We start from the raw sequence: 118216 nt of genomic DNA on the forward strand, positions 1-118216 counted from the left end.
CCATCCATTCATCCCCCAAGATATTATTAATAGATGGAAAACACACAAGTCCTCCCTCCTCGGGACATGGAGCTCCAGCCGTTCCCCCACATGAGAGGCATGGCACGGGATGAAGGCGAAGGCTTCACACAGGAAGAGGACGGGGAGAGAGCAGTGAGGTGGCCCTCCCGCGCCCAACTGCAGCTTTTTTTTTTCTGTCGGTGACCCCTCACAAGGCCCCCTCGCCCCCCCATCCCTCGTTGTGCCTTCTGGTAAATTCGCTAGCAGCGTACAGTAGGATGTAGATCCTTTTACATTCATCTCCCTCTTTACATCCACCCCCCCCCCCCCCCCCGCCCCTTCCCCTCTTTGCACCCTCCTCCGCTCCCTCCTCCTTCTTCTGGATAATTTTTCATCAGCGGTCAAGCGATCGATATGTAGAAGAGCGTCGTGCTGGCTGGCGCTATCATGTATCACTGTGGAATATGTGCTATAGATTAGGGCCACTTCATGTTTACAGAATTTTTCTTTTGTTCTGGGGTCCTGACAGCCCTCTGGGACCAAAAAAAAAAAAGTTAGTGTTTTTATTTTAGCGACTGAGCGCTCTGGTGTCTGAGCACCAAAATATATGTTTTTTCAAATATTTAATGCTTTAATCCAAATTTAGGATTAGGGCCAAATTTGACCCTTTGGGATTTAAGGGTAGCATTTGAGTAGCAGAATTTATAGGGGTCAAATTTGACCCCGTGGGTTCTCCAGGGTTAAAAGCAAACAAACACAAAATTAGACACACTGAAAAAGATACAGCTGAAGAATTTTCCGATTAGACGGAGAATTTTTAACGCCAGAAGATGGTGATTTTTTTTTTTTATGATGGGAGACGAACGCGTTGTCTTTCTTGTTGCCGTCGACGTAAAACGATTCTCTGAAATAAGGTCAGGAATGGGAAATGGCTTGCTTTTCAGAATCCGTTGACATCATTGTTGATTCTTAATGTTCACTCCATACCATTGCTGTCCTTGCTTTGTGCCTCATTCGGCCTCAAGATATCAGTCAATCAATCAATCAATCAAAATCTCAACTGCAGTGTCGTCTTCTGCAGAGGGAAATAAAAGAGCCTATTTTGACAATGAGTGGAAAGTCCATTTATCTGTTTTCAAATGTCAGGAGTAAAAGTAAAGAGTTGTCAAGAAAAAGACTTTTCCAGTACAGATAAAATACCCGAAACCCGCCACCCCCAAAAACATTCAAGTACAATAATGAAGTATTTCTACTTGGCTACCTCCGGCCACTGCGGATCAATAGTTCATATAAGCTTGCTCTCGATAACCGCCATAAACATTTGCAGTTTCTTTCAAGGAGCACTCAGTACACCATGTCTATAAAAGCTTGACGCTTTTATTTCGCCATCAACGGGAGATGGCGGGAGAGCAGATAGAAAGATGGCCGTCTTTTTCCCGGTGCACTATCTGCATGTCGGCGGAATCCCAGAGGGGTCCGGATGGAGAATGACCAGTGGCCCCCCCTGACCCTGTGCACCGCTGTCACCCTCCATCACCTCGCTCTCCATCTCGGACGGTGCGGTCACCTAGCAACCGGGGCCAGGGTTCGCCGCTCGCGGACCAGAGGCTATTGGGAAATCAATCGATACACCTCGGCCCGAGCGAGCGAGCTGCCTGCCCCCCACCACCATGCCCCCAATCCACCACACCCTTCCCCCACCTCAGCAAGCCTCGTTCCTCCCAAATGAAGACGATGCGGTTTTCCACATGTCCTCGTATGCACATTCATCCTCTCTCCACCTGATGCTGTCTGCGCTGCCGCTAAGACGCTAGCACGACATTAGCAAGGTTGTTTTTTGTGAGCACCCAAATCAGTAGGCTAGGTTGTCAACTTGGCAAACATGGCAGGCGTGCTTTACTGAATGAAATGAATCTCCCTTTCCAAGCGATGTTATGCACTGCACTTATATCAATTCTGTGGACGGTTATATTTCTGGATGAGTGATTGCTTTTAAAATATTATCCAAATAATATTTTTGTTACCTTTTACAGCACATTACCTACCATGTCATTTTTTTAAACTCTTGCAGACATTACACACACACACACAAAAAAATAACAGAAAATAAAACTAAAACTAACAAACCCCCGCCCCTAAAACTTTAGTTTAATAAAATATATCACAGCTGCCCTGAAAACTATTTGAAACTAAATTAATTTTTTAAAAAACTCTCATAACAACAATGAAAATTCCGAAATTATAATTACCCTGTCTGCAACTAGAGCAAGCATCAAAATTATTAAAAACAACAAAAAAATGCACACAACTGTGCCATGTCGATCAACCGAAGCAATTCAGAATCAATGATTATCTCATAACACGACAAACACACTCGAAATGTAAATTAAATTACATTCACCAGGGACGCTAATTATAATTAATGTATTCATGCGTGCCCATCGCCACAGATGTATTTTGCGAGTGGGACGGTTTTGCTGTCACCAAACAGAGGATGCAAAACTGCCGATGTCATCAAGGGCCTGGTAATTGGCCGTGTGATGATGAATTTCAAATTTGATTCGTTATCGTTTTAAGTTAGAGGGTGCCTGGCCTGGATTGGATGAACAAGACAACATATTTTGAAGGCTGAAATCTGATTAGGACAAAATAAATAAATAAATAAATAATCTGATGTCCACATACAAGTAGGTAGACTGTTCCGCATAAATTATAGTTTCATAGAACTAAGACAAGAATGTCTGTAAATGCAGGTCAATGCTCTCGATAGTGGTCAGGCCAGCAGGGAAGGTCCTTACCGCTCACGGCGAACATGAATAAAGCAGAGGTCTGCTGTTCCCGCACAAGAACAGGCTGACGTATCTTTCCCGACGCTGGGCCTCCGTTTGCATCTGATTTTGGATCAGGAGGCAGAGGTCCGGTAATTAATCAACTTTCACAGGAGGTTTGCTTTCACACGGGCCGAGAAGAATTGCTGACTGGCCGCACTCGACGCTCTACATTTCTGGAATTCTCAGCACATTTTGAGGACTTTGGTGTCTCCGGGTGCAATAACTCTTGACCCTGCAAGCAAGATCATCCAGGTCGAATGGTTCCGCTTGTGGTTCTGAAACTGGGGTCCGTGAGCCATGACTTGGGAGGTCCACCAAATAAATTTGTGACACGGGTGACGGGATTGCGTCGTGTCATCGTATAAATTAGACATCCCTGCACGCGTGTAGAATTTCTAGTTCGCTCGTCTACAAAATATTTGTGGCATTTGTCAGGCACAGCCTTTGTCCCGTTTCAGCAGTTCCTGTGCCTTCCAGAAAGTCGTGGCAAGGAGGGACTAAGTTGGATACTCAGGAAGTTTTTTTTACTCAGCTAATTTTTGGTGGAAACACAGAAATGAGGGGTGGTATTTTCCAAATATTACGGTAAGTGCAGAAAGTCCCTGAAAAACATGCTGTCGGTTAAAAAAAGGACAATAGACATCAAGCTGGTGATGGTACGACGAGTACACGGATCTTAAGATGAATATCAAGGCTATGGGTTCTTGGTTTTGGAGATGCTCCAACTCCAATGTTAAAATCATCCCCGAGATAGCAACTTCAACTAGAGGAGGGATGGGACACAATGCCATAATCACCTGAAACAGTTTCAGACAGAAGGCTTGTGGAGATGGTGGGTGTGATGATGAAAGGATGGGGGAAGGACAGAGGGCGGAGGAGGAGAGCTGTGGCAAGAAACCAGTGCTAATCTCTTCTTCGATCAGAGCCCGTCAGAGTGAAACAGCAGCTAAGAGCCAAGAGAAGGTCTGCTGATCCACCTGGAACCTCCCGCACCCCCTCATTTACAAAACCCCTCTAACCTTTCAAGGCTTTCGCCTCTGCCTCCAATTCTCTCCAGCGTATGAACGACCGTCGCCATTGTCATTGGGAGTCCGCCAGACATCCAAATTATCCCGCGTTGGGTCGATTTTAAGGAACGTCTGAAGGTTCTGAGATGACAGTTTTTGCCTCTTCGTGGAGATGAGCGTGTCCGTTTACAGGTTTCCACGACCCTGTGGAAACCTCCACATATTACGTACAAACTGATGGATAACTAGCTTTAAAATCAGAAGTCAAGAATAATGACTGTTATTGTGGATTACATATGACAATTTGAAATTTGGGTTCAGACTTCAGCAGGCATCATGGAATTTGACATGCTTGATTTGCTTTCGCGGGCCACATCAAATGATGTGGCGGACCAGATCTGGCCCCCGGGCCTTGACTTTGACACATTGGATATAAAAGATTGTAAAATGATCCGACCCGAACCGTCAACTTTCCTTGGAGTATTCTGTCCACGCCAACAGGAATCTCCCATCATCGAGGCACCGGGTGGAATGCTTTCAACGGATAATCGTTCATTTCATTACGGGCAATCAAATCAAATTCCACAGCTTATCTTCAAAGTTAATATCATCATGTCAAAGCCTGAAAAAAAAAAGAATCAAATTCAGCTCAGCAGTGTAAGAATCCTCAATATACTCTCTTGACATTTGAGGAGAAACATTCAACTGGGGTACAGGATGGAAGCAGAATGTGCCCCCATCAACAGATGCACTTCACTTGATGCCAGACAGCTGCAGTGCCCCCCACCTTGAGATTACTTTTGTTACCCACTAAAATGACGCTCCAACCATTTGGGGGGGGGGGGGGCAGATGGTCATCCAGCACGTGGCTGGAGCTGGGCTGTGAAGTGCCACCCCCAGCTGGAGACTGTGGCCAGGTCACTGATCTCTGAGCCTCTTCTGACCCCACCCCCCTCACCCCCAACTTCTCCTTTTTAGGGCCAGCTGCCATCGTAGCATCCTAATGGTGTTGACCCCCCCCCCCCCCCACCACCCCAGATCCACCCTCTGCGCATGCCAGGCCACAGGGAGTGTCCAGCTGCCCTCCCTGACTCCATTGGCCTTTCACTGGACACCAGAGACCCAGAAGGGGGGGGGGGGGGGGGTATAGAGAAAAAGGATGGGCTGGACCCTTGCAAAAAAACAAGGGCGTTAGGAGGGGGTGGGGGCGGGCTTGGCATGGCCACAGAGGCATGACATTGACACGCACGGCAGAAAAGAAGCTTTTAACCGTAAAAGTGGAACAGCCGCCTCTGGAAATTGGAGGCGACAGTAAATGCGCGTGTCCCTCATTGTCCTCTTTACATGTCCAGGGCAAGAGGTGGGGGCGAACTGAAACTAAAGAGTGGAGGGAGGGGAAACAAGTGTGCAGCCTGGCGAGCAACTGTGTCAGCAGAGATCCGGTTTTCGTTTGTTTTTTTGTTATTTTTTTAAAGATGTGCTCACTTTTAATCACACACTTCGGGATGCATTAAAAGTATCCCCCCCCCCCCCGATTCGCTCGGAAAACTGTTGGTGCTGATCGTCAGAAATGTTAAACGTGTTAAGTATTCCATCCATCCATCCATTTTCCGAACCGCTTGATCCTCACTAGGGTCGCGGGGGGCGCTGGAGCCTATCCCAGCCATCTCCGGGCAGTAGGCGGGGGACACCCTGAATCAGTTGCCAGCCAATCGCAGGGCACACAGAGACGAACAACCATCCACGCCCACACTCACACCCAGGGACAATTTAGAGCGCCCAATCAGCCTGACATGCATGTTTTTGGAATGTGGGAGGAAACCGGAGCACCCGGAGAAAACCCACGCAGGCCCGGGGAGAACATGCAAACTCCACACAGGGAGGCCGGAGCTGGAATCGAACCCGGTACCTCTGCACTGTGAAGCCGACGTGCTAACCACTGGACTACCGGGCCGCCCGTGTTAAGTATTTTGGACTGTAAATCTCTTTAACCCTTTCATGCACCAATACTGACAACCTGCAACCTGATAACATGATAAGTTGTCCACTGTGGTGACCGCTGTCCCTGAAAGGCTTGAGTGGGTACACGCATAGCGATAATAAAGCAAAGGCCTAATAATTGGATGTCTCCCCTCAAAAAAAAAAAAAAAAACATTCTGAGTGATTATCCTGTGATGTTATTTCGTTAACGTGCGTTGCATCATGGACTTTGTGATTGTGAATAAAAGCGTTAAACTGTAAAAGTGGAACAGTTGCCTCTGGAAATCGGAGACCACTGTAAATGCGTGCTTCCCCATTGTCCCCCTTTACATATCCCGAGCAGTGGTGAGGGTGGGGATTCATGGGGGTGGGGGGCCTGGGGCTGCGGGACACTGAAACCAGAGAATAGAGGGAGGGGCCCCGTGGACACATGCGAGCACAGGAAATAAGTGTGCAGCTTGGCAAGTTATACAGGCAGATGACTTGGCATGAGGATTAAAAAAAAAAAGGGGGGGGTGGCATTTTGGAGGGGGCGGGGAGGTGTATGTACGCTTGTGCCTGGCTGAAACTCGGTTGCTCACTGAGAGAAGAAGCTTCAGGGTTGGCTTGCCTGGAGTCAAGTCGATAAATCAATAGGACACACGTCACTGCAGGCCCAGAGAAGCCACATGAAACTGTCATTGATCGGCATAAGGTGGGACGGAGGGGCGGGAGGGGGGTGGGGTAGTTGGGGGAGGGCAAAGCAAGCCAGGAGCCCAGGGGGTCATCTACCCCCCCCCCCTTCCCTTGCTATTGCATCGACTACTCTACTCCCCTCCACCCCCAAACAATGAGGTGGACCGGGAGTCAAAGGCCGGCACCCACTGAAGGACACGGCGGAACGTGCGCCGTCCCGCCGGGGCACGGCATCACTCATCCTGCTCCATGGTGCTACAGCTCTATGATTATGGGGTTGGGGGTTGGTGGGGGGGGGGGTGTCTTGTGTTGGACCTGGCTCTTCAGAACAGCCACAGTTGATTAGGTTCTGTTGCTATACCCCGTCTCTGCCTGGTGATCAATACAGTGCATGATTAACAAAGATTCAGCGTTCCTGTCGGACCGGGTGTAGCATTTTTGGGTTGGGGGGGGGGGGGTGCATTACCATACAAAGTACAGTAGTGTGGCATAACGAGTAATGTACTTGGTGACTATACTTCAGTCGATTTTTCAGGTGTCGGTACATTGCTCATTTTTTTTCTGTTCTATTATTTGTCGTATTTGCTACATTCAAACATAGATTTCCAGCACTCCTTATTTGAGAACAGCAAGTTTTGCAAAAAGTACTGAAATATCGAATAGCTATCAAAGGTTTAGATCAAATGTTTAGAGATAAAATGAAGTTCACCTTTGTTCCATAGTGTAAGTTATGGGAGTTACACACAACATTTCCGTCGAAAAGTGACCTCAATTGACATCCTATTTTCGACATAAAACACGGTCATGGCATGGCCTAGCGGATGGATCTTTAGGGGGGGGGGGGGGGGTTCGGGTTGGAACGGATTAATTGGATTTCCACGCATTTCGACGGGAAACACTACCTCACTTTGTGAACATTTCAGGTTACAAACGAGCTCACCGAAGCAAAGTTTGTAACCTGTAACAAAAAAATTTGTTCACCAGTCAAAACAAAAAAAATCAGCTGAACAACAGGTCATATATTTTTTTTAAAACTAGTAAGTCTTGTAGCTCATGAAGGCACCACTGTAATCTAATAGATCGTGTGAATTCTGCATGCCCAAAGACTGGATGTTGAGTGGGTTATGTTGGGGGGGTGGGGGGGGGGGGGGGGTCAGTAGACTCATTGACAGTTTGTCTGTCTAACCTTGACCTCGCCAGCGTCTTTGGACCTGGCTGCTCCACTACTCCAGGCACATGCAAACACACACACACACACACACACACACACACACACACACACACACACACACACACACACACACACACACACACACACACACACACAGAGCAGGCTAATTGCTGCCGCATTGATCACACTTACTCGACCTCAAAATTGGGGTCAAGCACAAAAGAGCCAGGAAGCAACTGCTGATTTCACACCGTCGTCTGTGCATGGTTTACCACCCCACAAACACACACAAAAAACAAACAAACAAGGAATGCCCAACATTCTCGTCAGGGCCTTCGAGCGTCCTTCAGTGTGCTGAAATATTAACCAAGCGTAATTTGTGGAATTGAGGAAGCTGACTTCGTGTTCATTTGCCTGACACTTTCATTAGCGCAATAGGTGCACCGAGCGGACAGGTGCAGGATGCATGGCAAGCCTCTGTCCTTCCTCTGTGGGGTTGCCATGGAAACGGCTGATAGAGTAGGGCTTATCGATCGCCGCGTCCAGAACCCCCCCACCCCCAACTCCCGTTTCCCCCCACTCGCTCCCCGACCCGACTTTTTTTCCGCTGTGATGGGCGTGGATCAATAGTCTGTATATTGTATGCTCCTCTCGCCACAAGAGGAGGGGGAAGCCGAAAAAGGATTGTAAAAATTGCGAGTGATCGTATTTAACGCAGACAAAAGCAGATATGCACATCAGTGACTTGTAAAAACACCGATAACAGAGAAAAGGACAAAAAGGACGACCCTCCTGAAGGAGGGGTTTTTTTTTTTTGCTGCGTTGTCACACCGCGTTTGCCAAAAGTGCCCAGCTTCCATTGAAATGGTCATCACAATTAGCCATCAGAGGGGGTCAATTCACCTCTCGGAGAAGGTGGAAAGTGAGCGTGGGGGGGCCGGGGGTATACTGTTGCAGACCTGGGGGAGCTCGTTTAAATCTCGCCCGAGGGTTCCCTCAAGCAAAGGGGGTCACGGTTGAAGTCGGCCAAGGTGGGCTCTCCTCTTCCAGGTGTTTCTGTCGCCCCGAGGTACGGTCATCACGAGAGAGAGGCACCCATGAAAGGGTGGCGGACACAAAGGCTTTTGAAGACGTGTGGAGAAATTAGCCCGCAAGCTCAGCCATGGTCAAGGACCTTGGAAGACACAGCTACGTTTTTGCTGCCGCCTCACCATAAGCACCCTGCAAGCCCCACCCCTCAAAAACGGTTTCATCCTGAACCTCACAAATCATCCTGCTATTTCGCCATCTTGTTTCACAATTCTTAAAAAATGCATTATTCGCGAGAAAAGAGATGTCAACGCATGGAGTAGTGCTTGTTGGCTGGTTTATAAATAGCCTAACGTCGACGCAAATTCACGTTAGGCCATCTATGGCGTTTCACCTTTTATGTTAGCATGAAGTTAACAGACTGTTCTTGGGCAAAATTAAATGGTTTGGTTGAATATTTTGGCGTTGGAATATAAAATATTTCATTCGCTTTGGTTTTATTTGTTCGTGAGAAACATCGTAAAATAAGTTAAAATGAAAATAATGCATGTAAATCACCTACCAATGTTGCTTGTATTTGGGACAAAAAAAACCCCTAAATAATAATTACTAAAATACAAAAAAAATATGTATGCACATTACACATTTAAAACTTGCAAATTACGACCCTACAGAATAAAAAAATTGATTTACTTCATTTAATATAAAACAGTGGGAGTGAGCAACACAACAACATTGCTTGGTTTAGTGGGGCACTTTTTTTCTAGATTTTTCTCAAAATTCAATATTTTCAATTATTGATTAAAAAATGTATTTTTTGACTTGGCTAAATCCCGTATGTTTTTCTAAAATTAAACATGTAAAGCACTTGGTGAGTCCATTCTATGAGGAGTGCTATATATAAATACAATTTACTTATGTCAATGTCATCACGCTGGCAAAGTGAGATTCGCCGCAAGCGTGCTAACGAGAGAAAAAAAAAAGCACATCATCTTTCGCTGCACTTAGCCACACAATACGTCCAAGCTGTGCATTTCTCTTCAAGCACACACACATACGCAAAAACATATATTCTATACAATCTCTCACACACACACACACACACACACACACACACACACACACACACACACACACACACACACACACACACACACACACACACACACACACACACACACAGTCAATATGTTCGGTGTTGACGGGGAGGAATGTGCCCTGAGGCTCCCATATAAAATTAGCAGACCATTCCCATGTTGGCTCCCTTTCATGCCCCCACTCGCAAAGCGGAACAACGCCAACTGTATCAATAATTCAGCCACAATTTAGCCGAAGTGGGCCCCGCATGTACCAGGTCACTTGCAACACGCGCTGTCGCGTTTGTGGTCAAACTGTCTCGACAGACATCTTGCTTTCTGGAGCAATCAGTGCACACCTCCTGGACTCCTGCATACGAAATGCCGATGCAAAAGGAGCTCTGGTGCATTTTTCATGACTGTATTATTTATGATTATTATTAGGTTTTGCGGACAGCCCTTTGGCACAGCTGTGGCTGTTGTGATTGATCGCACTAGATAAATAAAGTTGCGTTTAGTCAGCACGTTGGCAACTAAAGTGATGCCTCACTCATTGTTGCTCTATTGGAGCCTATTGACCTTTTAGACAATTTTACAATGACAATGATACAGTTTTAATTCACAAACCCTCTGCCAAGAAAAGCCTTTTTAAGGAGTGATCATAGTCACCATTAGTTGAGAGAGACATGAGAAGCATTTAACTTTACCCAATGGCGACTCTCAGAAAAATGAACATAAGTGGAGTTCAGCAAGGTTCTGCTTTTGAACCTGTTATGTTTCTCCAGTTTGAGAATATACAACACTACTGTTCCAAACTTTGGGGTCTCTTAGAAATCTTCTTATTTTAAAAGAAAAGCAGTTGTGGCTATAAAGACACATAGTAACGTTCAAAGGTTTGGGGTCACCTAACTGTCTTTATTTATGAAACGCAAGCATGTTTAATTTAAATTTTATTTGGATGAAGATTTCATTAATTAGAAATACATTCTAGTGTTTGTTTTACAAAAAGGACATTTCTAAGTGTGAGGCGAGTAAATGAGGATTTCAAGTTGAGAAGCACCACTTGACAATCGGGCTCCTTCATCCAGGATTCATCCGCGGAATCCTTACAGCCTCAAACACGTCTTTGGGGGGGTGGGATTGAACCCCCCCCCCCCCCCTCACACAACCAACAACAGGGGATGTCTTCAAGGAGCCTTGGGCTACTAATCTGCTGGGCTGTAGCTGAGATGGAAATGCGCATGTGGACATTGGGGGGGGAGGAAGGAAGGGGCTAGGAGAGTTGGCTGCACTCGCCGCCTTGGCCACACAAAAAGGCCTGGAGACGGGCGAACGTTGCGAGGGCAAGGAAGTCAACCTACGAAAGAGGAGAACGAGAAAGTTGGTCTTGAGGCCCGAGGCGCTTCCGAATGTGGTCCAAACAGACCTGCTGTCGATGAAATATATATCCGGCACCACTGGGGATGGACACACATACGCGCACGCACAAACACAGCGGTCTATACTGCTTATGCTGGATCAGTATTTATGCCATTTGTCGGGATTTCACTCTGGTAGGAAGAGAAGATCATAAATCTATTTTCGATTGCGCTTTTCCTCATTAGGATCGAAGGTGAAATGTTGTCAATCAGAGCTAGATTTAGGGCAAGAAAAGTGGGGTACACAAGAGAGTGGTCGCCAGTCAAAGGCAGGACACAGAAAGACAAATCCCACATTCACACCTACAGAGAAATTTGGCGTCTCCATTGAAGCTTAAATGTTTTGGGAACGTGAGAAGAAGAACCCACGCAAGCATTGGACGACGGGGTGGGTGGGGCCAGAGTTCAGATTCAAACCCTTAATCTTGGGACTGTGAGGGAGACGTGCTCACCACTTGAGCACCGCGCTGCCCTTGAAGATCATCTTTCCCACAAAAACAGACGCAAACAAGGCCAAATCATCAGCAGCTTGTGCTTGTGACCTAAACTGCTCTGTAGAAACTCATGTACGGTAATGTGATCATCCAAGTACAATATGGAGGGCCGAGGTATCATTAGACAGCATTTTGCCATCCACCTAGCAGCGTATTGATACCAAACCACAGGAGGTATCATCACCATTGATTATGTGTCTAATTCTGTTGGATAAAAGGCGGACTGGAGTCGCTCTAGGCGGAATGAAATAGCAAATCAGATACAAATAAAACGCATTTCAGTGGCTCAGATTAGTTGGACAGAATGATTACGGCGCCCTGACAAAAGAAGACAATTCCACCATCTGTCCAAATAAAAAGAGAAGGTCCAAAGAAAAAAGTCGCAAGTGTGTCGAGTAGTCACAGTGGACATCTAGTGGACACAATAGTTATGGCAATGACATACTGGGGTGGCAAGAACCAAATCAATTCAATTTATTAAAGCAAAATTGGTGATTAGGAGCGAGCAATAGAGCCTCAATTTCAACACTTCTAATTTTTTAGAAAAGAATGCACGGTAAGACACTAATCTTGAAAAATCAAATGGAAAACTTTGTAAGGATCCGCTGCAACGTCCAAGAACCCGGCATGTCATCGGCGGAAAGAAATGTGTCAGATTCCCAAGTGTTGTGGCACTCTTGCAAACGAGCAAACAATAATTCACTTCCTCTACCGTTGAAATCCAACATTCGAAAAGGCTGCCCCCTCCTGTAGTAATGGCAGTAATAATTCCTTTGGCCAATTTCTGTTTTTTCTTTCCAGACAACATGTTCACGTCGGCCATTTAGGAGGATCAATAATAGGTCGGAGAACAAGTCCGAACAGGTTAAGTGTTCCTCGCAGAGCAATGTGTGCTTAAAAAAAAAAAAAAAAAAAAAAGGACATAAAGTGCAGAAATGATCTACAGCCTACAGCACCTCGGTGTGCTCGCCTCCTGATGAGCAGCCGTTGAGACTGGCTGCAAAATCAAGTTGAAGCGACACTGGCGTCAATAATTCATCAACAATTTAATAAAAAAAAAAAAAAAAAGATGGATACCAAAATGAATGAATATCTGCTATGAGGTACCCCTTGAATTCAGTTACTCTTCCGCCCTGATCTTATCGCGCCAAAGTCAAGAAAATACAATGGGATGAGTCTCAACTCAAATATTAAGCTTGAGGATGAAAAGTGGCTTGATTAAACATACGACGAGCAATTATCTTTGTTTTATGTGTCATTGGACCATAAATTTCAACTGCGGGTGTCAATAAACAGCGTGAAGCCTCTTTTATGAACAATTGTTCACTATCAGCAAAACTGCTGCTTGTAGTTGAGCGAGTCGAGTTGTGTGCGCTCGTATCTCAAATGTATGGTCACAAGTCAGGGCGACGACGGTCCATATGTCAAATAAAATCATTCGTATCTGTAGTTGAGAAGAGATTAGACTGGAGGGAAAAACCTCGTGGCTTTGGGAGTTAGAGAATCGCGAATTTGAAGGGGGTTCGCTGTATTCGCTTGGATATTAGCCTTGCGTGGATGTAAAGTTTAGGCTGTATGCTGGATAAGGACATATGTATCACAATGTTCATATTTTTTTTGTGTACCTGAATCGATGTTCATTTCACAACATACATGCTGACGAATGTGCGCTACCAGTGTTGACATGGCTGCCTGACGCGCGAGCATATTGCGGGAGTTCATCATCTGTAATGTTCCCGATTACAGCATGTCAATAATACCGCAATGAGTTAAATCAGTCGGTGCACCCAGCGAGGGCCCAGGCACCGCTACGGTTCAAGGTCACCTCTTACGGGACGGATGAGTCCCGGTCTCGCCTCAAGGTCAAGCATGACTATTTAGAACAAATAGATATATAAAAGAGTCAATTGGCTGTTCGGTAAAGAAGCAGCTCGTATATTTGCTTCGAGAGCGAGACACCACATCCAAACGCCGTTTAGACGCCGGACAATTTTTCCAAATCTTCCAAGCTAGCTCAAAGTCTATGGTTCACTCCTGTTCCACTCATGCAAGAAGCAAGGTTATTTTACTGAACGAAAATGAACAAAATAACTAAAGCTAAAATGTTAACTTAAATAAATTAAAGAAGCGAAAGCCAACTGAAAATACATTTTACCGGGACAAAATGACCAAAACTATTGCAGCGTAAATTTGTTTTTGTCTTACTGGTTTCGAACATGAGCCTTCGGGGTTGGTTTTAAATGTATTTAGTTCAGTATTACGGCATGGCCATGAACCTTCAAAAAAATAAAATAAAAACATGCTCAGCACATCCCTAATACTATACAGTGGTACCTCTACTAACCTAAATAATTGGTCCTGGAAGAAATTTCTTTACTAGAAAATGTTGTAAGGAGAGACGCGTTTTCCATGTAAATGCCCCAATCCGTTCCATGCCCCCCAAAATTCTGACATAAATGTTTCCTGAAGTATAAAAATGCGTCAAAATATGTAACAAATACATGTTATAATTAGATTATTGCACAATAAATGAGAGGTATGCATGATGTAAAAAACAAAAAAAGAGAGTAAAGAATAAAAATGATGGTCATTCAAATGTTTCAGTGTCCTCATCGTTTTTTTTACCCTCTTTAGTTCATGTTCTCTGTCAAGGACGTTTTCTTTTGTCGGCTTTGAACAATCCTTGGAAAATGTCCACGGCAAACGTCAGCAGAGTGAGCGATTGCCGGACTGGTGAACACTTTTTCAGGATGATTCACATTTACATTCAAGAAACTCGGAGCTGGGAGTAGCAGCACAGACTATATTTTGACATTTCACATCTTGAAATTTCTTTTGTAAGCAAGAGGCATTCGTAAGTAGAGATACCACTGTATATTGAAAAACAAGTGATGGAGAACGAGACCACCCAAGCTTCATCTAACATGTGTGTGTGTGTGGGGGGGGGGGGGTCGTGATGCATAACACTTTTGAAGCAGTTTTACAAACTGCACTTATTGTACTTCAAATTATATGCACTACTACACAGTACCTGTATTTGAGTTGTGGATGTTCCAAAATTCATCCAAACATCGGACGACTAGTTGGGAATGAGCATGTGTACCAGACAAGTGACGTCCGACTGGACTTGTTTGTCACAGCTTCACGTGAGGACACACCAAAAGTCTATTGATTTTGATCTCTCTAGGGAGCAGAAGGCTCTCCGTGCGTATGGTCGGGGCTGCGTGAGCCTCGGGGCTGTTGTGAAAAACACGGCGTGACTGAGGCCCAAACGGCAAACACACAAGGCGGCCTTTGTGCGCCAGGCACAAGGCCTCGGCACGTGCCGAGAGGTGAGGGACAGGTTTAAGAGGCCAATTTTAGGACTTGGGATATTACCTTAACGACTTGCCCCTTGACATTGCAAAATCTAAATGTTCAAATTAATGTGCTAATTGTTTTAAAACAACACAAAAACAGGGAAGCTACGTTCTCAATTCACAGTTTAGTCAAGTCCCTCTGACACGTGGCGAGAGGATACACTCCACTTCGAGTCAGTTAGCGCCTCATGCTAATTGCCATGGACAATGGAGCAAGGGCAAGTTTGTCCCACCCCTTTGGTCCCCTCTTCATTGCCCCCCCCCGCCCCCCCCAGGAGACACGAGCCGGGGGCAGGCCGCTCTAATGGCCGAAGCGTGACATTTAAACCCCTGCCCTGCGGTAGTTTCAGGGGGTCTTTAGTGGAAAGGGGGAGCATTGAACACAGAGAAAAAAAAAAGTGTACAGGCCGAGGCGCACCCTGTCCACGCGTGCCCCCCCCCCCTCCACTCTTCATTTGGGAGCATTGGGGGGGCCCCCCATTGTGAGTGCCCTGTCACCGAAGAAAAGCCCTTTTGCGGTGCAAACAATTCGGCTGTCCACTCGGATCACAATGGAAGCACATCCCGTCGCTTTTGAGCATCTGCTTGGACTCGCCGGCCAGCGTTCATACGAGCACCTCGCCACGCTAAATCTGGAGTCTGCCGACCACCTGCTCTCGGCATCCCCGCCTTCGAGCATTCCCGATTCTGATCAATAGTGCTGACAAGGACAAACGTTGAGCAGCTTTCTTGGGTGGGGCGGGGGGGGGGGGGGGGGTTGCATCCTAGAAGCCAACTGTACGAGCAGAGCGTGACGCTGATGTGAAGAACAAGAAACAGACTGGGTTTGCCCGAAAGGGCCTCAGTATCAAAGCCTCTTGAATGGCCCCCTAACGCCCCCTTGTGGATGATCCTGATAAAGGCACAATAATGCAATGGCGGTCCAAGTGGCCAATTACAATTGACAGTCATGACTGTATAGCAATGCCTACATTGTTGACTGTCTATATCAATCTACATTTCAATGGACAAATATTCCTTATGGCTGTGACGTGTATGACACTTCGAATGTGGCATATTTACATCATTTCTGATGTAGAATCTTCAGACCACCTCAAGAATTTATGTTGAGTAGACTCGCACACATGCGGTTTGGCACCCGTGTGTTCGCCGAGATTTTATTTTTCTTTTATTATTTTAATTATTCTTGTGTATTTGAACCTCAAATTGGAAGCATTTTTCTCGGAGAATGTCCGAGTGCCACATTTAGCAGATTTTATTTTTTGGTGCGCCCACTCGCCGCCGTCGAGCGGGGGAGCGCTAATCAGCTTGCGCGCATTTGCTGCCCTTCTGGCAATGTCAGAGGGGTCACCGTTCTTGGGCTGGATGTCCACTGCATAGCTGCCGCCACCCCCCCAAGCCTCTCCACCTCACCCGGCGCCCCCTCGGAGCCCACAGGCCCTGCAGGCACAATCACAGAAGCTGCCTTTAATCTCCGCTGAGCCTGGACTGAGCTCGGCTGCTTGTCCATCAGGCCTTGACCGCACGCCGGCTGCTCGGACCGCGGCTATTGACTGGGACACGCCGCGCCGCGCTATGATTGGTCGGCCGGCGTGTTTGCGCAGCTGATTGATCGGCTTGCGCTGCCTGCTGGACGTGTGTCCCTGAATTTCATTTCAGTATTCATTTGTGGGCAGCGCCTGTGTGCAGAAATGAAATGTGCGAGTGAAGGATTGTGGGTGGGGAGAGACGCCTTGACGGGCTATTGTTGGACTGCAGAGGAAAAAAACAGAAGACAGCATTATAAGTCACTCATATTTACATCACGGGAGTGTCACGTGAATTCCTGAAATATTCTCCATGAAATGTGTTTCTGGGCGATCCTTCAGTGATTTCATTGCCGACTACATCAGGGACATCGCTTGAAAAATTATTTGCCCGCTTATTATATTCCTACTTTTTTTTTTTGCATCGTTTCCTGTCTTTGCCGTTTACGATCGTCAAACATGTGCAAAGACTTGTAGAATTCCTTTGATTCAGGACCACTGGATGATTTTTGAGCCTAAAGGGCCTTTCCAAAGGTTATGCCACAGCATTTCAATCAGATTCAAGACTTTAACTCGGCCACTCCAAAACCTTCAGTTTGTTTGTATGGATAGTATTGTTTATCTATTATTTATTCATCTATAGTTGTCACTCCACCGTGACCGTCAAGATATCAACCGATTTCGGTCCAGTTGAGCAGATTGGTGCAAAGTCGAATATATAGTGTCCATTTATTTGCTTTCGTATTGACTGTTCATTGATACATGTAGTTTTTATTTTATTTTATTAACGGTAAAATGCTGCTGACTATTCTTGTCACTGTTCACGTTCAAGTATAGGCCATCTATTTAGTCATGTACCATTTGACACATGCGCTGCTGATGTTGTACTTTAGATACTTTATCCTTGTGTGTTGTTACCGCGCACTTCGCTGCCGTAAAACTGGAAATTTCCCCGTGGTGGCTCAAACATAGTCTTAAACTGGTCAACAAGCAGGAGGGAGGGGCTGGCTTGCTTGTGTTGCATTTCAGCCCTCACAAAGATGTGCGACTATTTCTTGTCTGTATCACGGCGTCTGCTTTATGCCTCCCTTCTTAAGAACATTGCACACACGCGCTTGAAAGACAATAAAATAAATGCCGTGCTCCACGCTATGCCTGCGTTAAGCCGTAAGCAGCCATTTGATAGAGTCCACCCCCTCCCCTCCACCTCCATTTCCAGACAGAGAAGGGACTGCTTGGATATGCATCACAAAGGCTTCCTCCGGTATTGATCGGCAGCAGGTTCGGGCAGTCTATCAGCAAATGTTCCTCTCTCCGGGAAAAACAATAGGAGATTAAAAACACACAGCTCGGCTGCTGACGGGCCCAAAGGTCACTTGCGCTGGGGTATAATCCACTTTCACTTAACGGCTTCATTTCCAGCACTCCACATGCAAATGGTGAGTTTAGTGACTGAAGTGCTCGCTGATTGGTGAGAGTGCAAACTGAATGGCTGTTTACACGAGGCAGGTTGTCACCGGACGCGGATAAAATAGCTCGGCTCGTGAACGATTGTTACGGCTTCCCCGTACACGCTGAAAAAACGCTCATAAAAAAATGAAGACTCGTTCAGTGTAGACGTGCAGTAAAGCAAAACAACAATGATAAAGTACAGTGATCCATCAAAATGTACATTAAAACACAACCATGTGTAAGAGCTTAAAATAAAATCAGATTTTTTTTTAACCTACCAGAGTCAGATTTGCAATTTTAAAGACCCTGATTAGTGAAATCATAGCTTTGTTTTGACATACTTGAAAATCATTTCAAGATGAACAATGATATGGTACTGAATTATGGCGATAAATAAACAAAGTACGTCCATAATAACATTTTGCGAGTTGATTTTTGCGAGAGAGAAAAATGCACAAAATGAATTCTTGCACTTAATGTTGCTTTGCTGTACAGCGGTTTTGTGCCATCCTTGATGCAAGATAGCCCTTTGCACTGGAAAAAATAAATCACAGCATGTGGTTATTTTGATTTTTGCTTCAAAGCCCTTTTTTGCTAGTTTGCGATAGTAGACCTTTAATTCATGCATTGAGAAATGTATTATTAAAACATGCAGTTTAATACATATTTTGCACATACGCACGCATCGCGTCCAAATTTAAAATGCGTGGTCAAATGCGGCCTCAAGAGTACCACTGATGAAAAACAATGGCCAGCATTTAAGTTGCCCATCTCTGAGCTTGGACTTCATACAAGGAAGTAAATATATAGTCAGTAAAAACCCTTTCCACTTGTGTCTTTTATTACAGCCTCCAGTCTTAAGCTGCACAAGTCAAACTTGTTTGGTCAACATTAAAAATGGTACAACAACAAAAGGGAGATTGCACACTATTCCAACAAGATTAAACTAGAAAACAAACTCTTCGAACTTCGAACAATGTGCTGTTGAAACAATGACGTTTTCATGCGGTATTTTAAAGAACCTCCCAGGTGACCATTGACAAACCTTAAAAGGAGGCAAGTGCGTGTGTCTATGTGTGTGTGGTGTGTAGTGTGTGGTGGCTCACGGGTTCTCTTTGGACTCGCTGAACTTGCGTTTCTTCAGAACTGTCGTCTCCTGACTGCTGGGGATGTCGTAACGACAAACCTGACGAGAGAACGTTTGGGGGGGAAAAAAAGTGAGCTTGCATCCCACTCGGCAGAGCGCGAGGACTGCTGACTCATTCGTAACATGGCAGAGGTTTTCATGCGCACGCCCTCGCAATGGTGAGCGCTCGTCATGATCTTGCTGCAAAAAGCTGCTTGATTTTCCACGTTTTTATTCAACATACACCAGGCATGTCCATCTGCGGGGCCTGTAGGGCCCCCCCCCCCCCATCTCTCCCGGCTGCGACACACCTGATTCAAATCATCAACTCACCAGCCAGTTCTGAAGCAGCAGTAGAACGATCCTGATCATTTGAATCAAGTGTGCTGCAGCCAGGAGAGGAGAGAAAACAGGCAGGACGGCGGCCCTTTGAGGGCCGAGTTTGGACACCCTTGACATCCACGGAACGTTAAGGCACATTTTCATACTGTTAAGAATGGGTTCTTCTCACCGTATAGTTCTTCGCGGCAGCTTGCCTCCTCGTGTTCATTGTTCGTTTTGTCTGTTGCTGACATAAACACGGTGTTAGGATCACTATCGATTACTTTCCAAAAGATCTTGTACTCATCAAAATCTTAATTGACAGTCTTAATAACAGCTTGGGTAATCAGAAGAAACTGCCCCCGTCCTGGCCTTCAGCTTAAATTTTTTTTATACAAAAAATAATCGCCTTCCACACAATCGTCTTTAATTCTTTAGACACAAAAGAGTGGAATTTTGTTTTCAGCCTGACAAAGATGTGTCCTTCTATTTTCAATCTACGCAACTGATGTTCAAAGCCTCTCGTTCTAATTCTTCCACAGAAAGCGTCGTGGCCTTCTGCTTTAATTCTTACACACAAAACGTTATGCTTTACGGTAATGCAAAAACACTTCTCTTATCAACACTGACTTGAAATTCTTTCGTGAGACGAAGCGCCAATCGCGCAAATGGGAGAATGCGAGGAGATAGACGAACCGTAGAATGTTGTATGATGCGTCCGCTCCTGGTGGTCATAGTGGACACCTCCATGTCGGATGGCCTCTTCAGCACAACAGCCTCCATCTGAGAAGAACACTTCTTCCTCTCACCACTTTTGAATTCTTCTTGCATCTGTTCAAGCTATCGTTCCAAGCGTGCATCATCGTTGCTGCTTTTCATTGAAACATTTTAAGTACTTTTTAAATACTGTAGTATGTTTGCGTTGTATCACTCTTTTCTCTTTGTCCCCCACCACAGTTTGTTATATTAGTTTCATTTTCTTTCCTGATTTTTTTTTTTAAACAACTATTCGATTAATTGTCATGTTAACATAAGATTCATAGCCAAAGAAATTGAATACGACTGGTATGGAAGTTTGAGATTTGCATCACTCCCTTGGAGGGGCTTAATGATATATTTCTTGTCATTCTTTCTTGAACAACAGCGTATGCAGTGGAAATGTCACACTCACCGTTTTGCCCATCTTCTCATGGGAGCTCAGATCAATCTCTTGTGCTGATGAAAGGAAAAAAAACCCTGAACCTTGCATCTTATTTTGTAATTTGGATCAATTTTGACATTTGCAAAAACTGGTGTGTTTTTAGGCATATTGAGGCCCCCCAAAAGGACATGCATTCATCAGAACTATTAAAATAATAGAAATTACAATAACAGTACAGTAATAATAAGCAGAAGGGCGTTCACACCACCCACTGGTTTGAACCTAATTAATGATAAGAACAATCAGGACCGTACCTTTGTTGTCCGTGCAGTTATTTTGGGACGTGTCATCCACATCTTCAATCTCAGACCTCTACAGGTTATTAGCAAATATAAGAGGGGGATTTTTAAGGCGGAAGTCAAGTCAAAAAGGTTCTTTGCAATATTATGTTCTATGCACCCACACCCGACTACACACTGGGTCCTGATTAATATTGCATTTGTCCATCCATCCATTTTCTGATCCACTCTATCCTCACAGGAGTCGCGGGGCATGCTGGAGCCTACCCCAGTAGGCTTCGGGCAGTAGGCGGGGGACACCCTGAACTGGTTGCCAGGCAATCACTGGGCACACAAAGGCGAACAACCATCCGCGCTCACACTCACACCTAGGGACAATTTTGAGCGTTCAATCAGGCTGCCATGCATGTTGTTTTGAATGTGGGAGAAAACCGGAGTACCCGGAGAAAACCCACGCAGGCACGGGGAGAACATGCAAACTTCACACAGGAGCTGCAATCGAACCCGGTACCTCTGCACTGTGAGATTGACGCGCTAACCACTGGATCACTGGGCCGCCCATATTGCAACCCATGTAAAATCCACCCGTTTTTATCCATCTCAAGGGGCGGACAAATTGAATTCAAACTGCGGCAGGTTTGTTACTTTATGGACCCGCATTTGCCACTTCTGCTAGAGAGTGTGGGGTGAGCCTGAGAGAGTGTGCACGTAAAAGCTCACCTGTGATAGGCTCCCGTCACGTTTGACCCGAAGAAACCATCTATTTCTCCTTCCAGTGCCCTCCTCCACCTGTGGACACAGGAAGCGCCAGCTATTACTGTCGTTCACGGCGGCGTGTGAAGTGACGGCCTGGTTCGAAACACTCACCGGCTCCAGCCTGTGTCTTTCGGTGGCCATGTCCACCTTGAGCGAGTGGAAGGGCGTGAACACCTCTCCCAGGGTCAGACTAACCGGCTCGCGCTCAAACACTAGTATGTCGCCATCAGCCTCCTTGAAGCCCGGTGGCTGGTAGTTGTGCGGAGTGACTGAGGACGATGAGATGAGCACACAGCTTTTGAATCAGAGTTTAAAACAAAAGCGTTGCGTAATTACCTAATTTTATTCTATCAATGGTTTTTATGGATGCAAGGTAATGTTACTGATTTCTGACTAAAAAAATTATGAGATTAGCGTCACTTGTACACAATTGCTGTAAATAGTTACAGTACAAAAAGGGAAAAACTATGGACAAACAGCAATTTGGTTGATTTTTTTTCGTTGATGTGTGAAGGGCCATAATCGGCCCATTTAAATACTCAGCCACGTAACGGTCGGTCCCGAATAATTTCATTTAAATTCCGGAAGCATTTTTTTTCAATAATTGTTCACCATCTGCCAAAACAAACGGTTTGTGCTTGCAAACCGTAGATATCGATATGACGTAGATATCGTCATAACTTTTGGCATAAAAATCTCCTCCCTGAAGCAGTTTACCTTCATCGTAGTAGGTCAGCGTCATGTTGAGGAAGATTTTGTTGGGCAGAGGGCCAAGGTTCTGCATTAGGATGTAGAGCTTCCTCACTAACAAGATGCTAGCCTTCTTTGTGCTGCCAACCGCAATAGCAAAATCCTCATTTGGGGTGCTGATGGAAGGAGAGCTAGAAGGAGCAAACAGTCAACAGGTGAGCTCATCGCCTGTGTTTTTATGTCAAGTTGCTCTTCAAAAAAAGTGTTGGGTGGAAAAGGTGGGAAGAAAAACCCAACCTCCTCCCAAAGTTCATCTGTGCCCCTTCTGTGTTGTAGTGAATCCTGAATTGATAAAACTCTGTCACTTTCTGAAAGTGAAGAAATGAGAGATGCTCAGTCATCCTGTTAAGTGGTCAGGATTTGTCTGGTGTTTCATCACAATGAAAGCGCATTTACCTGTGGGTCGTCGGGGTCAGTGGAGACCTGCAATAGTGCCAGAAGTTGATTCAAAATTGTTACTGACATTAATTCTGATGGGAAAGACTATTTAATCCAAACATCTGCCTTGAATTAGTTTAATAATACACTCAAAAATTCACACACGCAAAATTCAAAAAACAAGTGTACTTACAGACATAATGATAGTCCGCAGCTGGAGGGAGTAAGATATGAGATTTGGTAAGGTACAAGACGTTAAAATGTGAACTGATGGCCAAGATTATATGACAAACAAGTAACCTAAAGACATTGTTGAATGTGTCTTACATATTTCATTTGAATGGCGTCAAAGCATCCAGTTATCCTTCGAAAGGAAGCAAGAAAAAAAATGTTATGAGCAAGAGAAATTCAGAACACAGCCCACTTGGAGAGGTCACTGTCCAAATAGTAAACATATTGGTAGATTATTGATGAAACTGGTGATTGATAACAGCAATGAGAATTTGCCCCATTGTTTTGGTACAATTACTTCACAATTGGTATGGATTAAAGCCAATTTCCCTTTTAACCATAGACAAACTAAACTAATTTGGTTTATGTGTAACGTTGGCCACTTTTAATAAGAGTCCATCGTTTCATTATTCTGCTATATTCTCATGTGGACTGAGTGATTTTTATGAGGACACCAAGGGCACTTTGTAGTGGTATTGGCCCGCCTCCTGCGTATCGGAAGAAAGATGCAGATGTTTACCATTCAACAATTTGACAGGCGCCAGGACAACTGCGCTCCTCCCTAAGGATCATCACTTTCTGATCTGTGGGAAGAAACTTGTTGATATGGACTGAAAATATAGCGTTAATGAAATATTCATTGTTTTATTGGTGCTAATCAAGTATTAAAGCATGTAAACATCATTAACATTGGTAACAACTTCCTTCAATATCTTTTTACCGAAATGATTACATGATTAATGGCCCAATTTACCCTTTTTGGGCGCCCTAGCACCCTTTATTGACCTGAGACCACTGATTGTCCAACCTTCAAAATATTTGCTCTCGTAGGCTCTTTCTGGAAAAAGTCCTCGGAGGTACATGATGCTCGACACGCCTATCGCCAGAAGATTTTTGATAACACTGACAGACTGCAGCTCAGAGACAACCCGATTGGGCAACAGTTGAGGGTCCTGCGGAAAAGACGCAAACTCGTTGATTGACACAGAACCACCAGAGTGCATTTACATTTTAGGACAATTATACAATAACTGTCCTTTTTCTGCTGCGTTATACAGAATGAGACAAAAGCAGGCATGCATACACTTGAAATTTTGGTAATTCTATTAGAATTCCTGGTATCATCATCTTCTTCTGTGGTGATGGTGAAGCCACACACTTCCAAGTATGGTTTTAAAACGTTGTATATACTTGTAATAAGTTAAAAGCTCCTGAATGAATGGGCTTTCCGTTACCGCTTGTGGGAATAAAGCAAGTGAATCTGTGTCGTCCTTTAACCTTAAATAATGTGTTGTGGATTTAATGTCATAACTACTGAAGTTTAGGCAAAACAAACAAACAGAAAAAGCATCAGATTTACAATTCATTCCCGATTTGGTTGAGTTACATAATTTTCATCCATTGCAGTTAAACATCAAAGAATTTTATGGATTATATTTACCTTACATATCCGCACTTGTTGTACAAATGCCATGTCATTTGTGAAATAGAACCTCGGGACAGCAGAAATCTGGAAGGAAAAGTAAAGATTAATGAGGACCATTTAACTGATTACGCTGGTTTAGCAAATGAATTAGCTAGCACATGAGCTAGCAAGTTATCACAGCAAATCGTTCCGAAACTATGATTCAACACCAGTGTATTTAGTAAATGAAATAAATAAAAATAAACTCTAAACATTTATCACAGTTGGAGGATTAACATTACCAGGACAAAAAGTTTATTTAGTCGAAAATTATTTCGAATCTTTGAGCTAATTGCAAACTTGCGAAAAACAAGCCAACAGTAAACGTTTGGTTGACAGGTAGCAAATTCAAAAAGTAGCCAACCAAGCAGAGGAGGCGTTGCTTTCTTCAGGTACTCCAAGATAATGAATGACATTTAAAAACCCACTGTCCCTTCATTACGTTTGATTCGGTGCTTTGAGGAAATAGGAAAACAATTTGTAAGCCAAAGTGAATCTCCGATTTTTGGCCTTAAAATCGTATTTTGGTCAAGTGTTTGACTGTGTAGATGTTGCGTTGCGGACGCGTACGCCCACAGATTCAAAGTCGCTAGCCGATTGGGCAAAAAAACCGTAACATGGGTGTCTGGACAAATACTTCTTTGCCATTGGCTACTGTATGTGTCATTCACATATACGACACACCCTGAACGGTGATGTCATTTCTGAACACGCCATTTTTGTTGGGGAGCAGTCGTCTCTCAGAAAGAGAGGATTATTTTGTATACAGGTACGTCAAACCGTCGCTTTTATCATTTTAAAAGCTTTTGGGCTTTTCTGGCCACCGGATCACCCGCTCGTCCAGCCACACTCACAGAATGTCGTCGGAGAACCTGGACTCGGACACTCAGCTGGACTACGAGGACGAAAAACAGGTGGGTTTGGTGGCTGCTATCTTATCTGTAGTGGGCTAACTTAACGCGCTAGGCTAGCATGGGGAGGCTGACGTCAAACGAGCTCGTGTGACATCGGTGTCACATGAAATGTTCCTTGTTGTTCAAACTGCACTCATTTCAAGACACGAAACGCTGGTTTATGTGCTCCAAAAGTGTCTCGTTTGTTTTCCTGCGGCAACGACACTGGCTGGTCTCTTGTGTCATTGGCTGCGGAGCCGCGGCTACTCAGGCCTCATTGGTCCTCCTGGAGGCTATCCGGTTGTCTTAAAAGTTATTTTTCGAAATTAACAACTTGGGACCGTCTTGCCCCATTCGCCATGAGCCTCAAAGGACAACTCTCGCCATACGTTGACAACTCAATGAAAATAAATAGTGGCATTCATGCTGGTGACGACTTGTTTTGGTCACTGCATGTACACATGTACAGTATACAATAATATCATTGATATCCAGTTTTAGGGCCGTATACTAGTGCACTTTTGTCGTCATTAGTAAGATTATTCAACTCATTCGTAGAATTGTGTCACTAGTTATCTATTTGTCCACATCTGTATGATATTTCTGCCCTCTAGTAGGACAAAACGGTTCCCTGATTCTGAAAGGTTTGCCTGATTGAGCCTGAACTGACAATTGTCACCATACGTTGTCAAAGCAACAGTCATGATGAAGATGAACAATTACAATAGTCCAGCACGATGCCTCCAAGCAGGTGTCGTCCACGAGCAATTCCCCCAATAAAGTGTGTCATAGCATCAGTGTATTCTCATGTTTTTGCCCTACATGGAGAAAAAAAAAAAAAAAACGCTGTACTGTCTAACTTTACTTGATGATAGAATATATCGCCCAGTAGGTTTCCCACAATGGATCCAAGTGATTCAGCACACCCAACACCCACCGCGTCATCCCAGATGGACTCGCTTCTGCAGCTTTGGTGTCCTCCTGAGTTGCTTTTTTCAATCCCTGAACAAACAAGACTCAGTCACACAGTGCATTTGCACTCTTGCACGCACAGTTTGGTCCAGAAGTTTTTTTTTCCTCCTCTCACTTTGCATCGTGATCCATTTGGATTCGAAGAGCGCAACACCATACATACTGTCGATCTGCTTCATTTGACATGAAGTAGCAAATTAATGGAGCAAAACCTCTTCCTGATAAGCACTAGGCGTGTCCTGGTGGCACTCAACACCTGGCACTTATCGGACTCGTTTGTCTTGTGAGACAGCTGCTGAACCGCTCGCTTTGTTCACTCAAAAGCCATGCGTGCCTTGTCTTAAGCACTGGAAATTGGTGTCAATCAAGTCATTGCGGTCTGATTAAAACTGATTGCAAACAGTACATGGACATATGAATTGATGCCATAATCGAATTTCATTCCGTCACCCAGTGAGAATCGATAAGAGATTCGATGCGTTTCTTTTGTGCTTCTCTGAGTTTTTAATCCCACATTCCAAAAACGTGCATGTTTGCTTCATTGACGACTCACAATTGTACCAATTGTAAATGGGAGCGTGAATGCCCCGATGTTGACCGGCTGGTGTCCCCCCTCGTCTCTCACCAAAAGTCAGCTAGGATTGGCCGCAGCACACCCGTGCCCCTAATAATAAAAAAAAAAAATACAATCGAAAACAACTGTCTGGATGTACTTAGGCGGTGTTCCAACAACCTGGAATGTCCATTGCTGCTGTTCCGTGCATGTTTGGAAACTGAGGATGGCTGTCAATGATCCCCTGTCACATGAGCAGCTGTTTTGTGAACATTCTCCCTCCTTCCTCCATGTTGACAGAAATGTGCATTGATAAGGATGTGGACTTGTTCACACAGGACTCCCAGGAGAAGAACGGCAACCCGGTGAAGGCCGAGGAGGCCAAGCTGAAGGCCAAGTACCCGGGTCTTGGTCAGCGGCCCGGCGGCTCCGACTTCCTCATGAAGCGGCTACAGAAAGGGGTAAGACGCATCTGCGGCATCACGGAAATGCTCAAAACAATGAAGCTGATCAATTTGAACATTAAATGGCTTGTCTTTGTAGTGTATTTGATTAAGTCGAAACATGGTTTACAATACAATACATCCTGTTTGCAAGTCATTGTGTTCTGTTTTTATTCATGTTCAACACAACATCCCAATTTCATTGCCATTGGATTTGTACATCCAAATCCAAGAAGCATGTGCTTGCTCGTGCCCGTCGTCTGCAATGCTGTACAAATGCTGTTTCTAATAATTTGACTCGTATAACCGACTGCGTTGGTCTCGCAAGAGTACAATGAGGTGCGCTAACATGGCCGACCCCTCTCGTCGCACAGCAAAAATACTTTGACTCGGGCGACTACAACATGGCCAAGGCCAAGATGAAGAACAAACAGCTTCCCGTGGCAGGGACCGACAAGAACCTGGTGACCGGCGACCACATCCCCACGCCGCAAGACCTGCCGCAGAGGAAGTCGTCCTTGGTGACCAGCAAGCTTGCCGGCTAGCCTTTCGCCATCACACCAAGAGAACACCCCCTGCCCCACCCGCATTCCTCTTCGCTGCCACCCCGCCACACCCCCACCCCATGTCGTCACACCAATCGCCACCACCCCATCTTCCCTCGTCATCCGCGGGCGACGTCCAGGGCAGACTTGTTGAGTGATGCTTTCGTTTGTGGGTCGGAAGGAGACGGCGTCCTCTCCCGTCCTCTCCTGAGCACAGCGCGGCCGCACTGCGCTCCTCCTCTTGTCTTGGTTGTCCGTATTCCAAGATGGTTGCCCATCAGCAGGTGTGTGACTTCGCCGGGGACTTTGTGCACTTTGTAGTTTGGTGATTGATATGCGTCAGAGACTGGGGATCCAGCTTCCTGCTTCCGGATGCGGTTAGGGGTTCGAACGCGCGCACACCCCTACTTGCTCGTATACCAAATTTCCGCAGGTGCGATGGGAGTTGACGTTGCTTTAATTGTACACTCGACAAAAACACGCTGCATGATTGTATCCGACAGGAAATCCTAACGGGAGAGGGTACCACCTTCTTCGTTATTTTTTTGTTTTTCTTCGCTGTCGGGACAATCCACAGCGCAATTCAGTCGCTGAACTTTATCTGACTTCTGTTTTGGCCGGCAATCACCGCTGCACTGGCCGCATGCTCCTCTCAGTCGTGCTCACACAGGCATGCCCTTTGTGCAGTTCAGTTTTGTGCTTTGAGCAGGAAATCAAGCTTCAGAGTGGCAGCAACAGTGTGAATGTTTTGCTTGTTTGTTTGTTTTTAACATCCATTCTGACAAACTTTCTCTGCGGGAGACTCGTCCTTAAAAAGCACACCAACCTAAAAATGAAGTGTTAAGTCACATTATAGCAGCAGCTGACGGAATGCGTGCTGCTTCAGTTTCGTTGGCTTGAAATAACACAACATGAAATATTAATATTCGGCTCCAGTAAACAAATTTGTTCATGTTTCTACAAATAAAGTTCCATTTGATGTGGAAAGCCAGTTGAACATTTATTCAATGTCCTTGATATCCAGCTTAAGGTCCATGTACTCTTTATCGTCACTAGTAAGACGTCAGCGCATTGAAAGAACAACTTTGGGGGGGTGGGGGGGTTCCACTACGATTGCGATTTTCACTGATTCGTGCACATAATAGTACGCTTTAGTTGTATACCTGGGGAAGTAACAAAAGCCAATTTGATAGGGAAAATCAATTTTGGATTTGACCAAATCGAATTGCTCCGATTCACGGACGGTATATTTCAAAATGTGTCGCACCCCATATTTCGAGGTGCATCATCGAATCATCTTTTATGAAGGATGCACGGCAGGTATGAATCGGTTTGATGTTGCTGATGGTTTGTTGTTTCTCTGAATTGAATGAACTTTCATAAGAGGGGCGTTGGAGAGCTATCCCAAAAGCAACAGCCATACCATAATCGATGTAAATCGTAATCCCATTGAATCGAACCACATTGAATCGTTCGGCTTCAAAATGTAGCATTCTCGAATCGTAACGTGCCTCTTGTATCAAGATACGTATTGAGTCGTCTTTTATTGGAGAGATGTACAACCCTACTAGTAACACTGATTGACCCTACTAGCAGGCAGGCATGTGTCATGCACTAGTAGCCACCTGGGCCCTACTAGTAGAACCAAAATGGCCACCAGTAGTTTTGCCTTAGTCGTAACATGTAGTTGTTCGACCAGTTTTCAAGAAATGTAATGCAGTTATTCAGAACGCCGCTACTTAGACACAGACTTACTCGTGAAGACAAAGTGCATACTAGTGCATGGGCGCAAAGCTGGATATCAAGGAAGATTGATCGTGTGAATGATTTCACAAAAGAATGATCAACAATTATTTCACAAGGAAATAAACTTGAGTATTTTAAATGAGCATTTTTACAACAGTCTTTGGAAATCACAATGTCCCATCACCGGTGAGACATTTTTTAGAACAGGTCAAAGAGCAGACTCGTACGTGGACTTGAAATTTGGATTTCGAGGATGCCGAATAAAAGTTCCAACTGCTTTCCATAATCGCTGGGGTGTCCGCAACCTGATAGGCAGCAAGTCCACCTTTGCTTCATGAAAGTAGGCTGCGGCTTTCCCGCAGGGGTTCGCTCAACACACACCCACGCCTATTCTCAGCAGAGCACATTGACGTGTCGTGACGCATCGTAGACTCCCCGAGCATGTGAAGCCGCTCTGCAGTCCTGACAAAGTTTGAATTTAAAGTGCATGACGTTGAGGACGAGCCTTTCAGGGAACATTTGCACTGTTGGCCATGAAGTGCATGCGAGCCGCATTGAATTTGGAAAGCTGTTTGCGCAGTTAAGTCACATCCTTGGTATTCACCTTGAGGTCCACACACTAGTGCACTCTGCTCTCTAGTAAGACAATTTCATGTATGAGTAGAATGACTATACTTGTTTGACTTTGTCATTGCCATGACAAACCGAGATTAACCCCGTAATCTTTATCTTCAACTCAAAAGCTGTGCTGATTTCAAATCAAAACAAGACAATTGTCAAAAAAATCAACAGAGTTGTGTCATTACCGTGGTTTACAAACTTAAATTTAACAAACAAGCTTAAGGGAGCTCCTTTTTAATGCCTTCCTGTTGAAAAATGTACTTGGTTACTATATATACTTGACCACACACACACACAGTCATTGGCAGCCGACGGTCGATATTTAGTTGACGAATAAAAAACGTCAATGGCTGTTAATCGGTTAACTAGTAGAATTAAATAATGTCACTCGTAGTTCCAGTTGCACGCAGTGACCAACGAGTACAGTTTTGCCTCAGTACAAAACAAGTCCTTGTAGTGCAAAGGAAAAAAAAAGTCAGATGTTCCATCAAGGCTATCAACCAAATGCCCAAACGGCTTTCCAAACTTTGTCAGCCTACTAGTTTCTCGATTGGTGGTGCACATGCATGTGAATGCATTGTAAATAGACTCGTGTGATTGTGTGTGTGTGTGTGTGTGTGTGTGTGTGTGTGTGTGTGTGTGTGTGTGTGTGTGTGTGTGTGTGTGTGTGACTCACTGGCACCTCAAGTGTTTGAAGGGGCGGCACTAGTGCGTCTGTATCTTGTCTAAATGCTGCTGGTGGCAGCGTCTTCTCTCTGTGCCGTGACACAGGCCAAAATGTGTGGAATTTGTCTTGACGTTACTGAACGCCAGCTAAACATCACGCTGTTGCTTGTGTTGGAGAGAAATTGAGGGTGATAAGCGATCACGATGGGAGTTGTGACGGGCTTGTTTCAGACGGGGTAGTTCTCATGTACCCGAATGTAAATATGATCATGAACGAGCATCTCCTTGATTTCCGTTCTTGTTGTGTTCTCTTCTCCTATCACAAGTGTATACAAAAATATATCAAACAAACAAACAAAAAATCACCCTGGCTTGGCATCACTGCAGGGAAACCAGAGGCCTCCATGCTTCAAGGACAAATATATTCCGAGAAAAAAAAAAAAGTTTACATGACAGGAGAACGCGTGGGAAACACGGGAATAAGGACTTCACAATGTGCTTGGAATGTTGATCTTCTGTGGATCGTCACGGAGAAAGTTTTTTGTTTTTTGCCAGTATTTGAAATAAAATTTTACATGAATCAAGTGTCATTTTATTTTTCTTCACTGACAGAGCCAGCCAATTCCGTTTTATTTAGTCTATGTTGCTAATTACAGATGAAGAATCACATCCATTATCACACAGTGAGACTAATCCACCCATGAACATGCATTATTTCGTTTTTAGGCTTGTTTATACAACATAAAACTACGTGTAGTGGACATAACTACTTCTTCCTTTCATAATTTTGCTGCTGTGAATCGGGAATTTCTCCATTGCGAGCAGCCCCCGCGACTCTTGTGAGGATAAAGCGGATCGGAAAGTGGATGGATGATGGAGTTCACGCCCTATTTACAACCGGGAATGTGATTGTGTGTTCAGAATGAACCAATGGCATTCAGACTCGTGAAAGAGGAGTTAGGACGCACTTGCTACTGTTTCAAATGCCCATTTAACCCCGAAATGTGGGATTTTCCTGACATTTCTTCTGGGATTTCGAGGATATGAAAGTTTGGTGCCAACATTGATATTTGAAACTGTTCGGAATTCTCTTCACCTTGACAAAGCTGAAGCACAAAAGCCTGATGCTGCTATCTTCAGTGTAGTTAACGTGTTCTTTTAGTTGTAAGCAGTGTTGCGTTTGCACAAATATTTCGCAATTGTGGCTAAAACATTGAACTTAAGTGCGCACGTAATGGCAAATGTTCATGCACACACAAAGAACAAAATACAACAGGTAGTGGCAGTGTCGTGCTTTGCGGCTCTACTTATACAGTTTAGCCAAAGTGGTACATATATTATCAAAATAAGTACGTTTATATAAAACAAAATATTGGTTACAAATAATGATTTTGTTTGATTAAAATATGAACAATATTGATTGTTTTATATAATTATAATGAACATTTTGAGATATGGGTGGCCCGGTAGTCCAGTGGTTAGCACGTCGGCTTCACAGTGCAGAGGTACCGGGTTCGATTCCAGCTCCGGCCTCCCTGTGTGGAGTTTGCATGTTCTCCCCAGGCCTGCGTGGGTTTTCTCCAGGTGCTCCGGTTTCCTCCCACATTCCAAAGACATGCATGTCAGGCTGATTGGACGCTCTAAATTGTCCCTAGGTGTGAGTGTGGGCGTGGATGGTTGTTCGTCTCTGTGTGCCCTGCGATTGGCTGGCAACTGATTCAGGGTGTCCCCCGCCTACTGCCCGGAGATGGCTGGGATAGGCTCCAGCACCCCCCGCGACCCTAGTGAGGATCAAGCGGTTCGGAAAATGGATGGATGGATGGATGGATTTTGAGATATTTAACTGTTTTGTTGTTTTTATTTGTCGTATATTGTCATCACCTGGTCCATCGTCCATTTTAGAAATCAAACGTTTGCCCACCCCTGGTTTTGTCGTAATAATGATGCTACAGCAGGGGTGTCCAAAGTCGGTCTTGGAGGGCCGCTGTACTGCCTGTTTTCCAGCTCTCCCAGGAGCAACACACCTGATTCACATCATCAGGATTGTTCTAATGCTGCTCCAGAGCTGGTTGATGAGCTGATCATCTGAATCAGGTGTGTTGCAGGCGCGAGAGCTGGAAAACAGGCAGGACAGTGGCCCTCCAGGCCCGGAGCTGGACATGTCTGTGCTACAGTTAATAGCAGTGTTAGTAGTATGAGTGGCATTATTGTCATTGTATTAACTGCTACAGTTAAACTGGAAACCACGTTAAAGCAGAGGTTAGATTAGCAAAAATATACACTGGCAAAAAAGAACCTGTTGGATTTGCTGTGCATTAATTTAAAAATGTGGATAGAGGTGAAGCATGATTTGAATGCGTTCAACCAATGTTCATAATTTCTCATTTTTTTCGGTATCAACGAAAAGGACTTAAATGCAGACTTCATCCAAGTAGAACTTACCACCATCAACCACTCGAGGGAGGCAAAATTTCATTTCCAATGTGTTTGTCTCTGACTCACTAACCACAAAGTTGGCAAAAATGAATGGAATGTTTTTATTTGGAACTAGAGAACAGAACGTCTTGAAACTTCAGTGAGTCACGTTGTCTTGACAAAATCCTGCGTTGTGACACAGTTATGTCTCCCTCTGGAACATTGATTAAGAAAAAAAGGATTCACGGCACATGAAACAAGTACGGGGCAATGGAATTGGTAAAAATGTATCATAGAAGAAAACCTTATTGGTCTCACAGCTATACTGGCTGTAAAGTCCAGTGTAAAATGCAATGTACAAAGCAGATTGCCAAAATGGAGCGAAAAAAAGATTGATTGCACTGGGTTTGACAGTAGTTTTTGAAATTCCTAACATAGCCTATATTTAAACAAATATTTAAACAAATAGTCAAGTCAAATTTATTCATTATAGCCTCTAATCCCAAAAAGGCCTTTAGGGGTGACAAATATGAACGACATCCCCTGATCTAAATCCCCAGTGTAACATGTTCACATTTTTACCTCTGAGGGTTTAGAATGAGTTTTTTAAAAAAAGGAAGCCTAGATTAAAAAATGAAAAAAAATAATCATCACGTAAATGTGGTTGATTTTTTTTCCAAATAGTTGATAAAATGTTCTTTTTTTTAAAAGCGTTGATAAAATACTTCATAGAGGAAGTGGGCGGATAAATCCGCGTCATCGGCGTCACGCAATGACGTACTCTGTGTACTATATATACCCACACCAGCAGCAGCAGTTTTCGCCTTCCAACGTCGAGGCAGTTATGGGAGATTAATTGGAGTCAAGATTAGCTTTTGTACAACTTGCGTACTTTTTTTTCACCGCACTTTCTTTGAAAATACAAGAAGAAAAAGCAACCTTCAAGATGAGTATGGTGCAGACCACAAGCCACGTTCTGACGCCTCAAGGCTGCCCCATGCTCCCACAAAATGGAGTCGCGGAAGGCTCATTGCAATGCAACTCTCCCCCCGTCGCCTCCACATCGCCGTCTCAGCTTCATCGGGCTGTGGCGACATTGGGCGCCGTTAACGGCAACAAGCCGCGACCCTTGGAAATTATATGCAAGGGCGGACTAGCCACCATGAACCACCGCAACAACAGCAACGACGACTTCGACGTGGAAAGCAGCGACGACTCACCACCGAGTACCCCCGACTCCCAGGACTCGCTCGTCGGCTACGGCCGCAACGACGTGGTGGACGCCGAGACCAAGGGCCTCATTAAACGTTTTCTCACAGACTTTACCGGCCTGTCGACTGCTAGCTGGAACGAAAGCAAGGCACATTCGACCATGAAAAGAGTCGTGGAAAAGGTTTTGGAAAAGCACAAGTACAAGTACAATGGTGAATGGCTTTCTTTTCCTCATTTTCTTTCGTGACGTGAGCTATTTGCTCGGCGGCCATCTTTTACACTCACAACCAGGAAACGTCTACGTGCTTAGTTAGTACTTGAACATATTGTTCCAAAGGTTAGCACTCGTCAATAATTTTACAGGTGTATTGAAAAAAATGTATATAATTCACAGGCAACGACTATCACACGTACTATATCGCAGCACGTTTTAACAAATGAGATTTCGTAGCAGCAAAGTCCAGAAAGAAAGAAAGCACGTTTCCGGAAACGAATGTGATTATGAAAAGAACACTTTTGTAAACTAGGCCATGTATTTATCAAAGGTGCTGTCGACAAACTTTTAGATGTTCTTCTGAGGCTTTTGGGTGTAACCTCAAGCCAGTGGCTGTAATTTGAAAGCAAAAAAAAAAAAAGTAAGGCAACGAGTAAAGTCACGGGTACTATGCTTTTTTTTTAACTGGGCCTTTTATTTACTCAAGGTATCATAACCAGCACATGATATTTAATATCCCGAGCCTAGTGGACAACTTGCCAGACGGAAGATGGCAAGTGAGGAACAAAATGTACAGTGGGAAAGTTAACAATGAGAAGAGTGGGCATGCTTCTTCAAATAATTATGACATTAAAAGAACAGTTTGATTGACTAGGACTTAGTTACTCACAGGTATCATCGGCCAATACTCTTTAATGTTCTTGAAAGACATTCTTGACACAAGATGATAACATTAAAAGTGAGCAGCAAAAAGTACAATGAAATATGAACATTCAGAAGAGTGCACATGAGTTAATGGCACCTCCATATTTCCTTTAGGTATCATCAACAAATTGTCTCTGGATGACCGAGGGGACAACGTGAGCTTCGTCAGTGAAGTGGCCAAGAGCCTGTTTTCGGATGGGACAACCAACTGGGGGCGCGTGGCCAGCTTGGTGGCCTTTGGGGCCATTGTGTCCCAGCACCTGAAAGAAAAGGGCCGGGCCCACTGTGTGGAGCCGGTGGCCGACGAGATCTCATCGTATCTGCTGTCGCACCAGCGCAACTGGCTGGTGAAAAACAAGTCTTGGGTAAGTCAGTGAGTCATGGCTGACTGTAAAGTGATTGTGTAACATAGCGAAGTCTACGTGTCAAGCAGCCTCCACACCCCACAACTAATCATCCCTTTGATGTATTTATTCCCCCCCTAGGATGGCTTTGTACAATTCTTTCGGGAAGTGGATCCTGAGTCTACAATGAGGAACACATTAATGGCCTTTGCTGGAGTGGCTGGCATTGGCGCCACATTGGCCCTGTTGATCAGGTGAATTTGTCGGACTCTTTAAAGACAATATTTGAACCAACATTGATGCTGATCCGGACAAGCATCATCCACGTTCCCCTCGGACTTTAAAAGATGGAAATTAAGGCAAAGTCACTGTTTATGGCAGTTGGGCGTTCCTACCTATGGCTTAAGCGTTTGTGCAGACATGTCTACTTTTCACGGGTTGACTTCATCCAGTGATTAGCAATTATTTAATTTTCAAAGAAATTTATTTTTTCTATTAGATCTAAAATATGTTTCTATGCAACTTTGTAAAAGATTCACCCTGATTTTGCGCTTTTTTTTTGTGATTAAGTTGACGGGTTGCGGACATTTCCCCGCACTGGTGGAGTCGTGATAATTCGTAGCAGGAAGCGCCAGCCACATCTTCCATGCACAGCATAGTGACGGTGAAGCTCATTTCCATTAGTCTGATTCCGGAACAATACAGCTTTGTGAGTGGAGCGCAGAACATTTGCATTGGTGCCGTTCGGTGCTTCCTCTCAAGTCAGATCAGCGCCAGGAACCGAAGCACTGCAGAACGTTGGGAAGTACTGCGCCCTGGACCCTTTGAGTCTCATGTGAAAAGCTTTTCAAGGACTGAGTTCAAAATGCGTCACAGAAACAAAGGCCTGCAGTCGATGGGGTCGTCGGCAAGGGCGCTGGCACGGGCCCACGTGTAAACCAGGAGAATGTGTAGGGTTATTAGTTAATAAAAAAAGTAACACGAAATGTTTTTGTTCATGCTGTCTTTCTGTTTAGGGAATTTCTGTAAATGCAGAAGTTTCGTTTTTGTCACCCTCGCGCCACTTCCGCTCTACTTCCCCTTTATCGCACCGCAACACAGTTTCTTAGAAACAAGATCCCTCCCCCTGTCCGCACCCCACATCCGTCAGAATTATATAACGGCTTCGTGGTACGTGACAATATGTCCGCCCGGGAACATCGACTCCTCCCATGTTTGTTCAGATCCTCACGGTTGTCCCGGGTGGCAACGCAAAACACGTTTCTCAAGAGGAGTAGGAAGTCTGTTGTCTCCTCGGTGACGATCAGTGAAATCTACGGCCTTGGTTACGCCAGCAGCAGTCTGCTTCTTGCAGGGGAATTATGGTGGGAGGGAAAAGGAGGTCTTTAGTAGGCAACATGGCAGGAATGCTTGCGTCATTCAGGAGCAAAAATGGAGGCGCATTGCAGCATCTTTGGCGGGGAGGGGGCTGATGTGGATTTGAAGATCTGGCAGCGACCTCGATTCATTTACATATGTGTTCTCAAGTTCAGCTTCGCCCTTGGCATCATAATTCCAGCAGCTTTCTAATTCACTTCCAAAGCCATATTTATGTGTCTTTTCAGACTCTGCACATTCAATCCCAGCTACTCATTTATCATTTCTTTCCCAAGCATTCGTGTAAAAACAGTCTAAAAATGGCCTGCACTGAATGAGTTTCGCTGGGCTGATTGACACAACATAAAAGCAGACTTGTTACTTCGACATAGGTCGTGAGACTTCAACATAACCTCGTGAGATATATTTTGTGAGTCTTCAATGGTCTTGTAATTCGTGAGGCGTCTTTAACGCGTCTCGTAAGACTCTTGCCAAGCTCGTAAAAACAAACGTATCGCCGGATTTTTTTTTTGATGCGCTTCAGGTAATTCGGCATGTTTCGTGAAGCTTCAACAAAAATCCGGCAAAGTGGAATTTTTCGAGACTTTGTCCAAAACATCTGTTGTGAAGACAACACAGTTTGCAAGTTCATTTTGCCAAGACTTCATTTTGTGATAGTTTGTGTCCTTGTGAGACGTAGCCCGCGAGACTGACAAGCTTGCGAGACTTCGATGGTGTTGTGACACTTTGACACAGCATAATTTATACCAATTTATTTTTGACCTATTTCAGACAAGAAAAAAAGTTTAACCACGGAGTCCAGTTGACTTTTGCAAGAAGTTACCGTTTGTAACAAGGAAAAAAAACGCAGATGTCAAAGTAAAAAACATCTTTTGAGTGCTAAAATGAGTCATTCAATTTGTTAAAAATGTTTTTTAAATCTAAACCAATCAAAGTTGTGAACTGAAAATTGAATTTTGCTATCATCCAAATTCTCAAGAGACTTTTGTCTCTCACAGTCCTTTTCGATAACGCTGTGAGACTCTTTTCGATTTCATCTTGCCCGGTATGCAAAAGATTATGATTGCTATCTTGTGACTCATTTTTTGCTGCCTTATCGTCCCCATTATGTGGGCCGGAGTTCGGACAGCGCAAACCAGAAGTGACTCAGTCGAAACCGTGGTCTGTACTTTTGTTCAAACTCCTCCGTGTCAAATGTGACTCTCGGGTGACGACGTTCCACAGCTTCTATGAGGTGTCTCAGAAATGCATAAATGACATTATCATGACATGGGGAGCTCCCATCCTAAAAGTGGCAGTTAGGTTTAATGTGGTCTGGATTAGGCATGTAACACAGATTAAATTAAAGATTTTTAAAAAATGGTTGTAAATTACTGGTTTATTTCCCTTCACCGTTGATAACCTCTGATGAGTTGTCCACTGTAGTAACCGCTGTCCCTGAAAGGGTTAAAGTCCATCTACTTGCCCTTTTCGACTGTCACCTTGGCAGATGTCCATTGTTTACCAATGATTCTATTTTTTGTGCACTCCATTTTACTGTTTGTAGAGCTCATCTAGGCAAAAAAAAAAGGTAAAACAAACATTTCTCGTGGCTTCCCTCGCATGGCACTCGCTGCTTGTTGGCAGCCATGGAAATAAAAAGCCGTCTTAACAGTCGGGAGCGCCAAACAGGAAGTGTCGCTCGAGCCGCATTGCAGCGCTGGGAGCGTTGCAGGCGCGGTTCTTGCAAACAATCGAGCGCATAGTTCACATTGTGATTCCCGTGGGCGGTGTTGAACGATTGTCATCAGGCTGGAACTCGTTTTTTCACTTTAGATCTTAAGACAAACTTTCAAAGGTTGCGTTCGAAATATCTTACCCCCCGCCCCCATAACTATGTAGAATTTATTTTCCCTATGTGTTAATACCTTCTGTTAAATTCGTTTTCAGTTTGAGTTTAATTCTATTTCAAAGAAATTTTCCGTATTGAAATGGACTGAAATGCCGGTGAGCTGTTTCAAAATCCCCCAAACACTACATGCTCCATGTTTTCAATGAAGGTGAACTAAAATACAAGTACAGAAGAATAAAAAGAAGCTGGCTTTCAGTGTATTGAAGACGGAATACTGCGATATTTTTGCGATGTATGCCTTTAAGGGGTGTGGCCTAATGAGGAATGAGCCTCTGACTCCAGCTCTCATCGTCTGTTGACCACATGCTTAATCTGCACCTTTGTGTGGTTCATATTTTGTATTTATCGGTGTTCGTCTGCTCCATGCGCCTTGCGAGTGCTTTCATTTTTTTGAATTTGTGTGGTCGACTTGTGCTACACATGCCTCGCGCGGCTTTTCGTTGTGTGTGTGTGTGGTCCTGCTTGATAAACGGCTGAAAGTGCATTTGGCGACTCCCTCCCATCGAGCACCATAACGAAGATCGGGGGTTATTCCCAACACAGTCAACATTATTTTATTTAAAGAACTGTAGTGAGCAGAAAACGAATCGTTGTGTTTTGTCATTTGATCTCATAGCTACCCGTGCAAACCAGTCTGCTGCAGTTTGAACTTTTGGTAATTTGAACCGTTGAGGATCGGCCCTCTGGCCCGCCTTGCGCATTGGTTGCTGGCGACAGACTCCCCCCCCCCCCCCTTCTTTTTTTTAAAAAAAGCCTCCGATTCCAGGAAGTGGGCCGTGGTGCAAGTTTATCTTTAACCGGATAACTCAGCTGCTCTTACTAAGAACTTTGATGCTTGAGCTCGGAACTGTGAGAGCCTGATTGTGGAGATAAAAAACGATAAATGTTGGCCTGCAAGGACGACAGCGAGAGACAGAAAGAAAAAAGTCTGCTTGCACGAACCGACCACACCGTTTTTCAGCTGCACGCAGCAGTGAAATTGCACACTATGTTGACACAACAACTTGATGGAGTTGTTCGTTTCGTTTCTTTTTTTTTTTTTTGGAAACGTTTCACACACATGCATTCAGACAAACCTGTGTAAACAGGTTTAAAACAACGTTAAGGTGGATTACATGTGCCCTATTTCAATTTCACTTTGCTCGTCCGCCTCCATTTAGAGAATGTGAAACATTAGGGGGGGGGGGGGAGTATTTTCATCGTAACAGGCAGTTTGATTCAGAACAAGGAAAGCAAGATTAAAAAAGAAAAACATTTATTGTGCAGCGTTTGACAGATTGTGATGTCACTGTCTCAAGAGTGAGGAGTCGGATGGCAATGTTGTGTGCTCTCTTTGCGGCACGGCTGTCATGTGTGGTGGGGCAATGTGAAGCCTGCCCCGCAGGTGTGTGCGCCCAGTTTGAATGTCACGCTGGAGATGCTTCATGTTCAAATAAATGAATGAATAAAAAGAAAAAGTAAGAATAATGACTGGGAGACACCAGTGAAGCTGTGCCGTCAACACTTTTGCCATGTTATTTCGTTTATTTGTTTGTCGCTCGGAAGACTCACATGGAGCATCATCATGAACATGATTTAGTGGCGCTTGACGAACATACCATAGTTGCTTCAGAATTCCTGGATGGCTTTTGGTTCTCACGTTGTCATGTCGTGAAGTTATCTAAAAAAATTTCAAGAAAATATTTAGGTTGCCAGGTGCGGTTGAGTACAACGAGGCTTACTCACAGGCTTTTAAAATAGAACATTGTATTTAAAGATGTCTCCTATGAGCAATGTCTGTCTTTTAAAAGGGAAGTCAACCTAAAAAAATCTTTACAATCATAAGTTTTGTGCGCCTCCACTTGTCTAAACACGGCTTCCTGATTAATATTCCCTTTGTGGGATATGAGTTAAGCAGTAAAGTCCATCTCAGGGGGCGGCCATTTTGCCACTTGCCTCAGGTAACAATCATGGCTCAGCTTGGCCCCAAGTCAATCAAGAGGTGTAGAGGGGAATAAAAGGGTGCGTATTATAAATATGATACATTCTGTTTTTTATTGCACACTGGACTCTGGGCATCCTATCAGTCTCACATTTACCAAAAAAAAGTATTTATAAAATAAAATAAAAAGGCAGGTCACCTTTTACCTAAGGTGGCGCGTGACACGCATCACCGGAAGTTGTTAGCAGTCAACAGTCTGAAATTGTAGCTTGCGATCAGAGCCGTTGAGCTATATCTTTTATTATTATTATTATTCAGAGTTGTGTTTCGTGTACAATTCACCGAGGTCACCGGCAAAGAAAGGGAATCTGGAGTGCCGGGAGAAGCATTTTAAAACGGTATACGTGAGCTACCATCGTGAACACGCTGCGAAAGTGCGTCTCTCATGCCTCCGCGTCACGTCTCGAGACTCTCGACGAAGGTAGGCAGCGATGTCCTTTTCACAAACCCAACAAACTCTTGTGTCAACTTTATTTTTTCATGTTTCGTTCAACTTTCGTGCTTCGTGTTTCATGTTTCGTTCAACTTAGGGGGCGTTATAGCATGCGTATGTAAATGCGCGCGTGTGCGGTAAACGGGTTGAACGCGGAAGTCGGTTGATCAAAAAGTAGGTCTTCGGTCAAAAAAGCTTGGCCGCCCTGAAAAACGCGTCACATGAAGCAGGAAAAAAGCGTGTCTGACGACAGGGAACGCGCTTCGAATCTCTGTCACCGTTGTGGAAGTTCCTGCTGCGTGTTTACGTAAGATTGGAATGTTGAGCCTTTCCTGCAAACTGCCGGGAACACTGTGTTCTGGAGAGGAGAAAACAAGCGCCCTGACCTCACCATGGGTCAGGCGTGTTTGTTTACATCCACTGCGGAACTGCTCATCAGGGTAGCGTTTGCGCAAATAATTCCCAGGATATGACCAGCGGAAAGTGTCCTTCTCATTGCAAGTCCAGAAAGAAGGAGACGCGTGAGAATCAAGTTTGCACACGAGCTGGAATGTCTTAATAAAACGAAGACGCTACGCGTTTCTGGCTTTTTCCTGCTCGGCTGGTTGGATGAAAATTCCGGCGGGCGGAAGAGAATGCTGAGAGATGACATGACATAAAGTTAATCATGGGCAAAGAATATGTTCATCTTCGTTTTGAATTGAGGCACATCAATCATCTTAAAGAGAAGAAAGACAATAGAGCAATCGTTCCTGTTCGCTGCGCCTTCAGTAATTTGGGGGTGGGAAATAACAGATAACCTATTATTATAGTCACTACGTTTGAGATAGGCAGCACGGTGAACAAATCTGGGCTTACCAGTCTGAAGTTTGCAAGGAAGAATATGATAAGTTTGTCTATTCTTCCAGTAAGAAGAATATGCAAAGTTTGTATCTTCTTCCTGCGATTGGATGTTTTTTGGGGGGATAGTGCTGCTTCTTCCCACATTCCAAAAAATATGCATGTTAGGTGAACAGAAGCCTCTCGGTGTTGATATGAGTGTAAATGCTTGTTTATTTATATGTGCACTGACATTGACTGCTGGGCTACTCATTCGCATTCCTGCTTGTTTTCCATCTCGGCCCCGCTGGAACATCCTCGATTCAAATGATCAGATAATCAGTAAGATCTGCAGAAGCTGCATAATGTGTTGCAGCGGGGGCATGGGGATGGTAACAGGCAGGGCGGTGCCGTTTGAGGAACTGGACTGAAGACCCGTGTAATGCACAAAACTGTGGTTGCGGTGGTTTCACTTTGCTGAAGTTTGTTAGTTTCATTCTTACGTGGCTTCCTTGTGAGCATCCGACTGCACTTGCGCAGGAACAAACAGCAACATCAATAATTCGGATGAATTATGTATACTGTACTGTACTACTTGAACCCTTTCATGCACCAATAATGACAAAGCTGTTTTGCCCTCGCCACATCCCTGCTGCAGCTAGACAGGCGGACAACTCCTTCAATGACCACACCCGTTGATGTTCCTTGGAAGTTATTCACCAGTGAGTCAAGAAGGTGTAAAACGGTAACAGACACAAATAAAAGCACTTACACGTAAAGTAAAACAATGTGCCACACATGACGGAGCGCGTGACTACCCTCATGTTGCTAACGTTCACAATAACAAATTGACAAAATAAAGCAGCTCTGTAACTATAGAAACAGAAAATGTTCCATGACTCTTCAGGAGCCAGAATATAACCTGTAACCTGATAACATGAGATGCTGTCCACTGGAGTGACCGCTGTCCCTGAAAGGGTTAAGGAAACATTTTTGTTGTTGTTTTAAATCCAAATCTCTGGCAAGAAATAACTTTTTGGGGTTTGTCTGTGAGGGTGTGATTGCGGCTAAGAGTTAAAATCGGTCCAGTTTGGTTTCTAAAAGTGGACTTCTTCAACATGCCTTTGTTTGCACTCGTGAACAACCCCGCAAGTTTGCACCGACCGGCTTCCCGAGGTCCACCTCAGCCTTCGTGGGCGCCACCTGGCAAACGCGGTCGCCCACGTCCAGATGCAGAAAAAGGGAATCGGCGATAACAAGTAAGCACAACGTCTTTCTAAAGTCATATTGCGACAAGTTTTGGAATAAGTGATGAAGGAGCCACCAAGTCAGCTTCAGTGTTTGGGATGCAAATTAGAAAATTGGGTCACAAAATGTTATAAAGAATGTGGGGCAGGGACTTCGAACACATTAATTTTAATGAGCTAATTGGAGTGTAAATAGACTGCATGTGGTTTGTGCTTAATAGTTTTCAAGGAACGTGTACACACTTAGACTTTATGACTACTCAGATACTGCTCTTTCGTTCTGTCGCTCACTCACCCCTTTAGGCTGTTTTTTTTCCTTTTTTCTGTTTTCATTTGCCCGAGTCAAATATAATATTCATGACCAACTATTGGTTAAATAAAAACAATCTATTTGACAACTCAGGTTCACAATATATCTAATGCCTTAATTAGCCTCATTTTCTTAACCCTATATTTTTAAAAATATTTTCTTTTCAGATGTACAACTACCTGGGTGTGCAGTGTGAAAGGCTGGACTGGCTCCCCCAACACTGGCGCCCTGTACAGGAAAAAAACAGCAACTTCCTCAGAAGACTTGGCTTTCCTTCACTTCTGCAAAAAATACTGCTGATGTTGTTCTGCAAGTGTGTGGTGACCAGTGCCCTCGTGTATTTTTGCTGAAGGAGTCGGGGGGGGGGGGGGGGGGGGGGGTTGGATAGAGTTGGATAGCCTGACGTGCAGCAGCAGATGGCTGCTGAACGAGCTTTTGTCCGTAATGGACTACGGCTCGAGGGAGATGCTAATATTATTCCTTCAACTTTGTAATGTCATGGACATTTTGCGCACTGATCACTGCGGACTTTCAGAGCACGCTGGAATCATGAGTTTTATTTCTAAAAAGGCTTGTATGAATAATACATAATTTTTTTCCAGCCTCATCACGAAGAGCTTCAGATGCAATGTTTAATGTTTACAAATGTTCTTTTTTTTTTTTTTTACTATGCACACGGCAATAAACGTTTGAAATCTCGAATCGAAATGGTGCACTTTAATGCAACATTGACATGGGAATCAAAGAACACAGCAAATTCTGTGAGGAAATGGCTTACCAATGGAGAAACAAAACAAACCCAAAAAAACCCAATTTGTTTTGGTTTGTGAAGACGAGCATGGGAATTATTTTTTTTTTTTGTGCAACGGAATTTTTTCTGAAACAAAAACCCGAGCCCGCCGCAGACTCCCGCTGAGGATGTGGTCGTCACCCAAAAACAGGTGACCCACTTCTTGTGCGGTCACCCAGAGGAAGTATGTTGCGTTGACGCCATGACGACAACGGCGGCGGTAGGGCAGGCCTGGACTCGTTTGACCCGAGTCCTCCCAGGTGTCTCGTTCTTTCTGGTTCCGCTTGTCCCGTCGTCGTCGTGGCTGTGAATTGACCTGCGACTATAAAAAGTGCATTTGTCCTGATTGCAATACTTGGCAACAATGTTATTCAAGAAAGTGTCCTTCAATTTTAATTCCCGCTAACTAGCCAACAATGTGAGGGTCAAAGGTGACTCTTTGATGTAAATTAATTATTTCTTAATGTGGGAATTAATTTCCTAAGTAGAGGTACCACTGTAATTATGGAGCGCAATGTTCACTGATCCATCCATCCATTACACCTTTTGAGATGTTTTGTTTTTCCCAAGAGGAAGCACTTATTTGCATTTTATCTGTTTAAAACCAAATTGATTCATATCATTCAAGATTTTATTTGAAAGCCATGTCAACCAGCCCTGCGCCGAGGCCAGCTTGTGTCACTCATCATCGGTTTTATGAAGAAGCTCAGCCTGGCATGGCTCAGCCTCGTGGAGTCATGCATCTTTACCTCACATGTTTGTTTTCTATCGGCCGAGCAGCTGATGAGTGTTGTTGCGCCATCTGATGACTTATTGAAGTTCAAGAGATGAACTCGCCTTCGAGTGACTAATTATAGTGCCCCCCCCTCGCACTAACACCCCCGCGCCCCGGTTGTAAAGCTGTGCTCAGCACTTGCTCAGCACAAAATGAACACATGAACCGAATAAATGTCCTTCTGCTTCGCATTTAACTCAAAACAGCAACTCCAAAAGAAGACCAAAAAAATGTGTCATGTTCGCAACATTTATTTCTTTTATTTATTTATTTATTTGCAAATAACAGGATGGCTTCCCGTAAAAGAAAATCTGGGAAAAGGTGGATTTGCAAATAGCAAAGTACAGATAGGCTAGAAGCTAATCCTGCCAACTCAGGCTAATCCTTGCAAACACTCGAGTTCTGCTTTTTAAAATCCGAATCGCCTTTATTCGCCGAGTATGTTAAGATAAGATAAGAAAACCTTTATTAGTCTCGCAATGGAGAAATTCCAGATTCACAGCAGCAAAGTTATGAAAGAGAGAAGTACAACAACAAAATATAGGAGCTGCTCGAAAGGCAGCCACTCACGCGGCGCCATTTTGAAGTCAAAATAACAAATATAACACAACACATAGGACACAGACAGTCGTGCAATCTTCACCACTTTTCTGCATGCACTTTGTTGTCTGAAGCAGTTATAGATGAAAGAGGAGAGGATCAAAGTGTCCTTTCACCAGTGGATCAGAGACGTCATGCTGAAAATGTGCACACGTCTGCTACAAGTTAAGAGCACGAAAGTGAATTATCACCGGTGTTTCGCGCCCCTCCAGTACAGCAAACGTGTCACTATAATAAAATATATATTGACGACAAATCCACATAGGTACACGTTAGTGCTTTAGCCAACCGAGCTGCTAAATCAGTGGCTGAGCGCCTTGGGGTGGGGGCGGAATCATGTTAAATAACTCTTTTGTGATGTCACATTGGGCTAGAAATGTAGACGAGCTTTTTCAGAAATGGACAACTAAAGATTGCCTTGTTTGTTTAACGCAGTGGTTCTCAATTCTTTTCTGTCATGCCCCCCCCCCCCCCAGGAAGAGGAAAACATCTCACCCCCTCGCCCGCACGACTACAAATCGTATCATTTGTCGATAAAATTGTTATATGTACACCTTTGCAAAACACTGTATCCTTATTAACGTATAAGAAAATAAAAAAGAAAGACATATGGACCAACTTACAACAAAGAATAGCTTTAGTAACTGTAACAGAAACAATTTAAAGTGCATCTTAAATTCAAAAATAAAATTAAATCCTTAATTTAATTATTAATATATTTTTGACTGACCATGTCAAACCATACAATACTGAAAAATAATATTACCGGTACATTTAATCAGTAACTTAGTAACTAATAATGCATTCAAACTAATCACCAACATTATCTCAGGAGCACAATATTTAAAAAAAACTTTAACCAGCAAAACAAAAATATTTAAAATAATTTGTGCTGATTTTTTTAAATCAAAGATGATGTCTGGATTAATGGCGACCAGTAGCAGTCACAAAGCGGGATGATTGATGGCAATATTCGGCACGTTTTCGCTGAAAAAAACTCAAGTGGCTTATCAGCATGATCGGGGTCTTTAAGTGACACCTTAATTTGTTTGGCTTCACGCTGTCCGCTGCCAACATTTTTAGACACAGTAATTAGACACTGGTCTTTCCTTGTCTCCCACCGTAGTCTCAGTGAAGCCAAGCGCTACATACGCTTCATCATATTTCCTCATTTTAGCTTTCGGGAGACTTTCGTTTGTCTTTTTCTCTGTCTCTCTCCGCCTTTCGACTTCGTGTCAACTCATACTCTGTGCTGTGTGCAAAGCGCACATGCTCAGTGCAAACAAAAAACAGAGCAAATGCTCCCTCCGCACACTCTGCCAATAAGAGCGCCACTGCCCCCTAATGTAGTGGAGGTGCAATTGCACTTTATTCTAGGACAATTTAAAAAGAAAATCAAAATAAAAAAGCATGTTCCCCGAGGTCAAACGCGCCACAGGCCCCCCTGGGAGGGGGTGGGGGGTGCACTATTTGAGAAACACTGGTTTAACATCACACATGATTAATGGGCAGGCATTCCAGACACACAAACCTGTAAACAAGACATGGAAAAGTACACTTTACTTCATTTGTGCCATTTTAACATCTTACATGTGTGTACATTCGGGTAAACGGTAAAAACGTAACGGGCATTCAGCGTATTCGTGCTGCGGGTGTTTTAGTCTGTGTTTGGCTGAATCGTTCACAGCTTTATACACACGTGCCGACAATCAGAAGCTTTGCCATTGTTTTGTCTCGGCGTGAATTTGGGTCAGGTCTTTCATCCCCCCCCCCCCCCCCCCGTGGTTGTCGACAACAACCACTGTGACGATGATGATGATGAAGGTGAAGATCGTGGGGGTGGGGGGTGGGGGGGATTACACCGCAGACGATATAAAAAAGGACACAAAGGAGTGTAACTGCGTAGCCAAAGTGTTGATCCTGCTGTTTTTACTTTGGCGTTTTCCCAGACACAAAAGAAAAGGTTACAGAAAACAACAGATAATCCAGTAAAAAAAAAAAGCCAGATCAGGAGTGTTTTATCGATGCACTAATCTGCCCCTAAAGTATCTTAATCCCGCTGTATTCCGACTTTAATCAAAATTCCTTAAAACCAACGAGGTTTAGCGCTTTAAAGGCCATAAACAGCTACATGTCTGTCTATCACTTCTCCTTGACAACACTTAAAAAGACTCTAAATCAAACTAAATGTAATAAGAGCTCTCTCTTTTTTTTTTTAAATAAAAAATAATAATACAGACGTGACCATTTGGTCCGTTTGGTCAACTCTCTTTCTTTCTTTTCACTGGTGAGCGTCGAGCCAAAATGGCGGCGCCCGTAGAGACACAGCGGCGAGTCATGATTGACAGTCGAGGTTGACAGCACATCACATGTGCGTCATAACTTTCCAGCGGTGTAGCAGTTAATTAGTGGGGCGCTCATTCCTCGTTAGTGACTCCAATTGGATTCAGAATGACGCTTGTGTCGCCATCGTAAATTGCCTTTGCTGAGTCTTTCAATCTCCCACGCAAGATCTCGATTGGAATGGTTGTAAAAGGTTGTTGTGTCGTTTGACCTTGAAAGCCGAACAAGGCAGAACAAAGTTGAAACGATGAAGCCGAATCTGAAAGATGTGAAAACCCCAAAAAGCCAGAACAAAATAATGCCATGAAAATTCTGTCCGTCATAAAATGTTTCAACGAATGTGACATTTGCACACTGAACTGGAAATTGGATCTACTGGTGCAGCATAAAAAAAGTCTTGGAATTTCCACCGTTAATTTTCCCCGGAGGTGTATTTGACATTTGGATATGCTCCTGCTAACCGCCACCACGGGTACGCCAACAACCTTTAGCCTCCATGTAATACGGAAATGAGATCCTTATCAAGACCGTAAATCTTATTAATGAGAGGTGTGTGGCCCTTCTTAGTTACGACTGTGTGGGCGACCTATCGCGTCATTCGCTGCCATGTTTTTTTTCTTCCCACTCTTCATGTTCCTCTTCAATAAGCGCTCACGTTTCTAACATTTAGCCAGCAGCCGGTTTTGTTTTGTCTCTTGTCCTGAGCACTTCCGATGGCGTCTGTTTGCTCAGGACGGCGCCAGCAGGTGTTCCGCGTCGTGCGCCTGCGTCTTGTTTGCTAACCTTACACCAGCTGCTTCTTCTCTTCACTGCCTTTAGCACACCTATGAATTCATGTGACTAGGACCAATCAGGCCACCACCTCCTGTTGTGCAAGTTCACCGTATATTCGTTTGACGAGAGAAGTTGGGATACCGCCTGGACTCGATGCTGGTCGGCATCAGTGCATTTATAGACAACAGTAATTGACATTCACATTCGCGCCCGTGATAATGGTTGCGGGTGATTTAGAGCCTATCCCTTTGGCTAGAGAAGTTGGTTACACCCTTGACTGATTGCCACCCAACATATCGACAAGTATTCAAGTGCAATTACAAGACGACGTTCACGTTCTTGGCCTGAACAAAGTTCAGCCTTTTTCTGCAGCGCTTGCCCTCATTCAGGTTACGGGCAAAACTACCCCAGTTGACTTTTGGCGACAGAAGCTGAGTCCACGCTGGGAATATTAGCCAGCCAATCAGAGGGCACCAACAAGGAGACAAACAGTGCCCTTTCCTTCGAAGGGGTGACACTCTCGTGACAGGTCTCAAGGATGTGCATGCATGTGCCGGAACCTAAGGACTGTAAAACAGACATGCTAACCACGAGGGCGCTGCGCTGCCCTCACGCGAGTCATTTAGGGAATCATGTGTGGTGAACTATTTTGTGGGGCCCGACCGATAAGGATTTTTTTTTTTTTAAAGCCGATTCTGATATTTAGTGGAAGATAATTCCAATAACCGATTCATCGATAGATTAATTTAAAAAATAAGTTTCATAAATAAAAATCACTTCTCTTTTGATCCCTTAATGCTAATAACCATAATGATAGAACGTTTGACTATTTTACATTACTTTGTTCTTTGGGCTGATTATTATTATTATTTTTTTTCCGTGTGGGGTTGTGGGGTGAATGTCATTGGCTTAAGCTTGTGTTATGATTTGTTAATGTTTAAAAGCAAAAGCAAAAAAATAATAATAAAATTAAAATCACCTGATTTTAAAAACCCTAATGTTGGCGATTAAATGAGCCAGCCACATCATCGGTTGTGCACTATTATATAGTATTGTCAATATTATGCTTATTAGCATATACCATCCACGGATTATGAGCTCTCATTGTATGACTCTTAACTGTAATATAAAACGGCTGCATTTATTAATTGCTATATGCAAATCTTATTCATCCCAATTATTATTATTTTTTTACATGGCATCTATTTCTTTTTGTTACTTTTGTTTGTTGTTTGCATAGAGAAAAATACAAGTTAATATGTTAGTCATACACAGGATTAATCAAGTATGTCTTTATCTTTTTATAATCAGATAACGACATACAGAGGTTGGACTTTGTGTTGGCATTTAATTCACACCTGAGCAATTGAAAGAACCACAAGTATGAGTATTTATTTTTAAAAGAAGTGCTACGGCGGGGGACTGTTTTCCAATATGCTGTTCATGTCGATGATAAATGGTCGTCGTTGGGAGTTTACCACACACATTTTTCCGTGGCCTAAAAGACCCTTTGTCCGTGTGTGTGTATGTATATACTGTACTGTAAAAAATTGTTCCAAAAAAAAAAAATTAGAACAAAATGTCTTTATTCCCAAGACCTAAGCATTTGACTCAGCATGACTCAGATTTGTTCTTGGTTTTGCTGTTCGGTGCTTTCTACCGTCTTTGTTACTGATTTGTTGCTTTACTGTTGTATATGTTAGTTGCTCCATGTACAGCACTTTGTGCGCAGCGATGGCTGTTTGAAAGTGCTCGACAAATACAGTTGAGTTGAGTTGAGGAAGTATCAGGTCAAACTAAAACTTGCTCATGACAGTTGTTACAGATGTTTCCTGAAATATTTGTCCAACTGGTAACGGTTTTCTTCCATAGGAACCTTTTTATCATCATTTTATTATTATTGCCGATAACAATACCATAAACTGTCATATATAATATAATACCATAACCGATATCAGCTTACATATAAAAAGCGGATAGCTTATCAGAACCTGTTCAAAGCCGCCGAAAAGTCATCTTCATGCAAACCCACTTTCTAAAGTATTTCTTAAGGCCATTTAAGGGCATTGCGGTTGCTTCGTCAAGCATGTAAACTTGCATATGTCCCGTTTGCAGCTTTATAGCGCTAATCATGTGACTGAGGGGCGTCTTACCTTGTTAGTTTCTCATTTTAATCCTCCAAGAGACTTTATAAGATGTTAGCTTCTCCCTTTAGTGCTCTGAGAGACATGTTAGCGCCTCCTTTAGTAGTTTAGGAAACATTTTAGCTTGTTCGCGTTTCCTTTTAGCGTTCTGACAGACATTTCAGCACTTTAGCTTTTAGCTTGTTTTTTAGTGCTCTAAAAATTTTATACTGTCATTTTGTAGCACCGGTATCAGCTTACAGATAAAATGCAGATAGCTTATCAGGACCCGTGAGGACAAACCTTTTTACGCAACAAGAACCTGCATGAAGCTGCAGAAGGTTGACTATGTGCAAGCAGAACGAAACCCACTTTTTCAAGTATTTCTTAACGTCTGTTCACACTCTCTCGCTGCGAGAGAAGTCAAATGTATTTTTATAGCCCTTAATCAAAATGTCCCAAAGGGACATGCCCACAGTTGACTTGTCTCCCGAAAAACCCACTTGTATCTCAACGCATCACTGTACGGTCCAATAAAAGTGCTCATAGCAACATGAATGGATGGAAGGAATGCCCTTGTTTTTAGATTTAACACCATCCAGTGTTGTTTAGATGGTTTCACAGGTGACGATATCGGCAGAATTCGCTCTGTCCTTTTTTTCGCTTGAACTCGAGCCGCGTGAGAAACTCTCCTGCGTGCCAGAGGCGGCGATAACGATCCGGTGTAGAAACAAGCCATCAGTAATGGAAGCTCTACGCTTCAACTGTGTCACGTTCATTCAAGGGAAAGGTGATAAGCGTGAGACATACAAGAGGAGGAACAGGTGTACCGGTGTGCCATTGTTGACATTGTTGATACCAACCAGTGCCAGTGAGGAAAACTCCATCGCGTTTAAGGGCGCCACGGTTGCTTCCTCAAGCATGTAAACTTGCAAACTTCCTGTTTGGCGCTTTGCAGCGCTAATGATGTGACTGAGAGGCGTGTTACCTGATTAGTTTCTCATTTTAACCCTTCATGACAATTGATAACATGTTAGCTTCTCCTTTTAGTGAGCTGAGAGACATTTTAGCCAGTTAGCTTCTCCCTTTTTTAGTTTAGGAAACATTTTAGCTTGTTCGCGTTTCCTTTTAGCATTCCGACAGCCATTTCAGCACTTTAGTTTGGTTGTTTTAACGTTTAGCTTGTTTTTTTTTAGTGCTCTGAGCGAGACACATTAGAATGTTAACTTGTCCTTTTAGCATTTTAAGAGACATCTTCGGACACGCTGACAGACATCTAAATTGATTTACCTATTTTGACAAAATCATGAATAAAAAGTACAAATGTCTGTTTTCAAATGAAGCAAGTAAAAGTAAAACATTATCCTAAAACTAAATCCGTAAGTACAGATAACCTGGAAAAGTCTTCTTGAAAGTGCAGTAACAAATTTGGTCGTAGAGGATTTTGTTACAGCCCATATAATTTAAATTGGTTTACAATGAAAATAATAATGCAGCCCATGGCTGGTTGTGATTGTTTACGCAAACTCAAGTCACCTTTTGTAACAAAAATGCTGGTGTGGGTGTCTCTGAAGTCCGTTGAGGCTCCGATGCTGGCGATGCGGGAGGCAACTTCTTCCCCGACCGTCGCTTTGTCCCCGACTTGCACATAAAAGTGCCCGACAACTTCACCAGACGTGTTTGCACCCACTGATCCGTGTTAGGAAAAACAAGAGCTTAGCGTAAAGGAATGCGAAGAACCTTTTGAGTTGGAGCCTCACTACAGTCAAGTCTTTTACTGTGCACGTCAATGAGCACACTCACTCGCATACTCTCGCTTATGCACAACCCGGCAAGTTGCTTTTTGGTAAATCACACTGCCTGAAAAAAGACGGGATTTGTCAGTCTTTTTCAAATGTGGAGGTGCTACTCTAAAGCTAAATTTAAACAAATACATTGTGTATCTCAAACAACCAAAATCCACTTAGCTTGATGCTAACAAACAATGGAAAACGTCATAGAGGAGCTCCCAATTAATATATTTGTGGTGCACCTGTCTCTAACCATGCCTCGTTACTCGCTGCCTTTAAAGACTCTGCCATGCCGACAACTGGCCTTTGGATTATTACAGCCTTGCTCATGACTCTAGTCTCCAAGTGCCTGAATTTTCTAGACGTTCGTAGTTTTTGCTTCATAGCTTCTTGCCACTCTTCTTGTCAAAGTATTTTCTTGTATTTCCTCAGTTAAAGTATTCTCATGCATTGGATTTACTTGTGTGACAAGCTATTTACATTTATATTTGTGAAATTTTTTAGGCGTGTGCAAATGAGAACATTTCCTGGTGCGCGTGAAGACAAATAGGAACATCTTGACCCTGTACTGAGTTTACTGCGATTCATGCCAGCGTGTCAATAAAGCTTTTATGTACCTGCTGGGACATATGACAGCTGTATTTTCTTTTCAACTTCTGAGGGTTCTTCCAATTTCCCTGCTTTGAAAAGTTTTCAGGTGACATCATTTATCTTGCTTGAGTATTTCAAACAACTGTAAAAGACAAAATTAAAAAAAAACCACAAACATTTCTGTGTGCCTTTGGTGGTCAGGAATCCGGAACATTCAGGAATCCGGAACAGGATTTCAGGAATTGTACCATACTGCAATTTTGCAAAATCTTGTTTGTCCTGTTGTCATCTAACGTATGAGGTGTGGCATGCTCGAAATGTTCCAAATGCCTTCTTATAATGCGACAATAGTGCAGTCAAAATGAAAGTCAAAGAACAGGCATATAAATATCATAAATATCTGAAGGTGCAACAAGGTGGAGTAGTGGTTAGCACATCCGTCTCAGAGTTTGGAACTAGGCAAGCTTCAGCTCACCCCAAAGGCAACCGTAAATTTTCGATAAGTGTGAATGGGGTGTGAATGTTATTATTATTATTTTTTGTCAATATTGTGCCCTGGCAGACCACTACAGCATATACCTCAAACCGCTCCCCCTAAAAGCAAACTGGGATAGACAGCTCCAGCTTGCTGTAGACACACAGAGTATGGAGCTGAGTTCAAAGGTTGCATCCATTTATTGCGCCTTTTTTTTTTTTTTTTGCACACATTTCTGCTGACCATTGTGTCTTGTGACAACTTGTCATGTGACACAGTTTCCCAACCAGCATGACTTTGGATGACTGGATTTTTTTTCCAAGGTGTCAAAAGTGTGATAAAAGTGCTGATTCACGCAAAGACGATGCAATAAAAATGTAAATTATGCCACTGTCATGAGAACTTTGACTCTCCTTCCCACGAATGCACAGACGCCTACGCACAGGGGGTGGAAAACCTCATGGCTGTTTGCTGCAAGTTTGAAGCAGCGCTCTGAGGCGTTTTAGTTTTTTAACTTTTTAACATTTTTTCCTGTTAGCATATCTTTTTGATTTTCTTCAAGTTAATTTCGCAGACACATACGTTAGCGCTTCAGTGTGATCATTTTAGCTTTTTCTTTTCGCACTCTGAGATAAATTTTTAAAAGTTAGCTTCTCCTTTTAGCATTTTGAGAGCGATTTTAGCATATTAGCTTCTAATTTTAGCATGCTGAGAAACAGCTGAGTATATCAGCTTCTGCTTTTTGCACATCAGTTTCGTCCTTTTAGTGTGACAGTGTCTCCTTTTCCGGCTTTAGTTGGGTCATTTTAGCTTGTTAGCTTCTTTTAACACTGAGAGACGTTTTAGCACTTCACTAGCTTGTAACCATCTCCTTTGTGTGCTCTCAGAGGCATAATTTTAGGCATTTTAGCTTGTCAGCTTCATTTTATAATGTCAGTTTCTCCTTTTAGCACCCGGGGTGACATGTTCGCGTTTCCTTGAAGCGCTCTGGGAGACATTAGTGTGTTCACTTCTCCTTTTAGCGCGCAGCATGGTCATTTTGGCTTGCCAGCTTCTGCTTTCGCAGCTTGTTTGAGTGTCACATTTGCCTAGCAGCACTCATGTGAATGAATGCTCAACTTCCCTTTTCTGTTTGTTTTTGTTTTATTTTGAATCAACTGAAGCTTGAAGTTGTGTTTTGTTTTTTTGCCTGCTGCTATTGTCGGCTGCCTCATGCTCGTGTGACACTTGCTCCAGCACGTTTGAAAATTTATTCTGATGTCCGTGCGCTCCTCTGAGCGTGGGTGTGTTCGTAAAGGCAAAGTTTGCTCCGCTCCCATTAATTTCGTGGGATCGCATCGTATCTTCAGTCGGAGGACCTGTGTGAATTGGCACTGTATGTTTGGTGCCCTTTGAATAAGAACGGCAATTTTGAGCAAAGCTCAGACTTTCTGAATTGTCGAGGTGAATCAGTGCATGCTCGAAGCGTATTTCCAAACGCGCCCTTAGTAAGTGGACATTTTGACTGCGACGTGCATGAGATGGCTTGCCTATGCCAGGGCCTGCACCTGCATGTCGGGCCAGAACTGGGCCATGGCTTCAGCCTCCTTGTCCTCAGCAAACAACGGATCATATGCTGCACATTTGGGTCGAACAAATCATTGCTTTAACTGCACTAACAACTACAAAACGATCTCGCTAACAATGACACAACAATTTCATCAACGACACGACTACTGCACATCAACAGCTGTTCAACGACCACACAACAAATACAGCATATAAATGACCACATACCAACTACATCAGCATCGACACAACAAACCATACGAACGTGAACATGCCAGTTGCAAGCTAAATCCTTGATTGCAAGCCTCGAACTGCTACTTGCTTTGCTTTTGTTTTGATTTCAATCCAGTGTGTGTGTGTGTGTGTGTGTGTGTGTGTGTGCGTGTCTTTGTTGTTCATGTGCGTGCTTGTGTGTGTGCTTGGGTGAGTGTGGGAATGTGTGTGTGTGTGTGTGTACATAGGTGTGTGTTGTTTGGTGTGCAAAAGTGTCTATGCATGTATGTTCACGTCTACATTTACATATTGTTGTGTGTGTGTGTGTGTGTGTGTGTGTGTGTGTGTTGTGCTTGTATGTTCATGTTGCTGTAGCGTGAATGTGGTGTCCATGTTTATTTTCTGGGATGTGTGTTGCATTTGTGTGTCTGTTGTTTTTTTTCAAGTGTTCATCTGCGTGTCCTATTTATGTTGTGTGCGTGCGTGTGTGTGTGTGTGCGAATGAAGTCATTTTCGTGTTCCCACGAGCCTCACATAGCTGAGCTCAGTCCACACGACACAACTCTATAGAGTCATACTGCTCATGCTGGTGCACGCCGCACACACACACACACACGCGCACACGCACGGGAATAATCACTGATGGAATTTTTAGCAGTACAAGTATGGTCATGCCAATTGATTGGTTGTTACGCAAGTCTTTTGGTTTTTTCCTCGTTAACATACTGGAATTTTCCCACCCACCTTTTCTTCTCATTACTTCACTTTTGATGTGTCGTCATTTTTGTTTTGGCTTTTGCATTGAAACTTATTTGACGCGAACGTGGGATCTGATTTTTGTGATGTCACACATGTCAAAACGTGTCCGCACATTTACTGGCAACCTGTCTCCCGTTTGTGTCTATGTGCCCTGACATTGTTTGGATAAATGTGAAGCGCGTTTGAAAGCGGAGTAGCACTTTGGAGCTCAGTGATGCGTGGAAAATCGAAAAGGCGGAAGTAGTGGCGATGAAGCGTGTCGATGCTTAGGGGCGCGTGTCCACTTTCTAAAGCGGAGGAAAGTACCCGAGACTCCAAACTGTTGACCTTGATGGGCCAGAAAGCAGCTGAGACTTTTTGAGTTTCACAGGCTAAAATAAAAACATGTTGAATCATGCAATCATGTTAGTAGCTGGAAAACGTATTCATATCTTTGTTAGCTAGTTAGTGAGTTAGTTATAAAAACCCAAGTATTGATAGCGGTAGGTAGGTAGGAAAAGAAGGAGGGAGGTGTTAGTTAGTTAACTAGATAGTTAGTTAGTTAGCTCTCTAGCTAGTTAGTATGCAAATTTTGCTTATGCAGTGACTTGACGCGAACATAAAATATGCAAAGAAAGAGTGCTGCGTCGTGCTGCACTCCTGCGAACATATCCATCCATTTTCGGATCCGCTTTATCCTCACAAGGGTCGCGGGATGTGCTGGAGCCTATCCCAGCTGTCTTCGGGCAGTAGGCGGGGGACGCCCCAAACCGGTTACCAGCCAATCGCAGGGCACACGGAGACAAAGAACCATCCGCGCTCACACTCACACCTAGCGACATTTTTTGAATGATGAATCAGCCTGCCATGCATGTTTTTGGAATGTGGGAGGAAACCGGAGTACCCGGAGAATACCCACGCAGGCACAGGGAGAACTTGCAATCTCCGCACAGGAAGGCCGGAGCCGGGATCGAACCCACGACCTCTACGCTGTGAGGTCAACGCGCTAACCACTGGTCCACCGGGCCGCCCCCGCGAACGTATTTTGCACTTATTTATTTCTTCCTTCATTTTCATTTTTTAGTTGTTCTATCCCATAATTTATTCCATGAAGTGACTTAACTGAAGCTGAAAAAAAAAATGAGCGACACGTTGATTTCTTGTCTGTATTCCTTGATTTATTCCTTGAGTTCTTTTCCTGAAATTTAAAAATATTTATGGAGTGTAAGCAGGATTTGACCAGGACTGTGCAGAGGGGATCTAACTGACAGGAAGAAGTCTTGGATTTGATCATGAAGTCTGAGATTATTGAGGGATGAGAGAGTTCAAAAGAGGATGAGAGTTGACAAGGGGCGGGGAAATCGGAGGAGGAGACGGGTACAGAGGAATGTGACGAAAGAAGGGCCGAGTCGTGGCGCACCCCTGCCATACCGCCGTGCCGACCGTGTGAATTTGGTCAGTCGCAGATGATTGACAGCACTCATTTTTTTATTTTTTTAAACTTGTATGTCCAAGCAAAACACAGCAGTGGCTCTTATCAGCCCGACCACATGCCATGTCAATCAGTAACGTTAGCGCAAACATGTTGTGCTGACGCAGTGCTTAACTCGTTTCAACCCAGCAGGAAGAGTTGGCGAAAATGTTCTGAAAATGGAGAAACGACAAAATTGTTGTCCCACTTCATCGGTTGGTTGGTTGTTGTATTGATTTAGCAAGTGCTATGAAGGTTGTCGTGATTGTAAATATATATACTGTATATATAATTTTTTTTAAATATTTCTGAAGTCTTACATTTGTTTTGCGTTTGTTTGACATTGACATGTTCATCACTGTCATGCATCAAATAATAGACCCAACGACAAGACAGTTGATTTTACTGATGGCAAACAAATTATTGAGCACTTTTACATTGTTATTTGGAATATTTTCCTGAGATATTTTTGCCAAATTTCAGAATATTTTACACTTGGATATAGATTTTATTTATTGCTTGACCAGGATCAGCAGTTCAGAAAATGTATGTATGGATTCCATATTTCCAAATATTGTTGTTGTTTTTTTAACTTATTTTTGCTGCTTATTCTTGGAAAAAAAAAACTTTTTCCCAAAGTTGACTTGAAAGACTAGAGAAATATATTCTAGCTTCTTCTTTTTCTTTCCATTCATTCTTTGACTTTACTGGAACAAAAAAGGTTTTGGTTTCATGTGATCAAGCAAGTCTCTCTCTCTCTCTCACACACACACACACGCGCACACACGCACACACACACACACACACAGTGTGAGTCGGTACGTAGGCGGTTATGGAGTTGGTTTTGTTCTTACACGTCGGTATTTGCCGTGTACATTATTCTGTCGTTTTGGACATGTAAATGCATTCAGCGTTACGGCTCAGCTTCCATTATGTTGTCGCTTTATCGCCACCGAGAACGCCTACAGTCAGCTCTGTTGCGTTTTTAGTTTCTTTTGTGTTTTTTTTCAACCACAGTGGTGTGTGTGTCTGTGAGGAGGCGTTTGGATTACCACTGGGGATTTTTTGGGGGAGGATTTGCAGTGAAATAGAAAGTGGGGCTCTTTTTTTCATGTGGCTTTTCATGCTTTCAGAAGAATTTAAGAACAACACTGCTCTTGTTTTTTTTTCTTTTTACGTTTTAAGATCACTTTGTTACCCACATGATCATTGGCTTCAGGCTAACTATTGACTCCTGTTCCAAAATGCATCACACAACATGTGACAATACATACGATTCATATCGGTGTGCTTAATTGAAACTTCAAAGTCAACTTAATTAGTTTTTTTTTTTATTAATGTCAAAGACTAATTTACATGCCGCACTTAGAAGGCAAGGCCACTTTATTTGTACCGCACACCTCATATACAAGGTAACTCGAATGTGCTTCACATCATTAAAAATAACATTTAAAAGCATTTCGAAACGAATGAGCCACAGCAAAGCAAGGCCGCTTTATTTATATCCAACACTTCACACACAAGGCGACTAATTGTGCTGAAGACATTCAAAGGCAAACCAAAAAGAACAAAAGTAGTTTACTAAAATGACAAAAAAAAGCACACATTGACAAAATATTGAAAGACATTTGAAAGCAAACTAAAGAAATAAAAATTACTTCAAATTACTCATGCTACGTTTGCTAACTGCAAAGCTAGTAACTGATTAGCAAATGGGCTGACATGAAGCAAATGTGTTATCTTAAGTTCTTTTTGGAAAATAGACAGTCCATACCGCTTTCTTCCCACCATTCAGGAACAGGATCAATACTCTCTCAAAATCCATACTCTCTCTTTAGTTTTTGTTTTGGGGGGGGGTTTTTTTTTTGCCTTTTCTGAACACAGAAACAAGGCACATGCACAAAATGCCTCCCTCGATATGATTGTGACTACAGCTGTTTTTCCTGCCACCCTGCGCTGATGGACTGAATCAGACAATGACTGGCCAGGGTGTGGTCGGTCGGTGATGGACTTGTAGTGTGACATCTCACCCGATCCAAGATACAGACCAATATTTATCTGGTAGTCTGACAGCGCCACTGTCATGAAATACAAAAAAAGTTGTGGAGTTTCAGAAGGCTGTTCTGATTATATGTTCTTCAATATGTTCTGATTGCTAAAAGAAAGTGACTCAGTGTGCTTTGTCATTTTTCACAAAGGATAAAAAATTTTATAAACATGCCTGTGCGTGATGGTACATAGTCTACATGAGTTGCTGCATCGTTTTTGTTCAATTAACCATCGCTTGTTGCGTTAAAACACCACCATGTGCCTGAAATTCATTCACCTATCTGGGCGATTACATTGCGTGTTAGCATTAAGCTAAACAGATTTATCCCAAGCAAAATTAGGTGTGCCTTTGGCTGCCCAAAATAAAAGGCCTAAAATGTGAAGTTTTATCTTTCTGGAAACAGAGAACCGATATCCGTGTTCAATTGTTGAGAGTAAAATACAATACAATACAATACATGCTGATTTATATCGCGCTTTCACAACAGCGGCAGCTGTAACAAAGCGCTTAACAAAACAGTTAACATTAAGTAAAATAATAAACACAACACAGAACATAAAACACCTACAGTCGTGCAGTCCTAACCACTTTTCCGTCGCACGCTTTGTTGTTTGAAGCAGTTTGAGATGAAAGAGGAGAGAATCAAAGTGTCCTTTAACCAGTGGATCAGAGACATGCTCAAAATGTGCACACGTCGGCTACAAGCCAAGTTTCAAAGTCAACAAGAAGCTGTAGCATCCATTGACGAAAAAAGAGGAGTAAAAGCAAAAAAGTAGTCTGGAAAATGAGTACAATTCAGACACTTATGACTGAAGTACAATAATAAAGTTTTTGAACTTGGTTATGCAGCACCACTGTCGGCCTCAAACATCTGGCGACGAGAGCACGTCTGGACTTGTTGATGCTTACATAAGAGCAGTGACATCATCCTTGCAGACATGACCGCACCTCGATAGTCATGCAGTGGTAGACAGCTTGGGCCTCGCATGTGAAATACACACAGGTGTAAACATTTAACATCTTATTCGACCTTTAAAGTGTGAGCGAGCACACAAGTATGAAAAAAAAACCATGTGAAAAGAAGGAATGGTGGTAGCAGTTGTTGCTAGTGTCAGCCATGTTGGAACACTGATGTCACTACGCATGCCCTCGCGCTTCTTATTTTGCTTCAAGCTGGTTGCTTGGCGACATCACAAAAGGCGCTGTCCTCTTTTGCATGTCTCATTTTTCTTGCTGCTTTCATCACTTTTCCACTTCTTGAATTGGACAACTTGCTGTCAGTTGCTTTGTGGCAATCAGCTGATTTCAATGACGTGTTCCTGACTTCTTTTTTTTATCTTCTTCTCCTTTTTCTTCTTTGCGCTTGTTCTGCCACTCTTGTCGTCATCGTCAAGCTTGCGGACAATACTATTTATGTGTCTGTCTGTACTATAACCATCTATCTATTCTATAATCGATCCACCCCCACAACAGTCACTCATTGACGACTGAGCGAACTAAATTTCCCGCAGCACTGATTGGACAAGCGATGTAATGTGATTGATTATCTGCCACGGGTGTGTCGTCAATAATTGACATGTTGAGTCGGTGTGTCTTAACATCCGTGGGAGAGGCTTTGTTGAACCCGTGAGACCGATTCACCGAACCCCTGGGCTTCGATCGAAGACCAACTGCATTAAATCTATGGCTCAATCAATATATCTCTCAATCCGTATATCTATCCATTTATCAATCTATTATCTATCTTCAGCACAGTGAACAAATGATGAAGTTGATGACTTGAATTCCAGATTACATTGCCTTAAAATTTAAAATGGTTCTTGGATTTTATTAATAATTACCTTTTTTTTTTACGTTTTTTTTTTTAAACACTCCCAACCCTACGGTGCATTCACTGAATAATTGGCAAGTGCCAATTAAGTATTTACAGTAAGACGAGTGCATGAGAATGTGCTGACTTGAGTGTTATTCGCGCTGGAACATGTCAGCAAATGATTTGAAGTCAACGCCATTGCAACGATGACTCGTTTTCATGTAAGGAGCCGTCAAGAATCAACTTTGGCGAACACATCACATTTGATATTTTTAGTTTATTCCAATGCCGGTGAGTGTTGTTGCATGCTCTCTTTGTATGCGTTGTTGCTCTGTGTGTTGAGTATAGAGTTGTTTGAAGGTTTTATGAAGGCAACTTGGTCATGTAAACATGTGGACTGCACATACAGGGCACGAAACTTATTTAGACACAAACTAACTAACGAACAAACTAACTAAAAAATAAAGGCATAAAGCCTACCAACGGACCGATATGAAGTATTTTTCCCCCCAAAGTTGCAGCCTTTATCCGATGGCTATAGCACCCCCTTGCGCAACCTTCATTCATAGAGTGATGAAAAAAATATAAATAAAACATTGGAAGAAAAAAAAAAAAGAAAAGCCTGCCAAAGGGTGCTGACCTTGCACTTCCTGTTTTGAAGCGTTCACAATCAAGTTGTTTTCAGAAAAACTCTGTCTCCATTTCATTGGAAACGAAACTGAATCAAAAGTGCCTCCACATGACCTCAAAATACACTCGGCCCCCTCCCCCCCACCACCACCACCTCCTCCGTCCCGACGCCTCCCACAAAGCCCCTCTGGCTCCCCCAGGCTGGGCCGTGTGTGTGGCATGTGCTTTGGCCTGCCGCCTTCTATTCACGGGGGGAGAACAAGGCCCCCCAGTGTGCTCTGTTTTCCACATTCCTGCAGCCTGACATCAGCCGGCTGCAGGAAGGCCGCGGCCTCGCTCTTCAGTGTGTGTATGTGCAGTGGGGGGGATGGGGGCCTGGAGGGGCGCTGTGAATGCGGGGGTGGGCGGCTGCAGTCTGGCGGGCCGCCCCGACGGGCTCGCGCGGCCTTCGATAGCAACAATGCAATCAAAGGGACGCTTTACATGCCACATGTTATTTGCCGCTTTGGGTTCGAGGCCCCACCGTTGTTAAGATGGATTAAAGCAACCCCCGCACTTTTGCGCAACGCCCCCGCGTTCCACCCTCCATCAGCCCCCTCCATCACTAATGCCACATATGGAAATTGAGGTCATATGCTCAATGTAAATATTTATGCTGCCTGATGTGAAACACAAGCCGCACGCCCGATTGAGTCGCAAAACACCCAGAATGCATTGCACACATGTTTATTGATCAACTGATTATAAAATTGATACATGGACATATGTACTGATAATCCAACCTACCAAGCATTTACATTATGTAATATTTCTTTGCATTTTTTTCCCACCCAAAATTTATTTAGTGTTTTATATTTAGTCCGTTATTTTTGTTTTGACTAATTTATCTCATTTAATAACTTTTTAAAATGTAAATAGAAAATAATATTTAAATATAATTGTAAATAATACCCCAAAAATAGTCAGATAGCGATTTCACATCAGTTGAATTTAACTAAATACTTTTTAATAATTGCTTGATTATGATTAAACACAGTTTGAAAAAATACAACCAAAAATGAAAATTTCAATCATTTAATTATTAAATATATATATATTTTCATGTTTTACATACATAACCTTTTTTGAACCTCATGCCTTATATTTGATTAATTCAGAATTGAATTCTCTTTCTTGAACTTTTTTCGTTAAATTGATTTCTCTTTTTTTTATGAAAAATAATCTGTTATTGTTGTATACCGCATAAACAAATATATCTAAAATAAATATAAAAATGCAAATACAAAACCTTCATGCTAACATGGCGCCGTTTATTAAGTGTGTGACAATAATTCAAACAAAAGCTTATCAGTTTTGTTTTTCGCTGGGGGCAAACACGTGAGAGAAAAAAGTAGAGAATATTCTCTTTGTTTCCACGTGCTTTGCTTTGCTCACATGTGGACTTTCATGTGTCTGTGTGGTGTGCACACTTGTGTGCGTGACCTTCATGTGATTTTGGATTGTATCATTTTGCTTATGATTGTCCCGGGCATCCAAAAGTAGGGTTTCTGACAACTCTTTCAATTTTTTTTGTAATACACATACTGTATACTGGATATATACTGTATATATTTTTTTAATTCAAGGAATGGTCCATTTTTTTGGGAGACGGTATCAGATTTGATTACATCTTTCATCATATGGTTGCTTCATCTGTGATGATTTTAAGCAGTCATTTTTATTTTATATTTTTAGTAGCTTAGTAAAGTACCACGTCGTGCCGCAACAAGCCAGGCAGCAAGCCAAGGCAAGGTGGCTTTATATATCTAGGATGTTTCATGCACAAGCCCCCCCCCCCCAGCTCCCCCTCCTTCACACAAGCAAAGATAGAAATTTTTACATTTGGGGCTGACTTCACTTCTGTTTGTCATCTTATTCCATTTGCATGCAGCAGAACAGCTAAATGCTGCTTCACCATGTTTGTTTTGAACTTGGGGTGACACTAATTGACACAAGTCTGCAACAGCTCAGAGCCTTACTGGGTTTCTCAATCCGCATTTCTTGAATGTATTCCGAATCCAAATGATTCGATGATTTATAGATCGGTATCAGAACACGACTGGGAGCGAGTGTAAAAAACCTTTAGGACTGAAGTAATATGTTCTGATCTCTTTGCTCTGGTCACCTGAGCTGCAGCGTTCTGAATCGACTGTGACTGTTTGATGCTCCTCTCAAGGAGTCCAATTAGACCGTTACATCAATCAAGTCTACTGGAGATAAAACCATGGATAGGTTTCTCTTGGTCTGCTTGGATCATGCCATCAGTCAGTCTGGATGTGTTTTTCAGCTGTGCATGCATCTCCTTGCTGACTTCCGGTTTCAGACCCTAAGTTTTATTCGAACCCGCTAGAGACAAAAGTGCTGCAACAATTATGTTATTCGTAAATGTCAGTATTGTAACCGTTTCTGGAGATTCGAAAATGTTGCAACAGTTATGTTATTTGTAAATGAAAGCATTGTTGGAGAAATGAAAGTTATGTTTTTCGTAAAAGAAAACATTTGGAACAATTTTGGGAAAAAAACCAAAAGCATCGGAACAGTCATCTTGAAACCGAAAGTGAAGTATCCATTGGGAGCTACGCCCTATTTAGAGTATATAAGATTTGCCTTGAGAGATTGCCGGCGTGCATTTGTGCCCTGATCACAACCATGGTTTGTGTCACGCTTGTGCCCTGAACGTTCACATAAAATCTTCTTCAAACAACTTCTCCATTTCCAGCCTCTGATTTCACACCTCACCTCAGCCCGAATTCAAACGAACACGCGGAGGACGCAGACGACGACAAAAGGCCACCGCCGTGACCACAACACCCCACCTCCCCCCAGCACTTTCTAAAGACAGTGCTACCAGGTGTGATCTAACAACAATCCTCGTTTTCTTTTTTTGCCAAAAGTAATTATCCCCTTTTGTTTTGATAAGCTGAAGGAAATTTTGGTTCATCCAGTTGTTCATTTTCTCCAGACGTGTTAATTGAACTGCTGACATTTGGGAACATTGATAAATATAGCAGTCGTCATCTGCAGAACCGTGATAACCAAAATAGGCGTTCTGAAGCACTTGACCCAAGGCTAACTTATACAGACTGAAGTAAAGGGGTCCAATTACTGACCCTTGAGGGACCCCATGGTCTGTGGTCTTTTGTGTTGTGTTTGTGTGTGTGTGTATGTGTGGTTATTCCCATGAAGACAGACCACTCAACTTCACATTCACATCGATGGCTGCACTCTATTGCAAATCATCATCATGCGTGGGATCAGTTACTGCAATACTCAAATGTCCTTGAATTTTCCAAAGCGTGGTTCCTCTTCTCTGTTTGGTTCTGTTTTTTCCTCTGATGGATCTGCTCTTGAATTCTTTCCCCATGCGCTAATGTGGTTTTTCCTGTGTGTGTGTGTGTGTGTGTGTGTGTGTGTGTGTGTGTGTGTGTGTGTGTTTGGGATGGGGGGGAGGAGACATCACAGTCGACGGGAAATAGGATCCTCCTCCCTGCCAGTGTGGGACAATGTTGAGAGACAAAGAGAGCGCGATGGCGCTGATGTGAGCAGGGAGGTCGGCCGTCTGAGTCCATTCACATTTTCTGCCATTCACATTTTTTAACAAGACGAGACAGCCGCTCAATGCTTTTTTCTTTGCCCTGTCATCTGCTTCTTTAAACTACAAAGAAATATGCATAAATGAAATGCGGCTTTTTTGGGCCTTCTCTTTCAATATAAGCAGAAGGGAGAGTTTTAAAATTTCACAAAATAATTGAGGCCCAAGTAAAGAGTACAGAGTTTCACCAAAAAAAAACAACTGTTGAAGTAAATGTTTCGTGGACAGTTTCCAAACTGAATCAGAGACCCTGTTTAGGTTAGTGGAATAAAATTGGGGCTGAGTTAAAATAGATTCCCAGTCAGAGTAATGGAGTCAAAGATGCCCCCTTCAAACCAAAATGTTACTTTCCAAAAATTCTCGAAAAAGATCGCCAAATTTTGATATCACACTCAGCCCCACATTAGACGGCGTAGACAAAAAATCTTGCCCGTTTCGGTCTACAAATAGGATACCCACTTCCAATTGTGGCTCATTTGGATGAAGTCTCTTGTAGGAGTTTACCCAAGTGCAAACCCTAGAATAAAATGTCTGCTTCAAACAAAAACGTCCCGTTTAATTTCAGGAACGAGTTCTTTGAGACCTTTTTGAGTGTCATCACAGACACATTCACCCAATTAATTTGGTGTCAAAAGGTGGAACTGGTGAAAGTCCTCAAAAAGAACATTTACAAAATTTCATTAGAATGTTTGCTCGCTTTTCAGCATAGCATTTTCCAATTGGGGCAAATTCCCTGCTTTAAACCAAAATGGACGACTTTCTTTTCAATTTCAGTCATGGCTTCTTGAAACGTTTATCCCCCCAATGTTGTGTTGATCTGTGAAACTGGTGTTGGGGGCGCATTTATTGAAAAATTTCCAAGGGGTGATACAGCATTTGTATTGTTTTCTCTTACGTCATTTTGTGGGCTCACCGACACAGTGAGTTTTGGCCGAGTTATTTTGAGGGCCGCTGCACTTGCCAAGATTGGTCCATTTTCAGGCATGTTGTGGTGATGAATTTGTCAAGAATAATAAACACAGACAACTACGCCGCCTAATCCACATTTCAGAGCTTGTCTTTGTACTTGCCATAGTAACATGAACAAACACACACCTGTGGATGTCATCAGCCTGCTCATCCTCATCCTCATCCTCATCATCATGACAAACTGGCTTTCCTACTGTGGCGTCCAATCCTCCACCGCAGCCTGCCTTTGAACTTTTTAATTACGGCCCATCAGAGCACAAAATGCCGGCTGTACATACTAGCATACACACTCTCATGCACACACACACACACACACAAACACACACGTACACACTCATACATAAACACATATGCACAGTACAATACAATACAATACATGCTGATTTATATAGCGCTTTCACAACAGCAGCAGCTATAACAAAGCGCTTAACAAAACAGTTAACATCAAGTAAAATAATAAACACAACACAGAACATAAAACACGGACAGTCGTGCAGTCCTAACCACTTTTCCGTCACACGCTTTGTTGTTTGAAGCAGCGTGAGATGAAAGAGGAGAGAATCAAAGTAACACACAGATATACAATAAAACGTACGCTATCACACGAACACTGAAACTCGCAGTCACTCACACACTGATCCTAAAACACCGATCCACGCGCACACACATGTTCATTATAGTTATACACACGCACACACACACACACACACCCCTCGGTCTCTCCACAAAACACACTGAGACGCAAAAAAGAGCAGCGTTCCAGACAAATGGAGCGTGTCTGGCGCGTCCCCTGGCGGCAGAATGTATAATAGCAAAGCATCCAACTACATGTTAGTTTTTGTGTAGGCTTACGCGTTTTGGGAGGGGGGTGGGAGCTCCGAGTGGAGGAAGTGGCTCCTTTTGCGACCTAAAAAGGAACACGATTGTCGTCACGGGAGCACAGTCACAGGAGTTGTGGGTGAGAGAGGGGGGAGGGGGAAGGCCCATCCACTTCCTGTTTGAAATGAAACCCACGTCCTCCGCGATCACGCAGCCGGAAGTTGTTGCGGAACGCATGCATGTGGTCGGTGCTGTACTTTGCCCCGAAGATGCTCAGGGTGATCAGGCACCATGCAGGGCTGGAGAACCGGAATTACTTCCGGTTTCTCGCACCGAAAGTATAAAGTAGTTCAAAAAAGTTCATGTTTCTGTGTTGTTTTCTACTGCATTGTTGGTTGTAGTTGGGTTGTTTTGTGTTGTTCGGTGTTCTTTTGCTTTTTGTTGTGTAGTGTTGTTATATGACATATGTTTTTTTTCTAGTGTTGTTTTGAGTTGATTTGGGTTGTGTTGTGCAAGGTCGCATTGTTTTGTGCGTGGATTATGTTTTGTGTAGTGTTGGTAGATTCCTTGGTTTTTGGGTTTTTTTTTTTTTGGTGGTGTGTTGAGTTGCTTTGGTTGCCTGGGAATTTACACAAGGGATCTGTGTTTTGGTACAGTTTGAACAAGCTATTAAAATTGTGTTAGCCACATTGAATGAGGTTAACAGGGTAGAAGATTGTGACTGTGGAGTCTTGGCAGAGGTCAGCCCTCAGGAGGATGACATTTCGTGTGAGTGTGTGTCATGAGTCACGTTCGTGTTTGTTTGTCATGTTCTTCTGTTCCTAGCCAACATGAAGCAATTAATATAAGTTGTAATGAATGCAATTCTGTGCAATCTTGTGCCTGAATCCCCTCCGCCCCCCAAAAAACCCAACAACAACAAGGGGAAGTGTGAACTTCCTCAATAGGTGTCACACACAGAGAAATACTCAATTCTGCTGTTAACCTTTACATTGTAAATTACATTACAAAGGATTCATTTTGTTTTGAAATGTTCAGACTCTTAAACATTTTTAATACATGGGACTGCAAAAAGGCTGAAAATGCCAATTTAAGTCACACACACACACAAAAGAAAGTACTGTATAAGAATATCATTTTGGGACAAAAAAAGGATTACAAAACAGGAGTGATACACAACATGCGTCTGTTTGTGCGTTGTTATCGTTGTAACTATGGATGGTGTATCAATGTTGTCAGGTGTGATTTCAAAGTCATAGAATGTCAAATATGTCCTTCAAGTTTCATAACATCATAGCAAGAATAACACGGAACTCCCGGGGAGGACAAGTGATTTGCATGTACTTGTGTGTGTGTGTTATTGTTAAGGATGCGCCCAATGTTGTCAGGTGCGTTTCATGGTTACAGAATGTCTCGTGTTGTTTCATAACATGACAGAAATAATCATAAGGTCATTGTAGATTGAAGGAGACAATATGTCCATGTGAAACACACACACACACACAAAGTGCAATAATATGAGGACCTCATCCCCTCAAAACAAAAAATAATGAGCAATAACATCAGCGCAAGACACAAAATTTGTGAGAATATTACTTTGGGATGTGAGCATGAAAATGTGGGTCACAAAAGAAGACAGCGAACGTCTGAGAATGTCAATGTGGGACACGAAAAATTTGTTGTCTATTTTTGTTATTGGTACTTGTGCATAATTTGTTGTTAGGTGTGTTTGACGACGACAAAATGTCAAGTCTGCTTAGTGACATCACCGTACGAAATAGGTCATGAGGAAGATGAAGACGGAGTGATGTCAATGAGCGACACAAAAACACAGAGCGTGAGAATCTTAGTGTGGAACACACACACACAAATAAATACAAAAAGCCACTAATGCAGCATTAGTCCTCAAAGCCCGAGTTTAATAAGGGACACGCGTGAGTGTCAATGTGACACACACAGACACACACACACACACACACACACACACAAAATAGACAAACAATTTGAGTGAATCCCAGCTAAGGACAAAAAATGAAAGTGTGACAATACAAATGTAGGACATTAAAAAATGTGAGAATGTCAATTTGAGACCAACAAGAAGACAAAAAAAATTGAGGATGTTAACGTAAGACACAACAAAAAGACCAAAACAGTGTTAGAGTGAGATCCAAAAAATGATTTTGATATAAACAAAAAGACAAAAAAAATTGTGAAAATGTTAATGTAGGACAACCAAAAAAATGACAATAAAGCATCAAGATGTCAAACGAGAGATACAAAAAAAGGATGAAAATGTCATTGCGGTGCACCAAAAAAAAGAACATTTAGGGGATGTTGAGAAAATGACCAAAGAAAGCATGAGAATGTCAATGTGGGGAAACATAAGTGGGTGTTAATGTCAGGCACAAAAAAGGTGGGAGAATCAGTCCGGGGGACACAAAAGGGACAACAACAACAAAAACATGCAAAATCTATTATGTGTGTGTGTGTGTGGGGGGGGGGGGTGCAGAATATTGTCAGGTGTTGTCATGGAAATTTGATCATCACCAGTGTTCACTTGTATCACACATCCTGCTATCCATAAGCATGGTCGTTGCTGTGCAAGTTTGTGATTTTCCTGCGCTTTAGACATGTCGATGCAAAAAGCGATGAGCTGCAAACAGATGTCAAGACGGGGGCAGCCTCCCCATCTCATGCTCATGTTTTTCAATGGTCCAAAGCGTATGACTAATGACAATGAAGTACAACATAACCGTATTGGCAACATGTTGAAAGTTTGTTTTACACTTGAATCCCTTCCAAGAAGCAAAAAAAAAAAAAAAAATGTGTAAGAGGGGCTGCACCCCCGCCGCTTGAAGAGCCGGTGTTTCTCCATCAATTGTATAACCGGAATAAATCTCATCGTTTTACAAAGACTTTCGTTTTCTTGGTTTCCCTGGACAACATGTCTATTGTTTGTGTGTTTCATAATCATCATCTCAACACAGAAGGACAATAGTAAGGTATGAAAGGGCTTGTCTTGTCCAAACAAAAGGAGGTTTGTCTCAACAGACGTACTTGACGCGACCGAACGTTTTGGTGCCATCTGCTGGACACGAATCATAAACACGCGTTTCAGCCATCTATCCACAGTCTTTATTTTCTACGCTGTTGAACCCTCATTTACGTCACATATGAGCTGAAGACCACATCCTCACTTCAACATTATTCTTACGGTACTGGTTAGCTGCTAAGTCCAACATGCTAAACTTCAGCAATTTGGACTGGGCTAATATTGTCGCCTGTCTTTACACTGACTAGTTTCATCCACTGGGTGTCAGTGTTTCTCTACGAGTGTGCTCCACTGTCCATGTTACCGTCGATCCTGAAAGTTCTGTCGCTGTCCCACCCTCCCCTCTTTCTCCCTCTATAATAATACAATGCTGACGTCACAAGAGAGGTGGGGTCTTTAGGATGGTATAGGGTGGTGGTGGTGGGTGTAGTCGTGTCTCAGTGGAGGCTCGGACCCTGTGACTTGAGGTAGGTGAGATCCATGTTGAACTTTTAAATCCTCAATGCCGCTTGTTCCTGCTTAGACATACTGAATTTGGGGCTAGGAGAATTTTAGATGGCAATAAAAGTGGAGGTTTTTGATGTTTAAGTGTTTAGAGGTGTAAGATGAAGGTTTTTTTGACAATTAAGGTATCTGGAAGGTGACGCGGTGGTTTTCAAAAGCAGAATATGAAGGAATTTTGAAGTATAAGATGGAGGTTTTTAGAAGGTGAATGTTTTTGGAAAAAAAACAAAGGATTATGCAGGTTGGAGGTGTTTTTGGGGGGGGCATATGAAGGTTTGAAGAAAGGAAAGATACTCAAAAGTTGATTTCGGAAGTAGAAAATGGAGATTTTTAGATGTTTTTGGAGTTTGAAGAAAAAGGTTTATGGAACATGAAGTTTTCCAGAGGATGAAGTTTTTGGGGGAACAAACAATTCAGAAGTCAAAGTCAAATGTTTTTGGAGGTTAAAGATGATGAAGGTCTGTGGAGCGTGAAAGTGTCTGGAGGATGAAGATACAGATTTTTAGATGGTGAATGTATTCGAAAGATGAAGGCATTTTGATGTTGATGTTTTGAGTAGGCCAGGAATGTCTTTGAAACAAAGATGAGGAGTGGAAGTTGAACATGAAGATTTTGGGAGATTGGAGTTGAAGATATTTGGAAGTTGGGTAAAAACAGTTGATGGATGAATTTGGAGAAATGTCTGGGTTTTTTTTTTTTTTGCGGGTGTTTGTCAGTGAATCAGCAATTTCTCTTGGCTGCGTGACAAGATGCATGTGCAGTCCGTGAGTGTGCGTGTGCGGGCAACCTAAGGCGCTGAGGCTTGACGCGACTGCAAGTAGCTGACTTGTCAAGCTAAAATTAAGCCCAGCATGATTTGGAATGTTACACTTGGGCGCTAAGACCTGCAGCAACAGGAAGAAGGCAAATAAATGTGTGCCACTGTCAATAGCAAAAATTACCTTGATATCCTGGAAGTGTTTGTTCAGGAAACGGTTGGCTGTGCCAATTTATTTATTTATTTATTTATCTGGTTGTGCGCTTATTTATATATATATAAAATCTGTGCTGTCAAATTCTGACTATGAATTCCTCCCGCTGAATTGCATTAGCCTCAAAACATTCAATAGACATTTTTTTAGCTTCAAAAAATTTGCAAAGTGTCACTTCCAGCTTCCAGGCTGAAGCAATCGATGGACCAGTGATCCAACCTCGGTTAGGGTGCAAACATGATTGGCTGGTTTTGGATGCTGCTGCTATTGCCTGCTTCGGCCCAGGTGGATTGGTGGCCGGGTTGTGACGGTTTGGGAATGAATGTTAAATTTTTGAAGCTGAATACACCGAATATTTGAACGGGAATAAAATTCGGTGTGAGTCATTCAGATTCCCAATCTGATGGCACAGACATCGGACTATAGAGCACACCTGATTATAAACCGCACCCACTACATTTTTAAAAGGATTTTTTTTTTTACACACATAAGCCGCATCTGTCTATAAGCCGCAGGTGCCCACATTGTAACATGAAATATTTACAAAGAAAGACGGTACACAGAAAGCGTTTTCAAAGTTTTCATAACATACCTTAACTTTTCTTTCCAAATCGTGCCTGCAACACGGCAGCACCACGACAGTAAAACAGCACGAACAGGGCTGGTTAAAAAACAACAACACACATACAAGTCACTATTTGCCGGCAAGTAATGCTTTTTTTTTCCTCTGAAAAAAAATCCTTGCTTGCCGTAACGCTTGGTCAACCATTCCTTCATTAGGCTTTCTACCATCGATGCTTTTGTGTCAACTTTCACGACAATGTCTTTCGGGAGGTTTTTAAAATGTTTATTTTTTTGGGTGGGGGGGGCTTATCGTAATCCTTGGTGGATGCAGTGCAGCCCAAAACACAGGTCAAACGCGCTCCCTCGTGGCCGCTTGTTTTCAGTGTGACAGATGATAGCGTCTTCCTCAACACGTGTGTAGATATCAACTTCTCTCACTCTTACCTTTTATTCTTGAGCGCTCCCTGGCGACCATTAGAAAAATCTTTATATAGGCCGCTTCATTAAATAAAGCGTGTGACAAAAGTCGTGGCTTATAGTCCGCAAACAGCGGTAGTCAGACAAGTAAAACATCCTTACTCTTTATCAGACTTTTTACAGTGAAAGATGGTCCAAACATTTGTGGGGGCATTCAAGAGGGTACGCGGATGACAAATGAGGCTGCGCGGAAGATAAATGCGTGCGCGCAGCCTCCCTGCTATTCTTAGCGGCTACGAGTTGCGGCTAAAAGGTTTAGAGTTACTCGCACCTCATTCAATTTCTCGTTTCAGTCATCGCTTGGCCTCGCTTGCCTGCTGTGTGATGTCATGTGATGTGTTAAGTGTCTTTTCTAGGGGATGTTTAATATCACTTTTTTGACCCAGATACCAATTCAGTTATTTACTCTTTGAGAACTCGCTGATACTGAGTACTAATACCACTAGTAGCCGATATCTGATACGTACATTTTCAAATAACAGCAGATCATTATGACTCTTCTGGTCTCTTTCGGCTTAAACAAAGAGTTCACTGAATATGTTGCAAAATTTGAACACAAGTATGATGAAATAAATACTCGTACCAAAAAAAGTAGGCAACAGGTGAGCATAGCACTCTGTGTGTTACACGCAGGTAAGTAAATTGTTGCCTGTACAATAATAATGAGAAGATCTCAATACATTCGAATTCAATATATGTTTTTATTCGATTAATTGATGAAATAATCCAACACAAAAAATATTTGATCGTGACAGGCTGATACTGGTAGTTACTGATCCCAATTATTTTTTCTCCTCCCCACTCTTTTCTCTCGCAGAACCCCACCACCTCGGCCCACCCGCACCAGAACGAGTGCATGTGAGTGTGCGCCCCCACCACCCCCCCACCCCGAGAAGTGAGTCATGTCGGACCCCAGGGACATCGATGAGGACGCCATCCTCAAGGGCCTGAGTCCCGAAGAGCTCGACCAGCTGGATTATGAACTGCAAGAGCTGGACCCCGAGGTATGAGGGGGCACGTCATTCGAGTCACATGACTTGACTGGAGTCACACCAAAAGTGTCGACTGAAAATAAATGTGCGTTGCTTGGGAGATTGAATAACACCGCTAAGCTGTTCTGTTCACTAAATTGTGGCATTGTCATCGTGTAGGCTTAGCTAGCTAGCTAGCTAGCTAACTGTGTGCGGTAGCGATGGAAAAAAATAATTAAAAGATGCACTGGATAACCATTGATGCCAACAAAGGTGCTCAGGTGTTTTTGTATGAAAGGGAAAGTTGACTCACTGGCTGCCGGATGCTTACGTCACTGGGCGCCGTTTTAGCCACACCCCCCAAAAAATCTGAAAAACCGAAACGGTGAAAAACTATTATCTTGTTACAATTCAGTACTACATAGTCCTTGCATTTTTTTCAGCAATATGTATAATGTATTCAGAAAAAAATCTAGAATTTCATTTGACAGGGTCTTTACTTGATAAAAACGCCAATTTTAGGACTTGGGCTTTGCTTGGAGAAAACTTATGAAAGAGTCGATTTGACTTTGACTCGTGATTTGACAAGTCTTGCCTGTTTTCATTGAAAAAGTCTGCAGTTTCATGATCGGGTGAAAATGTTACGAGTAACTGTCGTTTTAATATCGTTATAAGTTATAAACTCTAAAATCAACAAGGTCGCGTAAGCTACGTTACCTTCACAGATTTAGCTAACCGGCAGCTTTCAAACTAAGTTTCATGTTGCCTTGGTGATGTGTTTAATTGAAAAGACAATAAAAAGTGATAGACAATATGAGCTCTGGGTTTTTTGACGATTAAAACAATTGTGATTGTGCTTCGTACAACTGAGTAACTAGTAAAAATAATGAGTGCAAAGTGGCTAATGTGCAAATGAACCGTACGTTGTGACTGAGCCATACTACATAACGTGACTTGTGATTTCCTCAGCCCAAGTTAGAGACTAGACTTGATTTGCTAGAATTTTGCCACAATTAATCTAGGACTTGCTCAAAACTTGAAGGTTAAGACTTTTACATATGTGACTTACTCCCAGTTCTGCTGTCTGGTCACATAAACATGACCTCCCTGTCCTCCCAGAATGCCATGCTGCCAGCTGGTATGCGGCAGCGTGACCAGACAAAGAAAAACCCGACGGGACCGTTTGACCGTGACGCTCTGATGCAGCACCTGGAGAAGCAGGCCATGGAGCACCCGGACCGAGAGGAGCTGGTGCCTTTCACGAGGGAGAAGAAAGGTGCCTGACATTTTATCCGCGGACTCCTTACACGTACTGTACTTTGTCATTATCTTAATAGCATAATTGCCGAAATATTTATTTATTAACGTTATGGCATTAACAAAACATATTCAAACAAGTGTCCTCTTGTATCATTTTGACCTTGAAAATCAACACAGACATTACAAATCAAACACTTTTTAGCATTCAAAAAAATTATATCTCTGACAGTAAGCTACCTTGGCAATTATGCGATTTGGCCAATGATGTTAACCCAAAATGTCAAGAGAATCAGAGTGAGCCCCCGTTCATCATAGGGATGTGTTCCACCTGCTCCTGCACCCCTGTGAAAATCTGTAATAAAGGGGGACCACGTTAAAAACATTTTTGTGTAGTTTTACCAACTCTTCCACACACGTAAACTCTAGAACGTCAAGGAAACCATACAATTTGAATGGGCAAAAGACTGCTCGCTCGATGCTCAATTAATGTGAAAAGCCATCGATGAGAACAGAAATGAGCAATTATCAGAAAAACGGACTCTGCATAGATTCTCTCTGCTCTGTGGGAACATCGACTATTCATGGACCTTAATAGGGGGCCTTCTCTTCCTCTTTTTCCGGCTCTGAATTATGCTACATCTCTTCCGGCATTTTGGGGCACAACGCAATACTGTCCTGCGCTAAAGGTGCCCAACTCTAAATTCTGACTTGCAGAAAAAAACAACACAGAATAGTTTGTATGCCCATATTGTTCATAAGATGAATGCTGGTAAGTCATATAAAATATTTGCAACGTAGCTGGGTCATCAAAAATGAACTGCAGTATAGCGGGAGACACTTTAGTAGTTCTGTAGTCTGGTTTATTGGCACTTTGGTCCCCATTTGTAGCTGTGCACTTTAATGAAATAATGCGACCTAATCAACCGTCCATCCATCCATTTTCCGATCCGCTTTATCCTCACAAGGGTCGCGGGGGGGGGGGGGGGGGGGGTGCTGGAGCCTATCCCAGCTGTCTTCGGGCAATAGGCGGGGGACACCCTGAACCGGTTGCCAGCCAATCGCAGGGCACACAGAGACGAAGAACCATCCGCTCTCACGCTCACACCTAGGGACAATTTGGAGTGTTCAATCAGCCTGCCATGCATGTTTTTGGAATGTGGGAGGAAACCGGAGTACCCGGAGAAAACCCACGCAGGCACGGGGAGAACATGCAAACTTCACACAGGGAGGCCGGAGCTGGAATCAAACCCGATACCTCTGCACTGTAAGGGCGATGCGCTAACCACTGGATCACCGGGCCGCCCACGACCTAATCATTTAGTGCTACTTATTTTACTGAACCCCCACCCCCCTCCAAGTTACAGATAGCGGACCCCAGGGTTTGAATCGCCACATTTGGAAGAAAAAAAAAACCTAGCATCTGTATCAACAGTGTTCTTTGTCTATTTGCCTCCAGGAAAAGCCTTTGTGGCAAAAAAAGCGGCTGAGATTCCCCAGCACGAGCAGGTCATCTTGGAGCCCGAGCTAGAGGAGGCGCTCAAAAATGCCACCGACGCCGAAATGTGCGACATTGCAGGTGAGACCGCGTCTTTAACGCCTTGCTTGCTTGTCAACTGCTCGCACCCAAATGCAGCCTCAAACTATCCATACGCGTGATGGACAGAAGAACAAGCATCGTGCTGCGCTGCCATGTTACGTTTTTTTTTTAAATTGCTTGTTTGGGTTTTTTTTTTTTTGTTAACCCTCAGTATGCCGGCACACCGACTGGACTGACCCACATATAAATTGCACTCGGACGTCCCATCAGCCACGACAGACATGCGACAGGATCCGATTCCCCGAAGTCAGCAGCTCAAAAATAAAACGCGCCGGGCTGGTAGGGTGGAGCGGCTTCTGTGGGGCGGAAGATAGGATATCTTTGTAAAACACACGGCCGTTGACAGAATAAACCCAAGATGGCCTGTGGCTCATATATTTTATATTTAAGCCTGTTAATTGTTTAAACACATGTTCCGGAATGGTGAGCCAAATTTTGGGGGTCAGCTAAGAACTGTAGTCGTAGCATATATTTGGATTTGATGTGTTTGTCAAAGCCATAAAAGTTAAGGATCAATTCTCGATTCCAAGGCAGGTCCAAAACATGTGGACAGACAGACAGACCCACAGAGCCGGGCCCCTCACTGGCTGCCTCTGGCCTTGGATCTGGACCAGGTCCAGATGAGGATTAAAGCTCGGTTAGCTTCCGTCAGCCGTTTGTTGAGCTTTTTTGGCCAGCGTGTTGGCAGGGGATGAAAAGCTTGGCGTAAAAGAGAGCGCGCAACTGCAGATCAGCAATGTAATTAACTGTTTTATTGACAATATTAGCATCAGTCGCCGCTCCCCTGCTTGGCTAGCTGGAGCCGTAAAGCTAGCAGGGTTACTGTCAGGGCCGCAGCGGGTGTTTATGGCTAAGCAGGCAGCTGTCTCACTGGCCTGCCTTTCCTTGATGGGGTCACAAGGGATGGGTGGAAGGGTGGGGGTGGCGGTGTCACAGCAGTTGCTGTATGACACACTTTCATGGGAGGCAGGTTACAGCATGAGACACACTGCTTCCCCCTCATGGTAACAGTAAAATTGTAGTTCGAGGTCTAAACTTCTTATTTAAGCTAACACGACTATGCATCAAAATGCATCAAAAATAGAATAGAAAATTGTTGCAGCATGTTTAAAAAAGTGTGTGAAGCTAAAAAAATCCTGATTGTGGCCTTTTCCATGCACAAAACACAAATAGGGATCACTGCATTCTAATCTAAATCAGCACATGAAGAAATTGTATCAAAAGTCTAAATTCTAGACAAAATGTTAAAAAACTGAAGTAATATTTGGCTGCTCAAAATGTACTGGGTATACTGAAAAATGTTTCCTGGCAATCGCTGACTTTCCTTGCATACGCATTTTTGTGACAACTGCTTTTCATTTGTGTTGTATGGAGTCACCTGCAAACTCGACAATTCACATCTGCATTTCTTGCAGATGTGAATTCAAGTCATTGGCATTTTCAGGAATGAATGGACGAAACTTTTTTTTCCCTTCAAAATCTGACTCTGAACTCAAATAACCAGGTTAAAAGATCAGTGGGCACAGAATGGACCCCTGAGGGCCTCTACGTGTGTCCGGTTAGAAACGAAAGAGGAATACTGTCTGACCGGAGTTCAAGTATCTCAAAGAGAATTCCACAGTCAACTTGCTAAGGCCTGGCTGAGGTCAAGAAACACCAGAATAGACCATTTGTGATGCGCTGCGCTAAATTTAAAGATCTTTCTCGGTGTTGAGGTCTCACTTACACACAGTCAAATATCAGACTGACTCTTCTGAAGTCAGCTGAGACCAACAAACAATTGCGTCTGTCTCATCATACTGTATGTGCTCCTTCAACACTGACCCAGTACCAACAACAATAAAGGCCATAACAGTAGTTCGATTTTGTCCTAACCGTTCCATCGTGTGTTAAAACTGGACAGAACACAAAATGCCGTCCCTGAACCAGTGCTTTGATTTTGACTGCAGTCATTGTCCCAAATTATGATGATACTCAAATATTTAGACAGTGTCCACTTCCTTGTCTTCTACCTGGATGGCAATTGCATGCCACTCACAGATTAAACCACAACATGACCCGCCAATGTTTTCTCACCCCCTCTCCCGCAGCCATCTTGGGCATGTACACACTGATGAGCAACAAGCAGTACTACGACGCTCTGGGCACCACCGGAACTATCGCCAACACGGAGGGCATCAACAGTACGTAGTAGTAGTCGACGTAGCTTGCGATTTCTTTTGGGAGTTTATTAATTTCTCCTGTGTACCCTTCAGGCGTGGTGAAAGAAGACCCCTTCAAGATCTTCCCCGACGAGCCACCCAACCCTACCAACGTGGAGGAGACGCTGGAGAGGATCCAAAACAACGACAGCAGCCTGACCGCAGTCAACTTTAACAACATCAAGGTAAAGCCCGATGGTCACAGGGCGTCAAATAGGTCGGTTGAAAGTATATGACAGCCAATGAAATGTATTTTAGGTTGGTTCTCAAAATTTTGGAATCCGTAATATTCTGATTTCAAAGTCGAAAATTGATGAGCTAAAACGAGGTCTTTAGCTTTAATCATATCAGAGCCATTAGCTGGGTGAACGTTAAGCTAGGAAGGAGTAAGACCCACATGTAGTTTTTTTGTGGACCCCCCAAGCTACCGCTTGCAGGCTCTTGGAGGTCTGAGGAACCATACTTAATTGACTAGTCAGTCAACCGTCATCAAATATCTTCACGATGTTTACGAAGGTACAGGACATGCTCCTCATGGCAGATGCTGGGGATTCAATTCACATGACTGAAGTCTTGCTGGGCAAGACTAGCCTTTCATATGGACTTTTTACTTGACTTTGACTTGGTAATCACAAAACATGGACTCGAACCACATGCCTTGACGAGTCTTCCTGTTTATGTTTGGCATTGTCTACAAGAATCAACAAAGGTTGAATTAAGGCAACTGGACTCTTCTTGTTTGTTTGAAGATGTTTCGCCACGAATCCAAAATGCTACTTCAGTTCGAAATTTGAGATAATATATATTTTATTCAACTGCACCTCGGCCTCACGGTTTCAGGACATTCCCATACCGACACTGAAGGAGATCTTCGAGGCCATGAAGGGAAACTCTCACGTGGTGGTTCTGAGCATCGCCGCCACTCGTAGCAACGACCCCGTGGCTTACGTGAGTCCAGCGTCTTTTTGGCAACCATTAACAATGAATGAAAATGATGTCATGTCAGCTCGTGTGTGTATATTTGTGTTTTTGCGCCTCTCAGGCATGTGCGGAGATGCTGCAGGAGAACACCAACCTGCAGAGTCTTAACATCGAGTCCAACTTCATCACTTCCGACGGCATGATGGCCGTCATCAAGGCCATGGCCAGTAATGCCACGCTGGTGGAGCTCAAAATCGACAATCAGGTCAGAAAGAACGCACGAGAGGCAGTACGGTGGAATAGTGGTTAGCATGTCTGCCTCACAGTTCTGAGGTTCATAAAGGTTTTAAATCTGGACTCTGGACTCCCTGGTTGTAGTTTCTGTTCTATTTTCTAGTTCTAAATTCTAGTTTCTGGTTTTTCCTCCCATCGAAAATCATCTAAAAGCTCCTTAGCTTCACCGAAGACTCTGAAGCAGGGGTGTTGTCTGCCTACTTCAACACACCTGATTCAAAGAGCCCTTGAATTTCTTCAGCGACCACATTTCGGTGACAGGATGTTCTCCCCTCACAGCGACAGAAGCTCGGCGACTCGGTGGAAATGGAGATCGCCGCCATGCTGGAGAACAACTCCAGCATCCTCAAGTTCGGCTACCATTTCACGCAGCAGGGTCCGCGCGCCCGCGCCGCCATGGCCATGACACGAAACAACGACATGCGTAAGAATTAAACAGTTTGTGCATCATGATAATTCAATGGGCATTGTGCCGCTCCTTCATGTGTGTGCGCCTTGGCCACCAGGGGGCGGAATAATACAATAATTGACATACTATATGTAGACGTGACAATGACGATGTGAAATATGAGTCGTTTTTGAAGGGGATAAAGAATATATGCAGTGTCTGTGTTGCTACCTCGTCTTCAAATTTAAGTTGCTTAAAAGGTCTGTAGCTGCCGTGCCTTTGATGCTAGTTTTGTGAGCCAATTTATTGAAAATGGAAGGATATGAATGATAAAATGACAAAAAAGTTCTGACCCATTTAATCGCACCGTCTTGAGTTTAACTTTTTGTTTTTGCTTGCTTATTCGTCCAGTTCGGCAGCAGAGGCTGAGATGAAGATGAAGGGTGGAAGAACTCGTCATTTGTCACGCAGAGCATCTTTGTTTTATTTTAGGACATGTGACATGATGATTCATCTCATGTGTGGGGGGGAGGAGCGTCTGTAAATACTTTCAGTAAAATATTTATTCAAATCCTCTTTGTAAACATTTGTACCCCTTTTATTGGCTGTTTTATTTTTAAAACAGAACACACAAAAATGAGGTATGTGTACCCTCAACAAAAGACCAGCTGGGTGATTAAAATTGGGAGGGGGAAAAAAAAAATCAGATTTTTGTTCATAAAATCAAGATTTTATTTGAAGGCCATATTGCCCATCCCTAATTCCATGATTTCCTCACCTCTGGCATGTGGTCTCTTGACAACCTTCTACGGTTTCATTTTAATCATGCAAATCTCCTTTAAGTCACTTATGATCCAAGCACTTCCCACAAGCACCTGAGCTATTTTTATCCTCCCGGGACGCAAAGTGAAACAGATCCGGACGGCCGGGCTTCAGTTACGGCGTTCCACATAGAAGAGGAACTCCTTTGCGCCCTCGGCGCTTTATGGGTACTAACAGCTGCTAACCTCCCAGGATTTCCACAACATGGCTGGCATTTCCTTCTCTTCCTTGCCCGTCATGTTTTTCATCTTTGTTCTCCTTAAAGTGATGGCCAGCTCAGTTCCATGGCGACCACTATTTGCGCTTTTCAAAGTTTTGCTCTTTTAATTTGTTTCCCTTCTGGGATTGGCTTTATTACTCCTGATACCAATTTGGAAATTTTCACTTAGGGATGTACTCACTTTTGTCACCAGCAGTTTGCACATGGAAACATTCACTGCCATGGACATTTATATTTGTAAATTGGAATTTAACAGTTCACTGCCACCGACGTATATACAGTATTTGTCAAGTTTGTTTTTCCAACAGGCAGGCGCTGGAGGAAGAGGTCTGTGAAATTCAGGTTTGTAAACCACTGTAATGACTAACAGATTCCTGTAGATGGCGGTGTTGCACCACTCCGGACTACAATGGCGCAGTTGACTATTGCTGCCTCTGACAACTGGATGTATTGAATGACTCCTCCTGGATGCACGATGCATTCGACACATTAGCGGCATTGAGAAGTGTCCAGCACCCCCCCTCTCCTCCCCGCACCCCCTGACTTAGCTCCCCCGACCCTCGCGTGCTTCTCTAATTTACCGCCACTTTGCTGAGCGCGATGCTAACTGGTGGAATCACGCTCCAAATTAGCACCCGACCAGCTCGTCCACTTCAGGTTTACACTTAAGCTGAGCGGGAATCATGCCGAAACTATGAGGGGTACACTCGGGGCAAGGGAGGTGTCACATTTCACATCGGAGCATCTCAGCTATCCAGGAAGTGTGAGTCTTGAGGTTTGAGAGAGGGAACCTTATGGCTCTTCACAGGTGTCCCCTGAAGGCACGCTTGCGTGCGAAGGAGGCTCGTCCTCATCGGAATCAAACTCCACGTTGCCGTCTTTAACCCAGCGGCCGCTTGTGTCCTGCAGCCATCCGTCGCTGCGGGTAAGATGACACACTTAGCGTCCATACGTGTGTGTGAAAATATGAACAACAGTGTACCTTTTCAGTTTGAGATAATGCTCCAGCTCGCGTCTCCTCTGGGCCGACATGGGCTCAGATGCTGGCGTCGCAGACGGGGGACGCCTTCCTATGGTGTTTGATGAATGTGACTGGTCACTGCCTGCATACAACCAAGTCAAGGCGTTTACAAACTGATTTCTGCAACATTTGGCAGCTCTGCCGTTTACCGTATAAACCACCTGTTGACAGTTTTGCGTTCCGGTGTGTTTGATCGAGGCGCAAAATACAACGCAGAACCGCTTATTTTGAGCCTTCAACAGGGACAGATGAACTCAAATATTGCTCCATGTACAGCACTTTGTATGCAGCGATGGCTGTTTGAAAGTGCTCTATAAATACTGTTGACTTGACAAATAAATCAATATCAATGGAATCAATATCACCTGGCATGCTCGAAACATCAGCTGACTCCGCAGCTCCGCAAGGTAACGCCACGTGATCAAGTGGACGTCGGCTGTTTCCCGGGCCTTTCACAGTTTTTTTGCTTTAAAAAAAAAAAATAAAAATTGATTTCTCTTTTGGGCTTTTGTGAGATGGCATGAAACATGAATGCGGCATGCCTAATTCTTTGATGGCAGCTGTTATATGGGACCGTCCTCAGCAAAGCGTGATGGGTCAGCTTCCTCGTTTGTGCCAATAAAGGAGCTGCTGAACTGGATCCTTCCTTTGAAATACAACAAAAACTCATTTTTATGTGTATGTATGAAATTTGCTAGATAAAGATGCCTTTGCCTCGCCTTACATACAAGTAGTTAAAAGCTACTTTGTTTTAAATGGCAGGAACAGCATGTCATCAACAGACTAACTCAAAACCCCACATAGGCCCATAGGAGGGGCCATTAAATTAAAAAAAAAACGTGCACATTTTTGCAATGTTGCTCTTTGTTACAGAAGCAAAATGTATTGAAACTGGAAACATTTGAACAATTGCGCTTAAAAGTTTAGAGAAGATAAAATGAAGTTCACCTGCAAAGGTCAGAATGTGCTTTCGGTTCATTCAGAAAGCCCAATATCACTAACTTGTGATGATTAACATTCGGCTGTACACTGTTCTATCCTCGACTACTGTAACATTTGAATTTCTACTCCGGGCACCACTACTTAAGGTTTGTCTTATCTAATTGAAAAGTGCATCGACATGTGCAGCAAGGGCCACCCACCTGCCGCTGGTCTTCAGCTTCGATTAGGTTTTCTTGTTTCCTTTTTGTTATTTCGTGCTTCAGCCGGGCCTTCCTCCCATAGAATGCCTTTAAACCTAGTCAACATTTTCACACTAATCATAGGGTTTTGTGTTACAGTAAGCCAGTTGAAATGCACCAGTAACTCACCTTCCAGATGCCTTTTCCCTTTCCTGTGGACTGTCAGCATGTCGACGGTGTCAAACACAGGGCGGTAGTTGCACACAAGACAAGTGTATCTAAACAAAACAACTTCATGGTGGTGATTGGGTGATGACATGAGTTGGAATGGCTACAGACAATCACGGTGTGGTCAGTGTTTACATTTTACCTTCCATTGCTCAGAAGTGTTGCTTCGTCCTCTGGTATAAAGTTTGACAGGAGATCTGCGACGCGACGTTTCTGCAAGCAAACACAACAACAAGGATGTCTACCGACAACAAATTGTAAGTAATGCAGTCTATTTCCGTTTGTTTGTCGTTAAATTGGAGCGTTACGTATGCTAACAATTAGCTTACTTTGCGCACTGTAATATGTATCCATTGATCACAACACATGCTATAATATTCAAATTCACCTTGAGGATATTTAGCTGACTCTTGTCGTTACCTTCCCGTTTAAAAGACATGTTTGTTTAGCACTACCATAAGATGTTGAGAAACAGGACTTTAGTAACACGTTATCAACTTAGCTAGCGTACTGTGGCGTTCAAAGTAATGGTTCATTTGGCATTTCAGTTTTTAAAGGTTTTAACTAAAGTGGATAGCTTCCGAATTGAAAAATAAAACAGCTATCCATTTGATATTGGGTTTTGCGTTTGAAAACCTAACAACTACATTGTAACGCAGTAACGGGTTCATTTAATCACGGCCAATGACGTGCGCCCTTGAAGGCATCATGCGCAAAGCCTCATGGGAGCTGTCACTGAAACTGCAGCTTTGGTCATTACGTTGTTGCTGTTTAGCTAACTTAACAGCCTGCTTAAAACATGTATCGACTGACAATAACGTTAACCGGACAAAGACATCCTCCTCAGGATATTATGTTGACTCTTATCGTCAGTTTCGCTTTTAAAAGTATGTCTCTTACATGCAGTGCTGCTGAGTAACAGCCTCGTTAGCGTGTTTACTTATGGTCTAGCCGACAAGATAATGAGGCTTTCAAAGTAGGGGTAAATATTATGGTTAGAATTATTTGAAGCCGTCACGATAAGTGACCGGTCTTCAAATCAACTGTATTTTCGTAATACTTTAAATAACTGTATTTTATTGTATCGTAACACCGTTACAAAATGATATGGATACTTTCAATGCCGAGTATTAGTGAATGCATCACCCGCAATGCATCATGGGAGCTGTCACTCACAAGGCAGCCATGGCAACATATGGCGGCGAGCAGGAGACGGCGGAAAGCGCAACTTTTGTCTTTTCCCACTGGAACTTTTCGCCGTTTTTATCTCTTATATAATTATTCTATATTTTACTCTTCTTTGTAATGTTGACCCTACTCGGCATGGATTGACATTACGGATATTACATCGCTCGTTATTTTGGAGCGCCGATTAAGCAACTGATTTTTTAAAACACAAAAAACAAAAACAAGCACAAAACCGAAAAATCGCGTTGGTCATTACGAAACCGCCATGTGTGCGATTCTACGAAATTACGAAAGTTGACCGGATCCAAGTGATTCCTTCCTTCCTTCTCTCGCCGTCATGTCCGCGGGGAAAGAGCCTGTGGACGCCGGTGGGAGCAGCCTGCTGCGAGGCGGCCGGAGCAGCAGGTCCTACGGCAGCCTGGTCCGGTCCAATCTGTCCCCGGTCCGACGAAGACATATCGAACATCCCATCAAGCCCGGCGAAACCCTCCAAGGCCTCGCCCTGAAATATGGAGTCACTGTACGTAGCCTCTAGTACTTTCTGTCTTGTTTACAATATTGGATTAATCCATTTAAATATTTGTCTTTTACTTTTAAAAAAAGAGACAGTTTTGACAAGGAGCAGGAAGTAGAGATACCTGTTTGCAAATACAGGGAGCAAACGTTCAAAGACATCAGAAAATCAAATACAACAGATACTTGAAAATCGACCAGGTACAGTTGCAAAGTACATTTCAGTCATTTCCACCATTAGCCACGATCAAACTACTATGACAATATTTGAAGCAAAGTAAATCACAGATTATAATATGCAGTGTTTTTATGATATCCCATGTGAAACGATGTAATGATTGCATGGAACAAACCCAAAATAAGATGCATGCAAATACCGATGTAACAAAAAAATTGATTACAATAATTCAATACATTTCTCCTATAACATTGGTCAATAGCAAATTAAATTAGACGACGATGTGTCCCGAATCACATTTTTAGACAGATACATACAATAGTTTTTTTTGTTTTTTTTTTAGATATTTTCATTTTTGTTGTATTTAAATTTGATCAATAAAAGCTTACGCAATGTGGATTTTTACTAGACGTAATTTAAACCATTCCCGGAAAAAAAAAATTCACCTGTTGCTGAACTTCATCCATCCATACATTTTCTAATTCGCTTCTCACCGAGAAGCAGTGCAAAAAAAGAAAAAAAGTTTACTTGCATCTCTGATTAAAGGAAAAAAAAAAGCGAAAATGTGATGCCCAGTGTAATTTATCATGAAAAAAAAAGTTGGATATGCTTTTTATGATCGTGTATTCCAACAGTTGCCGTTACCTTTCAGACGGAGCAAATCAAACGAGTCAACCGTCTGTACACTAACGACTCCATCTTCCTGAAGAGGTCCTTGTCCATCCCCGTGTCGTCGCACTCAGATGCTCACAACGCTGCAACCGACGCTGACAACGAAGAGGAGGAGGATGGCGATGACAAAGATGCGCGTTTGGGCGACCGGGTTTTCCGGACCGATAACGGCCCGACGGCGAGCCCCTCTTGCGCCACCAAAGAATTGACGGCGGCGGATTTCTTCAGCCGATTGGACAGCGTTATCAGCGAGTCCAAGCGGGCAGCCGCCAGGAGATGGCAGGATGCGGAGAAGAGGTTAAAATACACTTCTATCGAGCACTATTCATTCCATCCTTGCCGGTCTATCAATCCAACAACAGTATGAGTCTGTCAGTCTGCAGTATATATTTTGAGTATCTGTCGGTCTGTCTGTCTAGCTGCCTTTCGACACGCAATAGAGTCCAAAATGACCTCTTCTAAAGATCAGGGAATGTAGCTGAGACACAAAGTTAACCAAAAGGGCAATGATTCGTCTGTTTCCTCTCTTCGGCTTTCCTCTGTCAGGCTAGCCGATCTGGAGACGATTTGCTCCAGCAGGCTGAGCGAGCGTCCGCGGTCACCTTCGGGCAGGCGTCAGCGGGCGCCGCCATCCGCCGCCGCCGTTCCACCCACCACCACCAAGCTGACGATGAAGCTGAGGGAGCGAGAGGATGACATGTTTGAGCTGTGAAGCGACAACACTAACATGGTGTGTGACACTGAGCCCCGGGTATGCTTTGAAATACATTTTGAACACTATTTCATCCCGATGTGGTGCTGCATATGGACTGCGTGTGATATGTCACATGGAGGCAAGTCACATGTTGGCGGTCAGGAGACGTGTGTGAAGCGGCCTCCCAGGCCCAACTCGCAACAACAGGCAATATTGTTCCCCGCTTATTAACTTATGCACTGAATGAAGCTTATTTCTTACAGGACACTGGAGGTATGATTTCATGATAATTGGCATAATCGTGTTGAGAGGAAGGTCATGTAGAGTTTATTAAACATTTGATGTTTGAAAAGTGCACCGTGCGGAGTAGTGTTGTTTGCTCACCTAAGTGTTTTAGGTTTCATAATGAAAAACGTGATATTATTTAATACATGTAATTTAGCAAAACGTTATTGCCAATGATTGGTTGTACGAATGGTATCGTTATTTATTACGTGAATACATATTTTTATTTAACAAATGTCATGCATTTTATTTAATTCATAAAAACCTTTATTTACGCCTGATTTAATCTATTCAGTTGAATTAACTATTCCAATTTCTAAAAAGTTACAATTTCTTAAATCAATACATGCTTGTACGTATGTATTCATTGAAAAAAATATTGTTTAGAAAATGTTTGAAAAAAATTACTTATTTTTAGTTCATAAATGTAATCTATTATTACATGCTCATTTTTTTAAGAAGCATCTTTTACATATGCATTATTAAAAATAATTGAATTTATTATGCCCATTTTTTAGTAATTTAATAGATATCATGATGATACAAATTTGTGTTGATTATTTCATGCAATTAATTAATCACGTTTCAATATATATTTATTAATTTAGTACATTTAATTGAATGTATATAATTTTAATTGCAGTATTGATTTGATTAATTAATAGCCAATTCTGAATCGATGATTGCACGGGATAAGCAGTGTTGAACATGGATGAATGGACGGATGATTAAATGCAGAGCCCACACACAGCGTTGACACCACAGTCAGGCCTTATTTTATTATGATCATCGTCGTCATTTTTATAATTGGCTGTTTTATTTTTTCTGATTTCAGGATGCTTCCACAACGTCCTGGCCACCAGAGGGCAGCATTGTATCAGCAGACTCCCTCTTCCTCTTTCCGTCAAACATCAGCGTATTCATGATTTTAAAATACTGTGAGCCACTTTAGTTCGGATTTGACCTGTTGTCATGACAACGCCTCACAACAAAAGAAAGAAAAAAAAATCTATCTCCGGCAGTTTTGTTCCCAAGTAGAGCGTTGGCGGGGCTTCCCTCCTTAACATTTGCTCTCTTAGCAGCAGGACAGTGTCGAGTGTGGAGTGTCAGTGTGGTCCCAAGGGAATGGGGCTCGGCAGTGGGGGGCACCGTCATATTGTCCCGTCCTCCAGCAGCTTGTTGAGTCCCTTGCAGATGTGCTCCAGGTTGTCCCGGAAGGGCCCGTCGGGCTGGTAGAGCCGGGTGAGCAGCTGGGGGTCGGCGTAATGGTTGAACACGTGGTTGATGCGCCCGTGGGATTTTGGCGTCAGGTGGCTGTTGACCAGCCGCAGCAGGAGGTCCCTGCATCCCGTCAGGAGCTCCGACATGACTGTCTTGTCGAAGGTGAAGTCCACCTGTTGGAACACCGCAGACGATCGTTACTTTTCTCCACGGATTGTCCGATTTGAGATTTAGAATTTCGCTTCAGGACAAGATTGCAAGTGTGTACCTCGTAGAAACTGATGGCAGTCATCGCGCCCTGGTGCAGCTTCTTTTTGAAGTCCTGGGCCAACATCAGCTCCTCGGTGCTGAAGCGGTTGTTGCGAAACAGAAGGCCGATCTTGACGGCGATCTTGATTAGGTCCTTGACCACCTTGTGGGCCTCGGTCTTGTTGCCCGAGTATCCTTTGGAGACGCGGTAGAGCTCGTCCAGAATCTCGCTGGTGGTGTCGTCGATGAACATTTGGACGGAGGTCTTGGTCGCCATGCTGCTCAGGATCTTCTTCTGGACCTTCAAGGCCGTGTCCCTGGAGCTGAAGTGGTCCATGGTTGTCTGGAAATGACATGGCGATTCATTTAGTCCAGTGAACATCAATTGTGTGGATGGGTCGTTTAAAAAAAATGACTGGGCTCTAGCTTGACGATGGTATAATCACCAAAATACCGTCTTTTAAATTTATAAAAGTTGTCAAAAAATGCACAATTGTTGGATTTTTTTTTCTTCGGAAAAAAAAAGAAGAAAAATCATTTTTAGCACAGGAAAAAAAAATATCAGATGACAAAAAATTGAAACCAGATAACCAAAAAAACAAAACACAACTTACGGAGGAGTCCTCGGTTTAAGATCTTGCTGATGTTTCTCAGTTTACTTTTATTTTTGCAGTTGTGTTAATGTTAATTTTCAGTTCCTTAATAAGAAGCTCTGAAAGTAAATTGACATTCAGGTTTAAAAAAAAAAAGAAAAAGGCTTTTTGAACAACACCTTCTCTTCACAAATGCAACTGTGGGGAAATGCGGATCGCAGTACGACAACAGTTGAGAGCCACACATTTAGCATTTTAGAATGTGCTTCCCCTCCGGTTGAGCCGCCTACCTGGTCTTTTTGTTGTCGTTCTTGTTGTGTTTTTTTTTTTTTTGTTTGGTTTTTTTAAACTTGACCTTGTAGAAGTTTGTCACTCGAGACGCCCTTGTACTCCGTCAGGTTTTAATATGTGACAAACATAATCATCCAAATAGTCATGCTGGCATGAGGACAGGCAACATTCTCGCTGCCGCTTGCCAAGTGAAACACGACGACACAGGAAGTGTGGCACAAACAAAATGTGTGCGCTGCACGTATCTCTGTATCAGTCTACGGATAAAATCATGAGTCGTTTCTCGGACCGCGATCACCGTTCTGTATTTAGAATCGCTTAAAACAGCTGTCGCCGGCTCCCCTTTGGATTCTGTAAAGCGGCATGTTATCGGTGTTAGCAGCAGTAGCTAAGAGAACACCCTAAATTTGACACAAATTCTGCCAAACATCAGAATTGTGTCGCTTCGAGCATGTCGTGTAAATCCATCTTAAGTGTCACATGCTTCCTGTGAAATAACATCAGTCTTAATCCACGTTTCCACCAAAGTGGTCCAGTCCAGTTGACGGTTTAAAAGAAATGCACAGCAAATCTTAATGTGCTGAGCACAACTACTTCCGTAGCGTGACATCACAGTGTGACATCATAGTCAATTCAACAAAGTAGAGCGCGTTGACAGAAACCAAAAATGGGGAACATCTTTCCTCTTGGTTACAAGATGACTTTTGTCAATTTTTTGTCTCCACCAATCAGCAGGCTGCACTGTCTAGCTCCGCCCCTTGAATTACAATACCCTTGCTCATGGTTCCCCATTCGAAGAAAATTGTTGTCCATGCACCCCTGCATGAAGAACTCAAATCTACGATTGTCGACCCCCAAAGAAAAATGTTTACAATCGGCTATCGATGCCACAAGATGTAAAGCACTACTTTTGTGTAAATGAAGCTCAACTCCCTTCAACATAGTCCTCAACTCATTTTAGCATAGTTCCCCGGTAACAAGATGGCGCAAAAGCGCGACATTTGCCTTCAGGGAGCTCCTCGGCTCACTTCATATTTTCTTGACACCAAGATGGTGCCAAAGCACTACTTAATCCAAAATGGAGCCCCTCCACTCACTTTAAAATAGTTCCTTGGCACCAAGATGATACCAAATACTCCCTTTTGCCTAAAGGAAGCTCCTCAACTCAGTTCAGCATAGTTCCTTGGCACCAAGATGGTGCCAAAGCACTACCTTTGCCTAAATGAAGCTCCTCAACTCACCTTGAAATAATTCCTTGGCACCAAGATGGCACCAAAGTTATACCTTTGGCAAAATGAAGATCCTCGACTCCCTTCAACGTAGTTCCCTGATACCAAGATGCCAGAGGATGGCGGTACAGTGCTACTTTTGTCAACATTTAGCATACTCGCAAAATCACAACATGGAATCGAGGGTTTCTCAGCATTTCATGGCGGATCCACTTAAAATCAATCGAAATGCCAAACTGCAAGAGTTCACTCACATGCCCGAGACTTCTATTGCTCACTTATTTTGATACCCTTCACAACTTCTGGCCATGGAAACCAAATGAATGTGTTTTGGATGAACGTGAAACAAAGTAACGTAAAGCATCACACTGGTGGAGCGACAGTGTCACATTTTTGTTTTTTCATTTTTGTTTGTCATACCGACGAGTGAAGCCTAATGGGGAAAAACAGCTCTCCCGTGGCTTTTACTCTCCACCGGGATTGTTTAGCACACTTTGTATCCAACACACACATACACCCAGAGGAGGTCATTGGGACTGAATGCGTTATTTTTTTCCCCCTGAGGTGTCCCACAGTTTGATGACACAGCATCTGGGATCTCAACATCTTCCTCAATTTGATTTTGTCGGATCTGAGGAGGCAGATGCAAGAAATCTATCTACGATATTTGGTGTCATATTTGCACTCAAGCAAAAATGACATGACAAGAAAATTCACATTACATTAACACAAATGAATGAATGCTGTTTAAGAAATTAATAGGATGGGGGGGGGGGGGGGAATAAGATGTTGAAGTGTCTGCTGGTTTTGGTGGTAATGAGCTGACTTGAACGAGGACCTGAAGCCCTTGGAGTCTGTATTTCCAAAATGATTTCAATTGTCTGAGTAGAACAGTCAGTCCCATTTTGATTGAGCGGTCCAACTCCACAACCACAGTACTGCTTCTCTGCCGGACTCCAAGTCCACAACTAGTCGAACCATTGCTAATGTATGAAGCTGTTGTGTGCAAATGATTGCCTGTGCTGGCAAGTTGCAGAGGCGAGTGACATAGCTGAGGCAAGCCCACGCCTGTTTGCTCCACATGTCATCAGCACCACAGTACATGCAGCAGATATTCCAAGCACGTCTCCGGAATCCACACCAAAAATGATCCACAAAAAATCCCCCAAAAAGAACAATTAGAAAACTCTTCTTGAAAAAAAAAAAAAACACTCCCAAACATTACAAATCTCACCTCAACAAATGAACTCTTGATTCTGCAAATGACCCCCAGAAAGAAGAAATCTCCTTCAAAAAAACCCATTAGAATCCTTACTCAAAGAACAACATGACCTCAAAGAACACCTAAAATAAAATTCTCCAAAAATAAAGTTCTTTCATATTGACCACAAAGCATTTACATTATCAAAAGCCCTGCTGTTTTGTTGTTGGTGTGATTTGTTAGTGTAGTACCACTAATGACCACTCGTTAGAGACACATTAATTAGTTTGCCATTGTGTATCCTTGACTAAAGAAGAAGATTGAAAACATCAATATATCAGACTGTATGTGTTTAAATGTGTTTGTACCAGTTTTGAAGTGTGTTTAAAGACCTTTTTAAAAAAAGTGCCGTAAATGCTATAAAAATGTGTAGGGTGTATTGAAATTGGATATTTCTATATTGCAGAGTTTGGGGGAAGTTATTTATTTAGCCAGATGGAGGGGCCATTCCAAATATATGTTTTTCCATTAAATAAATAAGGTATTTGAAGTAATACAATAAAATAAAGTATAACACTTCAGAGTTGTTTCACTTACCTGTACATGGTGCATTCAGAAACATTATTATACTTTATTTTAAATGCGGGTGCTCGTTTGGAATTCAAACCCAGCAGAGAATCATCACACTAGAGCAGGGGTGTCAAACTTATTTTCATCAGGGACTACCTCGCAGTTAAAGTGAAACTCCTCCAAATACTTTTTTTTTAAAAAAATTCCAACCGACATCGAGCCATGACAGGTGATGACCAGAAGTAGAGTAGCACTGTGTCGGTTTACGGCGAGAGCGTGAGGCAGTGCCACTTCTTTTCCTTTATCGAACAGCATGTGTGCATTTTGATGGGCAGCAAAATGACTTGGGCCGGTCAATATGTTTTCCAACACGCCGTCATATTACAATTGACCCTTTGCATGTGGCTCTCATTTTGATGGCTAGATATCTGGGGCGGATAAAATGATATGAAAGGCCAGATTTGGCCCATGGGCCTTCAGTTTGACACCACCGGACCAGTGATTCTCGAAGTGTGATATGCAGGCTCGCAGTAGTAGAATCACTAAGTTAAATGTTCAAACTGTGCTTAATACTGAAAAAACTGTTTTTCTTTTTTTTAATCCAGCACAGTACTTTTGTGAATTACATGTCAGTATCTAACTCCATTTGTATTCAATCTTTTGGAATGGTTTTTTTTTTTATTCATTTTTTTTTTTTTTTTTAGATACAATTATTACTTAACTTTTATGTGCAATGCAGCTTAATGGAAACTTTATTTAAAATGTTTTCCCCCCTCTGTGCCTAAACAGTGCTCATGCTGAAGAAGTGCTGTTACAGTGGCATGCAGTGATGGTAATTCATATTTTTTTTTTAGGAAGAAAACCTTTGTACCAAAGTATTTTACTACTTTCCTACTACGATAACTTTGTGTAAAAAGCGACGCACTCTCTTCCCAGGCGCACGTTGACGCACGACCGCTTCCTCAAAGCGACCTGACTCGGAATCTGTGTCGAAATTGCCAGGCGGACATTACGCCGTTGCTCAAGCGGTCGTTGCTCAAGCCCGCGGGCCCCTTGGCCACGCCCCTCCGACGGGAAGCGAAACTGACAGCTGACAGTTGGTCTGTGCCGTCGTCTCTCAGCATCTCGTACCCAATAAGCTCAGCGGAGTGGGGAGCGCATAGTCTCGACTTGAGCAACCGCACGTATGAGTCGTGCCGCGAGAGCGCAGGCAAGGGGAAGTGGAAAGCAGTCCGTTTGGTTTTTAGCTCATCAGAAGTGGTAAGTTTCACCGGGTGGAACGCTGGCGAGTGGCCTTACCTGTGTTAGTTGGCGTCCCACCCCCACCCCCCCCTCGTGTCGTGGTTGATCCGGTGGAGGATGGCAACAACAAGGAGACCGGCGTGACCTCAACGCTTCATGTTTGCAAAAGCAGCGGCCGCTGGCTTCTCGGCACTCCGCCTTGCGATACTGACGACTTGTACTTCCTTGAGGAACTGAACGTGCTTCGACACACCCCTCAGTGCTCAAGTGTGTGAGTGTAAAGTGCGTGTGTGTGTCTCCTCTCTCTCTCTCACTGGCTGCTCATAGATTGACTTGTAAAAGTTGCAGCGTCCCCGCAATCAAGTCGCCGACTGCTGACGTTGTAAAAGTCTGCTTGTCCTGACAAGTGAAAACACAAAGAATGTAAGCCAGAGATGCGGCAGCCTGAATGGGGAGCGGCTTAGACCTTTTTGTGTGTGTGTTTGTGTGCGTGTGTGTTTGTGTGTGTGTGTGCGTGTGTGTGTGGGTTCACCTCGCCTGGAATGCGGTTGTCAGTGCTGCGTTCACGTTCTCGCTTTTATTCTATGCAGAAAAGCAAAATGTGGATATGTCATGAGTGTCCGGGTGTGTGTGTGTGTGTGGGGGGGGGGGGGGTAATATGCTGATTGTTCGCTATCAAATGTTTTCTCAAAGTACAACGCCGCTTTGACTAACGAGTGTCCCAACTTGTGAGTTTTGCCAGTCACAAGCTGTCGCCCTGTCGATTATTTATTTATTCATTTATTTATTTGCTATCACAAGCGAAAATTTGAGTGAATATGACCCTCGCTCGTGTGGAGTAGGGTTATAATAGTTTGGGATTTTTTTTCATGCTAGTTTTAATTTAATTTTGTTTTGTTTTTTCAATTCAATTATTTGTTTAAATTAGTTTTTAGAGCAGGTTTGTTAATTTGGATTAATTTCTATTTTGTCAAAAATGTGTTATTTTAGTTTAGTTTTCATTTGTTTTAGTATTAGTTTTAGATTTTTTCATATAAGAGTGTTTGTCAAGAGCAGAATTTAAAAAAAAATTGGTCACCCAATAATATGTAATCAAGTAAACTACAATTCTCAAACAGCTGAACCCCAAAAGCTCATATATGACATAAATTGACAAAGACGTTTTCACTATCATAATTTGTTTCTTCGGGTTTTATAAACTAAGATGGAGCCTCAATCAATTTTCATTTTTTCAACAGCGTTTTCGTTTGTATTTCAGAAATGAAATCAATTTAATGATTGTTAGTTTTCATGAGCTACAATAACCGTGTGCAGTGAAGTAAAAGAACGGAGCAATAAAGGTGCTGTAATGCCCTCGCATGTGGGCAAGGTGAGCAGATGCAGTGTCAGATATTTTTTTTCAACAGGACAAACCGTCAAGCATACAAATACAAAATGAGAACAACAGACTCCAGCTCTCGGTGTCACCCACTAGGCCACGCCCCTTAAAGGCACAACACACCACAGCACCCCGAACAAGCATATAAAGCGCACGACCCTTGTGAGGATAAAGAAGACGGATGGATGGACAAAAAAAACGTGAGTGAAAAACTTTCTCTCTGCAGATGGCGATTCACTTATGTGTCAATCAACCGCAGGAAGCGCAAACTACTGCGAAGTATCCGTGGCTGCTATCGGCAGCCTCCACGAGAACCCGATACTTCAAAATGAGTCTGGTATCAGTCCGATCCGAATACGTGCCGTCAGTGCTTGCCCATTCCTACTCCCATTCTGGTGTGCAGGAGCCTGTCTCGGCTGATTTGTGGCAAGATGGCGGGGTACTCCCAGGACTGGTCGCCATTCAATCAACCACACACATTCACAATATGAGGGTAATTTAGAGTCCTGAAAGAATTGAAGATGCATGTCGGGTAAAGTCAAATCAGTGTTTTTGATATACTGTAACACACAGCCATGCTTTAGAATTTCCCCCACAAGATGTCATCTTCGAAAAAATGGTACATCTGGAATCTCTGAATTCACCAGCAGTTCGCACCCGGAAAATATACATAAATACCGAGCCATAATATTAGTTAACAAATCTTCTACACTGTTGTGATTATTTCAACACTTCACTTCTGTAAACACTAACTGGGTGACGGTGTGGTCGTGTATGAATGACATGCAGGTGTGTGGACACTGGGACCATTTAGCCCCCCCCCCCCCCGCCCTGCCCTTGTCCCACCGACATATTAATTGCTGCCAGATGTTGATGTCGGCGGTTACGCTGAATTCCAGCTGCTCCGCTGGGAGGCCAGAGAGCTCGTGCCCATCGAGGAACCCACGAGCACACCTGCCTCTTTGTCTCGCCGAGTCAAAATGAGTGAGTGGCTGCACTGCAGCAGAAGGAGGCCGGTTGCTACGGTAACAGGCAGGAAGTAGTGCTTAAGTGGTTTCCTGTCGGCTTCCTCTTTATCATGTAATGACATCTCACGAGAAAACATCAGCGGGCGTGTGGCAATATCAACAATATCTGGATGGGTTTTTGTGTGTGTGTGTGTGTGTGTGTCTGTGTGTGTATAATGCTACCATGCACTTTAGTCCACATTGGCAAATCCCTGCTGTAGTTACTTTGACCCCAATAATATTTCTAATAGCCAAAAACATGTAAAATAATAGGCGAAGCACACTTTGGCTGAGCTTGTAGCACTTTTTGTTTGTAATAAAGAAAAAGAGCACCATCGGGTATGTAAACAAACATGCAAACATAAAAGAAAATATCAAGAAATGTGATGATAAAAAAGCGATTTTATGAACTGTGATTACGATGGCTTGAACGATGAATCAGCTGAAATTACCTCTTTAAGAATTGGCAGCAAAAAAAATTATTAATCTCTTTAGACATGAGCTTTTTAACATTAAAACAGAAAACAAACACGCCTGTCTGTGTCCTATGTGTTGTGTTGTGTTATTTTTGTTCTTTTGACTTCAAAATGGCGCCGCGTGAGTGGCTGCCTTTCCAGCAGCTCCTATATTTTGTTGTTCTACTTCTTCCTTTCATAACTTTGCTGCTGTGAATCAGGAATTTCTCCATTGTGAGACTAATAAAGCTTTTCTTATCTTTTCTTAATGACATCTATTGTATAGTTTAAAAAAAAGTTAAGGACAAAAAAAATGTCACAGTCAAAGTTCTGCCTTTCATTCACAAGTGACCAAAAAATAGGTTCTTTTCATTGCTTTTTTCAAAGTTTAAATCATCTGATTAATTGATTTTCAGAATCTTGTTCTGCCAAATCAGAATCGGCAAATTGGCATCGTCCTAAAAAACAAAAAAACAAAACAGGAGTCCGTATCAGTCAGGGCAGACGAATGACAAACTGCAATGACATTCAGCAACTGTGGCTCTCCTTGCCCACATGCCAGGGCATTACATCAGCGGTGTGCACTGAGGGCATTCACAGCCTTCTCTGCTAGCATAGACATTATTACAAAGCGCTGACATGCATTTAAAACGTACAGGAAATTCTATGTGTGTATTTCCAATTGTCTTTTGTCTTCATTTAATTTCATTTCAGCCTTGGCTGCATAGCTTCCATTTGTTTGTGGCTAATTTCGATTATTTTTGGGGCCATTCAGGTTTCAGCTTTCTAGTGTTGCCGCATCAATGTAAATTTCGCTGCACCTTCAGACTCAAGATTTGAGAGTTGTTGTTTTTTCCCCAACAATCTCAGCCAATTAAATATCAGATTCAATCAAAAGCCAGCCGGAAGACTTTGGGTGATGTCAGCGTTTTTCTGTTCTCTGATTGGTTGGTTCAGACCTACTCAAATGCGAATCATGGAGGTGAAGCCAGGAGAGGTCGATGTTTAGACATAATTGAAAGAGCTTATTGGAAGCTTTTTGAAAAACTGGACAATGTGAGGACAACGCTTGTACCTGGCTGGCTTGTTTCACCTCGGATTTATTTTCACTTTCCACAGCGGCAACAACTACAGCTAGCTTTGACCATACTAAGCTGAGCTAGCAAGAGGGATGGAGTTTGTCTACAAACAATATGCATTTCTGGTGAGTACATTTAAGTTTTTTTTGGGGGGGGGGGGCTTTTTTTCGATTTTGTTTTAGTATAAAATGATTGTTGCCAGTTATGCTATAGCGAGGAGATTTTGGAGTTGAATGTTGTAATGGAAGCTAAACAGTTGAAATGTTTTGGTCACCAGGCATTGACAACTTGTTTCCCCAGTTACGACTTAACCACTCAGCATTTTGACCACCCACAATTTTAGATTGTAAGTTTTATTGAATAATAAAAGGGGAAAAAATCCGTTTTACATCTACAGTACACTAAATGTAACCTTATTTTATGAAATGAAATTCAATCCATTATACTTAATAAGAAGAAAATTAGATGACACTAGTAGACATATTTTATGCACTGTGATTTTGTTTTTAGTCAATGCCTTTTAATCTGAAGATTCCAATGTGGCCCTTGGGTACAAAAGCATATAAACGACGGAAACACACGCACATATAAAGTGGCTGTACATCCATCTTTATATGAAGACAATAAGAAGCAGAATACATGTCACTCAACATAAACATCATGGTAATCATTTTGTCTACTTTGAACAGCAAAAACATCCCCTACCTTGTTAGCATCATCATTCAAATTTCTTTTTAAAAATGATGAAAACATCACCAAAACAATCAGACTAACGTGTCTGTCTGCCCATACGATTGCTTCCTACTTTTGTGTATCAGAATTAAAATCATGTTGGGAATTAACGGACGTGACAATCAACTCGGTGCACAGTTTTCACTAGGAACATGTAGTTGTCTTCCTAGTGAGGTCGAAGAGCGTAGGAGTACATGCACCTTCAGGTGGATATCGCGGACATCCAGCTCAAGCTTACACTAGTAGGGCAAAAGTTGCACTAGTAGTGGGAAAACAAAATGTACCTTAAAGCATGATGTCATGCTATTGTGATGCTATGTTGTTATGGAAATCCGTTTGATCATTTCGTCAATATTTTACTAGTACACTCCTTTTCCTCACTCGTAAGACAATTTAGCACACTAGTGGAACGACTACGGCACACAAGTAAAACAATTGTGTCGTACCTTTTTTTCTCTCCACTAACGAGTGACACTTTTCAAACTAGTAGCACGAGTTGCACTATTAGGCCCAATTAGTATGCACGAGTCACACACTATTAGCCTCCAAATCGAAGATATGGAATAAAAGCTCAAAGGGCTTTCCATGTCGTCGTTTGGTCTTATATTCGATATGGTTGATATCCGGTTCAAGGTTCATGTGCTAGGACGCCGTTTGTCAAAAGTGACAAGACTGCAGAATGGACTTTAAAATTATGCTACTGGTCTATAAATCATGGATTACCCAGTAGTGTTGTGAGGTCTGTAGACTAGGGTTATTTAGTGGAGATCAAAGCAAACAAGGTGCATCAGCATTTAGCTGTTATGCTGCCAGCAGAACGATTAGTCTTTTAGAGCATTTCAATGTTCTTTTGCTGTACATTCTTTGAGTAATTTTGTTAAATGACTTTTGATTTCTTTACTCTGTTTATGAATGTCTTAAATTCCAATGTTATTTATTTTCGTAAAGCTTTTCCCTTTAAATCTCATGTTTTGCCTTCAAATATTGAATTTTCGCACGACACGGTGGTCGACTGGTTAGCATGTCCGCCTCACAGTGCAGAGGTGCAGGATTCGATTCCGGCTTCGGCCCTCCTGTGTGGAGTTTGCGTGTTTTCCCTGTGCCTGCGTGGGTTTTCTCCGGATATTCCGGTTTCCTCCCACGTTCTAAAAACATGCATGGCAGGTTAAAACACTCTAAATTGTCACTAGATGTGATAGTGAGCGCGGATTGTTCGTCTGTGTGCCCTGCGATCGGCTGGCGACCAGTTCAGGGTGTACTCCGCCTACTGCCCGAAGATAGCTGGGATAGGCTCCAGCACGCCCCGCGACCCTCTTGAGGATAAGCAAAGTCGAAAATGGATGGATGCATGGATGTTGAATTTTAACTTCGGTATGTGAGGCACATTGAGTTCCCTTGAGTATGAAATGCGCTCCAGAAATAAATCTGCCTTGCCTTGCCTTACTTTATAAGTGAAAAGAACCTTACAAGTGAGAACCACTTGTTCTTTTTACCTTGGGCTCGAGTTGTTCTACTGATGTGCTGAATTGTTTTACTCCTGAGGACAAAGCGCAAACTGCTACGTGAACCTTAAACTGGATATAATTGCCATGGAATAAAAGCTCAAAAGGCTTCCCATACATTGCGCCGTTTCTCGCTGCCACAGCGCGATGACATCACGGCGTCCTGTTGTCATGACTTTATGACATTGTGATCATGGCACGGTGCCACGTGCTCACAGGAGGGTACACGAGGCGCTCCTTATGGGTAGGTTGGTGGGCAGCTTGGCGTACTGCTGCCTGAAGCTGTTCCTCTTCATGTTGAGCATGGGCCCCGGGTGCTCGGAGTCGTCGACGGGCGGCGCCAGCTCCGATGCCGCGAACCCCAACCCCTCCTCAGCCTTGGCACCTTTGTTGTTCTTCGTCTTTTTGGACTTCTCCTTCTCCTGGAGCTCGCCCGGCGCGCCGGTGGGCTCACTGGTGCCCTCGGGCAGCGGCAGGGTATCCTGGCGGAGGTCGCTGGGGCTGCCCTCCGCTTGCTCTTCGCCACCGCTGATGGGCTGGCTGGACGACATGTGCTTGCCGTCTGTGCTTGCGGAACTGGCAAACACATCGTGCGAGGTTAGATTTAAAGGGGGCGTAGAGCAAAATTTGACATTTTTGACAAATAGTCACGAGCGAGATCAGAAAGGTTGTTTCGTTAAGGTCAAAAACGCGCCGAGCTGTGTCGCAGGGGTGTCTGTGAGCAAGCTATTCTCATTTTCCTCCCCCGGTCAGTCGACTAGTCGTCGAGTAGACTTTTACTACTTCGAATCGACGCTTTTCTTTTGTTGTTTTTTGTTTTTTTATGTTGGCTATGTGCCGCTTTACAGCGTGCTATGCTATGGAACACAAGAGGAGACCTTCCACTAATTACGACAATTAGCTTAATAGCGAGTTTTGTTTGTCATTTGTTTTTATGATGTCTTTACGTGAAACCGGTCCACGGCGTGACAAAGTAGTTCCTATTTAACCCTTTCATGCACAAATGATAACCTGTCACATGATAACATGCTAGCCTGTCCACTGTAATAACTGCTGTGCCTAAAAAAGGGTTAAAGAACAATTTAGGATGTACCCGTTCATCTGAAGTCCTCGACTCACCCGTTGGAGCTTTTGTCGTCAGAGTCCTTCTGTTCGCTGCTGTAGCGCAACTCCGCCGGAGTCTTGAAGGAAAGATCTTTCTTTCCCTTCAGCCAGTATGTCTTCATGTAGCCTTTACCCTGCGGCACACCGTAATTAGCAGGTCAGCGTATGTGAAGAGATCATACGGCGTCATCGCAAATAAATGAGAGTGGAATCTCTAAAGCAGTGATTTTTACGCCAAGTAGCACAACCATTACCGGCATTAGCGTAGTACAGTGTTCAAAAATGAAGTAGAGATTTTTATTGAATATTAGTGTAAGCCATGATGCACGGTTTGAAGATTAACACTGTGCTTTCATGTATGAGGGATGGAAATGAATTAAAAAAAATATCTTGCAAATAAAAGTTCAATCAATTGTATTCAGTTGAATATTTAAAAACAAAGGTTTTATGCAAATTTATTGTACTTAAACTGCAACTGAACTCAACTTAGAACAATGTGCTGTATGTGAAAAGTAAAACTTTTACTGTTATGGATAAAAAAAAAAATTGTAGTGCACGGAACGTAATGCCTTTATTTATTTATTTTTCATGCGCTACCTAGGTTGCGCAAAAAAATCGCAGTATACGGCAAAAAAGTGGCTAAATTGACAAGATTGAGTGACCGTAAGGGGTTGACCTTGACAAATATCTTGCCCCTCTCCTCGATGATGTATGGCTCATGTTCCAGATGGTCTTTGGTGGTCTGGCTGATGTGTATCTGCATACCCTGCTCACACACACACACACGCACAAACAAAGAACACATTTAGCATTTTGCGGCTTAAATCTTGTATAGCAGGGGTTCTTCAACGTTTGGGGTCCAGAGATTTCTTGCTGAGAATATTTCTGAGGACCACCACATGTTCTAAATGCCCTAAGCCACAGGTGTCAAAGTCAAGGCCCGGGGGCCAGACCGCGCCCCCCCCCCCCCCCCCCCCCCACATCATTTTATGTGGCCCGCGGGAGCAAATCATGTGTCAACTATCATGATTCTTACTGAAATCTGTACCGAAATATTAAATTGTAATGGGTAATAAATAACATTGAGATTTTCCTGAATGATCCACCTTAGTTTAATAATTTCCACTTTTTGTCTTGAAAAAGGATTGACTTCTGTCCCAAATATCCGCCTCGTTTTTCAAAAGAATATTGCTTCACTCTTGTAAGATAACAACTTCTTGCGGGGTCAAAAAAAAATGCATGCCGTTTTTGAAATTATATAACGTAATTTATTGCAAATTATTTTGTGGACTCCAAACTGCAGCTGGTGGATCCTCAGAGCTCTGAGCAACCCCAACTCAAGAACTCTTGCTCGAGAGTTAGTAATAATGGATGTCAGTGCAGTCACCACGCCGTTGCTCTCCATCCTGGAGGCGGTGTTGACCGTATCGCCAAAGAGACAATAGCGAGGCATCTTCAGGCCCACCACGCCGGCCACCACCATTCCTGAGTGGACACCTGCAGAGTGAGTGAAAACGTTGAGTTTTACAACACGAGGTTTCCGCCCGACAGCGATCAGACGCACCGACACGAGGACGGGTCCGGTCGTTGCACTCACCCACTCGGATCTGGATATTGTCCCCCGTGGACGGGTCCTTCAGGTGGTCAATGGAGCTCAACATGTCCAGGGCCATGTCGCAGATGTGATGTGCGTGGAATGTGGTCTTGTTGGGCACGCCCGCCACGACCATGTAAGCATCGCGAATGGTCTCCACCTGCACCCAACGTCAGTCGAAACCCGTCTTGAAAGTCATCGTGTTTGTGCTCGCGCGACCTCTGATCGATTGAAGGATTGATTGACGATCTCACGGTGAGGCTGAGGGGCCCACCTTGTAGACGTTGTGCTTTTCACTGAGCGTGTCAAAGACGATGTAGATCTCATTGAGCATGTCCACCACTTGCATGGGAGTAATGTGGATGCAGATCTCGTTGAACTTGACCACGTCGCTGAACAGGATGGTCACGTCCGGGAAGACCTGGAACGTATCGAGCAAAGTCACGTCCTTTTTCTGCGATGGTGACACTGCCTTGGCCAGTTGATTTGCGATGGAGAGACAGAGAAGATAGACTAGAGGCAAGACTGATAAGTCCATCTTTTTCTAGTCCAAATCCCAGTCACGTAGGTCCGAGTCAGAGTCACAAAAGTCCAAATCCAGATGAGATGAACCCTTTCAGGGAAAGCGCTTACTACAGTTGGCAATTTATCATGTAAATTCAGGATACAGGTTATCATGATCGGTGCACGAAAGAGTTAAGAGTAAATTGAGATTAAAACACAGAAATACTTTTTTTCAAGACCACAAAATAAAAAAATCATAATGCTAAATATTCTTTCGAGGGCATGGAACCCTTTGCTTTATTAACCTTGTGTGCGGATAAACGATAAACATTTATCTTTTTGTCTCTGCTCATTCGAGCAGTTTGACGTGGTGCAATATGTGTCTGAAATTGACTTCTTACAGAATCTGCAGGTTGCTTCGTTTTTAATTTTTTTTTTTTTTATAAATACCCTGTGGCTAATGCCAATTTTATAGATATTACCACTTGTGACTGAAACAAAAACACTGCGTGCTTTCGGTTAACCAATCAGATAGCTATTTTGATCATCTTCAATACTTAAAATTTGTTTCAAAGGCGGAAGTTCATTTGCAGGAATAAAAACATAGTTGGACTCGGTCGAGTCAAAAATATTTGTCGACTCCAATACCTGAGTCCGACACAAGTATGAGTCAAAATCCCAAGGGGTCCGAATCAAATCAGCGACTACCAAACCCCCCCCCCCCCCCCCCCAAAAACGGGTATTACTGCCCTGGATAGTGTAGTGATCCGAGAGAGCAATGGGCACAAAAACAGCCGTATCAACAGTGCTAAAGGTCTACTCCGAGCCCCGCTATGGCGGACCAAGCCCCACAAGATGGTCAAGGTTCATCCAAAGCGGAGGTTTGCAGACGTCGCGGCGTACCTGGCACGTCTCCAAGGCGGTGATTCCTTTCCTGAGACGGTCGGCCACGGCTTTAGGGATCATGGCGTACAGCAAGGAGTCGCCGCGCTTCTTCTCTTCATCCAGCTTCTTGATGATTTCCTGCAGCTGCGCATACTTTTGTTGCTCCTACAAAGAAGATTGGATTGTGACGCCTATGTCTTGCTTCCTTTCAATTCCTTGCAGTCCTCTTTGTCCTCAAGCCAACGGGGTTTGGTTCCAAGAAAATGCTATAATATGTCTCTTAATTATTACATAGGAGAAATCTAAACTTTGGTTGAGATTTTAGCAAGCGTCATGGAAGTTGACATGTTTGATTTTCTTTCGCGGGCCACATCTGGCCCCCCGGCCTTGAGTTTGATACTTGTGATCTAAATTATTCATCAGTAGTTCCCGTCACCATCATAGTCTTACGGCCCATGTTCCTCACCTGATCCAGGGCCAGCTGCAGCTCGGCCGACTGCTGCGTCCCGGCCAGGATCAGCTCCCTGCTGGAGTCGTGCAGGTTCAAGTCATTGACGTAGACGCCCATCTTGATCATGTCCTCCACTGTCTCAATACTGCAAAAACAGAACAAATTCCATTGAGGTCACCCCGAAGTCAAGAATAGGGAGTGCAGACGCCAGAGTGCGTGGTGATGGCCTTACATGGGCGTCCCCAGGAAGATAAGCGAGTCCCACTGCGGGACATACTTCATCTGGCCCTTCAGGTGGAGAGGCTTTTTGGGGGGCTCTCGCATGTCCTCAAAAATGGTCTCGCTGCATTTTCCTGAGAGGAACACCATGTAACATCATGCAAGCTTCGTGACCGCACTTAAAACTCATTCACTCCCAAAGACGTTTTTAAACGTCTTTTCAGACTTGGTCCAGAATGTGGCTGGTACTGAATGAGTTTTAAGTCCATTTTTTTTTTCACTTTGACTTACCTGTGACGGTCTGGAAGGCCAACAGCTCGATGTCTTCGCCTCCAGAGTTGGTGGTGCTATTGTACTGCGCCACAGTGCTGCTGTACTCCTGATCTGTGCCATTCATCTCCTCAGACTTTTGTTCTGCACGGACCACAAGCGCTCAGTCAGATGGTCAACAAGTAGAACGACATCTTTAGCCATGGCTTTTTACATCACATCATTTCGCCCCCTACAAGGATGATTCGTTGTGACTAAAAGCTTGATATCGTAGAGTAATATCACACCATGACATCATACCGTGGTCATGGCGCGACATGTCTAAACTCTGATGTCAAATTGCAGCATCCTAGTGGGAGATCTGAACACGTTGGGACATATTGCGACGTCAGTGCGTCGCCTCGTAGCGAGATTGTGCACCGTGACATCATAGCATGATGTCATAACGTGACGTGCTGAAGATGTCTTAGCATGTTGTCAAGATGGTGACCTCAGTGTAACCTTGTCCCTTGGTATCTAGGCGTGAAGTCTTGGCTTGTTGTTTACTTGTGACATCAAAGCGTGACCACTATAGCGTGGTATCGTACCATGACGTGTCACAATGGCGCGGTGTGACGTCCTCGTGTGATTTCCTATCACAAGAGCGTAACACCTTCTGATATCAGCTTGATGTCGTAGCGTAGCATCATACGTGATGTACATTACGTTATGTCGAGTGTGTTGTCGAGCTATAAAGTCACACCATAGTGTCATATGATGATGTCGGTCTATGACATCCTGCCATCTTTGTATTATTGACTGGGCGTCACCACCCACCACCTTCCACAGCTCTTGTCTGTGCTGTTCGGATGCCGTACCTCTTTCTTGTTCCCTCTTGGTCTTCTCGCTTTCCTCTTTCTCTTCAGGTTCCTCCTTGTTCAGTTTGGGAATGTTTACTTTTTGTTTGCTCTCCACCACTGCTTTAGACAGCAGCTCAAACACATTGTTTAGGTGGGTGTAGATCTATATGGGAAGGAATGAGGGGGTGGGGGGCATGTTACTGAGCGGTCAGAGCACCGCGCTAAACGGCGGGGAGGGGTGGCAGGGGTGGGTCCGACACTCACGTTGTCCCAGCTAAACTCCAACATGGGCCTGACTAGGGTGAACTCCTCGTTCACCTTCTTTCCCTGGAGGTCAGAGAAGACCTCTTTGAGGCCGTCGCCAATTCGGTACATGGTCATGTCGCGGCGGAAGATTACGCTGAAGGGGAACATGTCAAAAAAGATACCTCGCTTCATGGGAAGCTTCTCATAGCTCGGTGCCGTCTTTTGCTGCGGCATGCGGTGTTTGAAGGCCGCGTTGTCAAAGTTCATCTTATACACCTAACAGGATGGGAGCAGCATAACCATTCTCATCATCAGGATACATAACGTATCGCAACGCATGACAAAATGGCACCCCCGCTATATATTACAGATTTTTAGCAGTCTTTTTGGGGGTGTGGAGGGCGGGGAGGCGGGGGGCGGGGTTATACTACAGAGGCAAGTCCGAATTGAGGGTTGCGCAACTTTAGTAGAGTGACATGTAGGCGGCACTGAGATCTACAAGAAGCATTTTTGGTGTATTGACACTGTATCGTGACAGACATTAATTCGATCTACTGCAATATTTTAAAGAGTCTGTGACATTGATGACGACGATGACTCACTCATCATGGGCTACGTACTTACCACATAAGTCATCTTCTCCGTTTCCTCCTTCGATAAGATCTCCACTTCAATGTCTGTGTTGTAAAACTGACGGCCCACCTGGGAGAGCTGGCCTGCAGGGGGGTGGGGCGTCAAGGCATGTCAAAACACGTCAACTTTGGGGGCTTTCGTTCCCGCTAAGAAACAGACGAGATGAATGGAATCATTTGTTTTGCGCATGATAAGAAATGAGCCCGGTGGAAGGCAATCGCACAGTCAATGGCGCTAAAGTTTGCCCAAGACGCAGTGCATTTTTCATTTCAAAAACACTCATGGAAATGTTTTCGACCTGAGGTATGTGCAAAGAAATCTGCAAATATGCAAGGTAATCTATGTAAAGCAAATATCAGAAGGGTGAAAAAAACCCCAGACCCAAACAGTTTTTTTTCTTCTGTAAATTATCGGGGAAAAAAAGGATTCAACGATTCAGCCATATTCACACTGAGGCCGATGCGATGACATCAACAAAGGTCATGGCAAGTGGTCGAGTCCAAACCTGAACCGTAAGCAATATTTGCTGTTAAAGCAGTGATTTTTGTACAGCTGGTGGAACGTGGGCTCCCTCTAGTGGTAGCTGAAGAAATCACTTATTTGAATCTACAAATTAGGAAGTATTTCCGTAAATTTAAGAGCATTTGGGTAACTTTCAGGTAGTGCTTGGTCAATTTAAAACATTTTTGGTCACTTTTCGGGATTAACAGAGTAGAGTATTTAAATAAGTGTGAGACCTTTGACAAACTGCGTAAATCCTTTGCGTGTGCTTCGATAGTGCAGCGTCAGACTGGTCTCGCACTCCTCCTCCACGCAGAAGCTGGGCGGCTGCACTTTAGGGAAGGAGAAGCGGAAATACTCGTGCAAGTTGTCCAGCTCGTTGATGAAGTCGCGCACGTTACGGCCCAAAACCTACGAGACAACATCACGACACTTTGGTCTTTTGATGTTCAAGTCGCCGTCTGATCCACTGTTTTATTTATGTACTTTTCTGCCATCTAGTGGAAGAGCATTTAATTGTTCTGCCTGTCACTAAACTTCGCCGGCATAAATAGAGAAGGACCAAAAACAATTTTTTTTTCAGACCAATTAATTGAAAAGCTATTTCCCTTGTCACACCAATACGAGCTCTCAAGGCTTACTGGCTCGGAATCGGTACAAGTAGAAGGCTAATTGGTCTCGTGGATGTAATGGAAGGTCGGGTTACCTTGAGGATGCGCTCGTAGCCGTAATTTCCGATCCTCTTGACCATGTAGACTCCAAAGGCGTACATCAGCTCGTCATGCGTCTTTCCCAAAACCTCACCTGCCGCCTTGGCCAGACGCAGAATCAGGTTGTCACTGAGAGGGAGAAGCCATGTAACTTCGTTACTTTAGGTGGTTGATCATTTCGTCAGTCAGTCATCTCGCGAATCGGCCACGTTCAGTCAGTCATTCAGTCAGTTGGTTGGTTCTGTGACAGCTGGTCGGCAAGTCAGTTAATCAGTTAGTCATTCAGTTATTGAGTCATTCATCTAGTCTATCAGTCACAAATTAGTTCGTAAGTAAGCTCTCAGTTTCTAGGTCACTTTAGCCAGTTAGTTAGGTAGTTGGTTCACTGATCTTGTCGACGGTCAGTCTGTCAGGTAGGTAATTAGGTAGTTAGTCATTTTGTAATTTAGTCAGCCACCAGTTACTCGCTCACTTTTGGTCAGTTAGTCATTCAGTTAGGTGCTTCCCAGATGGTTGGTCTGTGAGTCAGTCAAATAGTAAGTCATTATCTAGTCACTTGGGTTAAGTAAGTCATTTGGTTAGTCAATCTGTTTGTCGTTTTTGAGAGTCGGTCCCCGATTTCATTAGCCGCTCTCAGTGAGCTATTTGGATAATCAGTTGGTTTGCTTTGTCAGTTGGTTAGTTATGTCATTTAGTCAGTCGCTTTGTCAGTGGTCCTCAAAGCCCAAAGTCGGTCCTCAAGGGCCGCTGTCCTGCCTGTTTTCCAGCTCTCCCAGGAGCAACACACCTGATTCAAATCATCAGGATCGTTCTAATGCTGCTTCAGAGCTGGCTGATGATCTGATCATCTGAATCAGGTGTGTTTCAGCCGGGAGAGCTGGAAAACAGGCAGGACGGCGGCCCTCCAGGCCCGGAGCTGGACATGTCTGAGTTGTATTGACCATAAATATGCATCTTCACTTTTGCTGCCAATCCCACGAACGAAGCAGCCTGACATCACTTTTTGCCACAAAAGGATTCTCGCTCTTTGTTGTCCATTCAATCAACTTTATTGATGAAGAAACGCCACGAAGAGCAAGCCATCGTTAAATTCAATGAATGTTGACATCTCCGAGCTTCCAGATTATTCATGTGGTCCAATCCTCGTCACCTACTTGTACATCTGATGCCGGACAAACTTGAGGTGCGGGATCTCGGCTCGGTTCTCAATCAGCCGCCATACGTCCTCGCCGTAGGACTCGTTGATGTAGTCGTTGACCGCTTCCAGGTACAGGCCGTACATCTTGGCGGCGCTGGTGGCGCTAGGGACCTCCGTATCGCTGCCCGTTTTAACTGCTTAACTGAGGGGAGAACACAAACTGGGGGGCGGGGGTCCGCTGGGAGTCACCTGCTCTCTAGGTGGCAGTCCTCGGATGGACCGGAATGAGATCTGGCTCACCTCAGTGTTGCTCAACCTCATGAAAACCACAGGTTCAAAACAGATTTGTTTGTAGGGGAAACTAAAGTGGCGGATGTCTATTTGGTCCAAGGGGGTTCTCGGCAGCGGCGAGCGGATCAGAAAACAAGGCGGCTAAGCAAAGTTCTTCTTACCTGCGGAGTCTGAGCCCTGTGTCGTCTCAGGTTGCAAGTGTGCGAGGCTAAACCGAAGCGCAGACCACCGCTCGCCAAGACCACCTGCACATGACAGTTACCCACCCCGCGAGCCTCAACATCACACACGTACAGACACTTGACTGTCAGGTCAACAGGTGATTCGGTCCGAAATAGAACAAGTGACGTGTGTTTGTGGCAGCTGCCAAACAAAACGCATCCACTCCGACGTGCTGCCCAACACAATCGCGTCTTACCTATTGAAGTTAAACAGGCTACATTAAGACTTAGTAAGTGACTGATTGATGAACTAATTGACTGGCTATTTAGGAACTAATTAGCTAGGCGACTAACTACATTTCTGACTGATTAGCTTGCTGACTGAAAAAAATGAATGACTAACTAAATGAAAGTTCTGCTAATTAACTGACTGACTAACTTAATTTAGTGACTGAGTAACTATCAAAATGACTGACTGATTAGCTAAGTGACGTGCCAGCTGACGGATTACATTAGTGACTGGGTAGCTAACAAATACTAAATGACTGATTGACTGACAGTAACTAAATGACTGACTCATTCAGTGCTCTATGAATAAAATTGAGGTGAATAAACTAACTAGATGACTGACTGAATGACAGACTGAGTAAATTATTAAACAGTGACTAGCTGACTGGCTGACTGACTAGCTGACAGTCTAATAAATAACTAGCTAACTTTGGGACTAACTGACTAGATGAGAAAATATTGACTGATGAACAAACTGCCTCACAAAGTGACAGAATGAAAAACAAACATACTGACCAACTTAATGACTGGCTTCATTGACTAGCTGGCAGGCTAACTAAATTTGTGACTAGCTGACTAAATGACTTGACTCAATCAAAAGTTAACATGACCGACGAACCGATGGACAAAAGTTAATTAGTATTTTGAGTGCCACAAATTAATTCAACGAAATGCTAACTACTGCAATTTAACAGCACATTTCATATTTCGTGTTCATTTTAAACTAAACGGCTTCTCTGAAATGTTAACTGTTGTGTCTTTAAGGTGCACGGTCTCGGTTAAATGTTCATTCAAACTCTGCATATTCAGTAAAATATGAATGAAGTGTTTTTGGACTGCTTTTTTTCCGATCACATGGAAATTTAAAACAACCTAATCAAATACTTCTTCACCCGTTAATGACTTGAAACGAGACATACATTTTCTGCCTGAATGATTGTGTTTGAAATGCACACGTTCTATCAAAAGTTATTTGCAATTTATATTGGGTACATTTGGTGAGATTAAAAAAAAAAAAGCACAACATCACATTACAAATTAATTTCCGTTATTTTGAATGGCAAATGAATCCATCAAACTCATGCATTGACATTTCAAATCGGCTTGTTTGAAGTCGATGATTGAAGTCAACATGGGCTTGCCAGTTACTTTATTAGGCACACCCTTTCAGCCAACGTGGGATAACATAACAAGATCTTTATTATTGGACTGTATCGGTCTGTGAGCTATCTGTCTGCATTATTTCCACCTTTAGTGTTTGTGTGCTGGGACTCCACAAGGGGGCACTGTTGGCACGGCTTGCTTGTTGCGTCTGCAGAGGAAAGCACCATTTAAACGTATGAAGCCAAACAAATGTTGAGTGACCTTTTGGCAACAAGAAAAATGCGAGAAGCTTTAACATGTAGCAAACGTGCATGTCACACACACACACACACACACACACTGTAGTAAGGTTGTGTGTGTATCTAGAGTCGCGGCGTGTTCCTTGCAAGTGTTCTCATTTTGTTTTTGTGTATTTGACCAATAAAAAATTAAAGTGCATCAGTGACCATAGCTCTCCTTGCCCACCCCTAAAGGTATAACAGTGCCTTAACAATGTTTCATTTTTCTTTCCTCTTCACTCGACTCAACACACACAAAAAAAAGTGACAGCTCATAATTCAACAACTCGTTAGTTTGGGCAATTCTAAGTTAAGGTACCACCTTAAATGCATGCAGTATACCGCAAACTATGATAGAAAAATATTGCGATTTAGTGAGTTTGCCAAAATGTCTCGTAAACTGAGAGATTTGAGCGGGTTCACTTCTGATTTTAGGGCTTTGGGAGTCATATTAGTGAGTTAGCTTTTCCTTTTAAGTAAACAATTTAGCTTGTTGCCTTTTCCTTTTCGCAGCCTGAGAGACACTTTAGAATACAGTATCATCTCAGCATGTTAGCTTCTGCTCGTAGCACTACAGTAACTTTAGTCATTTCGTCTGCTAGCATCTCCTTTTAGAGCTTAACTTTGATCATTTGAACTGAATAGCTTTTAGCGCTCTGAGAAACATTTTAGGATGTAACCTTCAACTGCTAGCTTCTCCTGTAGCGCTCATAGAGAGGCGAGTGTCTTAGCCTTTCCTTTCAGTGCTTTAGTTTGGTCATTTTAGTTGCTTCCTAACTACTTAGGTCTTATACAGTAGGTCCCCAAAACCTCAATAAATTAAAAACACGGTTAACTTTGCTTCTTCGTTCAGCGCACTTAGAGGAATTTTAGTTAGCGCGCAGTGGCAAAGCTTCAGACTGGATGTTTATAGAGTGAAGTGGCATCTGATGTTGACACATATGTCATGGCACAAACAAGGTCACACCGCAACATGCGAGGCCTTAGTCGCCACGTGGGCTCGAGCGCGCTAATGAAGCTAATGGCCTAGCGCGTTTACTCATCTTCCCACCTCGGCAGTTGGTTTTGGTCGTTTGCGGTGGTGTCACTCGGTAGCGCCCTAACACCTCAGCGGTGGCGGAACCATGCAGAGATAACAATGTGCAAAAGGCGACGGCCACCTTCATTAGCACAACCCGCTGAGTCAGTCCTTGTCGTCGTTGCGCAGGTGTATCTTTTTCGCTGCTTATCCGCTGACGCCCTTATCGCTTCGGATTCCGAGAAGCTCCTGTACCAACACTGATAGCGTTTCTGCTCGCCGTTATTCAACCAGGAGGATAAGCCGCAATTCTTTTTTTTTTTTTTTTCATTGCAGTTGTGAGGAAATATAGAGGAAATGCTAGCAGAGCAAGTATTCTCCTTTTATAATGTTTCAAAAGTCTTAAAACTCACAATTATATTCAGCAACGAAAGCAAAAGTAATGTGTTCATGACAGGGAAGTAACACTGTTCGCCAATATTTTTTATGTAGTTAGTGCTTTAAGTAGGCCCGTACACAGCGATATGTTCCAGCACATCTCACTTCATCGCTGTTCTGTGAAAAACACGCACGATCTCCGCATGTTCGGAAATCATGTGTGACAGAGTCTCCCCTTTTCACCCTGATGGTCTTCTATTTGTTTAGGAAATGCTATTTTCTCCTTTTCATTCTAAAAGTCTTTGGATCTTCCAGTTGACGAGTGCATTTTGACGTTTAGCTCTCTTTCAAACGCACGCACACATACACACACACTCAGACAGTCCATTACAGTCTCCCGGTGCCGACACCGCCTCCTCATTGGCTCACACGGCGGCTGCGGGGGCCACGCTAGCTGAATGCTAACGAGTTGGGTGCTCTTTGGATTGCATTTATTGCTCCTCTGTGTGTTCTCCATCTACAGCACCTCCTCCCCACGGGCCCCCTCCCAGCCCATCACAACCCCCCGACCCCTCCCACCCTGACAGCATCTTTATCTTGGCTGCTTCCCTCCCAGCTCAGCTGCTCTTCGTGTGTGTGTGTGTGTGTGTGTGTGTGTGTGTGTGTGTGTGTGTGTGTGTGCGCGCGCGCATGCACTTTAATGCATTGTGCGAGAATTTTAAAAAGACATTACAGTCAACGCCAGCTGTTAGCCAAGGTTCAGGACCAAGACCTGCAGCCAAAAGCACAAATTGGTCAACAATAGCTGTGAAAAATGTTGGAAACTTATAAAAATAACCTCTCTCACGCGCACACAAAGCAAATTGCAAGCACAAAATGTGACAATATGCTGCGCATATTTCAGTGTTTGTGTACATGCATGCATGTGCCTTTAAGAGGCGGACCCTGATAGGGTGGCATGTGATGTCGGTGAGTCTGTGTGTGAGTGTTTGAACGTGAGCTGTGGCCTGCAGCAGCTTCTATAATGGAGTATGCTCATGGTGTTTATTTTACTGTTCTCTCAGCATTCAGAAAATGCAAATAAGTAACTGCTAACCACTGCTAATGCCTGCTAGCAACGGCTAATAACTGCGAGCGATCACGTACAACTAGCACACAAGGATGTAAAATAAATAACCAGAATAAATTTACTTAAAGGGCAGTATTTCCAAATAAATCATGTAGTTCAGAAAAACACTTGGAAATTTTCAAAAACGCTGCATTTCCAAAATCATATATTTTCGAAAAAGTTGTGCAGTTTGCGAAAAAAAATGTTGGTAATTTATGAAAAAGCATTTGATTTCTTGAAAAATATGGGATATTTACAAAAAATAAGTCACATATTTTTTCACAATGCAGCAGATTTTATTTTATTTTTGTGAAACAGTAATATGTTTCTGCAATAAGTTTCTGAGAAAATATTTCTGAAAAGTTGTACAGTTAAAAAAAAAAAAGTTTTTAGTCACACATTCTGCAGTGTGAACGTTGCCTTAATTTTTGGTTGTTTGTTGTTTTGGGGGGGGGGTGGTACATTTTGTGACATGATGGCGTTATTAAAAGGCCCAAAATTCACCACCCGCCACTTACGAAATGGCGACCTTGGATGCCCTTTCCACACAATGGTAATGACATTAAATGTTCGACTACACTACATTTGTACATGGTGACGACTTTTCACCATTGGAGCATCTTCTGTGCCCGCTCAGAGGTTCTACGGCAGCTTCAAAGGAAAGTGAAGCAAGCCAGCGAGCGTTTTTGCAGAGGAAAGAAGCATGCATATCAATATTCCATTTAGTGGAGTCGGCTCCATAACAGCGTTATGTATTCAGCGCGGACGCCCAAATGAAATTATGGAGGCGAGGTTGGAGGGGAGGGGGGGGGGGGGGGGAGGGAAATAGCCGCTTCCTCTTCTAATACTTTTGGCCCCTGCGCCTCATCACAGGTGACGCTAATCCAATTTCAGCGACAATACACACTCGCGCACGGGTGCGCACACACATACACCCCCGCGTCGGAAAGGTCAGGGGAGACAGTGTGAATGTTAAAAGCTCACACAAGAGAATCCGATCAAATCAATGGTGTTCTTCCGCCGCCAAAGGAATAACAATACCGGAGATGGGAAGTGGAGAAAAAAAAGGATTTGACCTCATGTGTTGGTTGTGAGTGGTTAGCTGTCCGCCTCGCAGTCCGGAGGTTCTGGGTTTGAGTCTCATATTGCATGTTTTGTTTTGTTTTCCTGCTGCATTTTAAAAACATGTTAGCATGTTAGCTTCAATCAAGACTTGAAATCGCCCATTGGCTGCGGACTAGTCCGTTGTTTAAATATATATATATATTTTTGGATGAACTGTGTAATGTTAAGTTGAACCCTTTGGGGGCCAGCGATTACCACAGTGGACATCTTACCATGTTATCATGTTACACTGTAGCACAGGTGTCAAAGTCAAAGCCCGGGGGCCAGATCTGGCCCACCGCATCATTTTATGTGGCCCGCGAAAGCAAATCAAGCACGTCAAGTTCCATGATGCTTGCTAAAGTCTGAACCAAAATTTCAAATTGCCATACGTTATCCACAATAACAGTCATTATTCTTGACTTCTGATTTTAAAACGAGTTATTCATCAATTTGTTGTGTGCTGTGTATGTAATATGTGGATGTGATGAAACATTTAGATGGTTTCCCAAAATTCATCATGGCCCTCCAAGGCAAACCGTAACTACTTAAATGTACTCAAAACATGATGGAAGGGGAAAACAACAACAACAAAAGATCTTGTGGGTCTGGAACACATTACTCGAGATACACTGGAGTTCAATGTCTCATAACAGAAATCCGGACTGGGCGTCTTGTCCAGTGTGCGGGAGATAAAAATTTTGATAGTATGCCAGGGATGCGCCAGACGCTCTCTGTGTGCCAAACATGGCAGGGATGCGCCACTTCGCCATGTCGCCGTCATGTCCTTGCAGCTCACGTTAGCACTCTTTAGCTTGGCAGCGTGGTCGTGTTTGATGCTGCCGCTTCCTGCTGGTGCACTTGCACGACACGTGACTCCAAGTACAGCGTGTCACACACCCACGATCAACACACACTCACGAAACCATTTTGAAAGTAGTTTTGTCGAAATGTACAAAAGTATGGACGACGTTGGACCTGTTTTACCTTCAGTGGGAATTTACCATACTGAATCCGCGTCTTGCACATCGCATTTTTAGAAACCATCAGTATAAAAAGTTTGACCTGTTTGGCTCAGACCAACCAGTCACTGGATGGGAAAAAAAACATCCTGACGTCATCAAAGTCCGGTGCATTTGAAATTTGATATGTTAGAGAAACAGTCCCGTTGCCGTTATCGTTGAAGTTACATTGGCCATCACTACTGATTCTGATTAGATGGAATCTGGATGAATTACAATGTATTCAGTCATCAAATGAATGAATTAATGTATTGGGAACAATTCAGTCAAGAGAAACATTATGAACAGACTAGACTGTTTGGAATCAAGTCATAAAAATTCCATGCAAAAAATATTTTGTATATGCTGGATGTTTTCTATGTATTGAAGTATGAACATACAGTCGGGTACGTATTGTTTTATGTAATATAGGCATGCAACAAACAATGTATTTTGTACATACTCCATGGATTATATATGCATTTGATTGTGTGACTGGTCCTTCTCGTTCAGCACATTTTTTATTATTTCATCGGCGGTTAGGTTCATGTACGCCCTCCCCGCCCCACTTCTCCCCCCCACACACACATAATGTATACACGCAGATGAATGTGCAACCACAAGAGAATGCCATCAGTCTTCATATTCAAATTCTAGGAGGAAAAAAAAGTCTCATATACACACACACTCTTTCTCTCTCTTAGATACACGCACACTGAAAATGAATTTATTTTCGTACTTCAGTGTTTGATAGAGAAGTGGATCATGATCTGATTGGGTGGAACGCATGCGCACACACACACACACGCGCGCCATTTGCAGTGATGAAATACAGTAGGTGCACTCGCTGGTAAATTGAAGACATGATGTGAATGATTGTGTTCATTTCACCACTCCAACCCGCACAGCAACAACGCACTCTATTTTTATCACGCTGCCACAATGTCGCTTCTGTTTTCAGGGGGGCCAGGATCGGAGTTTCATCCTGCCGGTGGCAACCGCACCGCGACGACAAAAACTATCCACGACTTCCTGTTTGACAACTTGACACAAAGCGGCAGACGTGTCCTGGTGTTGAACATTTTAGAAGTGCCCATATTTTATACAAATTCTTATGTCTATTTATATAAGTGGACTGTATGCATGTGTGTGTGTGTGTGTGTGTATATATATATATATTATATAATATTTTATATCCATCCATCCATTTTCCGAACCGCTTGATCCTCACTAGGGTCGCGGGGGGTGCTGGAGCCTATCCCAGCCGTCTTCAGGCAGTAGGCGGGGACACCCTGAATCAGTTGCCAGCCAATCGCAGGGCACACAGAGACGAACAACCATTCACGCCCACACTCACACCTAGGGACAATTTAGAGTGTCCAATCAGCCTGCCATGCATGTTTTTGGAATGTGGGAGGAAACCGGAACACCCGGAGAAAACCCACGCAGGCCCGGGGAGAACATGCAAACTCCACACAGGGAGGC

At 43.4% G+C, this 118216-nt stretch overlaps 8 protein-coding genes and 3 long non-coding RNA genes across 18 annotated transcripts; 6 read left to right on the forward strand and 5 right to left on the reverse strand.

The window, feature by feature from the left end:
* Window positions 1–18890: 18890 nt before the first annotated feature.
* On the reverse strand, window positions 18891–24986 carry hormad1 (HORMA domain containing 1). 2 transcript variants are annotated; one of them, XM_086113781.1, is made up of 15 exons: window positions 24462–24686; window positions 23829–23973; window positions 23541–23604; window positions 23117–23153; window positions 22983–23003; window positions 22808–22834; window positions 22649–22719; window positions 22379–22542; window positions 21773–21930; window positions 21626–21694; window positions 20921–20978; window positions 20637–20680; window positions 20162–20248; window positions 19656–19712; window positions 18891–19204 (listed from the first exon to the last, which is right to left on the reverse strand). In XM_086113781.1, the coding sequence occupies exons 1-15, from the start codon at window positions 24561–24563 to the stop codon at window positions 19121–19123; spliced, it is 1188 nt and encodes a 395-aa protein (XP_085969907.1). In that variant the 5' UTR covers window positions 24564–24686; the 3' UTR covers window positions 18891–19120. The 2 variants fall into 2 exon arrangements, with proteins under 2 accessions (XP_085969907.1, XP_085969906.1); XM_086113780.1 differs by lacking the exons at window positions 18891–19204; window positions 19656–19712 and adding an exon at window positions 24850–24986 and having other exon boundaries at window positions 19886–20248; window positions 24462–24530.
* A 195-nt stretch (window positions 24987–25181) lies between these two features.
* On the forward strand, window positions 25182–31504 carry ensab (endosulfine alpha b). Its single transcript, XM_086113851.1, has 3 exons — window positions 25182–25399; window positions 27242–27364; window positions 27721–31504. The coding sequence occupies exons 1-3, from the start codon at window positions 25343–25345 to the stop codon at window positions 27889–27891; spliced, it is 351 nt and encodes a 116-aa protein (XP_085969977.1). The 5' UTR covers window positions 25182–25342; the 3' UTR covers window positions 27892–31504.
* Window positions 31505–34157: 2653 nt separating this feature from the next.
* On the forward strand, window positions 34158–36800 carry mcl1b (MCL1 apoptosis regulator, BCL2 family member b). 2 transcript variants are annotated; one of them, XM_086112985.1, is made up of 4 exons: window positions 34158–34763; window positions 35585–35835; window positions 35956–36068; window positions 36385–36800. In XM_086112985.1, the coding sequence occupies exons 1-4, from the start codon at window positions 34286–34288 to the stop codon at window positions 36386–36388; spliced, it is 846 nt and encodes a 281-aa protein (XP_085969111.1). In that variant the 5' UTR covers window positions 34158–34285; the 3' UTR covers window positions 36389–36800. The 2 variants fall into 2 exon arrangements, with proteins under 2 accessions (XP_085969111.1, XP_085969110.1); XM_086112984.1 differs by having other exon boundaries at window positions 35956–36800.
* Window positions 36801–40566: 3766 nt separating this feature from the next.
* On the reverse strand, window positions 40567–44207 carry LOC147204019 (uncharacterized). The gene is made up of 2 exons (XR_015101133.1): window positions 44052–44207; window positions 40567–40742 (listed from the first exon to the last, which is right to left on the reverse strand). It is a non-coding gene; the product is annotated as an uncharacterized LOC147204019 (long non-coding RNA).
* Window positions 41028–44191, forward strand: LOC147204020 (uncharacterized). 2 transcript variants are annotated; one of them, XR_015101132.1, is made up of 4 exons: window positions 41028–42829; window positions 42974–43060; window positions 43469–43574; window positions 44040–44191. It is a non-coding gene; the product is annotated as an uncharacterized LOC147204020 (long non-coding RNA). The 2 variants fall into 2 exon arrangements; XR_015101131.1 differs by having other exon boundaries at window positions 41035–43060.
* Window positions 44208–71456: 27249 nt separating the features above from the next.
* On the forward strand, window positions 71457–81799 carry tmod4 (tropomodulin 4 (muscle)). The gene is made up of 10 exons (XM_086112982.1): window positions 71457–71534; window positions 74401–74587; window positions 75674–75830; window positions 77271–77390; window positions 79502–79594; window positions 79667–79797; window positions 80453–80560; window positions 80655–80798; window positions 81107–81251; window positions 81627–81799. The coding sequence occupies exons 2-10, from the start codon at window positions 74486–74488 to the stop codon at window positions 81647–81649; spliced, it is 1023 nt and encodes a 340-aa protein (XP_085969108.1). The 5' UTR covers window positions 71457–71534; window positions 74401–74485; the 3' UTR covers window positions 81650–81799.
* Window positions 81800–82794: 995 nt separating this feature from the next.
* Window positions 82795–85166, reverse strand: scnm1 (sodium channel modifier 1). Of its 2 annotated transcripts, none has more exons than XM_086112986.1 (8): window positions 85016–85166; window positions 84770–84840; window positions 84589–84677; window positions 84421–84515; window positions 83821–83924; window positions 83644–83744; window positions 83240–83360; window positions 82795–83176 (listed from the first exon to the last, which is right to left on the reverse strand). In XM_086112986.1, exons 1-8 carry the CDS (start codon window positions 85064–85066, stop codon window positions 83050–83052), a joined length of 759 nt encoding a protein of 252 aa, XP_085969112.1. In that variant the 5' UTR covers window positions 85067–85166; the 3' UTR covers window positions 82795–83049. The 2 variants fall into 2 exon arrangements, with proteins under 2 accessions (XP_085969112.1, XP_085969113.1); XM_086112987.1 differs by having other exon boundaries at window positions 84589–84690; window positions 85016–85102.
* A 181-nt stretch (window positions 85167–85347) lies between these two features.
* Window positions 85348–90120, forward strand: lysmd1 (LysM, putative peptidoglycan-binding, domain containing 1). Of its 2 annotated transcripts, XM_086112988.1 has the most exons (5): window positions 85367–85514; window positions 86169–86335; window positions 87159–87475; window positions 87725–87908; window positions 88993–90120. In XM_086112988.1, exons 1-4 carry the CDS (start codon window positions 85427–85429, stop codon window positions 87888–87890), a joined length of 738 nt encoding a protein of 245 aa, XP_085969114.1. In that variant the 5' UTR covers window positions 85367–85426; the 3' UTR covers window positions 87891–87908; window positions 88993–90120. The 2 variants fall into 2 exon arrangements, with proteins under 2 accessions (XP_085969115.1, XP_085969114.1); XM_086112989.1 differs by having other exon boundaries at window positions 85348–86335.
* Window positions 88911–89964, reverse strand: tnfaip8l2b (tumor necrosis factor, alpha-induced protein 8-like 2b). The gene is made up of 2 exons (XM_086112990.1): window positions 89647–89964; window positions 88911–89551 (listed from the first exon to the last, which is right to left on the reverse strand). The coding sequence occupies exons 1-2, from the start codon at window positions 89962–89964 to the stop codon at window positions 89309–89311; spliced, it is 561 nt and encodes a 186-aa protein (XP_085969116.1). The 3' UTR covers window positions 88911–89308.
* A 3507-nt stretch (window positions 90121–93627) lies between the features above and the next one.
* LOC147204025 (uncharacterized) lies at window positions 93628–117875 on the forward strand. Of its 3 annotated transcripts, XR_015101129.1 has the most exons (4): window positions 93644–94343; window positions 94448–96624; window positions 98713–98797; window positions 117693–117875. It is a non-coding gene; the product is annotated as an uncharacterized LOC147204025 (long non-coding RNA). The 3 variants fall into 3 exon arrangements; XR_015101130.1 differs by lacking the exons at window positions 98713–98797; window positions 117693–117875 and having other exon boundaries at window positions 93628–94343; window positions 94448–94771; window positions 95081–97549; XR_015101128.1 differs by lacking the exons at window positions 98713–98797; window positions 117693–117875 and having other exon boundaries at window positions 93628–94343; window positions 94448–97549.
* On the reverse strand, window positions 99261–110505 carry LOC147204026 (soluble guanylate cyclase 88E-like). Its single transcript, XM_086112981.1, has 17 exons — window positions 110453–110505; window positions 110017–110316; window positions 108859–108991; window positions 108389–108563; window positions 107643–107734; window positions 107037–107294; window positions 106791–106935; window positions 105955–106077; window positions 105677–105797; window positions 105460–105589; window positions 105012–105158; window positions 103879–104025; window positions 103608–103764; window positions 103398–103507; window positions 102687–102776; window positions 102026–102144; window positions 99261–101482 (listed from the first exon to the last, which is right to left on the reverse strand). Exons 2-17 carry the CDS (start codon window positions 110142–110144, stop codon window positions 101119–101121), a joined length of 2439 nt encoding a protein of 812 aa, XP_085969107.1. The 5' UTR covers window positions 110145–110316; window positions 110453–110505; the 3' UTR covers window positions 99261–101118.
* Window positions 117876–118216: the final 341 nt, after the last annotated feature.

The sequence above is a fragment of the Hippocampus guttulatus genome, chromosome 6, assembly GCF_054856545.1.
Source record: "Hippocampus guttulatus isolate MCC_2025c chromosome 6, RoL_Hgut_1.0, whole genome shotgun sequence".
Lineage (NCBI taxonomy): Eukaryota > Metazoa > Chordata > Actinopteri > Syngnathiformes > Syngnathidae > Hippocampus > Hippocampus guttulatus.

What these genes read in the sequence shown, in the direction of transcription:
- hormad1 (XM_086113781.1), bottom strand. Translation starts at nt 24,563, where the DNA reads ATGGTCCTCATTAATCTTTACTTTTCCTTCCAGATTTCTGCTGTCCCG. An exon ending in CGAGAGCAAATATTTTGAAG is followed by an intron (nt 23,605 to 23,828) that starts GTTGGACAATCA and finishes TTCTTCCCACAG; the next exon opens with ATCAGAAAGTGATGATCCTT. An exon ending in AAAGACACAGGCTGGAGCCG is followed by an intron (nt 21,695 to 21,772) that starts GTGAGTGTTTCG and finishes CTGTGTCCACAG; the next exon opens with GTGGAGGAGGGCACTGGAAG.
- ensab (XM_086113851.1), top strand. Translation starts at nt 25,343, where the DNA reads ATGTCGTCGGAGAACCTGGACTCGGACACTCAGCTGGACTACGAGGAC. An exon ending in ACTACGAGGACGAAAAACAG is followed by an intron (nt 25,400 to 27,241) that starts GTGGGTTTGGTG and finishes TTGTTCACACAG; the next exon opens with GACTCCCAGGAGAAGAACGG. An exon ending in TGAAGCGGCTACAGAAAGGG is followed by an intron (nt 27,365 to 27,720) that starts GTAAGACGCATC and finishes CTCGTCGCACAG; the next exon opens with CAAAAATACTTTGACTCGGG.
- mcl1b (XM_086112984.1), top strand. Translation starts at nt 34,286, where the DNA reads ATGAGTATGGTGCAGACCACAAGCCACGTTCTGACGCCTCAAGGCTGC. An exon ending in GCACAAGTACAAGTACAATG is followed by an intron (nt 34,764 to 35,584) that starts GTGAATGGCTTT and finishes TATTTCCTTTAG; the next exon opens with GTATCATCAACAAATTGTCT. An exon ending in TGGTGAAAAACAAGTCTTGG is followed by an intron (nt 35,836 to 35,955) that starts GTAAGTCAGTGA and finishes TTCCCCCCCTAG; the next exon opens with GATGGCTTTGTACAATTCTT.
- tmod4 (XM_086112982.1), top strand. Translation starts at nt 74,486, where the DNA reads ATGTCGGACCCCAGGGACATCGATGAGGACGCCATCCTCAAGGGCCTG. An exon ending in CGAAATGTGCGACATTGCAG is followed by an intron (nt 77,391 to 79,501) that starts GTGAGACCGCGT and finishes CCTCTCCCGCAG; the next exon opens with CCATCTTGGGCATGTACACA. An exon ending in GCAACGACCCCGTGGCTTAC is followed by an intron (nt 80,561 to 80,654) that starts GTGAGTCCAGCG and finishes TGCGCCTCTCAG; the next exon opens with GCATGTGCGGAGATGCTGCA.
- scnm1 (XM_086112986.1), bottom strand. Translation starts at nt 85,066, where the DNA reads ATGTCTTTTAAACGGGAAGGTAACGACAAGAGTCAGCTAAATATCCTC. An exon ending in AGCTGCCATCAAAGAATTAG is followed by an intron (nt 83,745 to 83,820) that starts GCATGCCGCATT and finishes TTTTTTTTAAAG; the next exon opens with CAAAAAAACTGTGAAAGGCC. An exon ending in CATTATCTCAAACTGAAAAG is followed by an intron (nt 83,177 to 83,239) that starts GTACACTGTTGT and finishes TCTTACCCGCAG; the next exon opens with CGACGGATGGCTGCAGGACA.
- lysmd1 (XM_086112988.1), top strand. Translation starts at nt 85,427, where the DNA reads ATGTATCGACTGACAATAACGTTAACCGGACAAAGACATCCTCCTCAG. An exon ending in CGTCAGTTTCGCTTTTAAAA is followed by an intron (nt 85,515 to 86,168) that starts GTATGTCTCTTA and finishes CCGCGGGGAAAG; the next exon opens with AGCCTGTGGACGCCGGTGGG. An exon ending in TGGCAGGATGCGGAGAAGAG is followed by an intron (nt 87,476 to 87,724) that starts GTTAAAATACAC and finishes TTCCTCTGTCAG; the next exon opens with GCTAGCCGATCTGGAGACGA.
- tnfaip8l2b (XM_086112990.1), bottom strand. Translation starts at nt 89,964, where the DNA reads ATGGACCACTTCAGCTCCAGGGACACGGCCTTGAAGGTCCAGAAGAAG. An exon ending in CTGCCATCAGTTTCTACGAG is followed by an intron (nt 89,552 to 89,646) that starts GTACACACTTGC and finishes GTGTTCCAACAG; the next exon opens with GTGGACTTCACCTTCGACAA.
- LOC147204026 (XM_086112981.1), bottom strand. Translation starts at nt 110,144, where the DNA reads ATGTACGGCCTGTACCTGGAAGCGGTCAACGACTACATCAACGAGTCC. An exon ending in CGGAGAAGATGACTTATGTG is followed by an intron (nt 107,295 to 107,642) that starts GTAAGTACGTAG and finishes CCATCCTGTTAG; the next exon opens with GTGTATAAGATGAACTTTGA. An exon ending in TGCAGCTGGCCCTGGATCAG is followed by an intron (nt 105,159 to 105,459) that starts GTGAGGAACATG and finishes TCTTCTTTGTAG; the next exon opens with GAGCAACAAAAGTATGCGCA.